This window comes from Halichoerus grypus, chromosome 12 (assembly GCF_964656455.1).
Source record: "Halichoerus grypus chromosome 12, mHalGry1.hap1.1, whole genome shotgun sequence".
In the NCBI taxonomy this organism is placed as follows: Eukaryota; Metazoa; Chordata; class Mammalia; order Carnivora; family Phocidae; genus Halichoerus; species Halichoerus grypus.
In genome coordinates, this window is record NC_135723.1 from 67,221,635 (window position 1) to 67,365,813 (window position 144,179).

Below are 144,179 nucleotides of genomic sequence, written 5' to 3' on the forward strand. Positions count from 1 at the left end.
TCCCTGGCCCTGAACCAAAGAATGAAGTTTTGCTTCATTAGTTTCAAGTTATCAGGGCCAGGTGACTTTCCTTTTGAATTATGCATTTCCTGCCCTGACAAATGAAGCCCCCTGCCAATGCCTTTGAACCAGGAAAGGCTCCTGCCCCTGGTCTACAGCAGCAAGCATTTCACAATTTGGAATGATGGTTCCAGAATTGCAATGGAAGTGGCAATATTTCATCGTGATTTTCCTCCCTTCCTTCTCACTCTTACCCCAGGTTCAGTGTTGTCTAAGCAAAGGCTGGTGGTGTCTTTTGTATCTGCCTGATGCCTAAGTAAGCAAAAGGCCAGATAAAGCAAATGTCTTCCGAATCTCCATTTATCATGAACACAGATTGTAGTTTCAGCTCTTTTGCTTGATGCAAATCAGCTGACAGATGTATACCAGCAGCAGCAAATCTTACGACTGACAGAGCGCTGTCTGCTGCTGAATTTATATCTGTATTTTTTCTGGGAAGGGATAAAATGGTGAAATAAAATTATTTGGTGTGAATGCTCCCTGACCTCTCTGCTCCACTCCTCCTATTCGGCCCCCAACATACACCACTTCAGAACTCTAGTCCCTGGAGCTGATGGCTTGGCTGCCCCCAGGGTTCAGGGTAACCCTTTGAGGTTTACCTTTTAGTTCCAGACTATTCTTTCTCTCCTTCATGCAATTCCTCTTCAACTCTCCCAACTACTAACTGCCACCAATTACCTCCTTCTCTCACTTATTTCTTGGCCCTTGTAGGTAATTGTTTCATCATGATTTCTGATAATCTGATACACTAATTCACAACAAGTATCAATGCATAGTAATAACAAAAGGCATAACTTCTCAAATGTTCCCATTAAAGTCAAGGGGCTGGGAAGTAGGGTTATAGGGTTGGGGAAAGGAAGGCCAGGGGGAAACTGCTTAAAGAACCTATTTTAAATTGCTTACCATTCAGGTTGCTTAATGCTATAACCCATCTGAAATTCCCAGCAAAATTCACCCTCTATAGGGCTTGTTCATTATGTGCTTTTCCAAATCCCCAGCACACTGCTGTGCACTTCTGAAGGTGCACAGAGGTCAATCCCTATTTCTGAATAAATCCCAATTATCATGTGTCCCATCCTTTTAAAAAATTTCATTAGTATAAATATAAATATATATATTTATATATATAAAAGCAAATATATATATATAAAAGCAAAAGTAATATTTTCTTTTGTAAACTCTTCAAATAATACAGAAGAATGTGAAAAAAAAAATGTCCCTTCTTCCTAAGTCCATTCTTTCTAGAGAATACCACTAATAATAATTTACTGGTTATTCTTCAGATTTTTTTTGGTAAATGCATATAATTATGTGCTCTATAACTTATTATAAATTACTTAAGTATGTATGTTAGCTTTAATCAGTACCTTAGAGCTGATTAGTTAATCAAAGTAAACATTCAAGGGATGGTCAGTTACCATTGAAAGACTAATCAGAAGGCCACCCTCTGGAAGAACTACTATAAGCTCTCCAATCATTTATTTTTTTTAGCATATAATGGATACTAGAAATAATTTTTCCCTTGTAAAATTAGTAATTCAAGATGTGTGAAGTGGCTAAAAATGTTACATAGGCATACATGCACATGATGAATAGGGAGTAAGAATTTATTAAGTCCAGTCCTATAACCTAGTCTGGCACACTAGGTTGAGGATTCCATTCTGGCCTGTATCGCTTTGAGCTAAAAGAAGTGAGCATGCTTGTGTTTGTACCTGCCTGCCGATCAATCTTCGTCTCCTGTGCAAAAGTCCTTCTGAGACCTGTGTTCATTGTATCAGATAGCCCCTGATGGGGCAGCTGTGGGGGAAGAGACCATTACTACCACCTACTTCTAACCTTTGAAGCCTGCAGCTATCTATCGAAAAGAACCTAATGTTTGGGATGCCTGGGTGGCTCAGTCAGTTAAGCATCTGCCTTCAGCTCCGGTCATGATCCCGGGGTCCTGGGATGGAGCCCCACATTGGGCTCCCTGCTCCATGAGAGGCTTGCTTCTCCCTCTCCCCTGCTGCTCCCTCTGCTTGTGCTCTGTCTCTCTCTCAAATAAATAAAAAAATCTTAAAAAAAAAAAAAAAACCTAATGTTTATGAACCAATTGGGTTGGGTCAGTTCTGAACACACGTAAAATAATACAAATAAGTAAAAATAAATTGATGTTAGAATATATACTTATTTAAAAAGACAAAAAGAAATAGGATCATACAATAGATATTGTTTGCTCAAAATATGTTGTGGAGTAAATTTCTAATTATAGGAGTTTGGGGTACCTGCAGGATACTGGCGGAACAGATTTGGGTTTTTTTCTTATTTTTGTTTAAGATTTTATTTATATATTTGAGAGAGGGAGAGGGAGAAAGAGAATCTCAAGCAGACTCCTTGCTGGGCATGGAACCCGACACAGGGCTCAATCTCAGGGCCCTGAGATCATGACCTGAGCTGAAACCGAAGAGTTGGACGCTTAACTGACTGAGCCACCCAGGTGCCCCAAGACAGACTTCTAAAAATCTTAAATTTGTATCACATGAGTGAATGTCCTACTGGTGAGATGAGTTATCTCTTTATTTATTTATTTATTTTTAAAGATTTTATTTATTTATTTGATAGAGAGCACAAGTAGGCAGAGAGGCAGGCAGAGGGAGAGGTAGAAGCAGACTCTTCACTGAGCAGGGAGCCCAACGCGGGGCTCGATCCCAGGACCCTGGGATCATGACCTGAGCTGAAGGCAGCCGCTTAACCGACTGAGCCACCCAGGCACCCCAAGATGAGTTATCTCTTTAGAGCAGGCCAGGCATTTACAAACATTTATTTATTTATTTTTGATTTTCATAGTAAGATACATTAATCATGGATTGAGAAAAATCAAGAAGGAAATAAAATCATCCCTAATGCTCCCTTTCTGTTGTGAGTTTGTGTGTGTGTATGTGTAGATATCTGTACATACACTCTCATAAATAAATAATACTAAAAGTATAGTTTTGTATTATGCTTCTTTCACTTAGCATTATACAGTGAGCATTTCCCTGATCATTAAAATGACTTGAAAGCATAATTCTATGGTTATCTAATAATTCCACCATATGGATATAACATAATTAAACCACTTCCCCGTCACTGGACATTTGCATATCTGGATTTTTTTGTTTTAGTATTATATTTTGACATATTTTAGTACTTAAAGCTTTGCTCTCATCTCTGATGCTAGAGTCCTGCACATTGTTTGGAAAGCATAGTTTATATATAACCTATTTCAACCTTCTCATTCATCTGTCATCTTCCAAAAACAAACAGAAGACTCTCTGACCTCATGCTCTGTCATTTAGAAACATTTGAAAGGTTTTTAGAAAGAAAGAAAAAAAAGATTGCTGTAAGAGAATTGTTAGTGCTACAAGCTATGCTTTTGTTTTGAAAAAAAGAAAAAGCCTCCTCATTCTCTTTCTGATGGCTGGTTCTGGGAAGCATGGGTTTAGGATTCCAGTTTGACTTAACCATCAGAATCCTCCTTCTCCAGGTTCTATTCCAGCTCCATTCTCTCCCACCGGATCTCGCTTGTCCTGCCATTAGACTCCCATCCACTGAGGCACCCTTCAGTCACTGAGTTCAGATCATCCCTTCCTCCTTTGTTCCTGTTTTCTTGAGGGGAAATAAACATTTAAGTCTTTTGTGTTGCACCCAGCAGATGCCAGTGACATCCATGGAACATCCCAGCGCCAAGCTCTAGAAAGTAGGAGTGAGGTGGCGCTAGCCATCCTGTTCCACAGCGAAGCAGAGAGAATTCACAGTTGTTCTGTTCCAGTGCTCCCATCTCGTGAGTCTGTGAAGTGACAGTGTCCATGAGCTCCAAGTAGATGTTAGGAAGCTTTTTAGAGTCCTCTGACCCTGGAAGCTGCTAATTAAAGTGCCACCAAGATGCTTTCATTGGCTGTGAGCTAGTTACACGTACATTTTAAAGAGCTGACCTCTCTCCTTTCTGTCTCTTGTACCCCATTGTGAGTGCTGTGGGTGGCCAGCAAATAATAACAGATAATAGCCCTCTCCTATTCTTTCAGACCTCTACAGAAATGCAAATCACTGCCTTCAGAAGGAAGCACACAGGCATATGAATTTTATATCAGCAGGGATTACCAATGAGTCATGCTTGATGCTGTTGTAAAAACTATTCAGGTGGGAAGGTATCACTGCAGTAAGAGAATACGATGGGGTGTGTCTCTCTCTCCTGAATGTGCGATTATCAAAGAGCACACAACACGTACATAGCCACACACTTGTCCCAACGTACAGAAACAGACCATTAGTTAAATATATGCCCAAATCTCCACAGGACAGAAAGCTAACCTCTCCAAAATCAAATGGTTGGTCTAGTGCAGAAGAGAATAAATCTGGAAGATGATGAGCAGAGTTAATACCTGAGTGAGTGCCAGAACTCATACAGATGTGTGTTATTTATGCCCTTAATTGTTATTTCTAGTAGGTGTCTGGCTGCCAGGACACATGAGTTAAGTACTGTAAAATAACAGATGTCACATATCACAAGAACAACAGGGAGTCAATAGGCAGCCGTGTAAATCCGATTACTTTAGATACTAGGGAAAAGAAGAGAAAGTACACAAAAACAGATGAGCCTGTGGCTGTAATTTATAAAACAAATTATCCCATTCAAATATGTTCCATGCTAATTATGTATCTGCACTGAGTACACTAAGGGAGAAAAGCCATCTTGGAATAATGGAGCCTATTTAGGTAACAAAGTTTCCCTTCATTCTTAAAAGGACAAAGAAGAGAAAATGAATGACAGAGAACAAAGGGAGAGAACCAGCCAGCCAGTGACATTTTCTAGAGAAAGGCATGTGGATGCAAGAAAAGGACTGAAAAAAGTCTTGGATGTAAATTTTAAAAGCATCATTAGTGATCTGGCAGAGAGAAGACATGCAGTGATGCTTACAATAGAGCACCGAATGATGGTGCTAACACCACAGACCAAGAACGTTTACAAAGACTTAAGGGAGCTTGGAGATTTGAGCAAAAGCATAACGAGATTCAACTGAGAAAAGTGAACACAAACACATCTGGGGAAATAATCTTAAATAAAGATCCCCAGTTGGAGAAGAAAAGGTGTAAAGCCTGGACCTGGAGTGACAGCAGATCGCCAATTCTATCTGAATTGCAAGGTATTACAACAGCTCGGAAAGAGGAGAATTCCCTTTGGGATTTTAAATGCAGAAGTGTCTCATTATGAGGCATTGACAAAGGAACTCGTGTCCCTCATTACATATCGGAATACATGAACTTTGTTCACAATACAAAATACAGTTTGGGCCATGTAAATATGCACATATGGCTGAAACTGTTCTCTCGTTTCTAGTCAAACAATAGAAATTTGATTATACCAACCTGTAATTTTCAGAGGTTAAGGAAATATTTAATAATAATAGCACTTACTATGTGCCAGGCACTGTTGTAAGCATTTTACATATTTAATGAATCCTTACAACAAACCCCAAAATAGGTGCAGTTGTTCTCTTCCTCAACAGATGAGGAACCAGGATGTAGAGAGCTTAATGAAACTTCCCAAGGCCATACATTTAATAAATGGTGATTCTGACACCACCAAGAAATAAACAATCCCATTAAAAAGATGGGCAGAGGACCTGAACAGAACTTTTTCCAAAGATGGCCAACAGACACTTGAAAAGATGCTCAACATCCCTCATCATCAGGGAAATGTAAATCCCCAAAACCACAGTGAGGTATTACCTTACACCTGTCAAAATGGTTAGAATAAAAAAGACAAGAAATAATAAGTGTTGGTGAGGATGTAGAGATAAAGAACCCTCGTGCACTGTTGGGGGGAATGCAAATTGGTGCAGCCACTGTGGAAAACAGTATGGAGGTTCCTCAAAAACTTAAAAATAATGACCAGATAATTCCACAACTGGATATTTATTTACCAAAAGAAAACAAAACACTAATTTGAAGATGTATGCACCCCTGTGTTTATTGCAGTATTATTTATAATAGCCAAGATATAGGATTTATATATACATATGTGGAATAATATGCAGTCATAAAAAGGATGAGATCTTGCCATTTGCAACAACATGGATGGACCTGGAGGTTATTATGCTAAGTGACATAAGTCAGACTGAGAAAGATAAATACCATATGATCTCACTCATATGTGGAATCAAGAAAAAAAAAAAAAGAATAAACAAATGACAGAATTAGACCTATAAATACAGAGAACAAACTGATGGTTGACAGAGGGAAGCGGGGAGGGATGGGAAAAATGGGTGCAAGGGAGTGGGAGATAGAAGCTTCCAGTTATGGAATGACTAAGTCATAGGAACAAAAGGCAGAGCATAGAGAATATAGTCAGTGGTGTTGTAATAGTGTTGATGGTGACAGGAGCTACACCTGTGGTGAGCACAGCATAACAGAGAGATGGTGAATCACTATGTTGTACACTTGACACTAAGGTAACATAGTGTGTCAAGTATACTCTAGTAAAAATAAATAAATAAGTGGTGATTCTGGAATTCAAACTCATTCAGACTATCTCCCAAGTTCATGACCCTTTAGCACTACACAAGACTCTCTTGCCTATCTATGGCAGAAAAGGAGGCTTACTTGATAATTCCCTTCATTTTGTAGATAGACTTTATCTCTGAATGGGACTGGAAGGGCTGGCAACATATCTTCAGCCATTCATCCTGATGTATGCCTTCTTGTCTCCTCACTCCCAAATATTTAGTTCTCCAAAGGGGATTTAAGTGGCCTATAGGACATGGGGTCAGAGGTTAAATTTTGTGATTCCAGCACCTGAACATTCCTCATCTCTAACCCTTTGAGCTGTAATGGTCTTTAAGAGACATAGACATGCTGGAGACTATGAAGAGCCTATTTAGATCTAAGGATCCCTCATGGCTTTTGTTATTGAGTTGAGAAATTAGAACCGTAATGGGGTGACTGGGTGGCTCAGTTGGTTGAGCGTCTGACTCTTGATTTTGGCTTAGGTCATGATCTCAGGGTTGTGAGATCAGGCCCTGCATCTGGTTCTGTGCTGGACATGGAGCCTGCCTGAGATTCCCACTCTCCCTCTGCCCCTCCCCCACCTCCCTCTTTCTAAAAAAAAAAAAAAAATTAATTATAGGCGGTTATTTAAAATAACTGCAGTAGATAATTTTGGAAAATTACCCCATGAAAACACATATAAGTGTATATTATTTATGAAATGTTGGCTTCTTTGGGAGCACTCTTTCTGCCCCTAGAATCTTGAAATACAGATAGTTGCCCTGTGACCATATTTTGAAGGAATTCCTAAGATTGTTGACCCCTGAAGAATGCATTTCCCACTGGGCTGTCACGGTGCTGTTCTTTTTTCCATCCTGGCTTGAGTCTCTTACCATTAGAGTCATGACTTTTTAATTAGGCACCAAAACCACACTGCCTGTGGAGGAGCATCATTTAAATCCATGTGCAAAGCATGATGACTGTCTTGTAACTGATCAAGGTCCTCTCTCTATGTTGGCAGCTATGAGCCTCAGAGGCAGAGCTGGGACCCAGCCTTGATATATGTCTCATTCTTTATTCTCATCATCTTTCCTATTATCATTTGCCCAGTTTCTTGACTTCCTTATTATTTTACGGTTATGGGCTGAAATGTCCAGGGCCCTAAAATTCATCTGTTGAAGGTCTAACTCCCAGTATTTCAGAATATAACTGTATTTGGAGACTGGGTCTTTAAAGAAGTAATTAAGTAAAACGAGGTCATTAGGGTAAGCCCTCATCCAGTATAAGAAGAGGAAATTTGAGCACAAACCTGTACAGAAGGAAGACCATGTGAAGTCACAGAGAGGAGATGGCCATTTGCAAGCCAAGTAGAGAGGCCTTAGAAGAAACATATCTGAACTGTGAGAAAATAAATTACTGTTGTTTAAGCCTCCCAGTTTGTGGTATTTTGTTATGGTAGCTGGTTATGGGCTGAATTGTATATCTGCCTCCCTCCCCCAGAGCCAGGAAGACAGGTCTTACCAGAAACCCCTGCCGACAGCACCTTGATCTTGGACTTCTAGCCTCAAGAACTGTGAAAAAATATTTTTCTTCTTATAATTATTAAATGCCCATTTCTCTGAGTGGTGCCTAGGGGTAAAGAAACCAATGACAATGAAACTCTGCCTTTGAGAAGGAGTGGGTAACATGGAGCAGACGGATCAGAAAACGGAGTCTGAGGTCCAACCTGATACTACTATGTCATAGGGACATTTTTGTCATTCAGTGTAATGGACTGAATGTTTGTGTCCCCCCAAATTCAGATGTTGAAATCCTAACCCTTCATGTGATGGTATTAGGAGGTGGGGCCTTTGGGAAGTAATTAGGTCATTAGCCCTCATAAACGGGATTAGTGTCCTTATGAAATAGATGCCAAAGAGCTTTCTTGCTCTTTTTCTACCATGTGAGGATACAATGAGAAGTCGGCTGTCTGCATCCTGGAAGAGGGTTCTCACCAGAACCCAACCATGCTGGCACCCTGACCTGGGTCTTCCAACCTCCAGAGCCGTGAGAAGTAAATTTCTGTTGTTTATAAGCCTCTCAGTCTATGTATGTAATTTGTTACAGCGCCCAAACGGAGAAAGACACACAGGAACCGACTGGACTTGGCCTCTTCAACTCTCTTAGGGGAGCCTTAGTGGAGACCCAGCCCAGTGACAGTTTAAAAAGATTCATTTTAATGTGAATCTGCTGCCAGCCACATCCACCCTGAGGCAAAATGCCCTAATCACAAGAATAATCTTCCTTGGGACTGAGAGAATCAAAGAGTATATGGACTAGAGGTTTGGTACCATTTATTGATTCCTTTACTTCATCTAAGAAATAACTTCCTTCCCCCTTTCAAGAGACTGAGATTGAATTCTCCATTCAATAGGTCCATGCAATGAGGTCAAAAGGATTATGCTCACCATTCTAGCCTTGCTTCTGTTCTGACTCGCTCGGAGATCATCCAGAATACGAGGCCGGAAATAAGTTGATAAAATGAAAATGTAGCACATGACATATCCACAGAAAAATAAGTTCTAAGACAGAATTGTGTGCCACTTACCTGATTTTGCCTACTATGGGCATCTTCAATCAGTCAGGTAAGATACCCGGCATAGGTGTTGAAGAATAATGAGATTTATTATAGTTATATATGTATGTGTATATGTGTTACGAAATATATTAGTCAGGGCTCCTTAGTTATAAGTAACCTAAACTAGTTCTTGCTAACTCTAGCAAAAAACGAATTTATTGGAGGGATTCATCACAGGACGCATAGGCTCAGAAATGTGATGGCCTCCACACAGTCACAAAATAAGAACACAAACCAAGAGTCTGGCCAGTCTCTCGGCAGTGGAAAGTATCTGACCATCTTTTACAGGCTCCGCCCCTGAATGAATGTACCCCAAACTTTATTTATTCAACAAAACTTACTTCTCTCCAAATCCAAGATTTGTAACAGCCCTCTCAATATATTCAGCATACATAGAGAGAGTCCCAGTCCATGACTTGGCGCCCAGTCTCTGGTTAGGGTAAGGTACAGTTCCACTAAGACTTCACAGAGAGGGGGGGGGCGCCTGGGTGGCTCAGTTATTAAGCGTCTGCCTTCGGCTCAGGTCATGATCCCAGGGTCCTGGGATCGAGCCCGGAAGCCTGCTTCTCCCTCTCCCACTCCCCCTGCTTGTGTTCCTTCTCTCGCTGTGTCTCTCTCTGTCAAATAAATAAATAAAATCTTTAAAAAAAAAAAAAAAAAGGACTTCACAGAGAGGGGAGAAGCAATTCCCCTAAAGGGAACTTAGGGTAACATTAGAAGGAAGGAAGAATCTAATACTAATGATGTAATGTATGGTGATTAAAATAACAATAAAAAAATTAAAAAAAAAAAAGGAAGGAAGAAATCTTGTTTGGTTCTCCAGTAATAATAACAATGACAACAATAATGACAGTTGTCCACTTGACTCTAAGTCCTTGCTTCAGATCTAGGGATCCAACCAGGGTGACTCCTCTCCCGAGTGATTCAGGCTGCTCTTGGCACCCTGTCTGCAAGAGCATGTCTCCCTCTTGCTTTAGGATTTATATTGCTGATCATAGAGAGTTGTTAGCCTTCAGCTATGCTCTGGCCCAGAGCATAGTTTTGAAGGACTAAATTACCATCTACTGATTTTCAGGGCATAGGGTCTTTTCGGTGTCTCCTGGGAAATGCTCGATGCTGTCTTTGCTAGTTTATGGAGGAAGCAGGACTGTGTGGAGCTGCCCCACTGCATCTCGCCCTGGGTCTGTGCGCTTTTAGCTGATGGCTTTCTCTCTGGATAACCAGGTTACTCTGCCCCAAGGCTATGTGATGAAAGCTTTCAAACCTTGGTAGGAATGGCATTTACTGTTTGGAAGCTAAGCTGAGGCTGGTTTTGGTTTAATCACAGCCTGCCACATCCCATAAGCTAGCATATGTTACTTGGGAAGGAAGAACATTCTGACGGTTCATAGTATAAGGAATGACTTCTCTCTAATTAGCTGTCACTTTGAAGGGAAGGCATCATGGTGGGTGGATAGGTGATAGCAGAAAATGTACAGGAAGACCAGCTGCATGGGTCCCTGGGCAGCCCAAGAACGCAGGAGTCTAGAATAGTAGGGCTTCCTTGATTCACTGTGAGAGCATTTATGTACATTCTCACCCCTCAGCACTTTCCTTCCCGTATTAAGTACCCAGAATCCTCATGCTGTTTCTCAGTTCTTGTTAGAACAGATGGTAGGTAGTCTAATCAACATCAACACACACCAAGGTGCCAGGAACTGGGTGGGCTGCCCCTCCAAAGGGATATTGCATTTTAAAATGGTTAGGGAAATGTATAACACAATGGAACCAATTTCATTTTGGTGGATCTGTAGTTAACATAGACCACTGGGGTCTCCTTCATATGCTTAAAAATACACGTTACTGACCACTTTCCAATTCTGCCCATGGGCAGCCTTAGCTGGGGGGGCCATACAGTTATTGCGGAGAAAAAAAATAACACATTGAGAAAAGGGGCCCAGTCTCATTTTGCTACACAGCAAGTTCTGTGTCTTCAAGAAAAGGCTAGTGGAAAAGCTGATTTAAAGGGCATTTAGCAAATAAAACACCCTCTCTTAGTTCTCTTTAACCACAGAAGAGATCACACACACTTTCTTACACTTCTTACAATCATACAAAGACCTCATCAGTCAATAGACACTTAGGGAACCTATGCAGATAAACCATAAACTAATTGAGGACAATGATTATACTTTCAACTCCTTTGTATCCTATACTTCACCCTTATTTATTTGATTAGTTTAGGAAAAATTTATTGAGCACCTACTATGTGCTAGACACTATGCTAGATGTTAGTAATTCTACATGATTAAGATGTGATTCCTCTCCTCAAAGAGTTCAGAGCCTGGGTGAGGAAGACAGGTGGGCACACAATAGTTATAAAATAATGTGTGAAGTGCATAAAGCACTATCTTATCAGTGAAGAGGAAGAATTAATTCTGTCTGGCTTTAGAGATACACTGACATTTGAGCTGGTCCTTGAAGGACAAGATGGTTTCTCAGTATCTCATTAGCTCAGCATCCTGAATATAGCACATTTTTTAAATAAATGTCATTGCTTAACAATCTTAGAGATGAAGGAGACTAGAATTCTTTGAAGGTTGAGTCCATTGTTGTTTCTCCTAGTTTTGCTTGGATTGAGGTTGAATATCCTAACCAGTTCACCTTCATTAATCAGACTCCTGTGTGGTTCATCATTTGGGCCATATCATCAATGCTTCTGAGACTGTCCATACAGACACCATATAGGAGTTGACAACTTGAATGCAACATGAATGCAAACATAGTTGATGAAATTGTCATCTCTTCCTCTTTTTTCTTTGACTTTTGAGGGTTTTATATTTTAAGTTGTCAGTCTTGACACCACACTCATAACCCCAGTAATTCAACCCAAAATATATTCTGATGAATGACTGAAATTGATTGCTGAGATGGCACTTAATCCGGCACCATTGAGAAGTCAACTCTACAGCTGTAAGTTTCAGATTTTATAGTGAAATTTTGACTAAACTGGGCTTTTTTAAATTCTAGTGATAGTTATCCATTAACTCGTGCAGTATTTACAAAATAAATGTTGAGAAGCTTACCACAAATTCTCTGTAAAGTCATCAGCAACTTTGTATTTAACAGTAATGATTTCATTATTCTGATGTGTTGAATTTCTATACTCAGGCACACTAAAGAATTAACAATTTAATGTTGTTTGAAAAAAATATTGACTGGCCACTCCCATCAGTTGTTTTTGTCTGCATCTAGATAATTCCACACATCGGGATGAAAAGGAACAAATTCTGCCAACCATCAGGTATTTTTAAAAAGATCCGAATTCGGATGTTATAGGGAAATCAATGAAATGATTGGCTGAATATGTCATTTGTATTTAAACTTGATGCTGGGCATAAATAAGTCTTTGCTGTTCTCGGTCAACCTGTAGATTTCAGAAATAGTAAAAATCCTAATTTTCACCACAAGGGGGAAGTAGAACACTAAAAGTGTTATCAAAGAGAGCCTAATGAAAAGGTGTAGTAGTAGTATTCATGTTAAAAACTGTAGTCTAACAAGAAATCAGAACTTTAAAAAATGTTGACTAGAATTTAGCAATCTTTGTAGCATCATGTTCACATCAATCTCAGCCTCTTTATACTTTGTAAATTTCCTACAAATATCACCTTTGAACTAAACATATGGTTTACAAAATGGACAAAGAAAAGAAATAACAATTGTCAGTGAGAGAAATACTTCACATTTCATCTTGAATGATAACATGTGAAATCTCAAGTATCTGGGAGTGATTATCAGCTTTCTTAAGATAGCTGACTGGCTGCCTGGGGAGCCAGTTTTGAGGCTGAGACATCCATGGAAAACAGATCAGCCAAAGTAGTTGCATGATATGATTTAGTATTTAAACAGAGCCTAAACTTATTTGAAAAGGTAAATATTTAATCTGGGGTTTTTTTTGTTTTGTTTTGTTTGGCCTGCTTACAGAGCCTCCGATCAAGAGAGAAAACAGGCAAGCCTTCTATTTCTTGTCAAGTCTAACTCAAGATTCTCTTCCTTCAAGAAACATTCCTGATCTTATTCCACCTTAAGCAGCTGCCTCTTCTTTAGTGGGCATCAGAATCTCTCGGGAAAGTTGTGAAAACAAATTGTTGGGCCCCCCCCAGACTTTCTGATTGGGTGAGTCTGGGGAGGGGCCCGAGGACATGTACTTCTAACAAGTTCCAGGTGCTGCTGATGCTTTGGATTTGGAACCACACGTTTAGCCTGTATTCACTCAGTTTATGCTATCAAATACCATCATACCAAAGTCTAAGGAATGTTCCTTGTTCGTTTGGTATGCTGGAATTTGGTTTGGCTAAATATCGTTTGAAACCAGGCAGCTGTTGACTGTGGCTCAGAAAGTTTTCTCTTAGCAGCTCTGCAGATGGATTCTATTCGTTAGGATTTGACCTGAATATTGTCACACACTTTTGGGTACACTGGTTTTTCAGGACTTTTTATATATTGTGGCTTTCTGAGCACACTGTCACTTGAAGTGGGCCTGGGCCTTTTGTCTCTGTGCTTGCCCTTACAGCCCTATAGAGCTAGTCCAGTGCTTGGTCTATAACGTGTGCACTCGACTCTTAATAACCAAAACAAATTAAAATACCAGTACTGGGGTGCCTCGGTGGCTCAGTCAGTAGACATGCAATTCCTGATCTCAGAGTTGTGAGTTTGAGCCCCAGCTGGGTGTAGAGATTACTTAAAAAATAAAATCTTAAAAGAAATACCAGTACATACGCTATTTAGTAAGTAATTCTTGACAGAAATACTAGTACTGATGTAAAATGAGGATCAGGAAAGGATTTGGTCTGAATCACTCAACCTATGTATCTATAATGATTAGTTATACATGAGAATTGGCTAATTGTCCATATTTTTTACCTTTTGCCTAAGTGAAAGAAAAAATGGGCCAAACACTCTGCTGGGTGTCAGCATATGACTTCAGATCCACTGAAAAAGACAACCAGCAGTGGCAACAACAAAATCTTTTGCAAATGCAAAGTGTTAGATGTATATTTAGTGAAGATAATCAATTTCATACTGTGGGTTTCACTGGTCAGATCTATTTCTCTACAAACCACATTTCTAGAAACGGAAGGATTATAAACAGTTGCAAGGATCCACTGGGGACCCTATAACACAATGGCAACCATTTAAAGATGCTGAAGATTAAAGCTGGCTATTTACCAGCACGGCATGATGGATACAGCATGTGTTCTAATTGCTTAACAAATCAACGCAGGCAAAGCAGTTAATCTGGTAGGTCCCACAGACTCTGCCACCGATGCCCTAATTCACAATAAGCAACATACTCATCCTTCAGAGGTTCTGGAAACATGTGTAATTTCTACAGAAAAAAAAAAAAAAGCTGTGAGATTCCAATTTCTAAATCACCATTGTTTTCTCTCTACCCTAGGTAGAAGTGCAGAATGCCCGTCAGGGCCATAGGAATACACTGGGTTCTTCCCTAATCCTCCAACCCCAGCTTCAGGGCACTGAATAATGATTCTTTTACTAGGGCCACCGTGACAGTGTTTATGAAATGTTTTGAGCTTCTCAGATGAAGACACGCTATTCCACGTTAGTACCCTCCTCTCAAGCAAGGTTTACAAATGGGTTTTAAAGTAATCGCTTTCCTAAAATATGAGGAGACATGAAAGAATTCTATTTGACCTGCAGAATTTGCTCTTGAATTACCCATACTTGCCAATATGGCTGTTTCTAGTTATCTGTGCCTGATGGTGGCTCATAATCTCGGGTGATTAGAGGGAGACCGGCCATAGCTGTTGGATGCGGCTGAGAATAGGCTTCCAAAGCAGCATCACATACCTACCTGCTCATCCTGGCTATAGGGCTCAGCTGCTTGAACATTTGCCCACTGTCGCCTTTTACCCCACCCCCCATGTTTGGCTGATTAATTCAGGTTCATGTTCATTTCAGCGATTTCTTCACTTCTGGCCAGTGCTCCCAAGAGGTTCTAGCAGAAGTAAGAACTCTGATGTCAGATTGCCTGGAGTTAACTTTGATTCCACCACTGGCTTTCTGAGTCTCAGTTTCCTTCTTTCTAAAACAGGGATATCTCAAAGGTGGTTGTCAAGACCTGCTGAGAGAAGTACAATTCCTGACACATATTTATGCTCAGTATGTGCCAGTTGTTGTTATTATTATTAGGTGTTTTTGCTTTTAGCTTGATCCTCTGTCACTGTAGCTCTGTAACCTGTGCTGCTTTTTTCTGCTTAATTCTGTGGCCCTAAGGTCCTGTCCCAGCTTTTCTTGAGCTGGGTACACCCTCTGCTTCTCCTAGGGTCCTCTTGCTTCTTCCCTTGGAGACAGGGCTCCTGAGCTTAGGAGAGCTCCTACTTTTCTATTAGCACCCATATCATCATGTTTTATTTACTTACTTATTTGTTTACTTATTTATTTAATTTATTTTTAAAGACTTTATTTATTTGACAGAGAGATACAGCGAGAGCGGGAACACAAGCTGGGGGAGTGGGAGAGGGAGAAGCGGGCTTCCCGCGGAGCAGGGAGCCAGATGCGGGGCTCGATCCCAGGACCCTGGGATCATGACCTGAGCCAAAGGCAGACGCTTAACGACTGAACCACCAAGGTGCCCCCCATATCATCACGTTTTGATCTCAAACAAGAGCAAACACTCTTCAGATCCACCGCTAAGGGGCCAGATGGGCAGTGGGACTGACTTGTTGGTTTTCTCATCTGAGTAAGCACTACAGATCACCTCCTGAATGATCTGGATTTAGAAACCAAATTCATTATCAGTGGGGCTAAAGTGACTGAATCAGTTGGCTATTATTCCACTCATTAGTCCCTGATTGATTGATGGTATGATCTCAGAAAATCCCCATTTCATGAATTATGCCAATGCCAGCAAAGAGAACATTAAACTTCTTTCATCTCCAGGCAAGTTTTAGGCTCAACCATTATGTGTTTTAATTTTTGATGTCCTCTTTTAGAGAAATCTCATTCAGTTACTAGGTTGAAATATTTTCCGCTCCCCCAAAGCCAAGTATTTGTGCTGTTCTGTAGGTTAGAGAGGCCAAGCTCCTGGGGCCTACAGGAGGAAGGCAATAAAGCTCAAATAATTTATTCCCTGCCCAGACAAAAGTGGTGGATGGAGGATTTCCATCTTTGTGAGACTTTGTAGGGCACATTTCAACATTCTATAGAATTGGTTGGGGAAAAGTGGGGTTAAATAATGAAGAAAATTGCACGCTGTGAACAAAAAAGCTTAAAAAAAGATTTTTGCCTATAGCATAAGGTATAGAAAAATGGCTCTATTTTCAGATGAATCGATCTTAGCCTTTCCTTTAACAATAAGTAAATGAGGAACTTAAATCTCCATTAACTTTGAATACCTCTGCAACATCACTGTAACCAATGGTTTGCTCTTTTGTCCCATGAATGAGGTGAAGACAGGGCCTTACTTTAATATGAAATACACTGATTTTGTTGGATTCTATTACATTCTCATGCTGCTAAAAATTCTTTTCATGTTCAAATTACACTGTTTTCAATGTCAGGTTTTTTCTTTCAAAAGGAAAAGGGTCCCCTGTGGAAGTTTATGAAAGCTGACACATTTTCTTGTAAAATATCCTTCTGAGACCATATAGTTTATCAGTAAACACATATTTTTGGACCTTTTAAAATGAGTATTATGAAATTAACGTGAGATATTTTTAGAAAAGTGAATGCTATTGACTCTGTAGGGCAGAATGCCTGTCTCCTTTGTGGTTGTTACTCTTTATAATTCCCTGTAAAAGGCATTTTTAAATAATTAAAAAAGGTATTTGGAGCAAAAATACTTATCAAAAGAGGTTATATAACAAATGCATGGCAGCCAGTTGTCAAAGTTAAAAATACCCATTCTTTCCCCCCAAAGCCATTAGATCTATTACCACCTAATTGCTTGGAAAATTCATTTTCTTTTTCTCAAATCACAGCCTTAATTGAGGTCTGAAAGCTCACCAAGTGTCTCTTAAATCAGTAAACCTAACTTTTTTTAATTCTTCTATAATTTATCTTTGTGGCCAAGAGCATATTTTTTTCTTTGAGACAGTTATGGCAGCTGGTACTAGTAGAAAATCTTCTTACTTGGAGAAATAAGAGAACTGGGAACATGTTTCACTGTTTCTGATAATGCATATTGAGGGCAAGAGTTCACAGCAAAGTGAATAGATATTGATGCAAGCATATTATTTAATCACACTGAAACCAAAAGATTTTTAACCACTTTATGTGGGTATTTTATCCTAAACGTCAAGATGAGAAACACCAATCTATTCCTCATTCTGGCTGTGGAAATCTGCCCTTCAGGTAGCCATCAGCAAGAGTAACATGTATAATATACACAACCTTATTCATTGTTATGCAAACCCCAAGAATGTACATAACAAGAAAAAATTTTCAACTTTAATTTATGACATATCAAGCATCAGTGGTGATTAGAGTATCTAAATCAGTGTCTGAAATGAGAATTAATTTTAATTATATAAAAGGGACGAGAATAAATGTGTTTTTTTAAAAAAAATGAACGTAGAAGCAATCATTCAGGTTAGGGTTGCTGTTTGAAGGAATTACCTTGGGAGTCTATAAACAAATTTGAAAAATTCTGTCTATTCTATTTTTAAAGTGTTTTTGAAACCATCTATCAGAATTGTCTCAGAGTTAGTTTATGATCTACTTCTCCTTACTACTTTATTTGTTACTTTATTACTTTATTTATTTGTTTAAGAGTTTATTTGAGCAAAAATCAATTGGAACCAGCAGCACCAAACCCAAAGTGATTAGGAGGGCTCCCCTGTCAGGAGCTCAGGGAGAGACTTTTATAGAGAAAAGGCAGAAATGAGGAAATTATTGATTGGCTATAGCGCAGAGCCTCATTGGCTGTTTGTGATTACTCGTCCTTACGCTTTGATTTTGCAACCTTGAGGCATTTACAGGCTTGGATTTTGGTTTGCTTACATAGACTGCTATGACATTAGAGCCCACATCAGTCTAGTGGTCTCCATGTTTAGTTAATCTGATAATTCCCACCTTTTGGTCCATCCTCTCATACATGAGAGATTGACTAAAAATTTGGTATTGATGCCACTCTCAGTCACCGTCAGAGTTAAGTTGATCTTGTCTCATTGTGAAACTCATAGGTTGTGATGTCAGGGCTGGGGAAGAACTGCTTTTGCAGTTCATCTCATTGTTCATCTTGTTTCTGTTTCTTCAAGTATAATGAGACCATCCAATGTACTGCTGATGCTTATGAACAGGCATTTAAGACCTGTAAGAACATAGTGCATCATGGAGACTACAAAGATAACTATTAGGAAGATCATACCAAGAGACTGACGCCTACTCCTTAGCCAGGGCCCCCATCAACAAAACCATTTGGTATGAAATAAATCAAAATATGTACCTAAAGGAGCATTAACTTGTTTTAGCCAAGTGGCTTGTTTGTTAATTTCCTCTATTTACTACAATCCCAGAGGTGTTGATCCAGCTACAGCAGAAGGCATTTGCCACAGCACTGACTTCTCCTTGTTCAGCCAATTAATAGTAATCTAAAGCAATTCTATTATCTAAACCCACCTTAGGAAGAAAATCTAAGGGACTGTTGTGTGGCTACGGTCTTACCAGTAGATTCAGTGATAGCTGCCAAAGTTAAGGAGCATTGTCTTCCCATGTGTGAAATAGAAAAAGCAAGTAGCAAAAAGGCGAAGGAATGAAGTTTTTATATTGGAAATAAAGATCTTGATCTGTGATCTTGGGAGAACTGTCTATTTCAAGATGCTATCTGCTTCTGGGGTGAAACCTCCCTAATCAGTTTAAATTTTCGATCTCCAGCTAGTGCATAACTGAAGGAACCCTTTCTGATTGGGGGATGTGGACCTGAGGTTCAAGTACCTGCAGTTTGGCTGCTGTTTGGGTAGTGAGGAGGACCGGGTATGGTCCCTTCTAAAGTGTTCAAGGGCAGTCTTTGTTCTTACTGATTCCAAATCAAAGAGTGGGAGGAAATTGAAAGTGTTAGTCTGGAGAGTTGTAGGATATTAGAGGAAAACAGAAGAATTACTGATTCAGTTTGGTCTATAGAGATCTAACAAAACCTCAAAGACAATGAACAGGACTAGGATCTGGTACCTGCGAAGTTGTACTATAATTTTTTACTGAAACATAATTCTTTCCTCTAAAATCACTGTTAATTTCTATCAAAGATAATCACAGCAAGGCTAATTTGTTTATAAAATAAGTCTACTGGCCTGATTATTTACATAAGTGCAATAAGAATCGTGATCATTCAGATAGGCTCTTTTTAAATCTGCTTTGCTGGAACTTTTCATAAGGAATCTTAGATAGGACTTTGAAAAGCCTCCCTAAGCTTAGAAGTCAAGCCAAGAATTCACCATCAGACTTTGCCTGGAATACCTATAGATTTGGGTGAATTCCTGTCTTTAGGAGGTTGTCTAGATAACCTGAGGTTCCTGGGCCTGCCGGGGAGTGACTTTTCATAGTCAGCTGGTAAGACTGCTGGGAACCCTGTAAGCAAGGTACAAGACCAGTTTTTCCAAGGGGCTTTTATTGGCTCCATAATGGCAACCTTAGTTCCTTAAAACTGTCTGGTTATATCTGATTTCATGCATATTCTCAAATATGACATCCTAGTCAAAGCCTTAGTAATATAATCAATATTTCCAGTTATGTCCTATTACAAGGACAACAGATTCTTACTGAACTTATGCCAATAACTATGTTGCCATGAAAATAACAATACTCAATAAGTTTCTGAATTCTAGAGAAATCAGGAAGGGAGAAAAAGTAAATTTTATTTTTTAGTAATCCCCACACCCAACGTGGGGCTCAAACTCACAACCCTGAGATCAGGAGTTGCATGCTTTTCTGACTGAGCCAGCCAGGCACCCGTAAATGTTTCAATTCTGTCTACATAGATATACTATATACAATTACGGTAAGTCACAGATAGCTTATGAGAAAAGAAAAAAAGTTTTCCTTAAATCTGCAAAAGAAAACATTAAGGAACCAGTAATATTTCAAAGAAAAATTCATACAAAATATAATCATCCTCATTAGTTCATTCAATACCATATTGTTAATTCTTGTTCTGTTTGAATCCAGGTTTTTCATTGGTTCTAGAAATTCTTATCTAGTTTAGTTTATGGTCTTAAAGTTATCAGAAACCTATACTCTAGAGTACTTGTCAGAGTCCTTTTCATGAATTTCTCTGAAGATAAAGCACCTTTGCAAAAGCATTAGAGTAAAACAATAACTGTAAATGAGAAAAAGGCTTTAAAAATGGCCATGGTTAAAGATCTGATGAAAATTCATTTGGCAAGGAAATGTAGTTATTTCCGTGACAGACAATAATTTAGGATAATAATTGGACAATGAGAGTATTGACAAGTTTCTGGAAACTTTAGATAATTTCTGGGATACCTATGTTAGTAACATATATCCATACACAGATAACCTAAGAAGGTTTATCATTCCTTCTTATTTGACAATGCTTCCCACATAATTTAACATGCCAAATAAACCACCAAATAAACCTAATTAGTTTAACATCTCGATTTTACAAGGTGAGACAAATCCTTTGAGATTTTTCAGAGACCCTCTGGGAAACCCCAAGTTACTTTGAGGTCAAAAAGACTCCATTTAGAAAATTATTTTAAGAAGTTGTCAAAATGTCAGAAGGTTTGAACATTTGACTACATAGAATCTTGGCTCATTATGAAATAATACTTATCTATTTAAAGTGACAACAGAAGATTTTGAAGGCAAATACACAAGGTTACATAGTTGTGAATAAAATTTAGCTCTTAATATTGAGAAGACTGGCTTTTCTTAAGTAATCAAAGACCTGATAAAGACAACATGAAACACAGTAAATTATTTTGGTAAGACAAATTTTGCTTTCCAGGTAGATTACACAAATCTCTTATCAAGAGCAGACCAAGCAAGAAACAGTCATCTTTTTAACAGAGAAAACCAAATTCTAATTTTGCACCGATGTACTTTTGATATTAAAACTCATTCTTTAAAAACTTAAATGGGGCACCTGGGTGGCTCAGTTGGTTAAGTGTGTGTCTTTGGCTCAGGTCATGATCCCAGGGTTCCTGGGATTGAGCCCTGCATTACGCTGTCTGCTCATCAGGGAGCCTGCTTCTCCCTCTCCCTCTGCCTGCCGCTCTGCCTACTTGTTCTCTCTCTCTCTCTCTCTCTGCCAAATAAATAAATAAAACCTATAAAAAAATTAAAAAAAAACTTAAATCCATTCCAATTTTAGTTACCTTGACCACACATAAAATTCCTTTTCAAAGATTCCTTGTCCGTCTACCTTCTATAATTTTTTTTTTTTATATCCAGTCAGGTTTTGTCTTATGGTTTTTTCTCTTTCTCATTCTGGAACAACCAGTTGTTCGTTCTATTTTCCTTACCTACTTTTCATACACAGTTGTTTCCTTTCACCCTTATTATTTCTAAGTACTTTTTTTTTTTTAAAGATTTTATTTATATATTTGACAGAGAGAGACACACAGCGAGAGAGGGAACACAAGCAGGGGAAGTGGGAGAGGGAGAAGCAGGCTTCCCGCGGAACAGGGAGCCCGATGCGGGGCTCGATCCCAGGACCCTGGGACCATGACCTGAGTCGAAGGCAGACGCATAACAACTGAGCCACCCAGGCGCCCCTATTTCTAAGTACTTTTAATCCCATATATTGATTAGAATTCTTAACCCTTAGAATCCTTTATTCCTAGTGAAAACTAAGAAGGAAGCAATTGTGAGCTGTCTTTACACTAGCATTCTAATAGACTAATTTACTAATAGACCCAAATATTTCTAGTTCCTTTGTAAGAAAGGAAGCCAACAGTGAATAAACCTATGTTCAGTAATTAATGTTTCAGTAACATTTTATACGTTTTATAGGTTTTTATCTTATTTGGACATATTCTGGATACTCGGTGAATATCTATCATTCAACTTATCTCAGTATAACTTTAAGGTTTCAAGTTACCAAGAAGATTTTGGAGATTATTGTTAAGTAGACATACTATAAAGCATAATTATTATTGAAAAGTTTATTTATAAACTTTATTTTACTTACACCTATTTAATTTACTTGTTCTTAATTATATTTAGGGAACTCATGAAAATTTCATGAGGATTAAACAGCTAACCATCACCTTAGGTTATTTTCTTGCTAAAACAAATTCTGTAACAGAGATAACATGAGGTTATGTGACTTTTAGTAAAGCTAAGTAGAATAAAAGTGTTACACTCAGTGCTGATAACTCTAATGACATGCCTGTTTTAATTAAATGAACAAACTTAAAGTAGCATTTATTTACTGAAGATTAGCCTAGATCATGTAAACTTAAAAAACATTGGGGTTAGAGTCTATATTTCTGAGAGTATACTTGATTTATTTAAATGCTTGTTTGTCTTTAAGTCAATTAAATAGAGCTCTTGGGGGCGCCTGGGTGGCTCAGTCGTTAAGCGTCTGCCTTCGGCTCAGGTCATGGTCCCAGGGTCCTGGGATCGAGTCCCACATCGGGCTCCCTGCTCGGCAGGAAGCCTGCTTCTCCCTCTCCTACTCCCCCTGCTTGTGTTCCTGCTCTCGCTATCTCTCTCTCTGTCAAATAAATAAATAAAATCTTAAAAAAAAAAAAAAAATTAAATAGAGCTCTTTACAAATTAACTTTGGCAATACCATCCAGACGTGGAAAGATATCACACATCTATAACATACACAGAGATCTCATAGTTTTCGTTTAAAACTTTTAGCCATAATGGGCGTGTGGGTGGCTCAGTCAGTTGGGCATCTGCCTTCAGCTCGGGTCATGATCCCAAAGTCCTGTGGTCGAGGCCTGTATCGGGCTCCCCGCTCAGTGGGGAGTCTGCTTCTCCCTCTGCCCCTGCCCCCTGCTTCCCTGCTCAGGCGTGTGCTCTCTCTCTCTTGCTCTTGCTCAAATAAATAAATAAAATCTTTTAAAAAAGACATTTTAGCCATGAGACAGGTATGATGATGATGCAAAACTCCCTAGTTTATAAAAGAATGGTTGGATACAAGTTGTATTTCTGGCAGATAGAATAAGTTAAAGTTACCTGCTCAGATGGCTGAAAAATTTTTTTAGAGTTACTCATTTTTTTTTTAATGTAAGTATAGTTGACATGATGTAGTTTCAGGTGTACAACATAGTGATTCTACAAGTCTATACTTATGTTGTGCTCACCACAAGTAGAGTTGCCATCCATCACCATGCAGCACTATTACAATACCATTGACTCTATTTCCTATGCTGTACCTTTCCTCCCTGTGCCTTATTTATTCCATAACTGGAATCCCGTACCTCTTACACCTCTTCACCAAGTTTGCCCATCTCCCTACTCCTTCCCCTCTGGCAACACCAGTTTGTTCTCTGTATTTATGGGTCTATTTCTGCTTCTTGTTTTGTTTTTTAGATTCCATATATAAGTGAAATCATATGGTATTTGTCTTTCTCTGACTTATTTCACTTAGCACAATACTAAGTCCATTCATGTTGTCACAAATGGCAAGAACTCTTTTTTTATGGCTGAGTAATATTCTATTATATATTTATAAAAGATATATATATTCTATTATATATCCTATTATAATATATATTCTTTTTTTTTAAGATTTTATTTATTTATTTGACAGAGAGAGCACAAGTAGGCAGAGCAGTAGGCAGAGGGAGAGGGAGAAGCAGGCTCTCTGCCAAGCAGGGAGCCCGATGCGGGGCTCAATCCCAGGACCCCAGGATCATGACCTGAGCCGAAGGCAGACACTTAACGACTGAGCCACCCAGGCACCCTATAATATATATTCTATTATAATATTCTAATAATATTCTAATATTTAATAATATTATAATATTCTGTTTTATATACATATATAATCTCTTATTATATACCACATCTTCTTTATCCATTCATCTATCTATGGGCACTTGGGTTACTTCGTATCTTGGCTATTGAAAATAATGCTGCAATAAACAGAGGTGCATAAATTTTCACGGATTAATGTTTTTGTGGGGTGTTTTGGGGCGGGAATACCTAGTAATGTAATGTAATTATTGGATTGTATGTTGTTTCTATTTTTAATTTTTTTAGGAAATTCCATACTACTTTCCATAGTGGCTGTACAATTTGCATTCCCACCAACAGTGCACAAGGGTTCTTTTTTTCCACAGCCTTGCCAACACTTATTTCTTTTTTGTTTCTTTTTTTTTTTTAAAGATTTTATTTATTTATTTGACAGCGAGAGACACAGCAAGAGAGGGAACACAAGTAGAGGGAGAGGGAGAAGCAGGCCTCCTGCCGAGCAGGGAACCCAACACGGGGCTAATCCCAGGATCCTGGGACCATGACCCCAGCCAAAGGCAGACGCCTAAGGACTAAGCCACCCAGGCGTCTCTTTCTTTTCTTTTCTTTTCTTTTCTTTTCTTTTCTTTTCTTTTCTTTCTTTTTCTTTCTTTCTTCTTTGATTCTAACCATTCTGACAGGTGTAGGTGGTATCTCATTGTGGTATTGCTTTGCATTCCCTGACGACCAGTGATGTTGAGCATATTTTCATGTACCTGTTGGCCATCTGTATTTCTTCTTTGGAAAAATGTCTGTTCGGATCCTCTGCCCATTTGTAATCAATTACTCCAGGGTTTTTTGGTGTTGAGTTTTGTAAATTCTTTATTTTGGATGTTAACCCCTTGTCAGGTATGTCATTTGCAAATATCTTTGCCCAGTAGGTTGCCTTTTCATTTTGTTGATGGTTTCCTTCACTATGCAAAAGATTTTTATTTTGGTGTAGTCCCAATAGTTTATTTTAGCTTTTGTTTCCCTTGCCTGAGGAGACATATCTAGAAAAATGTTGCTAAGACAGATGGCTAAAAATTTTACTAGTATTTGTGGGAAAGACTTTAAGATTTTTCACTTGCTTAATTTCCAAATAGCATTTTTATTTTTCTTATAAGAATGACCTTTCATAAATTTGCTTTTCAAGAGATGGCCTTAAGTTCCTAGATAAGATCTGGTAGAATATTTACATCTCAAAGGCACAGAGAAAAAAAATGTAACTTTTCTCCCAGAAGGACTTTTGTTTCCTCAATTTGATCTTTTACAACATCTGAAAGTCTTTTAAGATAAATAGAGGAGTTTGGAGGATTGGTAAAAAAAGGATAGGTGAGGTTCGGATTCTTTCTAGAGCTGCGTTTCTGTTCTCATAGAGACTCGACTCAATTATAAGAGAAGTACAATTACTTTAAATTCTTCAAAGAATTGGGTTGCAACCTGAATGATATCAAGACACTGACCTAGACATCCTACTACATTATCCTCAATTTGCCTCTTTATATCAGGGAGAAGATCTTCAACTAAGATAGAAATCAAAAGATTCCTGTGTTCTAGATTTAAAGCTGTGTTTCTTTGGAAAATTTTAGTAAATTCTTCCACAATGGCTTCAGAATGTTTTTCTTTCCTTCTGGGTACATAGTTTCATTTTAGCTTAGGGGAGAAGGCCTAAAAAAGTTCCTATCAGGCTCTGAATATTAGTTTCCAATGTGGCCAATTTCTGACCATAGAGGTACTTAAAAAAAAAAAAAATCCCTATCAGGTTTCATCTGGGACAAATGTAAATATTCCTGGCAGTATGAACAACCCCATGGACACAATACAGGTCCCCAAAGAAGGTCCAAAAGATATACCCTCGCAAGATCCAGAGCCACTCCCAAAGATAACTGAAAGAAAGGAAGACTTAGACACTTTCCCTAAGAGCTGGGAACAGTTGGTAGGACCCTAGCTGCAAATGGGGTGCAACACCCTATTTTGGGAGCTCCCCAACATGACAGTTGGCAAATCTCAGAGCACAAAATCAGACAAAGAAGTCAGCAGCTGTCCCTGGGAGAGAAAGAATCGATAACCAATGTTTTTTTCCTGCCAGTGTGAATTTGGAAAAGAACATGAACTGTTACCTTCATCTCTCAACCAGGTACTACAGAGAGAAATCTTGGGAGAGCTGATTTTGGTAAGAATTCTTACCTTTTGCTGTCTTTGCCAGTTTTCCAGGATGCTGTCAGTGGGTCTCATCCTGGTCATCAGAAAGTATAGAGAAAAAAAAAAAAAACCACAAAATTTTCCCTCTACCTTTTTTAGGGAGCACTCGGTAGAAACCCCTTTTTGGCTAGGATGCCTCATAAATGGATAAGTGTACCTAAGATGGTTAAAAGTCCTCCACTGTGACCACTCTAATTCAACATTATCTTTGGTTAAGTTTAACCTACTTGTTCAGCATTAAAACAAAATTTTATTCACCTGAGGCCTCACAATGGCCTCAATCCAATTTAAATCAGACTTAGTCTGTCCTCGGACCCAGTCCGGTTTTTAAGTGGGATCCAGCCCAGTTTCTAAGTTAGACCCGGTCTATCCCTGGACCCAGTCCTTCCTGGACCCCGTCTGGCTTCCAGGGTAGGACCCAGTCTGACTTGGGATCCAGTCCAGTTTTTAAGTCGGACCTTGGCCATTCCCAGGCCCAGTCTTTCCGGAACCCAATCCGGTTTCTAAATTGGACCCAGCCTGGCCTCAGATCCAGTCCAGTTCTTAAGTCAGACCCTGTCGGTCCCTGGACCCAGTCCGTCCAGGTCCCAGTCTGGTTCCTAAGTTTGGACCCAGGCTAACCCTGGACCCAGTGTGGTTTTGAAGTCGCACCCGGCCTGATTTCGGTTCCGTACGGTTTCTAAGTCGGACCCACTCCAACCCTAGACCCAATCCGACTCTGGCTAGTTCCTGGAACCAGTCGGGGGCAGGGGCTGGGGAGGCCCAAATAAAGTCCGAACACTCATGATGCAAAAGCTTTGGAGCTAGGATCCAAAACACAGGAGCGGCTTTTCCACCATCTCCAGAGGCAGCAAGAAAGCAGCAGAGTTGAAGGTACCTACATCTTGTTGCTTTTTGCTCCTGGGCGCTGCTGGGGGTCTTCTTCGGTTCCCTTTTCTGGCAGCAGAACTGTTAAAACATAAGTTGAGGCATATTAAACGTTTTAAGAATTAAGATTCCGTTTGGGCAGTGCCAAATTGGAAGTGATTAGGAGCAGCCCTTATTACTTGGGAGTTACATTTTTACTACGGAGGGTGTTGCCCTGCTTGGGTCCCCTACTTTAGTCCCAAACTGGAGTCAGAATGAATCGTTTGGTTAGAAATTTACAAGGCTGAGGTATAAGCAATTCCAAAATATTTTGTGTAGCTGCATCCTCTCTGGAATGGCTTTGTGTCTCTTCTTCCACCCCAGGATAACTTAGATTTAAAAATGAGAAGAAGGCAGCTCAGTGATTAATATACTTTGCTCCCTTTTAATCTTCACAGAAGTCCTTTGATACAAGTATTATCCCTGTCAGCCAGCTTAGGAAACAGAATCAAGATTTTTAGGTGATTTAAGATCCCTTGGAACGAGTGTAGAGTTGGGATTTATCTGGCACTAAGGTTCTGCTCTTTTTTATACTCCCTATTGTTTCCTTCCAGGGTGACAACATCATTTTGCAATGCTAAGTTCTGTTGTGTTTGTGAAAATTCACATTGCTTTTTGATTATGTTACATGTAAACCTATCTATGTAAGCCTGGGCCAGTGCGTAAGAGCTATTTTTAATATCGTTTGTGATTGTGTTGCTTTGAGGGATGAGGAAGGGTGAAGAAATGCCGCTTGTTTATGCATAGCAAGCACCAAGATGCCAAACCAAATAACATTGGGTACTCTTGACAGTAATAATATTTTACTTCCTAGTGTTACAAAAAGTTGCTTCATTAAACAAGATCAAACAAATGAGCCAACACGAAGTAAGCCTATTTCTAACAAGGAGGCCTGAAGAGTAAATAAAACCGATGAGAAATGAGTTGGTGATTTTAAGTAAAAACCTTGGGGAGGATGGAACGGAAACGATTCAGGCGTCTACTTTGGATAAGTTTGAAGACAGAAGGATCCATAAGCACCCTGAGTAGACCTGGTCTCAGGATGAGCAGTGTAGGTGGTGTGCACCTTGCTCAAATGACTTGACTTTTGGAAAAGTAACAGGAATTAGATGTGACAATCTAGTTATGGTCCAAAAGAACCATCTTTCCATGTATCATCAACTACATCAACTAAAGAAAGCTAACGTGCATCTACTGCTTACTATGTGCCAAGAAAGGTAACCAATTCATGTTGGTTTGCTTGAGTCTCAGGTTTGGCACTGAAAGTGCTGCATCCTGGGAGCCCCCTCAGTCCTGGGCAAACCAAGACCATTGGTCATGGATGTCCGGTTCTGTTGTAAACATTTTATATTTAGTAACACATTTATTATTTATTATCCTTATTTTACAGAGGAGGAAATGCTTGCATGGAGAGGCTAAGAAACTTGCCCAGGGTCCCATAGCCAGGAAGTGACAGGCAGGATTTGAAATCAGGCAGTATGGTTCAGTGTCAGGCTGCCTCTAAGTAGATTGCCTCTAAGAGTATTCTACTTTGTAATAGAAACAGAGAAATTGTTGGGGATAGAATGATGGCTAAAAACCTAGTGCTGCTCTCTTGGTGTGTTACGTTGGGTATCTCGGCAAGAAAACAGGCAAGCCTGGAGTCGGAAAAAGAAAAGTTCTTGTCGGAAAGTAAATAGAGCGAGCTCTTTCAGCATGTGGGATGTTTAATTAACTCAACCTGCGTGGCCAGGGAAGGCATGAGATACCATCTAGGGGACCCAATCTCCTGCTTGACATTGTGGCTGGTCAGTAAACCTCCAATAGTGGGAGCTGGAGGAGAAGGGACCCCGATGACAGTGGCTGCAGAAAAGTAGAAAGTGTTGCAGAGGAGGAGTATGAACCACTCAGGACCTCCAGGGGAGCAGAGGACAGGATGGGAGATTTGGGGTAGAATCAGTCACCTTGGGATTGTCTGCAAGGCTGTGGTAGGGTTGGTCTGCAGCTCTGTTCAGTCCATAGAAGCCTGGGTTAAATGACTACATAACACCGAGGATTTCCTGGCTAGGAGATTCTTAGACATATCTGTGATGGGCTGCTGATATGTTAACAACAACACCCCCCCCCCCCCAAAAAAACCCAACAGACAGACAAACCAATTTGGAATCATTCTTTTCTGGAGGGTGTGAACTGTCCTATGTTACACAGGAATCAGCAGCTTTCAGAGCTTTCCCTGATTTGAAAAACCGTAAGCCCTGTCCTTTACTGCTATTTGTGTGTCATGCCTTCAGTTGGACAATCATGTACAACCCTGGGGGCACATGACATTCTTCTGGGAAGCTCTAAGAAATATCCACATCCAGGCCTTTCCCAGACTCTGGTTGTTTTGCAGGCGTTCCCCAGGTGATTTAAATGTGAAGCCCAGGGTTTGACCCTGCACCAGATCATTAACTTAATGAGGACTATGACCTGGAATTGCTGGATATCCTCTTTCTGTCTGTTGTAAGCAGGAGCCCAGGACACAGAGGGCCATGGGACATTGTGATGAGGAATAGTTGATGTGGCTTAGTGGAGAGCAGCAGACTTTGTTAGTGGTATTAGCTAACCCAGAACAAGCACTCAGTGGGGTCTAATATCATCTTTCTGAAAGAGTTAATGCTATAGGTGCCAATTAAATGCTTGTAGAACTTAGCATGTTACAAACGTGCACACCATCAAGAGGATAGTCTCCTTAGGAAAGGCAGAGAACATGTCTTGATAGGCATATTGAAGGAAGTTCTCCACCTTCCCCGAAGAGTTGTTCTGATCTACAAGCCCTGTGGACACAGCTCACTTTGGGAGGTGACATCTTGTGTCTCATCTTTCCTTTGGCTTCACTTGTAATGGACCTCAGCTCTCTTATTATTGGATCAGCTATTGGTTATCTGTGATATCCCACCTTCTTCCAGCTGACATGCACACACTTGTACAGGCTGTAGGATTTTATTTCTGCTTCTGTCCTCGTGCTAACGAATGCCCTGTAATGTTTGGATCTTCTGATCCTGAATCCCAGTGGCTACATGGAGTCAGTGCTTGCTGAGCTTGGGGAGGACTGGCCAGGCCCTTCTCTTTGTTGCTTTGCCCACTTGGAATGTTCTATGTTTCAGCTCAACTTGCCAGTTGATGCCCACCAGGCTGAGTGTAGGCTGAATGAAGTCAAGATCCCCTGCTTTCTGCAGCTTTTGTTGGCCTCCTCGTCCTTTGATACCTATAAGCTGATTGAGAACTGCCTTATTCCAGGAGGAACCTTTGCCTGACTTCTTACCTCTCTCACCTTCTCTGAGGGTTTAAATTGATCATAGGCAGAAGTTACTTGGAGATAAAAGTTTACAGTTAAGCAGGCAGGTTGTAGCACAATATCCATATAATCTAAAGTAACTGGGGTTCTCTCAGGGTCATTGAAATGTACAAAGGTATTCTTCCAATGCATTTTTTAAAATCTAGATAAATTGTGTGCCATATAAAATGCATTGTTAAAGTTTCCAATTGAGTCATTGGATTAAATGAACCTTTCAACGCCTTTCAGAGTAAAAGAGATGGTATTTGGTGTGATGAAATAGTCAATGCTTGGCTTCATACTTACGTGGTGCAGCAATCTTCAGGGAAGACTTTACTTAAAATGAAAATTAAAAAGAAATAAACCAATGAACTCCTTACTCTGTATCACATATAATTTTTTTTTTTAATGATAACTTCTGGGATATTCCCAGGAAGGAAAATGATATCTAAAGCTCCTGGCTTCCTTTGATCCACTATTAAAATGATTTCTAATCCTCCTCCCCTGACTCAACATCCACTACTACCTACTAAATGATTAATTACTCAAATGCTAAAAGCTGTCTGGATTTCTCTTTCCTTCAAAAGCAAGCGTTACTCTGCTAATGTCACAGTTAGCAGGAAGCTGGAAGCCAATCTCTGACCTGTGAACTAATACAGAAGAGTAAGAGAAGATGTGATTAGTGTATTAGAAAGGGATTAATTTTCTTTTCTCTTTAATTTTTTTTATTCTGAACCTATGTTTTAGAGAACTATTTGAAAGATTCTATCGGTTTGGATTTCATTCAGATAGTCTCATATTTGGAGAAGAGCTTAAGGTCACTCTTAGAGTTGCTTAATGTCCTTTGAATAATGTTGTACTGTTACCTTTATGGAGAATAACCAATGACAGAAACTCCCTGATCCTCCTTTGTCTACATTCCAAAGTTCACTTGTCTCACGCCTTTGCTTCCCTCATCTCACTCTCAGACTGTTTCTGTGTCTTGACCTTCCTGCTGATTTAAAGGTTATATTTTGTTCAAGTATTCTTGTCTGCTTGTTCCTCATTTTAATCTATACCATGATTATTTTTCTTAAACTTTAACTGTGGGTAGGAGCCTTGCTCCTGCGAAAATGGTGCTCTTGCTTATTCCTCATTCATATATCTATATTATGATTATTTTTCTTAAAATTTAAAGTATCTGAGGGTCGGCATCTTGTTACTGTAAAATGATCCTGTAAAATGGATGGTGATGATAAGTAAAAACAAGTAAGGAATCAAATTTGTATATGTTAAAATGGTTATAAGAAACATTGACATCTTTGGATAAAATTTATATTTTCATTTAGCAAGAGCTTCTTGAAAATGATACCACAGGAACTGGTAACACTAAAATGTGTACAAATTTTCTTCTTAGAATTTAAATTTTTATTGAGCACCTACTGACTTTAGCTCTCCCAAGCTGTCTTTTTGTTCCAGTCCTATTTGGGGGGAGTCCCAGATTATCTTGCAGGCCCCAGAGGGGAGGGAGGAAGAGTAAATGAGGTGAGATTCTGGGATGCCAAGGGTTGCTGTGGCAGAGGGGAGGTGTCCTTACAGCTGGGAGTCACGGATAAACTAGCTGAGCCAGAACCGACTGCTTCAGTGAGAGAAGATGGGCTTAAATCAGACCGTGAGGGAGGGCTTAAGGAAACAGAAAGAGGGCAGACCATGAATCCTACCACGTGCTGCATTTAACAGCTGCCAAATTTAACAGCAGAACACCCAGGGACAGGCTCAGTGGTGTGTCTGTGATTGCCAGTCCAGAGAAAAAATGAGGATGGAGAATATCAATCCCAGACCTCCCCCTACTGTCAGGAGGACACAGGAAACACACCTTATATGCCCAGATGTCCTCTTGCAAAAGACAAGGAAGAGAGAGGTCCTGTGAAAGACTGGACATTTATTCAGAAAAGACTGGGTTCTCTAGAAAAAAGTAGATTCATTTACAAGATTGGAATAAACTCAGCTTTTATCACTACTCAGCAGGTGGGTGCTAATGGGGAAGATTAGATTGGTTACAGACAAAATAAAGAAGCTGAAATTTCTCTGCACATTTGTGTGAAGTGAGTGAGATTTTGGTACCCTTTGCTCTGTGTGTGTGTGTGTGTGTGTGTGTGTGTGTGTGTGGGTGAGGTAGGGCAGTCACTGGGTGAAGGAAGAGGAAGCAGTGATATAGAAGGAAAAATTTGGAACTGGTACTTGGGTGGTTCTGGCAAGCGGTCACCTGCGTCCCCCACCCCCAGCTTTCTTCCACTGCACATGAGCACTGCCATCTGTTAGACAAAATAGAGTGAAATATGGGCTGACCAGAAATAAAAGCAACACCTACAGGGAATGTTTTTAACATGATTTCGGCGGATCAAGAAAGACTTGATTGAAGAAGTAGTCTTCGAGATGTATCCCGAAAGATGAGTAGAATTTCAAAAGGAGACCATTCAAGACCTCAGAAGCAAGCGAATTTAAAACATGCTTAGGAGAAAAGGAAATGCCCAGTTTGTCCAGGGTTTGAGAACACAGAGGGAGGGAGTTGAACGGTGTGGATGAAGAGGTGGTATGCGGCCCAGCTGGGAGGGCAGGATGAGGAGTTTGCACTTTATTCTACAGATTGCTGGGATCTGCACGTGGAGTTTGCTCACCTTATTCTCCTCCTGAGACTCCTCCTTATTGACTCTTCTTAGACAGCAACCTCATATCCTAGAATGGATTCAATGACCTATCCTGTGAGGAGCATGAAAAAAGAGGTTCTGAGTCAGATAAGTTTGGAAAATGTCCCACTTCAAATTCTCCTCTTGGAGGTGCGCAATATACGTTTGCATGTTAAAAGTGCTAAGAAATCCTGCGGTAAAGAAATCTATTTGTCATTGTTTATTTATTTATTTATTTTTACCCTCCCCAATGTCTATCACCCAGCCACCCCATCCCTCCCACCCCCTACCCCTCCAGCAACCCTCAGTTTGTTTCCTGAGATTAAGAATTCCTCATATCAGTGAGATCATATGATACATGTCTTTCTCTGATTGACTTACTTCGCTCAGCATAATACCCTCTAGTTCTATCCATGTCGTTGCAAATGGCAAGATTTCATTCCTTTTTATGGCTGCATAATATTCCATTGTATATATACACCACATCTTCTTTATTCATTCATCTGTCGATGCACATCTTGGCTCTTTCCATAGTTTGGCTATTGTGGACATTGCTGCTCTAAACATCGGAGTGCATGTACCCCTTCGGATCCCTACATTTGTATCTTTGGGGTAAATACGCAGTAGTGCAATTGCTGGGTCGTATGGTAGCTCTATTTTCAACTTTCTGAGGAACCTCCATACTGTTTTAAAGAGTGGCTGCACCAGCTTGCATTCCCACCAACAGTGTAGGAGGGTTCCCCTTTCTCCGCATCCTCGCCAACATCTGTCGTTTCCTGACTTGTTAATTTTAGCCATTCTGACTGGTGTGAGGTGGTATCTCATTGAGGTTTTGATATGGATTTTCCTGATGCTGAGGGTTGTTGAGCACTTTTTCATGTGTCTGTTGGCCATTTGGATGTCTTCTTTGCAGAAATGTCTGTTCATGTCTTCTGCCCATTTCTTGATTGGATCATTTGTTCTTTGGGTGTTGAGTTTGATAAGTTCTTTATAGATTTTGGATACTAGCCCTTTATCTGATATGTCATTTGTAAATATCTTCTCCCATTCTGTCGGTTGTCTTTTGGTTTTGTGGACTGTTTCCTTTGCTGTGCAAAAGCTTTTTATCTTGATAAAGTCCCAATAGTTCATTTTTGCCCTTGCTTCCCTTGCCTTTGGCGATGTGTCTAGGAAGAAGTTGCTGTGGCTGAGGTTGAAGAGGTTGCTGCCTGTGTTCTCCTTTAGGATTTTGATGGACTCTTGTCTCACATTTAGGTCTTTCAACCATTTTGAGTCTATTTTTGTGTGTGGTATAAGGAAATGGTCCAGTTTTATTCTTCTACATGTGGCTATCCAATTTTCCCAACACCATTTGTTGAAGAGACTGTCCTTTTTCCATTGGACATTCTTTCCTGCTTTGTCGAAGATTAGTTGACCACAGAGTTGAGGGTCCATTTCTGGGCTCTCTATTCTGTTCCATTGATCTATGTGTCTGTTTTTGTGCCAGTACCATACTGTCTTGATGATGACAGCTTTGTAATAGAGCTTGAAGTCCGGAATTGTGATGCCACCAGCTTTGCTTTTCTTTTTCAACATTCCTCTGGCTGTTCTGGTTCCATACAAATTTTAGGATTATTTATTCCATTTCTTTGAAAAAAGTGGATGGTATTTTGATGGGGATTGCATTGAATGTGTAGATTGCTCTAGGTAGCATTGACATCTTCACAATATTTATTCTTCCAATCCATGAGCATGGAATGTTTTTCTATTTCTTTGTGTCTTCCTCAATTTCTTTCATGAGTATTTTATAGTTTTCTGAGTACAGATTCTTTGCAATATACATTTGCATGTTAAAAGTGCGAAGAAATCCTGCAGTAAAGAAATCTATTTGTCATTGTTTATGTTTTTAAACCCAGCATGTGCTGGACCTATTAGATTATGGAATACTTTTTTTTTTTTAAACAGTAATTCTTATTAGCATCCCCTAAAATTAGTGCTTTGCCTCTTTGACTTATATTGCTCCAATTCCTCACATGAAAATTGCAAACTCATCATGATTTGGTCTTTGTTCATTGAATTTCTTTTCCTTGAGCATTTTCTGAGCTGCAGTATTTCTCAAGACTCACCTGTTACTTCCTCTTTAGAAACTTTTTTGTTTGCTGACCAGGGAAGAATTTTTTTTTTTTTTTGGAGTGGGGTGGGGCTCCACTGCACCTTTTATGGTATATTTTTTAGAATCATTGGTTTTCTTCACTGTTCTTTGAGTCCCTAGAGGATAGAACACGTACCTTATTAATTTCTGTATTTCCATCATTTAGGACAATGTCTGGCACATAGTTTAGATTCCAGATAATAAAGTTGACATCAAATGTGCTTTTTATTTTTATTTTTTTTAAAAGATTTTATTTATTTATTTGACAGAGAGAGACACAGCAGAAGAGGGAACACAAGCAGGAGGGGTGGGAGAGGGAGAAGCAGGCTTCCTGTGGAGCAGGGAGCCTGATGCGGGGCTCGATCCCAGGACCCTGGGATCATGACCTGAGCCGAAGGCAGATGCTTAACCGACTGAGCCACCCAGGCGCCCCTCAAATGTGCTTTTTAAAAAGATTTTATTTTATTTTTTAAAAGATTTTACATATTTATTTGAGAGAGGGAGAGCATGCATGAGCAGGGGGAGGGGCAGACAGAGAGCGAGAAGCACACTCCATGCTGAGCAGGGAGCCCGATGCGGGGCTCAATCCCAGGACCCTGAGATCATGACCTGAGCCGAAGGCAGATGCTTAACCGACTGAGCCCCCCAGGTGCCCCTAAAGATTTTATTTTTAAGTAATCTCTGCACCTAACATGGGGCTTGAACCCACAACCCCAAGATCCAGAGTCACATGCTCCACCGACTGAGCCAGCCAGGTGCCCGTACATCAAATGTTTTAATAAGAAAGTTTGATGCAGCCAATATGCTTTGCAGAATTTTTAACCCTAACAACTCATTACCTGGGGATGCTGGCTTTCTCCGGGGGCCTGGTCTCGTAGCAGCCATGTCCTGCTTTTTACTCTGTGTGCCTTAGGCTCTCAGAGTAGTCAGAGTGAACTGTATACGTTTTGGTATGAGGAATAACTTCTAACTCAGGCCCAACCTTTTAGGATTTATTTTGAGCAGAGCATGGAAATGATGAAATCTTACTCTGTGCCAGGTGTCCTTCTCCATGCTTTACATGGAGGATTTCATGTAACTGTCATAACACCAAAGGTATGTATTCATTTCCTCCATTTTACAGATAAAAAGGCTGAAGCTCAGTGAGGACAGATGTCACCCATCCAGGGCCAGTGTCAGGATTTTCCTCCAGGTCTTTTGGCCTCCAAAGTGTATGTCTTAACTCATTCTGGATGTATGCATCACTTTTTCTTTTTGCAAGTAGACTACTTTTTAGAGTAGTTTTAGGTCCACAGCAAAATTGAATGGACAGTAGCCTATATCCCCTGCTCCCACAAGCACATCTTTTCCTGCTGTCAACAGTCTGCGCTAGAGGGGTGTGATTGTTGCCATCAATGAACCTATACTGACACATCATTATCACCCAAGGACCGTAGTTTACATTAGGGTTCACTCTTGGTGTGGTACATTCTATGGGTTTTGACAAATGTATAATGACATGCTCCATGCGTTCCTTTTGAACCATTTCGCACATTTGCTCAAGCAGGGTTCTTTTGTGGACTGATAGGAAAGCCCGGTGGGTCCCAAATCCAGTTTCAAGAAACTCGATGCTCTCAGTTCACTTAGGGATGATGAGCTCCTGGGGACTGACTGCAGGCTAACTCATGGATTTATTTATAAACAAGCGCTAACTTAATATTCAGTGGGGATTTGCCTTTCTTGTCACTAGAAAACCCTCACTGAAGGCAGCCCTTCCTATTATCAAACTTCCCAGGAATCCAAGTTGCTCATCAAGGCGTTGTGAGGCGAACATGGATGTATAAGATGAGAGAACAATAAACTGAGTAGCCTTGGAGGGTGTTTCTTGGGGTTGTGGCAAAAACTAGAGAATCACTCCTGCTTTCTTTACCTCTGAGTATGTATTTCTAAACACCTGTCTTCCAGGCCTCTCTAAATAAACCCCAACAAATTATTCTTCTTCGACTTTACATTTTCTAAACTTCATGCACAGTGCCACATTATTGTGTCTGTATTTATTATAAGCATGTAGTCATCCAGGTTATCCAAAGTTAAAGCCCAGGCTATAGTGATTTGTACTTGGACTGGGGACCTAAGGAGATTTAGAGACACCCTGATCTTTTGTACAACTCATTTCAAAATGCCTCTCAGTGGTCATTCCTGCAGAAGGCTAATCCCATTCATTCCACATTAATTAATATAAATTTCAGTTGCAGAGGATGACTTTTCTAATTTTGTTCCCATTTTTTATGGGTGACTTTTACTTAGGCCTCGCAGTTTATTATGCGCTGATTATTCAAAAAGTCAGGGGGACCAAAAATATCATCTTGCCTTTCCTTTAGCAGAGTTCATCTGAGACTGGGAGGATGGTGATAACGTGGCATATAGGTGTGACAATTAGTATGTGCTTCAGGTTTATTTATATTTATTTAGAATCTGGAATGAATGTCTCATATATTAAAGTAATAAAAATCACTTGGCAAAATATAAGTGTTAGAAAAATTAAAATAGCGAGAAATAGAAACATCAATCCTGTCATTTTCCTCAAAATCCCCCTTGTACCAGCCTCACCCTGGCTTCTGACTTAGGCTGCATATGACATTTTGACGAAGTGAATTCCACCCTGACGCAACCTCAGTTGTGTACCTTGTGTTACCAGTACAGTATTATTCTCTCGGGTTCCTAAAACCGGGATCTGCCGAATTAAGTGTCACTGTCTATTGAGTATAGGATCTGAGCCACTACCTTCAAAGGGACTTTGTGAGAAGAACTCATTTCCCCAGGCTTCCAGGTGATAAGGCTTTTGTTTGTCAGCTTTCAATTAGCACATGCAAGGTCTGAACATAAATAAAAGAATGTAAGTCTGTCACCAGTGACTGTGGATTTGTTCCAAACGTTAGTGGTTTTCTCTCAGGCTATTCTTTAATTATGACATATAGCAACTGAGACTTTTTTCAAACAGACATCAAAACTCTCACCTTTACCTCCCAGTTAAACTTCTTTAGTTTAATACTGTCAAACCTGTGCTTGATTCATGTCCCAAGATTATAAATCTTCTCGAGGGCTCTTACTTTTAAAAAATGCATTGCTATTTAATGGGGGGGGGGAATCCAAGTTGGTTATCTATTCTCTAGTGAAAATTCTTTCTGATTTTGAGCAGTGAACTAGTCACACCAGTTGGAAAATCGGTCTATCCTACTTTCCAACCACAAAGGTACAGGTTTCCTTAAATATGTCCCTTTGGAAATTAGTGGTAAAATTGATGTCTCCCTTTCTTAATCACTAAGCCAGAGTGGTATAGAAAAAAAAGGGCTCCTTCTTTGTATGCTTCTTCTCTTTTTCTTAAGATGCAGGATCACATTAAAACTATAAAAATGACAGTCAAGAAAATAATTACATGGGGTGCCCAGGTGGCTCAGTCAGTTAAGCATCTGACTCTTCATTTTGGCTCAGGTCATGACCTCAGGGTCGTGAGCTAGAGCGCTGTGTCGGGCTCTGGGCTCTGCACTTGGCGTGAAGCAGGCTTAAGATATGCTCCTCCCTCTCCCACCTCTCTAAAATAAACACATAGATGCATGCATACGTATACCCTGCTCATTGTTCTTGCCAGAGGAGGGATTGTAAGTAAACAAAGGAGAGCGCAGTTCTTCGAACTATGATAGAGTTTCCCTTGTGTGTGTTTCCCCTCTTTGTGCAGACATTAGTTGAGGTAAATCCCATTTCACTTAATAACTGCTTGGATTAAGGAAGTTTTCTGAAAAGACTAATTTACATAGAGTAAGCTGATTTGAATAATTGGTGCTGTTTGGATATTGAAAACAAAACACACACCTGCAATTTTAGAAAAGATTTTGGGGTGCCTGGGTGGCTCAGTTGGTTAAGTAACTGCCTTCGGCTCAGGTCATCATCCTGGAGTCCCAGGATCGAGTCCCACAACGGGGTCCCTGCTCGGCAGGGAGTCTGCTTCTCCCTCTGACCCTCCTCCCTCTCATGCTCTCTGTCTCTCATTCTCTCTCTCGCAAATAAATAAAATCTTAAAAAAAAAAAAAATAGAAAAGATTTTGGCTTGATTGGCATGGCCCAGGTATTTCTTCCTATATGAACATGGTTAAACTTTACGTATGATATTTATGCATCAGGAGAGAGGACTGCAGAGAAATTTCCATACAAATAAATTCTTTGGCAGCTAGTTAGGAGGCACTTTGCCTAAAAGTCTGTGCTTCCTTAAATTACAGAAATATGAAACCAAAGATAGAAGGAAAAACTAATTCTTCCGAAACTAAAGATTTAATGCCTAACAATATTTAGTTTCATAAAAAATGGGTCAATATTAAGAATTTCTTTATATTTGGAAGTTAAATACTTTTTGTGATATTCAAATAAAATTTTATGAAAATTGTTTCGTTCAATTTTGTCAAAGAGCCGAGATGCAATAATGACGTATAGTTTATGTCTAGAGTTTCATAGCATTTAGGCAGAAGTTCCCAAACTGTCTCTGTAAACAGCAAGTACTGTTAATTTCTGGTAATTTTTTCCCTGTGTCCCTAGGCCAAAAGAAATACCTAGTATACCTGTTTTTATTAAGTATTTAGGCCCAAGTAACTTAATAGGTATTTATGCCCTAACGTCATAGAAGCCATTTGGAAAAATAATACACATAGAGTGAAAAGAAAAATTATATATACATATATATATTTTAAAGATTTTATTTATTTATTTGACAGAGAGAGACACAGCAGGAGAGGGAACACAAGCGGAGGGAGTGGGAGAGGGAGAAGCAGGCTTCCCGCGGAGCAGGGAGCCCGATGCGGGGCTCGATCCCAGGACCCCGGGATCATGACCTGAGCCAAAGGCAGACGCTTAACGACTGAGCCACCCAGGCGCCCCAGAAAAATAATATTTTATTCTTAAATTCCTACAATTATTTACTAAGAGTATATGTGTGACTGTTGGGCCCTGCATGCCTTCTCGAACTATAAAATCAAATGGAACCACCACCCTCCTCTCTTGTTTTTCTTTGATTCTTGTTTAGTTCTTTCTCTTTATCACAGAAACATCTGAAAACGTTTCACAAAGATATGATGCTATCATAATACATCCGTGTATGAGATCTTCATGATGTACACCTAAAACTAATACAATTTTATACGTCAATTATGTCTTAATAAAACTGGGAAAAAAGACGTAATGTCATCAAAAGGATGTAAGTAGATCTGACGTTGAAGCGGGTTATCTTGGAGCTGCAGTGTGTGGTATCTCGCAGTTGTCCCTATGTTTCCTCTGACAACTCAAATGTGCTGTGGCACCCTTAGGGGTTTGCTTTGGCTCCCCTCGCTGGCTCTGTGCAGTTTGAGAAGGGCAGCGTTTAGGACAATGTATTTTTAAAAGTTTTATGATACATCTTCATATAGTTTAACTATCCAAAGCTACATTTCTTATGGTGTTCTCAGTTCTTGCACTGATATTAGTCATTAACTGCTAAAGAAGGTATTGGCTATATTCATACACTCACTGAGTATCCTTCTGCCATAATTACTTCAATATATTGCAGGAATAATGGCAATGTTTCACAAGATAAATATTTTCTTTTTTTTATTATGTTCAGTTAGTCAGCATATAGTACATCATTAATTTTTTTATTAATTTTATTTTATTATGTTAGTCACCATACATTACATCGTTAGTTTTAGATGTAGTATTCCATGATTCATTGTTTGCGTATAACACCCAGTGCTCCATTCAGTACGTGCCTTCTTTAATACCCATCACCAGGCTAACCCATCCCCCCACCCCACTCCTCTCTAGAACCCTCAGTTTGTTTCTCAGAGTCCATAGTCTCTCATGGTTCATCTCCCCCTCCGATTTCCCCCCCCTTCATTTTTCCCTTCCTACTATCTTTTTTTTTTTTTAACATATAATGTATTATTTGTTTCAGAGGTACAGATCTGTGATTCATCAGTCTTACAAAATTCACAGCGCTCCATAGCACATACCCTCCTCAATGTCCATCACCCAGCCACCCCATCCATCCCACCTCCCACCCCTCCAGCAACCCTCCGTTTGTTTCCTGAGATTAAGAATTCCTCATATCAGTGAGAGCATATGATACTTGTCTTTCTCTGATTGACTTATTTTGCTCAGCATAATACCCTCTAGTTCCATCCACGTTGTTGCAAATGGCAAGATTTCAGTTTTTTTGATGGCTGCATAATATTCCATATATATATATATATATACACACCACAACTTCTTTATCCATTCATCTGTCAATGGACATCTTGGCTCTTTTCATAGTTTGGCTATTGTGGACATTGCTGCTATAAACATTGGGGTGCCCGTACCCCTTCGGATCACTACATTTATATCTTCGGGGTGAATTACCAGTAGTGCAATTGCTGGGTCATACAGTAGCTCTATTTTCAACTTTTTGAGGAACCTCCATACTGTTTTAAAGAGTGGCTGCACCAGCTTGCATTCCTACCAACAGTGTAGGAGGGTACCCCCTTTCTCCGCATCCCCGCCAACATCTGTCGTTTCCTGACTTGTTAATTTTAGCCATTCTGACTGGTGTGAGGTGGTATCTCATTGAGGTTTTGATATGGATTTTCCTGATGCCGAGTGATGTTGAGCACTTTTTCATGTGTCTGTTGGCCATTTGGATGTCTTCTTTGCAGAAATGTCTGTTCATGTCTTCTGCCCATTTCTTATTGGATCATTTGTTCTTTGGGTGTTGAGTTTGATAAGTTCTTTATAGATTTTGGATACTAGCCCTTTATCTGATATGTCATTTGTAAATATCTTCTCCCATTCTGTCGGTTGTCTTTTGGTTTTTTGGATTGTTTCCTTTGCTGTGCAAAAGCTTTTTATCTTGATAAAGTCCCAATAGTTCATTTTTGCCCTTGCTTCCCTTGCCTTTGGCGATGTGTCTAGGAAGAAGTTGCTGTGGCTGAGGTTGAAGAGGTTGCTGCCTGTGTTCTCCTTTAGGATTTTGATGGACTCTTGTCTCACATTTAGGTCTTTCAACCATTTTGAGTCTATTTTTGTGTGTGGTATAAGGAAATGGTCCAGTTTTATTCTTCTACATGTGGCTGTCCAATTTTCCCAACACCATTTGTTGAAGAGACTGTCCTTTTTCCATTGGACATTCTTTCCTGCTTTGTCGAAGATTAGTTGACCATAGAGTTGAGGGTCCATTTCTGGGCTCTCTATTCTGTTCCATTGATCTATGTGTCTGTTTTTGTGCCAGTACCATACTGTCTTGATGATGACAGTTTTGTAATAGAGCTTAAGTCCAGAATTGTGATGCCACCAGCTTTGCTTTTCTTATTCAACATTCCTCTGGCTATTGGGGGTCTTTTCTGGTTCCATACAAATTTTAGGATTATTTGTTCCATTTCTTTTTTTTTTTTTTTTAAGATTTTATTTATTTGACAGAGAGAGACACAGTGAGAGAGGGAACACAAGCAGAGGGAGAGGGAGAAGCAGGCTTCCTGCCGAGCAGGGAGCCCGATGTGGGGCTCGATCCCAGGACCCTGAGATCATGACCTGAGCCAAAGGCAGACGCTTAATGACTGAGCCACCCAGGTGCCCCTATTTGTTCCATTTCTTTGAAAAAAGTTGATGGTATTTTGGTAGGGATTGCATTAAATGTGTAAGATTGCTCTAGGTAGCATTGACATTTTCACAATATTTGTTCTTCCAATCCATGAGCATGGAACGTTTTTCCATTTCTTTGTGTCTTCCTCAATTTCTTTCATGAGTATTCTGTAGTTTTCTGAGTACAGATTCTTTGCCTCTTTGGTTAGATTTATTCCTAGGTATCTTATGGTTTTGGGCACAGTTGTAAATGGGATCGACTCCTTAATTTCTCTTTCTTCTGTCTTGTTGTTGGTGTATAGAAATGCAACTGATTTTTGTGCATTGATTTTATATCCTGCAACTTTACTGAATTGCTGTATGAGTTCTAGCAGTTTTGGGGTGGAGACTTTTGGGTTTTCCACATAAAGTATCATATCATCTGCAGAGAGTGAGAGTTTGACTTCTTCTTTGCCAATTCGGATGCCTTTGATTTCTTTTTGTTGTCTGATTGCTGTGGCTAGGACTTCTAGGACTATGTTGAATAGCAGTGGTGATAGTGGCCATCCCTGCTATGTTCCTGACCTTAGGGGGAAAGCTCTCAGTTTTTCCCCATTGAGAATGATATTCACTGTGGGTTTTTCATAGATGGCCTTTATGATATTGAGGTAAGTACATCATTAGTTTTTGATGTAGTGTTCAACGATTCATTAGTTGCGTATAACAACTGGTGCTTATCACAACACATGCCCTCCTTAATACCCATCACCCAGCTACCCCATCCCCCACCCTCCTCCCCTCTGTAAATATTTTTATAAGGCTGACTTTAACTTTCCAGAAAATCAGATAAGCAGCCTTCAAATGGATTAGAGACCAGGATGGACCCAGCTGGAGACTGGAATAAATGACCAGATGGAAGGGTGATACCAGAAAGCCCCACTTCCTAAAACATTTATTTACCTGACTTATTGCCATTACATTCCTGTTTTCTGCTTTGTTTGGAATTCTCGTGCTTGGAATTACACCTTTGTGAACATAAGAAACAGAGTGCATGGGGTTCTAAAGTAAGCATCTCATCTTGGAGAAGAGTAGAGCGTATACAGTAGATCTGGCCTTCTGCCTATATTGCTTCATGCACTTGAATATCAGATTAACTGTCTATTATCTTGAGAAGACCAGAGTTGTGAGGATTGGATGAAGAACAGATAGGTAAAATTTAGAATACAGGATAGTCTTGGGGAGGGCAGGATTGGATTCAACATGGAACAGGCTTGAGGCAACTTGAAGGCAAGAATAAGATCAGGGGAAGATGCAAGAGAAAAAGAAGGACTGGATCTGCAGATGAACATGCCTATTTGAATGGTAGAGATGGGCTACTAGGGATCAGCTACTTCCGGTTGCTTACCAAATAATCCCATTGGGTAGTCCTTAAATTCCTCACTCATCACTTAATAGTGTGCTAGACATCCTCATACACAAATCTTTTTGTACGTCTTTGGTAATTTCTTTAGGACAAATTTCTAGATGGAGAACTAAAAGTTAAGACTTTTGATACACTTTGTCAAAGTTTTCCTTAGAAAGGTCATAAGAATTGAAAGTCCACCGTTAGTGTATGAATCCTGGAGTCCTTGGGCAAGTCCCCACAGGACAGTTATACCTGTACATAGCAAGGATAAGAGGGATTCTGGCACCTCTTTTTTTTTTTTTTTTAAAGATTTTATTTATTTGAGAGAGAAAGAATGAGACACAGAGAGCATGAGAGGCGGAAGAGTCAGAGGGAGAAGCAGACTCCCCGCCGAGCAGGGAGTCTGATGCGGGACTCGATCCTAGGACTCCAGGATCATGACCTGAGCTGAAGGCAGTCGCTTAACCAACTGAGCCACCCAGGTGCCCCTCTGCCACCTCTTAAAAAGCCAGAAACTGATTGATTGAGAAATACTAGATTTATACTAAAAAGCAAACAATAAGTAAGGTTTAATAATAATCATTTATGGACACTTCTGAGCATCTGTGAATAGAGTGAGAATCTGGCTGCGAGTTGTAGTTCCTCCCAAAGAATGGGAATACCACGCCTGAGTGGCTCAAGGAGTGACCTCTCTTTGGTGTGGTCAGGATGCTTCTACCTCCCCTAACAGAAGTGTCAAAACTGACCTCATTATCTTGCTCAAAAGTCTGCTCTTCTTTCTCTTTTCCCATCTTTGCGAATAGAACTCCTAGCCTCACATTTGGCCAACTCCCACTGGGGAGTTCTGCACAAATACTACTACTTTAGGCCCCCACACAGACACAGCAGCCAATTTTCACCAATTCCTATCAGTTGTGTTCCCTGAATATCGTTCAAACATGCCCCAGTTCTAGTGCCCTCATTTACACCTTTGTCATTTCTTGTTTCCTAATGTCCTTGCCGCCTTCAGCTAACATGACTTCTCCAATCTATTACACAGACACTAGAGGGAGAGCTCTAAAATGCATATCAGATTGTGCCATGTTCCTGCTTTGCCATGCCACGTAGCTGGTATCACAGAACACCCATGCACTGGTCATAGTTTTCATCCTGAAGTGCTTGCCTGCTCCCCTTTGAGGTGTCATATCCTGACATGGGCCTTATCCCTCACTCTTTTAATGTATGATTTATCTTCCTAGGCACAGCCTGTCTTTCACCTTTCCACCTGATGCTCAGCAGTGCACCTCTAGCTTTGACTTCTTACATACCCCGCTGTGCCTATTATTGAGAATCTGCCTTTGTCCTTGTTGCTCTCAGCTACTGTGGAGAAAGATAACAAGAGTTCTACCAGAATCAGTGCATCAGTTCTGAGTGAAACTCTGTTCTGAGGGGAGGGGATGGCCAAAACTTTCCAGAAGGGATTCAGGGGTTCAGTTGCCTGAGCATGAGATTGAGGGCATCTAGCACCAGAACCAAGGCCAACCATGACTCTTAGGGGCAAAGTTCCATCTCAGAGTTTTGTCTTATTTGCAGGGTTTTTTTTCCCCCCAAGAAAGCTATCAGAGGAGTACTGTAGAGGCAATTAAACTTATAGGAACAAAATTCCTTCTGTGGATTTAGAAAGAATGATTTCTATTTGCTAAATTATTTGCAATGGAGAAATAGTTTAGGATTTGAAAAAGCAGGAAAGCACAAGTTCCTGACTGATATCTTAGCCTATTGATAATCAGGCAACAGCTGAAATAAACTGGCTGTCCTAATTTTAATGTTTTTCATGCTGAAATGCAATTGATTAATGAAAGGAAACAAGAACATTGCTTATGATAAATAAAATAGACACATTTATCTTATTGAAATACTTTTTAATCATTATGGTTAAAAAAATACTCAGAATAAATGCATTTTAAGCAAATAAAGAATTGACATTAGTGTTATTTACCTTCATAATATGACTAAAATGTTTATAATTCACCTGTTCAGTCTGAAGTGTTTCGCTGCCAATTCCTTTGCAAGAACTTATTTTTGATTAGCTTTTCCCTGAAAATTAAGACCATTAAATTTTCTTATGTTCATAGAAAATAAATACAAATATTAAAATAAAGCAGTGCTGTAAAATGTGTAAATAGACTTTCAAAAATAAAACTTGTATTTATATCTTTGTTATATTTTTTAAAATGATCATATATACAGTGCTTTTATGTTAGAAAGGCTTTCTTGGCTTTCAGTCATACCGTGTATGAATGAAGGGGGATGACTTAATTGGGAAAGTATCTGGAGTTCCAAACAGGTCATAGGGTCTATTTTTGTCAGAGAGGCATGGGAGGCCACAGAAGGGGATCACAGAATGGAGAGAGAAGGTAATATCCATGAAGATCGAAATCCCAGAGAAGCCACACTAAAGAGATGCTCTCAAATATATGTAAATATATTATCTATATTTTCACTGAGTATCAAATAAATATTCACCAGATTAATAGTTAATAAAATGTCAAAGAGTAAGAGATTGGAAGGTACAAGATTACATTTTTTTTAATGGGAAGAGAGAGAAAATATTTATGTTTAGGCCAATGTTGATTATCAAGCATATTGTGAACTTTTTCCATATCAAAATAATTGCCTCTCACTAAGAAAAGCTTTCATTGACACCCCATCTTGAGTAATAAACATATTGTAAAACCCGTTCAACTGATTGATAGTTTTTGGCTTTTAGGAGAGTTTTCAATAAGATAAAGAGACTGAAGTGGAATGAAAGGAGACCATCTGTTTCAGTGTTGAATGTAATTTTCTCTTATTAATATAACAATTAGTAATTGATAATTATTCCAGATAAAAGCTGTGTTCATAAATATTTAAAACAAGGCAAGTGAGTGGGTTGGTTGGATAAGTTGGAGGGGATTTGGATCGATGAAACCAGAATTTAGTGGTTATATAGTTTGTGTTTCTTGTTAAATCCTGAGTGCTATTTAGATATAGAACAGCATTAAATTAATTTCTTTTTTTACTCTCATTTTCATGCAATTTCCCACATCATACCTTTTGCTATAAAACATGCCATGTTCAATTAAGGTATGCTAGCATGTTGAAGTATTTTTCAACACCTCTGTAGAAATCTCATGAATGAGGTCAGCTCACAGGGTCAAACTAATACATGCTAAATGCTTATATGTAATTTTTTAGCTTGAGACAGGCTCAGAGGCATTTATTTGACGAACTCCCAAGAATAATTGGTTCTCCAACAACCTTGACAAAACAGGCTTTTCAAGAATAAAATGGTCCTCTTTCATTCCTTTCTTTCCTGTAGCTCATTTTAAGTAGCATCTTACAACAATCCCAATTTTAAAGTTACTTCTCTTCACCCAATGAAGGTAACTTGTTTCTTTTGATCCTTTTGGTCCTTGGGTCTTTAAATTGCTTAGAGCTGTTCTCTCAAACTGTCACTGTTAATCATGCACATTTGTTTTGCCTTATGCTTTTACTAGGTTGGAATTTACTAACTTCTTTGCATGATCCTGTTATACTGATACACTTAACATCTGCCATAAATGATTTATTAAGATTTAGTGAAAATTATATTTCAACATATTTAAGGAGTAAACTTCACTGAAAACATAAATGCTTTACTCACATTTCAGTACTCTCCAAGCCTTTCTAATTATAATTAAGATATCATTTGATTTCATTATTATTTTGGAGCCCCAAGTTGTCACAACTTATCTTTCCTTTTATGTAGCATTTTCCCCTTAAACACATTCAGAAAACTTTCGTTTTCTCCAGATAAGTATAGGCTTTTTTTTTTTTTAAGATTTTAATTTATTTATTTGACAGAGAGAATGAGAGAGAGGGAACACAAGCAGAGGGAGTGGGAGAGGGAGAAGCAGGCTTCCTGCTGAGCAGGGAGCCTGATGCGGGGCTCGATCCCAGGACCCTGGGATCATGACCTGAGCCGAAGGCAGACGCTTAACGACTGAACCACCCAGGCACCCCAAGTATAGGCCTTGGTTGCAGTTTCTTTTTAGATCAGATGCATGTTTCAGGATATGGGAGATTTTGCGATATTTCAGAGTAATACAAAGACCTAGGCTAGGAATTTAACCCAACAGATGGAACACACACACACACACACACACACCCACACACAGTGGAATTTGATACTCATTTGTTTTTTTATATTGTTCACACCAAAGATTATTTTATTCAAATGGGTAAAATCACTTTGGTCACTGAAGCTAATGTAGTAAGTCTAGCCTTTTATGTTAAAGCATTAGCTTAATGGATTAATATGTCTCTTCTGAATAAACAGCCCTCTTGAGATTGTTTCAGCTTGTGAGTTCAATAAATTTACCATTCCCAAAAAACATTAGGCTTAAATAGAGTTCTACTCCCTTGGGACATTAGCTTCACCAACTCAAAATCAAACTTTTCAAGGACTACCCATTGCATTTCCTTGCCCATGCTTCCTTTCCTTCCTTGCTTGTGTTCTCACTTGTTTTGGGAGACTTTGCAGCAAAGGAGACTCAGTTGTATGGGTTAGATCTGTAGCAGTTTTAACTCTATAATTAGTGACTAGAGTATGCTCCTGTATCCAAAGGCAAAAACACCATTTAACTTGGGGCAACTAAGTCTTTTGGAACCTGAATGACCTTATCCTTACTATAAGGGAAAGACTCATATGTTTTTGTGGGTAAATTGGTTAAAGGGAATATCTCCAGAGCTGCCATGGGGAGGCGGGTAATGGAAAAATGTCTTTTTTAGCTAAGGCAGTCAGTTGACCTGAGTCCAGTAAATATTAGCTAGTGTTGTTACTATTATTGTTAACAAAATAAATTTGCAACGACTTTCCACTGCGTGGGTCTGGAGACCACAGGTTGCTGCTGCAAGGCAGAACGCAGACAACACAGGATATAGGCTCATATTAGAAAGAAACCCCATCTTAGTATTAGTAAGTAAGATGTCACAGGTTGGGTCTTTTTTTGAAGAGTGCATTGAGCAAACATCCATAAAAATCTTTCAGTAAGTGTTTGTTGTTCAAAGCATACTTTGACCAATCATTAATCAGAGACTGAGAATAATCTACAATAGTAAAAAACAAAAAACTAAACAAAACAACAAAAACAGTTACAATCTGGAGGTCCATGAGTGAAACTTTCCCCTTAATGTGTTTTGCCTGACTGTCAGGATGATTTTAAAAATGAATTTGAAATTAAAGTGAAAACACAACTTTTCCAGATCTGTAGGCAGCTGCAAAGCAGTGCTTAGAGGGAAATTTATAGCATTGAATGCATATGTTAGAATAGAAAAAAATCTAAAATTAATAATCTAAGTTTCCACTTTAGAAAATTAGAAAAAGAAGAGCAAATTAAATCCAAAGTAAGCAGAAGAAGAGAAATAATAAGAATTATAGCAGAAATCAGTGAAACCAAAAACAGGAAATCAGTAGAGAAAATCAATGAAACCAAAAGCTGGTTCTTAGGAAAGATCAATAAAATCGATAAGCCTCTAGCCAGTCTAACCTTGAAAAAAAGAGGACACAAATTACTAATATCAGAAATGAAGGAGGGGACATCACTACAGATCCCAGGGATGTTAGAAAGATAATAAAGGAATACTATGAACATCTCTATGTCTACAAATTTGATAATCTAGATGAAATGGACCATTTCTTTGGAAGACACCATATCAAATTCACACAAGAAGAAATAAGATGATCTGAATAGGCCTATATCTAATAAAGAAATTGAATCAATAGTTAATAACCTTCCAAATCAGAAAGCACCAGGCCCAGATGTGTTCCCTGGTAAATTCTACCAAACATTTAAGGAAGAAATTATACCAATTCTCTACAATCTCTTTCAGAGGACAGAAGCAGAGGGAATACTTCCTAACTTACTCTATGAGGTGAGAATTACCCTAACCCCAACCAGACAAAAACATAACAAAAAAAGAAAACTACACAGCAGTATCTCTCATGAATATAGATGCAGAAATCCTCAACAAAATAATAGCAAATTGAATCCAACAATTGATAAAAAGTTTTATACCTCATGAACAAGTTGGATTTATCCCATTTATGCAAGGCTGGTTTAACATTCAAAAACCAACTAATGTAATCCATTACCTCAACAGACTAAAGAAGAAAAATCACATCATATCAATAGATGGGAAACAAAAAAGCATTTGACAAAATCCAAAACCCATTCGTGATAGACACTCTCAGTAAACTAGGAATAGAGGGAAACTTTCTCTGCTTGATAAAAACTCTACAAAAACTCTAGAGGTAACATCATAATTAATAGTGACAAACACAAAGCTTTCCCACTAAGATGAGGTGCAAGGCAAGGATGTCCCCTCTCTCCACTGCTTTTCAACATTGTCCTGTAAACCCTTGCTAATACAGTAAAGCAAGGGAATAAAAGGTGTACAGCCTGGGAAGGAAGACATAAAACTGTCTGTTTACAGATGGAATGATTGTCCGTGTTGAAAAAAAAAAACTGATTTAGAAAACTCCTAAAACTAACAAGCAATTATAACAAGGTTGCAGGATATAAGGTTAATATATAAAAGTCAATTGCCTTCCTATACACCGACAATGAATAAATGGAATTTGAAATTTAAAGACTAATACCAATTACATTAGCACTCCAAAAATGAAATACTGAGGTATAAATCTAACAAAATGCACATGATATTTCTATGAGGGAAACTATTAAATGCTGATAAACAAAATTAATTAAATAAATGGAAAGATATTTTATATTCATGAATAAAAAATTGCATATTGTCAAGTTGTCTGTTCTTCTCAACTTGATCTATATACTCGATGCAATAAATGTCCCAGCAAGGTATTTTATGGATATGGACAGACTGATTCTAAAGTTTATAGGGAGAGACAAAAGATCCAGAATAGCCAATACAATATTGAAGTAGAAGAAAAAAGTTGGACTGATGCTGTCCAACTTCAAGACTTATATAAACGCAGTAACCAAGATAGCATGGCATTGGTGAAAGAATAGAAAAATAAATCAATGCAAGAAAATAGAGATCCCAGAAACAGACCACATAAATATAGTGAACTGATCTTTGACAAAGGAGCAAAGGTAATACTATGGAACAAAGATTGTCTCTTCAATATATGGTGCTAGAAGATCACATGCAAATAATATCCATGTGCAAAAAAGTGAGTCTAGACACAGATCTTACGCTGTTCACAAAAATTAAAATGGATCGCAGACCTAAATGTAAAGTGTAAAACCTTAAAACTCCACTGACCTTGGGTACAGTGTGGCTTTTTAAATACAGCACCAGAAGCATGGTCCATGAAAGAAACAATTGGTAAGCTGGGCTTCATTAAAATTAAAAAATTCTGCTCTGTGAGAGACAATGTCAAGAGAAGTAAAAGACAAGCCATAGACTGGCAGGAAATAGTTGCAAAAAAACACATCTGATAAAGGACTGTTATATAAAATATAGAAAGAACTCTTAAAACTCAACAATAAAAAAAAAAAACCTGATTAATTAAAAAATGGGCCAAAGACCTTAGACACCTCACCAAAGAAGATATATAGATGACAAGCATATGAAAAGATGCTCTACATAATACATCATCAGGGAAATGTAAGTTAAAACAACAGTGTTGTTTTCTTACACACTATTAGAATGGCTAAATCTGGAACCCTGACACCACCAAATGCTGGTGAGGGTATGGAGCAACAGGAACTCTTATACATTGCTCATGGGAATTTAAAATAGTGCCACCAATTTGGAAGGTAGTTTGGTGGTTTCTTATAAAACCAAACATCCTCTTACTATAGAATCCAGCAGTTGTGCTCCTGGTGTCTATGCAAAGGGGTTGAAAACTTACATCTACACAAAAATCGGCACAGGGATATTTATAAGAGCCTTATTCATATTGGCCAAAAGTTGGAAGCAACCAAGATGTCCTACTAAGTGAAAGAAGTCAGTCTGAAAAGGCTATACACTGGTCTGATTCCAGCTATATGACCTACTGGAAAAGGCGAAACTATGGACACAATAAAACAATCAGTGATTGTTAGAGAAGGGGCAGGGGAGATGAATAGGGAGAGCACAGAGGATTTCTAGGACAGTGAAAATACTCTATATAATATTAAAATGATGGATATATGTCATTATACACTTTTCCAAACCCATAGAATGTTTCTCACCAAGAGTGAATCCTAAGGTAAACTATTAACTTTAGAGATTATAATGTGTCAATGTCGGTTCATCCTTGGTTAAAAAAAAAAGAAAAAGTACTGTTCTGGTGAGTGATGTTAATAATGAGAGAGGCCATACATGTGTTTGGACAGGGGTATATGGGAGATCTCTGTACCTTCCTTTCAATTTTGTTGTATACCTAAAACTGCTCTAAAAAATAGTTTAAAAAGAAGTAAAGTGCCTCCATAATATAATTTCTTTCATGATTTTAAAAAACACACTTGAATTAAAAGTACTTTATTCCAGTTTGCTATAGACTCCACTCCTTCCAATGTTTTCATATGGGCAAAGTTTGTATCTTTATATCACTGTATGGGCTTTACAGCTGATGGAGTTTATGCTCTCTGATAATCAGGCATTTGTAGTAAGGGTCCTTTTATCCTATCACAAGGATATATAAGAAAAGACTGATGCTTATTTTCTTAAAGATTTTTTGTTTTTAAGTGATCTCTACACCCAACATGAGGCTTACTTCATCAACTGAGCTAGTCAGGTGCCCCAATAGGAGGCGCTTTTAAACCAGTAAGAAGTTTCCAGAACAAACCAAAGAGAGAAAACTCCTTTAGCTCTGGCTCGGTATTCTCATTTTTTTTTTCTCAGTATTCTCATTTTTGAAGAGGAGCTGGAGCTTGCTGCTATAATTTTTCTGTGGAGTTATCTATAGATGCTTAGAAATATTTATAAATTAACATTATTAGTAAACCTAACTTAATTCTTAATTTTTGATGTAAACCTAATATTTCTCAGTGATCCAATTTCTGGCCTTTAAGAGATGGCAGAATTCCCCTGGCTCTTGCTATGTGCCAATAGAACTGTCCTGGGTGAACCTCATTCGAGGATTCCAATGCCATATCTGGTGTTCATACCCAATACCCTCATGGTGGACTTTCAATTATTACTACCTTTCTGAGGAGTACTGTGACAAAGTATATCAAAAGTTTTAATACACTTATATCTGTGATCCAGCAATTGTCCTTCTAGGAATTTGTTCTGTGGAAATTATATATCTTGTACATAAGGATATATTTTTAAGGATGTCTACTTCCCTATTAGTTGTAAGAGTGAAAAATCACAATCTAAGTGAACCAAAATGGGTATTTATTTAGTAAATTGGAATTTACTGCAGGAATTTAAAATCTTTATTAGTATATTTAGTAATATGGAGAAATATTTACAACAACGTATTCTGTGGAACAAGTACATTATGTGTATGCTCACAAACTCATTTGAATTGAAGGGGGGGAAATCGGAGGGGGAGATGAACCATGAGAGACGATGGACTCTGAGAAACAAACTGAGGGTTCTAGAGGGGAGGGGGGTGGGGTGGAGGGGTTAGCCTAGTGATGGGTATTAAAGAGGGCACGTATTGAATGGAGCACTGGGTGTTATACGCAAACAATGAATCATGGAACACTACATCAAGAACTAATGATGTAATGTATGGTGATTAACATAACATAATAATAAAAAAAAATACTAACAACAACAACAACAAAAGTCAATATGGAGTCATAGAATAAGTTTAGAACTGTCCCAAAATGTTAACAGTGGCTCTCTAGGTGTTAGGTGTATGGTTGCTTTTTATTTCTTCCCTGTGCTTTTCTATGTGTTCTAAATTTTATTGTTTTGTAATGAGAAAAATACCAAAAATAACTTTTAAAGAGGCATTCTGGTGCTCTGATGGCTGGTACTAGGCAAGCAACACCCCCTAAAGACCCCTCAACAAGGCTAGTTTCTGGCTACGCTCCTTGCCCAAGCCAGAGGACTTGGGCATCAGATCTCTGAAGAGTCTTTTCAGCTACATGGCCTGATTCTCTGATTTTAAGATAATTGTGATTTGAAGATCTCTTGTCGTCCTGAGCAACTTTTCAATTGTGGAGGAATTAGAAGCTTTTCACTGTCAGAGCTAATGGTCCAAACCAGTACTGCCTCCCTGTAGAATAATTATGCTTTTCAGGGGAACATTCTCTGTTACCCTGTGATGGTTAAGTGCAGAATTGTTCTCTTCATTTCAAGAGGAGTGGCTCTCATTTAATGCTTCTGAATGATATTGAAGGGAGGAGATATTTGTTCTCAGAGGGATCTTTTTAATAGGATCACTGCCTTGAAGCAATGTTCCCTTGGAAACTGCTTGATGTCTGTCTGTGCAGGCTGGGGTATTAGACTTTTAGAAGGTGGCTACATGTGTATGTATGTGAATTTATATTGAAATGAGTGAAGAAAAGTATGAAAAAAAGAAATGCATTCGTATCCTAAAATCTTAAATTAAAATTACATAATCATTATTTTTCAGATTAGGGAGATAATGAAAAGAAGAAAACATTCAATTATTATAATGCTTTCAAATATTTATGTCATGGGAAAAATTTATATCTAAAGTATGCAACTACCAAACTCACACTAGTTTTCAAATTCTTAGCCTCCATGCTATGGGTTATATGAAGAAATTAATATATGTCGCTGCAAAGTTGTTGGTTTGACATAAGAGCACTTGCATATACGGTATTTTGAGGTGTGGGAGGGTAAATTAATATGAAGAGTATTAACATCTAGTGCTTTGATGGATATTCTAAAAGGAAAAAAAGCAATCTTATATTCATTAGACAGCATAGACGGATTGCTTTAGAGATACAAAACATTATTTCAGTTAATATGTTCAGATCACAATCTGTAGGACGTAAGTATACCTACCAAGTATTTAAAGGGATGTTGGAAAATATCTGCCTCCGTGGTCCTGAATTGTGCATGTGTGTCAGGGATGCGCAACAGGGCCTGAGAAAATAAGAAATCAATTGCTGAGCATTTCAGACTGCCAAAATCCCTCTCTACCCTAAGGGGTTCTATCAGAGTTGGATGGAGGAGTAGGAGGCCTATTGATTCTGAATTTTGAAAGATTCCCAGAAGTTTCTGCTTAAAAACCATGCACTTTAGCTTTCTAAATTTATGAATGAAAATATCAGGATCCAGAGAACTGAAGTGTCATTGCATAAAATTACCAAATCAGTTTTTGAGAAAACTGAGATTGATTCCTCATCTAGCAGATAAACTATTTTAATTTTCAATATACAAATTGAAAGGAAGAGGGTAGGATTAAATACTCAGTAGACTGAAAATTTAGTGCTTTGCAAATTGCTTTACATTTTCTTCCCCAATTCAGCTCAACACTTTACTTGTCACTTATTGATCGACTTAGTTGTCATGACTCCCACTACCCCGGCTCTGTGTCATATCTGCCCCTTTGGTAAAGGAATGAGTGACATTTGAGAAAATGGTCTCTATGATGTCAAGGTGTAAACTTGATTGGAGGGTTACACCATGTTGGGAAATGAGTAGAAGGAGACAAATATGTATAGACTGTTGCTTCAAGAAGTTAAGAAGAAAGAGTGATAGTGGTAGCTGGGTCCTAGAGAAAGGATAAAACTCTTTGTGAGATGTGGTGGGGAAAAAAATTTAATGGAGAAAGTGTTGTAGCAACTTTTCTAGATGGTATTGATGCTATGTATGAAAATAGCTTCAGGTTTTTGTTGCAGTAATGCTGCATAACAAACACCCCCCCCCCAAAGGGGTGCCTGGGTGGCTCAGTCTACTAAGTATCTGCCTTCAGCTCAGGTCATGATGTGGGCCTAGATCCCAGGACCATGAGATCATGACCTGAGTTGAAATCAAGAGTCAGACACTTAACTGACTGAGCCACCCAGGTGCCTCAATATAACTTACTTATAAAGGCTCATTCTGGTTGTCACAATGAACATATCCTATAGGAAGATGAGGGTGGAAATTTGGAGACTGGTTAGGGGACTATTATTATACTCCTTGTAAGAGATGATGGTGACTTGACCCAAGGTGATTGCAATAGAGTTGATGAGGTCAGATTTTGGACATATTTGGAGGTAAAGGCAATATGATTGGATGTGGTGTGTGAAAGAAAGTCAGTGATGACTTCAAGGCTTTTGAAGCAACTGAAATGATGATGCTATTCTTTGTAGATATGGGGAAGATTGTGAGAGAAGCGGGTTTAGGAGGTAGAATCAATTTTGTCCATCACAAGTTTGGAGATTTTTATTTGAGATGTTTATTGAAAGATGTTGAATAGGGAGTTGGTGCAGTAGATTATATTATTTGTTCAAATTTCCTCCTTACCTCTCAATCTTTATCATGGCTTCCCTGTGGTGGAGTATACTTCTCTGACTCATTGATTCTGGACTTGGCTATGTGACTGTCTTTCACCAGTTAAATGTGGGTAGAAATAACAGTGTGACAATTGAGCTGAGGCTATAGGTGGTATGGCAAAAAGGTGACAATCCCTTTGAAGAATTCTCTCTGCCATGCAAAGAGCATGCCCTTGAGGAGCGCTATTCTGATAATGAGATATATGTGGAATAGACCAGAACTGATCCTGTAACCTGAAGCAGAGATGCCTTGGCAGAACTGCAGACATATGGGCAAGAAATGCATCATCATAAATCACTGAAAATTTTGAGGTATTTGCTGCATAGCATTATTAGAGCAGGGCATGACAAATGCAGTTAGATAATGCAGTTAAGTATGGAGTTTATGGAAGGGGTCAGGCTGAAAATATAAATCTGGGAGTCATCAGCCTATAGATTGATAGATCATCAAGAAAATAAGTATAGATAGAGAAGAGATCCAGAAATGGAGTTTTAGGGCCCTGCAGTGCTGTTGTCAAAAAGGGGACGAGGAGCCAGCAAAGGAAACTGAAGAGTGTCCCATTGGTAGGAGAGAAACCAGGAGAATGTGGTGTCCTGGAACCCAAGTGAATAAAGTCTTTCAAGGAGGAGGATGTGATCAACTAAGTCAGATTTTGTGGACATGTCATTTGGTTTGAGGATTGAGACCTAATTTAGCAAAATGGAGGTGAACTTGACAATAGAAGTATTGGTGAATGGGTGATTTTATGCTTAACAGAATGATCTAGTAGAGATGAAAAAAATCATGGAAGAGAGAATTTCTGGATCAATAGCATTTACTTGAGAAATTATGGGGTCCAGGGCTCAAGTGAAGGAGTTGGCTCTGGATGAAAGCATGGAAAATTCACCTATCATTACAGAAAAAGAAGTGGAGTGCATGCAGTTGGGGTGGATAAAGGTGGCAGCAGTAGTTTCTAGAACTGTTCTTTCCTTAGAGATATAGGAAGCAAAACTGAGAGTGAAGATGAGCAGGTGCTGGAGTTTTTAGGTGAAAGAAGAGGTATGAAAAACTCCTTTAGGAGAGTGAGAAAATGAGTGGAGTAGAGAAATACAGTTTATTCACCAGGCAGCACTAAAAGTATCTGAGATTAGTGATCATGATTTAAAGGTCCAGCGAGGTTGTTTTCTTCAACCACATTTAGATTCATGGGTGTCAGGACAGAGCAGGTGGAGTGTCAGATTTAACAGTGATTAGAGTTTTGCCAAGTTAGAACCATGGGGCAAAAGGAGGCAAAAAAAAGTTGAGGTTTTATGCGAAAGAGAGGTGATGGTCTGTGCATTCTAAACTACATAAAGAGGATATTAAATATATGAAGAGAATGTAGGAAAAAGTGATAGGTCCTGGTTGGGATTGGAATATTAGAGAACCACAGGTGGTGGTGGGAGAGTGGGATGGTTGATATTGAGCTTATGAGCGAGTTGCTGTTTTGGTAACGAGAAGGTGGCTGGGTAGGGTGGAAGACAAGATCACTGGAGGACTGGAGGTGAGTTCAAATGGATTGGAAGGATCATCAGGTGGATGTTGAAATCACCCAGAATAATGACAAGAAGAGTGCTGGAAGAGAACAGTGAATTAGGAGATTAATTCTTAAAGGAGTAGAGAAGGCCCCAGGTCTGTAGATAATTGGGACAAGGAGGGGTAGTGGGTTGCTAGTCTTATGCGATGAATGGAAGCCATATTCTGGGTCGGGGGTGGGGGGAGTCAGGTCAAGTTGGTGATATTAAGATATAAGGGATTTTGCTGATGCTTGATGCTGGGTTTTAGAGGACATGTTGGAAGTGTTTTAGGACTTGAGGATGGGTGGGAGATGAATTCATAAAAAGGTAAAGGCACAGCCATCTGGTAAGCAGAGCCCAGGGATAAGGGCATATGTAGAGGGGGGAGTATGGGCTTCTAGAGGTGATCAATGAATCAGAAATAAAGGGGTAAGTCTATCTGAGTCTCAAGGCAGATAGGTGGTGAGAGTTATTATAGGAGGGGTTTATCTGTAGCATGGAAGGTTTGGAGACCTTCCTGTCCATGTCAAGGATAATGTGGAAATGGGGAATGAGTGGTTTTATTTGGTGTTTGTGGAGCTCCAGGGCATGGAATAAAGGTGGAGTTGTGTGAGTGGTTGAGGTAATATGTAATGTAGAATCACCTAGTATAATCAATTAGCCAGGGCTCTTTATTTTCAGGGCCTTTTAGGTTTAGCACACAGGACTCTTCTTCCTCATCATAACTTTTTTCCTGAATATGTCATAAAAGCCATGGTTCAGTTGCCAGGTGTTTGACAGTTGAGTTAAAAAAACCCAAAGCAGGGGCGCCTGGGTGGCTCAGTCGTTAAGCGTCTGCCTTCGGCTCAGGTCATGATCCCAGGGTCCTGGGATCGAGTCCCACATCGGGCTCCCTGCTCGGCGGGAAGCCTGCTTCTCCCTCTCCCACTCCCCCTGCTTGTGTTCCTGCTCTCGCTGTCTCTCTCTGTCTGTCAAATAAATAAATAAAATCTTAAAAAAAAAAAAAAAAACCCAAAGCAGCATGTATTGAGAACATGCATACAGGATAGCATTATAGGACTAGTTTATCTAATCTAACTATCAGTCTTTCCATTTCTTTATTTGTTGTGTGGAGATACAGTTGGGGGTGACACTGTCTACAAATAAATTACCGAGAGAAAACAATAAATCAGTCCCATGAATCCCCTTCCTTCTGTTTCTGACCATCTTGTAGCCCTGAGTCGACTTTAATAGTTTACAGGGGAGGAATATGTAATCTGGTAAGTTGTCCATCTTTATTTTTAAGGTACTGTACATGGGTTTTTTCATAAGATCCTGCAGAATAATACCCTTGGAGAAGATTAATTTCACATACCTCATACTGCAAAGATCCTCTTTCCCCCAGTGGAAAGCTAGAAAAGATTGATGAGGTCATTTTGGCTGTTTCAGAATAAAAATTTCCTTTATTTTGCTTAGCAATTAGAACATAAATATACTTTATTTTTAAAAGGTACATTTTCACAACTACTTCACTTACAATGGTTAATTTTATGATAGAATTTAAACTTTTTGCCAACTTTAATTTATGGTGTTAAAGTGTTGCATTTGAGTACTTTACTTAATTGGCTTCCAGAGAGTGACGGACGGGCATGGCTTAAGTTAATCAGCTCTGAATCTCTAGAGCAAATTTTCTTTTACCTTCTTTATTAATTTTATGCTTAGGGTTGTCAGGAAATAGTATAAATTCCTTTGGGAATCCCACATTCTAGAGAAGCTAATGCATGAAAAGATAATAAACTGTGTGTGCTTTTTTGTGCTAGTGCTCCTCCAGGATGGGATTCTTGAATAATTATGCCTTCATAGGTTGAGAAGCACCACTCTATTGTATTTAAAAATGAACTACATTTCAGTTCATCAACAGCATCCTTTATTTTGGAGTCTTGAGGTAGAGGTTGGAAATACCTCATTCATTTCTTCCTTTGTCTTTCCTGAGGAAAACCACGTCAGATTTTTATTTCTTCTAGACATCAAATGGAGACAAAATGACCACGAAAAAGAGAATAGAACACAACTGTCTTAGTCCATTTAAGTTTCTGTAACAAAACACCACAGACTGAGTAGCTTATAGACAACAGAGATTGACTGCTCAAGGTTCTGGGAGCTGGAAGTCCCACAATAGGGTGGCAGCATTTGAAACCCTCCGTCAGTTTGCAGAATTCTGTGTGTGTCCTCACATGGTGGAAGGGGCAAGGGAACTCTCTGGGATCTTTTTTTATAAGATCATTAATTTCATTCATGAGGGTTCCACACCCATAGCCTAATTACCTCTCAAAGGCCCTACTTCCTAAAGCCATCAGCTTGGGCATTAGAATTCCAATACATGAATTTTGAGGGGACCCCAAATTCAGACCATAGCGATAACAAATTGTATGTTGAAAGGGGTATAGGTTGTTTTGTGGAATTTTATTTTTCAGGTGCAAATGTTAGCTGATTATAGTGCATATCATAGTTTCTATTAGATAGTAAAATTATGCCATGGCTTTCTTTGATATAAATCTGGTTCACATCTCAGTTGTTTTCAAATTATTAGTAAGTTCACACATTTTAAAAATTTTGTAGCAAATTAAAATGTACCTTCTCTGGGGCGCCTGGGTGGCTCAGTCGTTAAGCGTCTGCCTTCGGCTCAGGTCATGATCTCAGGGTCCTGGGATCGAGTCCCACATCGGGCTCCCTGCTCAGCAGGGAGCCTGCTTCTCCCTCTCCCACTCCCCCTGCTTGTGTTCCCTCTCTCGCTGTGTCTCTCTCTGTCAAATAAAATCTTTAAAAAAAAAAAATAAATAAAAAAATAAAATGTACCTTCTCTGGTAATTCACATAGTTTATCTATATGCTTAAGTGAATGAAGTTTAACATCAGAAAATCTATAGGATTTTCTTTTCTTTCTTTGTTTTTTTTTTTAAGATTTTATTTATTTATTTGAGAGAGAGAAAGAGCAGAGGGAGAGTGAGAGGCAGAAGCCAACTCCCCACTGAGCAGAGAGCCTAATGTGGGACTCGATCCCAGGACTCTGAGATCATGACTCAAGCTGAAGGCAGTTGCTTAACCAACTGAGCCACCCAGGTGCCCCCCCCCTTTTTTTTAAGATTTTATTTATTTATTTGATGGGAGACAGCGAGAAAGGGAACACAAGCAGGGGGAGTAGGAGAGGGAGAAACAGGCTTCCCACAGAGCAGGGAGCCCAATGTGGGGCTCAATCCCAGGACCTTGGGACCATGACCTAAGCCGAAGGCAGCCGCTTAATGACTGAGCCACCCAGGTGCCCTCTTTTTTTTTTTTTTTTTTTTAAGATTTATTTATTTATTTTGAGAGAGAGAGAGTGTGCACGCACAGGTGCGGGGAGAGGCAGAGGGAGAGAATCTCCAGGCAGACTCCCCACTAAGTGTGGAGCCCAAAGCAGGGCTCGATCTGATGATACATGAGATCATGACCTGAGCTGAAACCAAAAGTCAGACGCTTAACTGACTGAGCCACCCAGGTGCCTCACAAAATCTATAGGATTTTCTTTCTTTCCTTTCTTCCTTTCCTTCCTTTCTTTTCTTTCTTTTCTTTCTTTTTTCTTTCTTTCTTTCTCTTTCTTTCTTTCTTTCTTTCTTTCTTTCTTTCTTTCTTTCTCTTTCTTTTTCTTTCTTTTCTTTCTTTTCTTTCTTTCTTTCTTTTCTTTCCACAAAGCATTTTATTAAAGAACAGTACACTGTAAGATGGAGAGGAAGGGGATTGATGACTACTCCGAGGCTGGAGGGAGTTTTTTCCTTCTATGTAAGTGGGGTCTAGAGCCATGGAGGAGGCAGTCTTTAATCTGTAGGATTTTCTAATTAACTATGCGTATTGTGATTCCAGCCAAGAGATACCTAGTTGAATGAGATAGAAGAGTTATCAATGATAGGAAGGTTATCATTGAGATTATCTAGTTTTTCCTAAAGCCATGTGTATTAGGGTTTCCAGGGAAACAGAATATATATGTTTGCATTTATTTATTTATTATGAGAAATTGGCTCATGCATTTATGCAAGAGGAGATGGGAATCCTTTCATAATATGTGTGTATATCAAATTATCACATTATACACTTAAGTATAATACAATTTTATGTGTGAATTATACCTCAGTAAAGCTGAAAAAGAAAAAAATGTATTGATAATGGTGATGACTACACCATTATCATTCAGCTTAGTGGATATACTAACAACCCAGCTGTACACTGGGTTTTATGGTCTGAGTTATATTTCAATTAAAACATTCATAGACAATACTAAAAAAAAGATTGATATCTACTATGTAACAGGCCCTGTTGCTAGTACTGGGTATTCATTAAGCGAATGCATGAAACACAGTAGAGATTAATTTGAACGGGAAGTGGACGTCATAGTCCAACGAAATGTCAGTGGAGAGGAGGAAGTAGACGTAAGCCAAATTGTAGGTAGAGGAAAAGCAGCCAACAGAGGAGATTGAAGCTAAGAAAAGTGTGAAAGGGTTACCCTTGGAAAGGGATGATACTTCCCAGGAATGGGAGAAGATAAAGAAAAGGTAGGTCTAGATACTGAAAAAATTTAAGGTAGAAGTACAAGAACTCAGCGATGTTTCTGTCTGGAGGCATTATCTCTGTACAGAATGATGAAATTTAATCTCTATATTGACTGACTTTTTATGCATATAAGGGAAAAATAACAGTTTCATAGTCATAGGACTTCAGTATGCTTCACCCCGGACTTAGCATCTTTTAGAATCTAGGTTTGGCACTACTGGTCACAGGTGGGGATTTCCACCTGGACAGCAGCGGTCCTTGTCCAAGGTCTTTTTTTTTTTTTTTTTTTTTTTACCATCAGAGCAAGTGACACACAGTTTTCAGCGGGCTGTTCGGTCCTCTCTTTTAGGTTGTAAATTTTTGCTGAAACAAGCTCTATTTTCAAGGGCCCTGTGTCCATGCTTTTCATAATAGCTCAATAAATATTTGATACATGATCACAGTTTTTTTTTTTTTTAACAGCTACTTCATTTTCAGAAGAAGAATGAATGTGAGTTGCTAGGGTGTGTATTCTCTGTAGTACTTCAGTTACTAGGAGGCTACAATAGATATCTCATCTTTTATTTATGCTTATAGTCACGCAATACAAGCTAGCGTTTAAGTCAGAGGAGTAAGTTAGAAAGGACTCTCCTGGGTGGAAATATCCCAGAAATCCACAAGAGGGAGATATATTGCCACTGAAGGAGAGAATGGAGCTAATGAGGTACCAACTTCAAACTTTTTAGAGCACGATCCTGTAGTGTATTTCCCCAATTGAAAATAAGAAAAGGATAGTCTTTCTAAAGTTTGGCTTTACTGTTTTCTTTTGGGGATAAGAGATTAGATTTCCGGATGCTCAGTTATTTGCAGACTCTTGGGATATGCATGATATGTCAAGGTTTATGACACATCAGCAGCTTCAATGAGCATATCTAAAGGCTTTAAGGATTTTTGTTTGTTTTTGATCTGATTGTGGCTCTTTCAAGGACGGATTGCAAAGCTGCCTTCTCTCTGCCTCCTCTTTTCATTTCTTTGGCCGTGGCAGTGGGGAGTTAGTGCTGGCCAAATTGGGTTTAATACCCTTGCTGGGAAGCCCGCACTGATCTCAGTCTCCTTTGGGCACGATGTCCCAGCAGGATGGATCGTTTTGGGTTTCAGTGGCCCTTACCTACCAAAGGCAAGGCTGAAGTCCAGGTGACTATGCAGAAGTGGAACAGAAGGAAACTTTATTTTAAATAACATATATTTGTACTTTGAAATTCATGCCCATTGCCCAACCACCTCGTGTTTATGTGGTCACTGGGAACAGAAACCCTTTATAATTTCCACATAAATGTTTGTAATATTATTAACTAGATGGCGTCTAAGTTTTATTTGGTTTCTTTTTAGAGAATTTTCTTTTCTCCTGTGTGTTTACAAATGATAGGGTAATGATATTTTCAGTGTTTGACATTCCTGACCCCTCCCTAATTCTTTTGTTTTTTAAGATTTATTTATTTATTTGAGAGGGAGAGAGAGAGAGAGCGTGCTCGAGCGCGAGCAAGCATGGACGGAGGGGCAGAGGGAGACAGAGAAACTCAAGCAGATGCCACACTGAGCTCGGAGCCCCACCCTGGGCTTGATTTCACGACCCTGAGATCTTGGCTGCTCAACTGACTGCACCACCCAGGTGCCCCTGACCCCTCCCTATTCTGAAAACTCCTTCTTCCCTTGGCCTTCCCACTCCCTTTTTTAGCTTCCCATTCTCAATATTCTTCAAATGATCCTTTCCTTTCTCTCCCATCATTGCTGTCCATGGTGCCTCTGTCCCCGTCCTGTCTTAGGGAGATGGCACCATTTAGAGATTTAAGAGTCCAGGCTGGAGACCATCTGTCTGGGTTCTTATCCCAGCTGGTACTGACTAGCTATGTGTGACCTGGGGCAAGTTGCTTATATTAACTGTGCCATAGTCTCAAAAGCCACGAAAGGCCGGTAGTTACCTACCTCATTGGGTTTCTGTGAACCTATCAGTTAATATGTGTAAAGGATTTACACCAGGGCCTGGCACATAGGAAGCACTCTTTAAGTGTTGGGTATTATCATTGTCAATCTCTTCCATCAGAGAGACTCTCCTTGTAGGGGCTTATCTACAACCAAAGTCTCAAGTTTTCCCTATATATCTGTTCTGAGCTCTAAGCAGATTTCCTTGGGGTCTCTGCACATTTCCACAGGGACTGCCCACAGCTACCTCAGACTTGGCATGTTGAAAACTGAATTCACTGTCTTTCACTCTTCTCTCCTTGCAAACCTGCTTCATCTATTCTCTCTTTCAGCCAGTGGTACCATTTCCTGTCTGGTGTCCAAAGCCAGGGAACAATGAGTTATCCTTGCCTTCAGTCCTTGACCTCCAACTCACTTGGTTACCAAATTCTGACAATGCACCTATTCAAACTTCATCCACACTCAAGCCCTTTGTCACCATATGGACCCTGAACCCATCTCCTTGCTCCTACACATACCTTGTTCTTTCCACCTTGGCCAGGATGATCTTTTACAAATGAAAACCTGATCCCATACCTCCTGAAATGAAAAATTTCTATAGTTTTTATAGCTTTCGAGATTATGTATAGTCTGACACACAAGATCTTTTGCAGTTTGGCCTCTGCTTGCCTCCCTGTGCTGATGTCTGGTTGCTCTCTGCCACATAGAAAATGTTATCCTCATGTCAACTTGGGGGCACAAAGGGGAAACCTCATTATCCATGCAGCAGAGAGGGATTAATATCTAAATACTTGTGTTTAACAAAGACCTGTGTTTAGGGCGCCTGGGTGGCTCGGTCAGTTAAGCCTCTGCCTTTGGCTCTGTCATGATCCCAGGGTCCTGGGATCAAGCTCCGCGTCGCATTGGGCTCCCTGCTCAGTGGGGAGCCTGCTTCTCCCTCTCCCACTCCTCCTGCTTGTGCTCTCTCCCTCTCTCTCTCTCTCAAATAAATAAATAAAATCTTAAAAAAAAAAAAGACCTGTGTTTAGTAAAGCACATGGTAGATACTAAATGCATGTTAATATTTTTACGTATAAAGCCTGGACTCTGTATGAATGAGAATTCTTTCTTGCTCATGGACTTTAAAACTGTCCTCAATGTGTTGATTGGAATCAGCATGTTCCACAGCATAATTAAAATGTGAGAAATGTTTCTAGCACATCAGTGATAGAGACACTTTCAAATGATGTCTAAGGAAATGCAAGCTCAAATTTACAAATAGCGTTTTACATAAGCAACACTCAGAGGTGCATTTCCCCCTTAATGCATGTATATAACTTCCATTAACACTCTTTGCCTCCGTGTTTAGCTTTTATTTTTATGTCTGTTGTATAAGTCTGAGTCTTGACACTTTAATGGAAAGATTTTGGTTTGTGATGACATCATATCAAATGTAGAGATGGTTGGATTATTTGGAAAACTTTCACCTGAGAGTGTCTGTAATTCTGAAGAAAAATTATTTTAAACCTGTGACATTGTGCTTCTCAAGGGACCTTCTCCAGATCACAGGTCCTACATGCTACCTGCTACCTTCACCCCTCCAAATTCTGTTGCCTCTATGATTTCTTGCAGATAGCTGTAGGGAAAAATGGCTTCTTGATGTGGCCAATCCCACTTAAAAGGCAAAGAGCTGAGGCTGGAGGGAAATGTTAGAAGTTTGTTATGGCTTCTGTAGGGAGGGGCTGACACACTGCAGGGTGGGTGACTTGGAATGGGTCATGGGAAGAGAACACCTGAGGCTTGCTCTTCCTTCCTTCCTCCCTCCCTCCCTTCCTTCTTTGCTTCCTTCCGTCCGTCCATCCGTCCGTCTATCTATAATTCTTTCTTGGTGTTAGGGTAGTGGTTGGCACATAATTCTAGAAACCACTCTGGTGAGACTTTGTCCTACATCCTATAATCTAAACCTTTTCACACAAACTTTGGGGCAAGTTAAAGGTTTGATTGTACCAGAGTTTCCTGTTTTCTTATGTTGCTCTGGAATCCTGAAAAATTGGAGGTGGGCATAAATCTTTGCTTCTCCTCACAGTTGTCTTTTAGGCCTTCCTGATTGAGGGTGTGGCCATTGGATCCTGCTCATCATAAATGGAAGGCTGAAGCCCAGCAGTTTCCCTAGGTTACCTTCACTCACTTCCCACCCCACCTACCCTTGCATAGCAACTGCCCTGATGAATGATGTGTGGCTTTGACCTTCATGCTGAATTGTGACCCTAACTTTTTATTCTAGTACTTTGTTCACTGGATCAGACAGAGGATGAGGGTTTTTATCCCAGGGTAATACCTCTTCTCCAAATGTGAACCTGAATGGATATTTCAAGGATCATAGAATATAAAGTTGGAATCTAGGTCGTTGTCCTCTTATTAGGGAGGAAGAAACTGAGACTCACAGAGCTGAAGTTACTTGCTCAAGACAGATGTAGTGACAGAGCTAAAGGATAGAGCTCAGTTACCTGACTTCCCCACAGGCCCCCCCTCCCTCCCTCCATTCCATGTTTCTCTCACTCTTTATTCCTTTTTCCCTTCCATTTTATTTCTGTTATATGAGAACACTTTCACAATATGGAAGATACAATAATTGTTATATCATAAAAGTCCTGACAACAATCTCTTAAATGACCACAAGGTATTATTCAAAGCCATGAAAAGATGGATTTTCTATTTGGAGGGTTTTATTCACTGTTAACTTTTCCTAAATCGGGGAGTTGAGTTCCCAACATTTTTGCTTTCAGACTACTCAGCCAGTGAGGTTGGTTTGTTCCCTTTCATGGCTCATTTTTTTGTAGCTTGTAAGGGCAACTCATTGTCTTGCTCTTAGCTCAGCCAGTTCTTTTGTGTCATTTACTATCACCATGACACTTCTCTCTGCTGACAGACACTAGCTGCAGTCATTATTTTTTGTTTTAATTTAAAAGATATCTCAAGCATACAAATAGGAACAAAAGAAATCTAACAGAAGCCCACAGTTTTCACTATCCAAACTTAACACATATTAATATTTTGACATAACTTCTTTAGATGCTTTTAATGAAATACAACATGGCAGATAGGAAAGTCCCTTAACTTCCAAATGTCCTCAGGGATAAGCATTGCCATAAAGTTAATGTGTGCCCGTTTCTTTATATTACTCTATATTATATTACATTGCTCACAAGCAATGTGCTTTTAATAATTGACGTAAACAGGGGCACCTGGCTGGCTCAGTCGATTAAGCGTCCGACTCTTGATTTTGGCTCAAGTTATGGTCTCAGGGTCGTGAGCTCAAGCCCCACATCCGGCATTCTGCGGGGAGTCTGCTTGAGATTCTCTCTTTCCCTCTTCCTCTGTCCCTCCCCTTCTCTCAAATAAATAAATAAATAAATCTTTAAAAAATTAATTGAAATAAATAGAATAATTGTGTATGTACTCTTTTGCAACTTTCCCTTTTCACTCAAATTTACTTTCTTTAGATATATCCATACTGGTAAAATAATTTGTTTTCATTGACCTGTATGTTATTCATTTGGGCTGCTAGGTATGTTGTCATTTTATTTAAAAAATAATAATTTTATCTATGCTACTATTAATAGACATTGAAGGTGCGTTCAGTTTTTTCTGTTGTAAACTATGCTGCAGTGAACATTGTTGTATGTATTTTTTAGTGGACTTATGTGGGAGATTCTACAGGGCACCCACCTGAGAGTGGAAATTTTGGTTTGTAGAACATATTTAACATTGCAAAATATGCTAAATGGTTCCCCAAAGTGGTTTTGCAACTGACATTCTCCTTATTAGTGGATGAGAGTTCACATTTCCCTCCATTCTCTCTGTTATAGCAATGAAACGTGGTTCACCAGTGACTTCTAGCTCTCTGCCTTTTAGGCATGTGGTGGTTGCACTTTCCCACCCCTTTTGAAATTAGGCATAGTCATGAGATTTGTTTTGGGCAATAAAATGTGAGCAGAATCTTAAGGGCCAGTGAGAAATTTGTCACATTCACTGGACTCTGCCTCAGCAAATTTTAATGATCCATGTGGTGACTTCTTCATTATGTTGGGTCTCAGTGAAGATGACATGGAGTAATGCCTCTAGTTGGCTTGCAATAAAGTATGAGTTGTAAATAAATCAGTGATGTAAATAAATTACATCAGAGGTTGGAGAACCATGTCCTGTTGGCCAAATCTGGCCCACTGCCTGTTTTTGTAAAGTTTTATTAGAACATAGCCATGCCCGTTTGTTGTATATTCTCTAGGCAGAGTTGAGTAGTTGAAGCAGAAACCATGTGGCCTACAAAGTTGGAAATATTTACTATTTGGTCCTTTGCAGAAAAAATTTGCTGACCTCTGTTTTAGACCAGAGATTCTGAGCTGGTTTATTACTGCCCTATAAGATAGCACATCCTGACTGATCTATTCACCAGCATGTGGTATTAAATGACTATAAGCTTTTTGCCCAGTTTAATGGGTATCTTAAAATATTTCTTATCAGGGAATTAAAGAATTCTTTTTTTTTTAAAGATTTTATTTATTTATTTGACAGAGAGAGACAGTGAGAGAGGGAACACAAGCAGGGGGAGTGAGAGAGGGAGAAGCAGGCTTCCTGCTGAGCAGGGAGCCCGATGCGGGGCTCGATCCCAGGACCCTGGGATCATTGCCTGAGCTGAAGGCAGATGCTTAACGACTGAGCCACCCAGGTGCCCCAAAGAATTCTTTTTTGAAAGCCATAGATATTATCTTACTGACCAACAGGTACCTAATGGCTTTTTCTTTTTAAAGTTTTTTTTTTCAAACAACTTTATTGAGGTATAATTATATACAATAAAATTCACCCATAAAATGCCATAATTTTTAGTAAATTTATAAAGTTGTTGCAATCATTACTATCCAGTTGTAGAGCAATTTCGTTGCCCTCCAGAGTTTTCTTGTGCCCATTTGCAGTCAATGCCTACGCCTACCCCTAGCCCCAGGGATCTGCTTTCCACCTGTCTGTATCCATTTTCTGTTTCTGGACATTTCCTCTAAAGGGAATCATGGGAATCGTACTTTCTGAAGAATGTAAATCTGAATTGAATCATGCAATCTTGCATTTTCCTCTTTTCACTTAACATGTTTTTTAGATTCATCCAAGTTTCAGCACCACTCACTCAGTAGTTTGGTCCTTTTTATTGCTGACTAGTATTCCATTATGTGGAAATTCCACATGTTATTTATCCATTCACAAGCTGATGGAATTTCGATTTGTGTCTCCTTTTTGGCTGTATGCATAATGCTGCTGTCAGCATTTGGGTACACGCCTTTACATAGACATATGTTTTCATTTCTCTTGGGGAAATGTCTGGGGATGGAATTGCCGCATAAGAGGGTAAGTTTACGTTCCTCTTTTTAAAGAAACTTCCCAACTGTTCTGCAGAACAGCCGTGCCATTTTACATTCCCGCCAGCAGCGTGGGAGAGCTGTGGTTTCTGCCCACCCTCAGCAACACTTAGCACTGTCTGTCTTCTTGATGACAGCCGTTCGGGTGGGTGTCCAGTGGCATCTCATTTTCACTTCACTCACTACTAATGCTGTTGAGCAAGTTTCACATATCTTATTTATCTTATTTATGAAATATCTATTCAAATATTTTGCCCTTTTTAAAATTGCATTTTGTTTCCTTATTATTAGTTGAAAGAATTCTTTATGTCTATTCTGGGTCCAAGTCCCTTATTAGATAATATGATTTGCAACTACTCTCTCCTAGTCTGTGGTTTTTCCTTTCATTTTCTTAATGGTGTCCTTTGAAAGCAAAAGACTTTAATTTTGATTAACTCCAGTTTATCATTTTTCTCTTTTATCATGTTTTTGCTCTTGTTTCTAAGAACTCTTGCTCCACCTGAGGTCATGACAAATGTCTTCTAGGTTTTCTTCTAGGAAGTGTATAGTGGTACCTCTTACATTTAGGCCTGTGATCTGTTTTGAGTTGATACTTGTTTGGGTGACTGGTGGAGGGGAAGGGAGTATCAGTGGTGAAAAAACGATGCTTTACACAGTTAAAGAGGAGAGTTGGTCAGAAGCCAGAGAACCCATTTTCCAAGTTTCCAAATGTGAACATACAAAACTTTTTAAGTATGAAAATGTGTTTCTTCTGTGGAGTATACATTTGAAAACATTATCAAATGTTTATAGTGCAAACGAGTAATAATGAGAGCTTACTCTTTATGTGTATAAAATTGTGGGTATTTGAAAAGAAACTTTAATTGAAGCTTATGCAACCTTCTCTTTCCTTCAGGTTTTACAGACTTCAAGAGAGTTAGACAAGTCCAGAGAGACTTAAGTTTTCTTCAAAGATTCCAGGACATAACTCAGCAAGGAACACTTTCATAATTCTTTCATAAAACGGGGGGAACGCAGATGTCTTTGAGTCGGACTAACACTGCTCTCTGTAGAGATTTAATTGTACACATGGAGATAAGCCTTTTTGTTTTTCTTTCTAGCTGCAGCAACTTGAGAGCAGAGTGGGAAGTTACACTGTGTGTATTTAGCTGCAGAACCATGCAGCGAGGGAGCAGTACTCCCCGTGCCCAACCAACCCGAAGGGACAGGCGTCGTGGTTGCACTAACAGTGGCAAAATCAACAAGGATCCTCATAATCCCTGCCCACCAGGAGAATGGCCTGTCTCCTGCTCTCCCCACGGCCCTCCCCATCGGGATGGAGTCCTGGGTGCTGTTCACATTGTCCATGCTGTGGCTCTGTCCAGGGCTGGCCGATGTCCACACCGAGTGCTGTCTTCTGGGCTCTCCCGCTCTCTGCCCACAGGACCCACAGGCCTGGGACTCAAACAGGCTTGGTTTGAATCCTATCTTTGCTTATGGCCCTGTGACCACAGACAATCATTTGCCCTCGTTGGGCCTCAGTTTCCTGATCTGTAAGCATGGGATAATAACACACAGCTTTCAGGATTGCTGTGTGGCTTAGACACAATTGAAAGCCCCTAGCACAGGGCCTAGACGCTCGTCATACTTCTCAGCATAGAAAATAATGTACTGAGCACATACTATAAATTGCAGCCCAAACAAAACAGAACCAAACCAAACCAAACCCAAACCAAACCCAAACCAAAAGCAAACTAGTTGTGGCAAGAGTAGGGCCGGGTCTTCTCTTTCTTCCTCTCTTTCCTCTCTTCTTCTTTCTTCTTCCTTCTCCCCTTTACCATGTGACAGATGACGTCAGTGCTGCAGATGTTTTGATGAGCACCTGTGTGCTCTGAGGCTGAGCCACTGTCATTGTCACAAATGTCCTGTCCTCTCTGGACAAGCAGTCCTGGGCTCTGCCCTTTCCTCTCCGCTGATAACTTGTTCACCAAGCTCATTAGTAACCTCCCTGTTGCTCAATTCAATGGTCAGCTGCAGACAGAGCTCGAAGCAGGCTGAGGCAGCTGTGGCATCTAAGGTTCAGACTTCTAGGAGGCGCACACTTTCAGGGCCGGCCAGTGCCAGGCGGGCCCCACATCTGCCCCACCGCACTCTGAACCCTGTCACTTCTCTGTCCTCATCTGACTTGGCAGCAGTGGACACACTTGAACTCTCCTTCTTTAAACATTTTCTTCTCTTGGCTTCCATGGTTTTTCTTCTCAGGCTCCTTTGCTGGCTCCTTCTTTGCCCTCTGATCTACACATGGTGGTGTGTGCCCCAGGGCCCCATCCTAGATGACCTTTCATCTCATTTCTCTCATCTAGTCTCATGTCTGTATGCGCTGGTGAGTCCAAGATTTTATCCATAATTCCAAGCTACCAAGCTCAAGAGTCATAAATCCAGCTTTTGTTTGTCGACTCCTGCAATGAATGTGTCTCCCTCAAATTCAAATGTTGAAATTCTAACCTGCAGTGTGATGGTATTAGGAAGTGAGGCCTTTGGGAGGACGGTGGAGCCCTCATGAATGGGATTAATGTCCTTATGAAAGGGAACTCAGAGAGCTCTCTCAACTGCTTTTCGCCATGTGAGGAGACAAGAAATCGGCAGTCTCACCCAGAAAATGGTTCTCACCAGAACCTGACCATGCTAACACCCTGGTCTTGGGCTTCTGGTCTTCATAACTGTGAGAAATCAGTATCTGCTGCTTGTAAGCCAGCTAGTCTGTGGCACTTCATTACAGTAGGCTGGGCTGAGCGAGGATGCCTCTCCTTCTGTATCTAGAGGCGTCTCAGAGTAGTATATCCCAAGAAGAATCCTGAACTTCCTCCCAGACTAGTTCTTCTACTTCTCATGTCAGTAAATGGCACTTCAGTGTGCAGCTGACATCCAGTGCATCCTCAGCCAGTCTCCCGGGGCCCCATTCAGAATACACACTGCCTCACTTTAGCCCCTTTGCTACAGCTGCAGGGCCTAATTCACACCAACATCATGTCACTCATGGCCATGAGTCTCTTTACTGCTGTTTATGCAACCCCCCCTTTTTTTTTTTTTGGAAGATTTTATTTATTTATTTGACAGAGACACAGCAAGAGAAGGAACACAAGCCGGGGAGTGGGAGAGGGAGAAGCAGGCTTCCCACCGGGCAGGGAGCCCGATGCGGGGCTCGATCCCAGGATGCTGGGATCATGACCTGAGCTGAAGGCAGACACTTAATGACTGAGCCACCCAGGTGCCCCATCTGCAACCACTTTTCAGCCCTATAATGTATACTGTATTTTGTAGCCAGCGAGATCTTAAAACATAAATCATACCATGCATTATCCTACCTAAAACCCTCTAATTGCTCTCCACTGCTGTTAGCATAAAATCCGAACACTTTATCATGCTTTTACACAGTTCTATGTATCCTGGCCCCACTAATCTCTGCCATCAGCCTCTGCTTTCATTTGCTGTACTCTAGCCCCACGGGACATCTTCCTGTTCTTTCACCTTGCCACATGTGTGTACAGCTCAGGATTTTTACATGCGACGTTTCCTTTGCCTAGAATTCTCTTACCCTATATCCTCTCATGACTGTCTTTGTTTCTTTATTTAGATTAAGCTCAAGTGTCATGTCTTAAGAGAAGCCTTTCCTGACTGCCCACTCTAAAGAGGTGCCTCCACTCCCTTACTCTGTTTTATTGCACTATCAGTGTTTTAGTTATACATTTATGTATTATTTTTTATTTGTTTGATGTCTCCCCCCCTCCCCCCCAGCTAGTAAGTTAGCTCCAGGAGAATAGAGACATTGTCTTGTTCATCCCTTTATCCTCAGTGTATAGAACACTGCCTAGCACGTGACTCCATAAATATTTGTTCATGAAGTGAATGAACAGATAGACATCCAGAGACTGCTTCTCCCCCTTCAGGCCACTTCCAATGGCTTAGAAGTTTTGCCCCATGATTTATCTCTCTTGTCTCTGAGGAACGTCCCGTCGCCTTCCTCCAGAGAGGAGCTGTTGATGAGGAGTAGGTCTGGCCACTTACTCCTTCAGGTTCTGAGGTAGGATTCCAGCCTGGGTGCCTCCTGTCCATAGTCTGAGTTCTTGCACATAGTGATAGTCTGGTTTTTGAAGAGTGTTGGTGTCAAAGACAGAAGACTGAGCTGTGAAAATCAGTTGGGTCAGTCCGGAAAACCTAGCTGAAGCGTGAAGCAAAATTGCGCATTGGGATTTCGGCCTGTGGGCACCTGTGCTGGAGAAAGCAGTGTTGTGAGGAGTCCCAGTGGGAGGGGGGCCTGGATGAATTCCAGAGTTGGAGTATGGATTCCTGAGAGGCCATTTCTTAGGGAAGCAGAACATGTATTTAATGTTGCTAATTAGGTTTGTTTAGGGAATTGTAATGCAAAAAGCTTTCTGGGGAGTTTCAGCCTCCCTCTGGGACCTGCCTCAGATAGGTTTTTCATGCTGCCTCTGCATCTTCCTCGCCGAGACAGACTGTTCTACTGCTTTCCACAGTAATACCTGTATATTTTCTCTAAAGTATTCTCCACATTTTCTGTCCTTGGAACAACAGAGAAATGTGTTGCTTCATAATCACATTTTCAAAAGTGAGCCTTGGACTCAGTTTCCAGGTACACTTAATCTTTCTGACCGAACATCACTGGCTTGTGAGAGGAGATCTTGGCCTGCCATCTATAGGACATATTTGTTCGAGGCAATACACAGAGATGTCCCTTAAGAAAACCCGGTACAGGGGCACCTGGTGGCTCTGTCGTTAAGCATCTGCCTTTGGCTCAGGTCATGATCCCAGGGTCCTGGGATCGAGCCTGGGATCGAGCCCCGCATCGGGCTCCCTGCCCGACGGGAAGCCTGCTTCTCCCTCTCCCACTCCCCCTGCTTGTGTTTCCTCTCTCGCGGTGTCTCTCTCTGTCAAATAAATAAATAAAATCTTTAAAAAACAAACAAACAAAAAAACCTCTTCCTTCTTTAAAAAAAAGAAAAAAAGAGGGGCGCCTGGGTGGCTCAGTCGTTAAGCATCTGCCTTCGGCTCAGGTCATGATCCCAGGGTCCTAGGATCGAGCCCCACATCAGGCTCCCTGCTCGGCGGGAAGCCTGCTTCTCCCTCTCCCACTCTCCCTGCTTGTGTTCCCTCTCTCGCTGTGTCTCTCTCTGTCAAATAAAGAAATAAAATCTTTAAAAAAAAAAAAAAGAAAACCCGGTACACATAAATTTGAGCTCACTGAACCCTAACACATATACTAGAGGTGATTATGTTACAAAACAATAAATAGTGGATACTACTGATGATTCAAAATAATTAACTTAAAGGAATAAGATAACCATATCACACTTATGCCCTAAAATAAAGAAACTATACAAAAATCCATCACTAAAGTGGAGTGTTTATGGGCTTCTCTCAACTCTGCCAGAGACAGTATGAATTCTGGTTGGATTTATTAGTTGGCAAAACTATTACTTCCTTAAGGCAGCAATAGAGACGTCAGGTTCCCTCAGTTCTTACTTAGAGAGGCATCACCCAGCAGGAGTAACTCTAAAACGCTTCCTTCTTTGTGCCAGGCTTTATCGTTTGTGCTTACAATGACCATGGTAGGTGCTGCCATGCCTGTTTTACAGATGGGGAAATGGACAGAGCACCCGACCTCTTACAAATGTGGCGAAAGCTTCATAAAGTAAGTCTTGCTTTTTGAATAATGGCTCTACCTCTTATTTCGGATAGAAAAGCCCAGCAGGTTTTTGACTTCACCAATTTTCCCAGTGAGAAGGGAGCTCAAACAATGATGTATCTGTAGAAGTATGAACAACAACTGTTACCCTATGGTTTTGTAGGAATGGGAAGATGCAAGAACACTGACTTTTTGTTGTTTTCTTGATGTGTTGGGAAAGTCTATGGAAAACTTTGGGTATGAAAGAAGTTGACTAAGAAGTGTGAGTTTACTGTGTTGTTCTCAGAAATATGTTTGTACTTCATTTTAGCCTCTCCCTCTCTCACATGCTCTCTCCTATTTTTTTAATGACTTTATTTTCTGACTGTGAGCTCTTTGGCTGAAATTCTCCAGGCATGACTATATTAAAATGATTAGATTAGAAACAACAACAACAACATTCAGAAAAAGAAAAAAACGACTAAAATATTTTGAATGTCATTAGATATTGTTAATGTTCTAATAGCAATTTGTATTCATTCAGATGAAAATTCTTTTTTTTTTTTTTAAAGATTTTATTTATTTGACACAGAGAGAGAGACAGCGAGAGAGGGAACACAAGCAGGGGGAGCGGCAGAGGGAGAAGCAGGCTTCCCGCCGAGCAGGGAGCCTGATGTGGGGCTCGATCCTAGGACCCTGGGATCATGACCTGAGCCGAAGGCAGACGCTTAATGACTGAGCCACCCAGGCGCCCCATTCAGATGAAAATTCTTACAGGGTTTGAAAATGACCATTGAGGAGAAAGATTGTTTCTATAACCCAGAAGATATCTGTAACCTCCCAAACTTCCTAAATATTTCATAGAAATTTAACCATCTATTTTTCCTGAAGTGATAGCTTGAGAAAGTGTCTCAATAGATACATCTAATCCTACCTCACACAACTGAATTCTTTTAAAAATGTTGAAGAATTCTGGAGAGTTTCTGGGACCATTAGCATTTAGTATAGTTACAAGTTTAGAGAAAAAATAGATATTGATCTCTTCCTTGGAATTCACCCACCTCAACTGTTTAAAAGCAATGAATCCATATATTCTGAGGAGAGAGACATAGTAGGCATTGGAAAAAGAGGGGGGTAAGTTTTAAGATTCTGTGTTTTTGATTTGAGGATCAGTTAGAGAAAATGTTGGAAGGATGCTATTATTAATTTATGGAATGTTTGGTAAACCAAAGTATTTGGAGCATGGGAAGAAAACAAGAACTTCAGTCTTGTTAAAATGTTCAGTCTGTTAAAATGAGTTCCTCAGTGGGAAAAATGCAAAGTGAGATGGATGATCAGGGGCCGTGGAAACTCTTGGGTGAGCATTAGAGATAACTGGTAAAAAGAACGCCGGGCAAGAGAGCTGATCAGTTGGATCATGATGTAAGGGTAAATTCAGCCTCTAAGCATGATTTTAATACAGCCAATGGACTAAGAATCCAGAACATGGATTCATGAGCATAGCTCCTCTGAATCAATTTCTTGGTAACTGAAGTTTGGGTGAATCACACCGACCTTCTAGAAATGCTTTGGGATGTATCTGTGCTTAAATATAGAATGACAATGAGTCAAGTATCACCTGAAAGCTAACCAATCCTAATAAAACATAAGTGTATTTCTTGTCTTAATCTCTGTTTTCTTTTTCTTTTTTTTCCCCAATAAACCAAGACTTCAGTTCCACTCAAAGGAAGAACTAAAATGACTAGCTTCCTTTTAAATCCAATGATTAGAGGTGTTATTTCCTTTCTTTTCATAATTCAGCAGCAACACTCACAGGTGCTTTCTGGGCAGGTTATCATATTTTCTTATTCACATTTTTCAAAATCAAGGTATTGATTTCATCTTGTAACACTAATATCTTGTTGAAATGAAAAAGGGATTAATCTCATGAAATAGCCTAAGTACTGTGATTCAGAAGCTAATCTGATCTAGAGTTTGGGGATAACACTATAGTGAGAAGAGTTCCTTTATAAATAAAAGTTGCAAGAAGGAAAGAGGGAAGTCCTACTACCAGCTAACTTATTCTCTAAGAATAAGCAAATACAAATAAAGAAGTTCTCAGTGAGCTGAATTATATAATACACAGTTAAATTATAAATATATATGTATTATATGTATATATATTACATGTGTAAACATATCCATATGTATCATTCAAATAAATAGCCTGTTTTATGTTCAGAATTTTGATAGAGGCCTTGGGGGGTATAAATAAATAAGCACACCATATTTCAGGATTCTTGTCCTCATCAGAGCTGTACAAACTGATTTCTCATTACCTCTGAACCTGTCTCCTCTGCTTCAGTTCTCTGACTTTTATTCCCAGTTCTCTTCTGTAGGTAACCAAATTAAGGTTTCTCTAGATCTCTGAGGATTAAAAAAAAATACAATCAATATGTAATTATAAGAGATAATATGCTTCCCAGATTCAAATCTAAAAGAATAAACCAAGCTTAAAGGTAATATAATCAATGGTATTAACATTGCTAACGGAAGAATTTACCAACAGAAGCAGTCAAGAGCATGAAAGCAAAGAAAAATGAGGAGTAAGAGCATCATCTTGGAGAAAAAATTGCTTTGAAATGGCCTGGGGATCTGGTCCATGAATCACATATGCCTATATAGATGAGATGGAAGCATCCAGCTCTCCATACTTGCTGTGTTAGCCACGGGAATTGTACAGTTAGTTATCCTTGTTCTGATTCTTTACACTAAACCCTTGACTACAGTCTGGCTTCCCATAGAGCTTTGCCCCAGTGTCAGTATGGTATCTGAGCCACTAGGCTGATATGTCTCTTATTGAAAAGGCATTCTTTGGCATTCTGGCCCATACTTCAGTATTTTGTGAGTCCAGTTATTGAGACAGCTTTCTGAGAATATAGCAGCTGATAATTGATATTCTCTAACATTTAGAATGGAAGGTCATGCTCTGAGCTGTAGGGCTCTCACTAAGGAAATGCCGTCACAGGAAGCTCTGACCGGGATGTCAGGTGTCTGGGGATTTTGCCAGTGGTACTTTTTGCTTAGCTTACTTCTCCTTTCAAATTACAGTGCCTGACTTTGGGCTTCCCATTGCCCTCTTTATGGTGCACCTTCTTCTGTCCATCCTGATCTGGATGTAGATAGTTCAAGGTTTACACCTAATGGAGCAGTGGTTCTCAGCTGTGGCTGCTCATTAGAATTACCTGGCGAGTTAAAAAATTTTTTAATGCCAAGCCTACACTTCAGACCAATTAAATCAGAACCTAAATAGAAGGAAATCAAAGTACTTCCAATGTGCAGCCAAGGTTCAGAACTACTGCTTTAGAGAGACTCTGTTAATTTATAAAGCCCACCTGAATTTTCCCTTCTCCCCAATTCCTTTTGCCCTTAATCTATTTTCACATGTCTTTGTATTTTTTTGGTCTTTCTAATTTGAAAGTATATTCCTTGTGGTCATGGAATTTTTTTCTTTGTTTTCTTTTTTTCTTTATTTTTTAAGATTTTATTTATTTGACAGAGAGAGAGAAAGCACATAAGCAGAGGGAAGGAGCAGAGGGGAGAGGGAGAAGCAGGCTCCCAACTGAGCAGGGAGCCCGATGCGGGGCTCAATCCCAGGACCCTGGGATCATGACCTGATCCAAAGGCAGACACTAAACCGACTGAGCCACCTAGGTGCCCGTGGAATTGTTTCTTAACTGAATTTTATGTATAATTTGTTGAGTTACCTCTCATATACATAAGTACTTTGGATAAAACTGGACTTGTAGTCTATCTTACTTATAATAAACCATTCTTCTCCTAGGTTGCTTAAGCATATTTCAAAGTTGGTAGGATACAATCCACATTCCTTCTGATTTGGTAATCCCAATCTGTCATTTTTGGCACAAGTTGTATGGGAGAATATGTGAATATATGTATGTGTGTGTATAAATTGAATTCTGTTGGAATTCCAAAGCCGCACATTAAATAGTAGGGGAAAATTTGATTTTATTATCTTGTATTACTGACAGCCATTTTTCATGATCCTATTTTTTTCCCACTCAGTATAATCAGAAACTTATGTTTTTATTAAAATGTATTAATGTGCATCATCAGCATGTCACTTAAGTCCTAGGATGTTATCCTAGACAAGCTAGGCTGGAGATTTAACTATATGATAATATGCTCTTATATCCCACATATGAAAACCAAGATAATGACATTCTGAGTTCATGAGTAGACCAAATAAGACTGTAGCCTTTTAATAAAAATATCTATCTCCAGATTTCAGCAGAGCTCAAATGAGTTCACATGGTGACTTGGCCTACATCTTTCTTGGTTAGTGTAAAAGGAAAAGTTTAACAAACTCTTTTGGAACTGTTTCCCACTTTCATGTTTTGCTCTGAATACAGCATCAAGCTTTTAGGGGTATGACTAAAGGGTGACTTAAAAAAGCTTAACAAATAACCAAGGTGTTGAGTGAGTAAATGCAGCTCAACCTGGTGGGGTTTTATTTTTCCCCTTTGATTTCTTTCTTTTTTTTTTTTTCTCTTCACCATGATTCATGGTGAATCATAGTTGTTTGAAAAACTATGGGATTAACTATTTGTGATTAGCATGATATAAGCTGGAGGTATTTATCATTTTTCTAAGATGGGAAACCTAACAAAATACCCAATTAGGGCTTTTAAAAAAATAATTCGACTGGAAGATTCTATATTTTTTTCCTTGTAGAGTTTTGTCAGGGAAGCTGGTTACTGATTCTTGTTCTCCTGTGTACTATGAGCTACTTAGTGGCTATAAAATAATGTCAGAGTCTGCTTTTAAGGAAAACATTCTTTCAAAATGGAGGGGTTAAAGAACTTTGAATTGCTCACATGTGACTGTGACAAATTGCTGTAACCTTTAGCTACTCTGTATTACTTCTGACTCACTAAAGAATCGCAAGCCAAGACTGAAGAAAGGACTTCATTTTATTCCTGAAAGGAGCAACTATATGTGAAATGCTTTTAAACTTAACAATTATGAATATTAGCATCAGATGTCAGGCAGTGCCTAGTACATCTGGATTTTCTTTACGATCAAGTGTGACATTTCATGCTAGAACTCAGAATGTACATTTCCTTAAAATCAAGTCTACCCAGGTGTCACTTTCTGGGCTTATTCCAAGAAGAGGCACCTTAAGGAACATTTTGTTCTTTCCCATTTGTATACCTCATGCGACAGCACTCTTGTTGATTAAAGGTAATTTGACAAATGGAATTTAAAAGAGGATTATTAAAACAGCTAGCAAAAAATGCAGGCTCCAGGAATTCTGGAAACCTACAGAAATGACTTCTTAAATGTATTCTTTAATTATTTATGTTTGACATTTTAGATTCTGAGTGGCTCCTGAGTGAGAAGAAAATTGGAACAGAGACAGTATGTTGCCTAAGATCTGACTTAGCTAGATGCATCTAGATGGCCTTTTTATAATTTTGTTATAATTAGAGTAAATTCTGGGGGTTTCATGGCAATGAGGAACTCTGAGCAGTAGAGACACTTATACTAATAGGGATTGCATGGTAATCCTGTTCAAGTGTTGAGGTCAGTTTGATTTAAAGCTACAAGTTGTTATTTATTATTGGCCAGGATTATATTGGTAGCAAGAAGCAGAGATACTTCTCAAGTGTGCTGAACACAAGTAGACTCTCTCCGAAGACCACGACTCATAAGAGATCTGGGTTTCACTAGGGTGGTGGTTTTAGATTCAAGGCTGTCCATGAACCTTAGTGGCAGGAGCTCATGCATTTTTCCTTTGTGCTTAACCATTCCTGGGATTGAGCTGCACTCGAAATGCCTGTGTCTTTCTGTCTCCTGCTCCAACCAGCTGTGGGTCGGGAGAATCAATGGCCTACTGTCCATTAAGCAGGGGCAATGGGTAGGAAATGATTCCATGATTATATGGCTGAGGTATTATTCCAAAACACATTATTACCAACAATGTCACTGGGAACAAAGGGGGAATGAATCTGGAGATGAGGTATTGTAGGGGAGAAGACGTCACATTGAGGTTTGTCTGTATTGAACAAGAGGTAACTATAGATATCCAAAGGGGTCTATGTGAAAAGGCATTTGGGTGGTTGAGTCTGAAGCTCAGGGCAGAGGGCAGGGCTGTAGAACTGGCTTTTGTTGTCCTTAGCACATAAGTAAGAGTTCAAATCATTAGCTCAAAGGAGGCTACCTGAGAAGAGCATATGGTGAGAAAGGCAGGGTGCAGAAAAAGTGAGAAGAGAGTAAAACCCTGTGGAACACCAACTTCTAAGGAACAGGCAGAGGAGAAGCAAAAATACACATGTAGGAGATAGTCATAGAATAGTCAGAGAGGAGGGGGGAAACCTAGGAGAGAATAATACCATGGGAACCGTGGATATACAATTTTAGAAAGGATTGGGTCTCTATCATTCTCAAATGGGACAGAAGGGACTAGTAGTATAAGAATAGACAATTGACAGTTTTGACACTATGAGGATTGTTGGTTGCCATTTCCAGAGCAGTTTTTGCAGAGTGCAGGCAAGTGTGGGGTGGGTAGGAGGTGAAAACCAGCTTTTCGTGGTTGGGAGAAAATGGGAATGGAAAGCGAGGATGTGGAGATAGTTAGAATAGAATATTTTTCAGACACAGTTGAACGGAAAGCAAGCACAGAGTTAGAGATAGGGACCAAGCAAGGATAGAAGAAATCTGGGTATGTTTATTAGCCAGGGGCAGGAGCCTGGAGGATGGAAGGGGACTAAAGGGTTGGAAAAAAAATTATGGTACTAATGAAGCTAAGAGAAAAGTAATGTGAAACAAGATTCATGTTATTGTGTTTTTCAGTGTAGGCAGTTTGTTTTGGCAGATGTTAAGAGGGCAAAACAGAAATACATCCAGAGAGATGGGAAAGGAGATGGGGCAGGGCTCCCCTTCTCCAAGTGAGGATCCTGCAGCTAGACCAGCAGAGTGGGAGCACTAGACCGCAGCTGCTTTGAGCCCCTTCGGAGAACAAGCTCCCAAACAAGAGGGCAACATGGGGGAAGGGAGCGACTCCCCAGAAGGGGCACTGGCTGTGCCCCATCCTGGGCCGCTTCGCTCCTGCCCAGCACACACCTTGACAGCTCAGGTGAGAGGGTGTTAGGCGACTGTGAGTTGGATACCAGTAAGTAACTATGAAGTATGCATATGTAAAGTGTATTGTCTAATTAACTTTTAAATTGGTTTATTAGGTCATTGATCTCTGCCCCAAGTCTGTGTCTCTGATCTCCTATTATTGTGATGGCATTTCCTTTCCTTTTCCTTTTTTCTTACCTATAGTGTTTTTCAAACAACAATGCTGTGGCTATAACGAGGGCAGGAACAAATTGAAATCCCCAAATAGTTCATTATAAACTATTTTTAAATAACTTCCAACCATTTGGATCTGCCTAATATTTTAGTGAGATTAAAAATATAGTGTCATTGATTGACTTATGTTTTATCTCTCTTTCCTGTCCAGCTTACCCCCAGGAAAAAATACTAATGAGAAAAAAAATTTTTTCCAATATTTCCTCCAGCGAAAAGATTTAACAAAACACTCTCCACCTCCCCCAACTCCAACCAAGTGATTGAAGTGGCCTACACAGTAGGAAAATTAGAGTTTTTATGATCAGGAGCTTTCTGCAACAGAAAAAGTTGTAACCACTTCCTTCTGGTGTTGAAGGTTCCAGACTCACCATGTCAGCAGAGTGTGAGAGCAGAGGCGGGACTCGGGAAGACACAGCATGGGACATTTATATAGAATGATTTAGGAAATGTAACCATGTGCCATCTGGCCACAAAATAATTTACAGTCTCAACACAAATTCCTGATATTGCACCTTGGATTCCTTGAGACGGGAAGTCAGATATAACAGTTAATTATTTTGTGAAGTGTTTGTCATTAACAGCCTCACTCAGCTATGCATATTGCGATCAAAGCTCTAAGGATATCTGTAGACCTCTCTTTTGCTGTTCAAGCAGAGAACTCTGTAGCTCAACCTGACATCCTGACATCTACTTCATTTGGTGCTTCTGAATTGAAAAATTGATGACAAATAATATATGCATTGTTTCCACTGGGAAACAGTTACGGAGTTCCTCTTTTTTATACATGGACGATTCAGAGTTAAAATTTTAAACTGGGGGAAGATAAAAACCTCAAGTAGTATTGGAGCAGAGCAAAACTGCTGAGTGCAGGAGAGGCAAATAATAAAGCCTTGAAAGTATTCTGCAATGTTATGAAGAGGAGGGATTAAAAATAGGTTCTCGTATCAGACAAAGAGATTGGAATCAGGCAGTGAGGTTTGACTCTAGGTTCAGGCGCTTGCTAGCTCTGTGACAATGGACAAATGGTACAGGTCTAGAAGCCCCCGTCTACCCATCTGCAAATGGGTGGCTATGAGTTTTCCATGAAATGGGAAGTGATAAGCATGGTGCTTGGCCCATGGGAGATGCTTAATCAGTCTCGTTGTAATTAAAGAGATCTTTAAGGGCTACATGAAACTGAAAATGGGTCTGCTGAATAGACTGAAAATTGTGTTATGTTAGAACAGGCTGGATGGACTGAAGGGAATGTGGGTGTGCTGAGTGGGGGGAGCTAATCACTGGCAGCCCTAGCTAGGAGCAAGCCGGCTCGCCTCTCTTTAACAAGTGATGCACCTGTTCAGTTTAGCTCAGGGAGTAAGAACAATGGCTACACGGAAAGTTTAAAAAAATACACATATTCTGCGACTGCCTAACTTACCCCCCACACCCCAACTTAAATATCATTGAATGAGGGCTCGGGTAGGGTCCTGACATCTGTACATTCAATGTGATCCTCAGTGGGTATGATTCCTTAGTTTACAAACCACTGGGTTAGGGAATGAGGCCTAGAAGGACAAAGCGAGTTTAGAGAATCTGTATGTGGCGATGATTTAAAAATATCTAGGGGGTTCTTGAAGCTCTCTGAAAATCTGAAATAAAGGCTACGGACCCTTTTTAAAAATGTAGTCTGTACCCACTCATGAAAATTTGAATATATTTCAAAGTGTTCACTTACCTCTGAAGCTCAGCCATACCAGGCTAAAGAAAACCCACTGTAAGTAATTATTTATGGAAACAGAACTCTTTGTGGCACAGATAACAACTAGTCAAATAAAAGGATTCTTTCCACTGGTTCCCAGTGGGTTGTGACAGCGAGAGCTAGCTCTTCATCAGAAACATGTGTCCTTGCTATTCTAGTGTAAAACCGTTGCTGGGAAACAACTTCATTTGTCCCAGCTTCCCTTACATCTAGGTGTGGCCATGCCAGTGGTCTTGCCAATGAAATAGGAGCAGATCTGGCATGTGTCACTTGCAGGAAGAGAGGGTCAAGCAGGAGACACACCTTCTCTATGCCCTCTTCTTCTCACCTGCCGGTTGGATGAACACCCCTGGGGTAACCTTGGAAATCGCGTTGGAAATAGGAGAGCAGTAAATTGGGTGGAGGTTGGGTCTTCAAACACTGTTCACAGGAATGCCGGCAGCTGATCAGGACCATCCATTTTGTTTTTATATGCAGGAGAGATGAATTTCTGTGTTAAGCTGCTGAGATTTCAGGGTTTCTGGTTTGTGGCGTAGCTAGTGTTATCTTAACTAACCACTGTAAGGCTTTGGAACTACTGTAGAGGGTGTGGCCATAGACCACTACTTGAGAAGTAAGTAGCAAGGGTCTAGCCTTCTGGCTTAGGTCCATAGGTTCAGTTTCCCCTCTTGTGGGCAGTGGATTTCATAGATGGTATACTGTGAAGTAAGCAGTGAATGAAGCCAATGGTGGAGCTAGGTCAGTTACTTATTCCTCTGACTCTCCTCTAGTGTAAGCTGTGCGTTCACCTCACTGTGTTTCCTTCTGGCAGGTTTGGAACACTGAATACTAGCCTCAGGCCTAATTGCGAGGGAGGGGGAGACCCCTTTTTGCTTCTATTATCAGCACACTGTCTATGCTTCAGCTTTCCCATTTAGAAAACGGGGGCCATTCTCTTCTTGTTTCCTGGGTATGTGTTTTAGGGGTTGCAAGAAAGGCTTAGTGCCCTGTGGCAGAGACTTCTAGATGTTCCCCAAATCCCTGTTCTCCTTTTCTTCGTGAGCAAACAGTGGGGCTCATTTCCCAGCCTCTCCTGCAGTTCAGGATAGCTATGTGACTGGGTTCTTTAGCTCATAGAATGTGAGTAGAAGTGATATACGCCACATTTTCCTGGGCTTGAAAAATCTTCCAAGTGTGATCTTCCATGCCGTTGTTCCCTTTTTGGCTGGTTGGGAGGGAGATGGCCATGAGAGCCTTGGAGGCTACATATTGAAGGTGGCAAAGCCTCTTGTGAATTTAGGTCCCTGATTGACTGTGAGGAAGACAACCCCACTGATCTGGTCACTGCCCAGCAAGAATAAAGTCTATTGAGTTTGAAACAATATGCATTGTGGCAGCTAGTATTACTCTAACCAATATAACCAGTAACTAAACTTTGGACCATATGCTTCTCCTAAAGATCCTTTAAAAGTTTATACATAAATAAAGATAAATATATGTATATGTGTATATATGTAATGGATATATATTTTATATATATGATATTGACGCAGATACAATCATGCACAAACACATGTGAAAGGAAAACATTGATGATATTTTAGTTGGAATGACTGGAATATAATAGTAAGACCAGTCAGTACATACTCTAGAGACCTGATTTGGAGGGCAAGATATTTGACATTGGGGAAATCCCTTAACTTATCTTAGATAGGATCCCATTTTTAATGGGGAGTAGGGATGGCTTTGAAGCAGAAGTGGCTTTCATATTTTTCTTTTTTTTAGCAGTTTGTTCAAATTAAAATTTGCGGGGATTAACTTTAGAATTGCTTCTTTTGAAGGAGGGTGGAGGTCTGACTCCCATCAGATTAGATTAAGGACGGCTCTGTAGAAGCTTCCCAGAGGACCACTCACAGCATGTTCTGGAATATCTTCAGTTGCATGAGCTCTAAAGTTTCTTTTGGATATAACATATTCTCATCCTCCTGGAAAAACACAAGTTTCTCCATTTTTTGTTTCCAGCTGTGTTTAGTTGACAAATAACACTTCATTCTGCTTCCACTTTCCTTTTTGATTAATAGTAACCTAACTAGACTGAACTGATGGGAACCCACTGATATTTTATCTTCTTTTCCAAGGGACCTGCATTTGAAAACAAGTTCCCAGGGGTTTGATCAAATTGCGGTTAGGATCTGTGTCAACACATTTGTAATTGCTTTTGTAGAAGAATCTTTGGTATCTGCTGTTAATAATAGAAATATTGTTACTATCATTGAGCTTTGAGTTGAATTTTATTCCTAATTCTGAGTATATGCAGTGTACTGTGTGAGTGTGTGTGAGTATATCAATGTAAAGCAATCATTGAGCTTTGAGTTGAATTTTATTCCTAACTCTGAGTATATGCATTTGTACTGTGTGTATGTGTTAAATGACTAATATTTATAGCAATGATCAATGACAAGGGTCCTCTTTCAGCTCTACGGTGAGATATATCCATTTGTTAGCTTATGGTTTTAAGCCTTATTCTAAAATATTATTAAATGAAAATGTTGACTGATTTTATCAGTCAGTGTCCCATCAGGAAAGAGATAGGGTACTTAAATGGAGTAATAAATAAGGGTGGGGTTTTTGGAGCAAGGCAGAGCACAGTAAATACCTGAGAGTTAGTAACAGTGGGGTGCCATCACTAACCATAGGGCGGAAGAGGCAGAAGGAAGGCTAGTTACCGGAACGTGAAGACAGAAAGGCAGACGGGTGCCTGAAAGGAGCTGTGCCTGGTGGTGCAGGAAGGGAACAGGGATAAGTCAGTCAATTTCACTGTGCTCCTTCCCTTCCATCTGCAGGAAATTCCCAGTTATCCACCTCCAGTGGAAACCAGAGGGCAAAGGTGTCCATTTACATAATCCATAGGTATCAGCCTATGGGGCCAAAAGTGTTGAAGGAAAGAGGCTTGATTGGGAAGGGCAAACAAAATAACCAGCCCAGTGGCCATGGGTCTTTGTTATGAAATTTCAGAGTATTTATAAAAATTAGAGTAATTAGTTCTCATGGTTAAAGATCTCATCATTTGTTTAAAGATGCTGTATCCTATGTAGGACCATTCTTAATGATACAAATATAATAGCTCTAGTTATTCTTTGTCCAGTATGATAGCAAACGGTCACACGTAGCTACTTAAATTAAGCTTAGTTGAAATTAAATAGAATTGTAAATTCAGTTCCACTAGCCACATTTCAAGTACTGGTTGGCTCCTCCTAGCTAGGGACTATTGGATTGGACACCACAATGCAGGACATTACCACCATCGCAGAAAGTTTTGTTGGCTAGCTTTCCTCTAGTTATTTCATTGTTAAATTGCCCAATTTCACTTTGACTCAAAGTGAAAGTAAAATCACTTTGGTGATTATTCATTTTTCCTGAAATTCTAGATCCCTAAAGTATTGTATCAGTATCAGAAATTGTAGCATCTTATTGTGAATGAGTTGGAATTATTTGGGTGCATGCAAAAAAAAAAAAAATCAGCTCTGGCCAACTCAATCAAAAATGGAATATATTGGAAGGATTTGGTGGAACCCTAGAAGTGGAGTGGGAAGTGAGGGGAGGCTGAAGAACCAGGAAAGCAGAAAAACCAGGAGTTAAGGGCATGAGGGCTCAGAGACGGTCTCCTTACATGCTGAATGAAGCCCTAGCCCCTTTTTTATTGCTCACAGAGAGGGTCTAGTTGACCACCAGATGCCTGCACCTTGACTGGCAGAAAGTGGGCACCTTGATCTGTGGGTCCATTAAGGTTGCACACAATGAAGAAAGGGCCATTCTCCAAAGGAAATCTGGTTTGCTAGTACCAAGAAAAGGGGAGAACCCCCAGAGCTGTTCAGTATAGTTCGTTTGGCTACTTAGCATCCACGTGTATCCTTCCTGTATATATAGCATGCATTCTAAATGGGGGTGCTATTACTCTCAAGGGGGCAAAATTGGTCTTGGGGAGAAGGGATATTAGATATTTGTGGTAGGCTTTTGCCCCCCCAAGATGTGCATGTTCTGATCCCCAGAATATGTGACTGTGTTACCTCACCTGGTAGAAAGGGACTTTGCAGATGTGACTAAGTTAAGGATTTTGAGATGGGAAGATGATCCTGCATTATCTGAGTGGGTCCAGTGTAATCACGGGGTCCTTCGAAGAGGGAGGCAGGAGGCTCAGAGTCTGTAATGTGATGACGCAGGCAAGAGATTGGAGGAAATTACGCTGCTGGATTTGAAGCTGGAGGAAGGAGCCAGGAGCCAGGGAATGCAGGTAGCCTCTAGAATCTGGAAAAAGACAAGGAAATGGATTCTTCCCTAGAGCTTTCAGAAGGAACAGAGACCTGCCCACATGCTGATTTTTAACCCTGTAGAACTGATTTTGGACTTGTGAGCTCCAGAACTGTAAGAGAAAAAAAATTGTACTTTGCGCCGCTACAGTGTAATAGTTTGTGCAGGAACAGGAACCAAATACAGTACTCCCATGGTTTGGGGTTCTCCAAAGCTCAACCCTACATCACAAAATCTTACTTCTTACTATTTAATTTCTCTCATTAGGGAGAATTTAAATTAAATTAAATTTTTCTCCTTGGGGGTGATACTAATAAAAGGTTGAGGAACACTAATAATAGAGTTTCAAAAATGCTTCTACCTCTTACGTTATTTATGACCTAAACGATATTCACTCGTTTCCCTGAGGGAGACAGCCTGAAGTTGTGGCCAGTTCCTGCATTTCAACTGGTGTGTGAGATATGTGGGTGGTGTTTTGTTCCTTGCGGTTTCCCTGTGATCCGTCCATCCTGATATTACCCACATTACCGACTAAGTGACAAGGTTAATCACCATCACTAAACACTATTTTACAGTATTGGTGGAGGCCACCGGCAAAGAGAAGGGCAATTACTCAAAGAAAAATGACTCAGCAATGAAGAGAATATGAGTGAGGTTTAGAGTTTTTAGTTCTTGCACTTAGGATTTCTTCTGCACTACCCATTTACGGATCCTTGCCTGTGGTAGGGGTTGTTTGCCTGGTGATATGTTCCAGATCTACCTTCTAAATGTCTGAAACCCTGGCCATTGATTCTTCATGGCCATTGGTTCTTTCTGTTACCAGCTTTATCAAGGTATAAACAAAAACAGGTATAACCAAAAAAATGGCACCTGCTTAATGTGTGTGAGTTCGGACATATGCATACACCTTGAAACCATCATTACTATCAAGGTAATAAACATCCATCATGACTTCAAAAGTTACCTTGTGTCCTCCCTCCCCTTGCTTTTTTTTTTGTTGTGGTCGGGAGGCTTAACGTAAGATCTACCCTCTTAATAAACTTGTAAGTGCACCATACCTGGTGTTGACTATAGGCACGGTGTTGTACAGTAGATCACTAGAACTTATTCATCTTGCATAACGGAAACTCTATGGCTGTTGAACAACAACTTCCCATTTCCCCCTCTCCCTTCTCCTGGCAACCACCATTCAGTTCTCTGTTTTCATGAATTTGCCTATTTTAGATACCTCTTAGAAGTGGAATCATACAGTATTTGTCCTTCTGAAATTGGCTTATTTCATGTAGTATAATGTCCTTCAAGTTCATCTGTATTGTTGCAAATGATAGGATTTCCTTCTTTTCTTTTCTTTTCTTTTTTTAAATTTAAAGATTTTATTTATTTATTTGACAGAGAGAGCGAGCATAAGCAGGGGGAGCGGCAGGCAGAGGGAGAGAGAGCGGACTCGACTCCCTGCTGAGCAAGGAGCTGAATGCAGGACTCGATCCCAGGACCCTGGGGTCATGACCCAAGCTGAAGGCAGACGCTTAACCTACTGAGCCACCCAGGTGCCCCCATTTCCTTCTTTTCGAAGGTTGAATAATATTCCATTTAGGTATATACAGGTATCCCCCACTTTTTGGAAGTTTACAACACTTTTATGAAAGACCTACATTAGTGTCTGCTTTCACGAATGGAAAGAAATCCAAAAAGGATTTTCACTTTTAAGAAAAAAGGTGAAAATGGTGTTCAGTGTTTATTTTGCAGTGAGCCATTATAAAGGCAGCACACATCCTGAGCCGCAAGAGTGGCTCCACCGAGTTCCTTCCCCAAGAACTCAGCAGCTCAGCATCAAGCGCCCAAGCTCTGAACTGTGTCTGTGAGCATCTGTGATTTATCTCGATTTATTTTGTGTATCCATTAGCAAAATATGTCCTCAAGTATCAGAAAAGCCTGGGAGAGGTTATTTTGGTGGTCGGGCAATGCTAAAAATTTCCCCATATGAATTAATGGTAATTGCTTCCTTGATTTATGAAAGGTTTCATAGGAATGTTCTACTTATAATGAGGGAAACCTGTGGCACATTTTTTTTATTCATTCGTCAATGGACATTTGATTTGTTTCCGTATTCTCGTTATTGTGCATAGTGTTGCAATGAACATGGGGGTGAAGATATCTCTTCAAGATCTTGATTTCAGTTTACCCGGAAGTGGGATTATGGGATCATATGGTTCCGTTTGAGAAACATCCATCCTGTTTTCCATAGCAACTTTACCACATTACATTCCCACCAATAGTGTACAAGAGTTTCAATTTCTCCACATCCTTGACAATACTTGTCTTTTTGTTGTTGTTGATAATAGCCATCCTAACGGATGTGAGGTGATATTGTGGTTTTTACTTGCATTTCCCCAATTCTTAGTGATGGTGAGCACCTTTTCTATACCTGGTAGCTATTCATATGCCTTCCTGGGAGAAATGTTTATCCAAGTCCATTGCCCACTTAAAAAATCAAGTTATTCATTTTTGTCACTAAGCAGGATTGTAAAAGAATGTGCTCCAGGGAATTACCTGGACCATTCTCCCTGAACCCATTTCATAGTAGTAACTATTTTAGGATCTTGGTCAACAAGGTCTTTTGCCTATTTTCCCAATGGTGTGAGGATCCCAGCATGATCAAGAGGTTCTATTTCAGTAGATTGTTCTTGGTGCTCTGTGGTAGAAATTCTTCCCTTGTATAGGAATTTGCTCCTTTGTGTGGTAAAAACCTCTAAACAACTCCGATATTTGGGGCTAGGAGACAAAATACTTTGTGGGTGGATCATTATATGTGATTGGGAGGAAACTGAACAGAGTTTGATTTTTAAAAGGCAATGACATTTTTTAAGCACAGGAGTGATATGATCAGCTTTGTATTTAGAAAATAGGGCTGCATTTAATTTACTGTCTGAATTATTCTTTAATTAGTTGATGATCAATACACCTCAAAGTAAGTTTTGCTGGATTTTTGCCAGGTCCCTGGGGCTGCTACCAACCTGAATCACCATAAATTAAAATTTGCTCTTGAGGATTTTTTTAGATCACATAGGTAGTGTGAACTCAGATTGCAAATGTGGATAGGGATGGCTTATGGGTAGGAATTACTAGGGTAAATATGTGTATTTTTTCCCTCTAAGAGAGTTCAGTTGGCATAGGTGAGTTTCTTTTCTGTTCCATTGTATGCAGTGGGGTTTATGTCTCACTCACCCTTTCATGGTGGGGTGGCAGGAACCATCTATTAGATTAGTCAGCCTTGAGAGGCCCTGGGCTTTATCTCACATCCCCTGCTTTGTAAGTAGGTGTCATAGTGGAAGCTCAAGGTCTTGCAACTTCAATAAAAATCTTAGGGTCAAAATTAGGCCTTGGCATTCTTTTATCTCCTAGAGTTTCTGGGTTACTTTGTTTTTGAGGCTTGACACCTTTATTACTTTTGTGTTAGCTCAGTGATGCATTTTAAAAAATACTTAAAAAATTTACCTGAAATTTTATTTTATTCAAAAGGTTGTTTGGGGTATCTACTCTGTCATACTGTCAAATGGAGAAGTCTTTATGCCTTTATTTCTAAGGCAAAGAAACATAGACTCGGGGTGCCTGGGTGCCTCAGTCGCTGGGCGTCTGCCTTCGGCTCAGGTCATGATCCCAGGGTCCTGGGATGGAGCCCCTCACTGGGCTCCCTGCTCAGCGGGAAGCCTGCTTCTCCCTCTCCCACAACCCCTGCTTGTGTTCCCTCTCTCGCTGTCTCTCTGTCAAAAAATAAATAAAATCTTTAAAAAAAAAGAAACAAGAAACATAGACTCAAAGTTATCATGCTTTCCTAAGATCACACAGCCCTTTTGACAACCAGATATCTTCTGTTGGAAACTAATTGTAAGACAAGGCCAAAGTCAGCCTTTCTGACAATGCCTGGCACCTTGCCTTTACCTCTGTACTTAAAAGAGATCAATGTTTGAATCAAATGTAATTTGACTATATGAAATAGAACCTATTAAAAATATGCCGTGACAGAAGGAGGATTTGGTAGATCTTACAGAACTGAAGGTAGGATGTGCAGCCTGACCTTGGGAAGGGTTGGCATTGGATGTGAAAAATCATACAAGTCCAAGGCAGTCACTCTCCCTGGCTCTCTTGTCCTCAGGGTCTCCCAACTCTCCGGTTCTCTTGTGTCTGCTTCATTCTCTCACTTTTTTTTTTTTTTTTTTGTTAACTCTCTTTACATCATTTTAAATTAGGTGAAAAAATGACCATTCCAGTATTTTAAAATTTATCTCATAGCTTAAATATTCAACAGGGACTGACTGGGGTCTCTTAGTTCGAATGCCAATAACATGATTGACATGAGACATGTAATTGGCTTGGCTTAGGCTTTTTCTTGCAGTCAGCTTTGGCCAGAGTGGCACATTGGGATATGACAGCAGACTTTATGAAAATGTGGTATGGATATCTATCTATCTATCTATATCTATCTATATCTATCTATATATGGTATATATGTGTTTTATATATATATATGTGGTATACATATATATACATATAATACTTATATAAATATAATTATATAATGTATATTATCTATCTATCTATATATTCCTATATATATATATCTTTACTAGGCCATGAATTACTGTGGAATATTGGGGCACACCAACAACTTGGGTGCTTAAAATAATGCGATGGTTTCTTATATCTTTAGTTAATCAAAAGTAAGACAAAAAAATCTTAGCCTTCATATTAACTTTTGCTCATGTAATATGCTTAGAAGAGCGACATTTATTTCTTTTCAAGATCATTATGAAAGAGTTACTAAATGTGATTTAATGCTTTGTTCCAACCAGTGAATGCCAAATATTAAGTTGCAAAAAAAAAAATGACCTTTTTGAGCCTGACTCCTTGTAGAAGATAGTCACCAAAAAAGAAGCCAGCTTATAGGTGTATTTAATGAATGCGATGATCCATCATGAATAGGACAAGACCTACTTGAAATTGCTACTGATTATAAGCCTATTTCAGATGTTTTATTCAACTAAGACTCTATAGATCTCTTCTTTTCTTGGTTTATTTTATTTCTTGCAATCATCATATCTGAAATTCAGGTCCTTTTGAATACTGGGTAGAGGAAAAGAAGATAAATGCAGTGTGTGTGTGTGTGTGTGTCTGTGTGTGTGTGTGTGTGTGTGTGTGTGTAGGAGGGGTAGTTATTTTGAACAATTAAGAGAAATATCTTCTAAGGATTAGAAAACTAGATTTGCAGGAGATGATTTGAGCATATATTTTTTGTATTTTTTAAACACTGTTTTTTTATTTTTTTAATTATTTAAGAGAGAGAAAGAGAAAAAAACACGAGTGGGGGAGGGGCAGAGGGAGAGTGAGAGAGAGAATCCCAAGCAGACTCTGTGCTTGGCACAGAGCCTGATGCAGGGCTCAATCTCACAACCCTGAGATCATCACCTGAGCCGAAATTGAGACTCGAATGTTTAGCCGACTGAACCATCCAGGTGTCCCTTAAACATTGATTTTTTTTTTTTTTTAAGATTTTACTTATTTATTTGGCAGAAAGAGAGCACAAGCAGGGGGAGTGGAGGCAGAGGGAGAGGGAGAAGCAGGCTCCCCGAGGAGCAAGGAGCCCAATGCAGGGCTTGATCCCAGGACCCCGGGATCATGACCTGACCTGAAGGCAGAAGCCCAACCGACTAAGCCACCCAGGGGCCCCAAACATTGATTTTTTAAAGAACACAAAAATAACTGCATATTTGGAAGCTCTTTAGAGATCCAGAACAATTCCTAGAGAAGCACTATGGGGGTTACTGAAAATCTAAGGACAATAATAAAGCTAAACATGGTTTCAGAAGGGAGAACAAAAATTAGGATGGATCATTCTCTATCTTCAAAGGGAATGGTAAGAGCAGTATAGGGGATCGGAAAAGAAAGAAATGGAACAGTCTAAATATGTTGAAATTTTTGTTGAGAAGATATTGTTTCTACCCCTTTAATAATGCCCAAGGTATCAGTACTTACAATTTTGTATTTGTTGAACAAATCAGTTGTGGATTCTCTAGTCCTTGAACCACATGGTGATAACCATCAAAATATACAATAACTCATTTGAATTCAGCTACAGATGAGTTTCTTCCATATAACGTTTTTTTGGTTGTTTTGTGATATTATGTAATATGACTCCATTAAAATAAGCTTACAACAATTTTCATCCTGAGAAACAGTTCTTTCACTTTTCCCCCAAATATAGTTCTAGGAGATAATTAATGAGTGTCTTTTTGAGAATTTACAGACTCTTATAAAGAAATGTGAGGGGCGCTTGGGTGGCTCAGTCAGTTAAGTGTCTGCCTTCAGCTCTGGTCGTGATCTCAGTGTCCTGGGATTGAGCCCTGCGTCGGGCTTCCTGCTCAGCGGGGAGTCTGCTTTTTCTCTCCCTCTCTCCCTGCCCCTGCTCCTGCTCTCTCTCTCTCACTCTCGTGCACATGCTCTCTTTCTCTCTAATAAATAAATAAAATCTTAAAAAAAAAAAAGAAATGTGATATTGTGATGAGCACCAGGTGATAAATAGAATTGTTAAATCACTATTTTTACACCTGAAACTAACATAACACTGTATGGTTTTTTTTTTATTAGTTTCAGGGGTAGAATTTAGTGGTTCATCAGGTGCATATAACACCCAGTGCTCATTACATCAAGTGCCCTCCTTAATGCCCATCACCCAATTACCCCATCCCCTCCCCCACCCAGTCCAGCAACCCTCAGTTTGTTTCCTAGTTCGGCATCTCTTATGGTTTGTCTCCCTCTCAATTTTCATCTTATTTTATTTTCCTTCCCTTCCCCTGTGCTCATCTGTTTTGTTTTGTTTCTTAAATTCCACATATGAGTAAAATCATACAGTATTTATTTTTCTCTGACTGACTTATTTGGCTCAGCATAATATCCTCTAGTTTCATCCATATCTTGCAAATGAATGGCAAGATGTCATTTTTTTGATGGCTGTGTAATATTCCATTGTATATATATATCATGTCTTCTTTTTAAAATTTTTTTATTAACATATAATGTATTACATCATCTTTATCCATTCATCTGTTGATGGACATCTGGGCTCTTTCCATCGTTTGGCTATTGTGGACATTGCTGCTATAAACACTGGGGTGCAGGTACCCCTTTGAATCACTATGTTTGTATTCTTTGGATAAATACCTAGTAGTGCAATTGCTGGGTTGTAGGGAAGCTCTATTTTTAACTTTCTGAGGAGCCTCCATACTGTTTTCCAGAGTGGCTGCACCAGTTTGCATTTCCACCACAGTGTAGGAGGGTTCCCCTTTCTCCGCATCCTCGCCAACATCTGTTATTCCTGAGTTGTTAATTTTAACCATTCTGACTGGTGTGAGGTAGTATCTCATTGAGGTTTTGATTTGTATTTCCGTGATACTGAGTGATGTTGAATATTTTTTCATGTTATAACACTGTATGTTAACTAATTGGAATTAAATAAAAACTTAAGAAAAAGAAATCTGATAGAAATGCACTTTCTAAGAAGTCAGGGACTGTAATAGTCATTAACATAGACACCATTCTTAACTAATACAGGGTCTGTTACAGTGTATATACTCAATTATTATTTGTTGGATGAGTGGACAAGGTACATGTTCTATTGGTTCCAAAGAGAATAAATGACATGATATACTGTCTTGGGCTTTTAATTTTATTTTGCAGGTTATAATCAGGTGAATAAAATAAAAATAAATGTGATATCTAATTGATTTGTAATTCAGGCTTGGAAATCTAGGAGTTTCTGGATCATAAAATGATGGTTAAGGTTGAATCTACATTATCTACATTAACTGCTAGTTTGTCCCTGAAAACTTGTCCAGGGCTCACTGACATTAAAGAGGGCAAGAATTATGAACTGCAGCCTTCCTGGACACATAATTTATCTCTTTTTGTATAGCGTTTACCTTGAATAGTGATGAGTATATTAAAAATGTCATAAATAATAAGTCTTTATATAAGCCTGTCTTATTTTGGAGTCTTAAAATTAAAAATTTTAGGGGAGAACGGATGTAATAATGGAGTGAATTGGACTATGAAGTAACATTTTTTAGTAAAATTAAAATAAAATTTTAATAAAGATGGAGACCTCTTCATATTTTCTCATATAATTAGAACTGGAGAAAATGTTAACTGACAATTTGTGCTGTTTTACTCTTGATAATCTGCTAAGTTGAATCTCTAAAGTGTGGGGATAATATCCTTTTTGAATTCCCAAGGTCTAACATAAAGTCTGGAAAGGGAAGTGTAACTAATAATAGTAAATTCTCTGTTAATTAGATAACCCCACCGTATTTGGCTGAGAAGTCACCCACTAAGGCCTTTGTGAACAGTTTGTGGGTGAAAGTACTTTATAGTACTCTTTCAGAAATCCACCTCAGACATCTTCCTTTTTACTAATAAGATGTTACAGTACAATGTTGCTTTAAAAAAATGTTTGGGCCATTTGAATGGCAAGAATGTCACCAAAAATATTATATAAAAATTCCATTTTCCACAGGGGCAAAAGGACATAGTGCTAAAGACAGAGGCTTAAATTTCAGTTTTGAACTGAATGTGTCTTGAAACATGAGGCAATATATCCTTGGTTGACTAACGCAATGTGTAAGATGAAATACCTTTTATAGAATCCATCTGAAAAGTATAAGCCAATGACAGGCAATCAGTTGTTTTTGAAGATGAGATAAGGACATAGTTAAAAGCCTTAATGTTGATGAGAAATGGGCTTGCTGGTGCTTTAGGGGACTGGATGCGTTGTTTGTAGGAAACAAGCTTTAAGTTTTCAGGAAAACTGTAAGTGCAATAAGATGTCACTGAAACATTTTAGGGAATGTTAAATCTTTGGTTAGAGCAATAAGCTCAATGATCACTTTCTTGGGCTCATCTGCCCGCCCCTCCAGATTAAGTGATACTGTTTTGTACGTCCTCAGGACTCTCTGACTTTTATGCTTTAACTCCTATATGTGCCACTGAGCTCTCTGTATCCAGCTTTGAACTTTCGCTCAACCTTGACAATCATATATACACATTCCTGGTAGATATCTTCACTTGGATATCACACATAGCCTGAAATTGATATTATGATCTCCTCCCCCCCGCCCGCCCCCCCCAGTGTTAGCCAGGAATATCTCTTCTAGTAGTTCAGTCACTGGTACTATCACCATTCATCCAGTTGCTCAAGACAGAAAACTGGGTGTTAACCTAGACAGGGCTGCCACTTGCCCATGTAGTAGTGCTTTCGTGAAAACTAGAAGAAGTTGACTTTTCTCCATGCACACACAAACCCTACTTGATAAGCAAAGATCAGGTTGGACTTCAGTCCCCGCCTTCCCCCTCAGTTCAGGGCACGACACGCATAACTGTGTGGGACAGTCCTCTTTCTAGGTACTTCTACTTTCTTACCCATATATCTGATCAATTTTGAACACTCCAATATCTTGTAATCTGCAACTCCTTTTTCTTAATTCTTTTAAATCTTTAATACAGGAAAAAAGTATGTATGTTATCGTATATGTGCTTCCTCTAATAATAGAACACCCGTGAACCCAATGCCTTCCCAAGAGCCAGAACATTAATGGGATGTTGCCCTGTCCTTTTTGATCCTGACTGGCTCTGCCCTGTTCATGCTCCCAGTATATATCACTTAAACTCTTGCGCACATCAAGCCATAAACCACATCACCACACCTTTAATCATTTCACTCCCCTGCTTGAAACTCTTCTCTAGATTTCCATTCCTTAGAGAAGAGCCTTGAAGTTGCTCCCCGTGGCACAGAAGGCTGTCTGAGTTCTGTCTCCCATGAGGCAAGAGCTCCATCTTTGGCCAGTTCACAGTTGAGGCAGAACTAATGGTGGTTATTCGGACAGCTCACTCCACCGTTCGCTCTGTATGAGGCACTCTTCTGCCACGCTTGTTCAGTCCTTTCACGTTGTACTGAAATTACCTCTTTATGTCTGTCTCCCTTATTAGACTACTAGCTCTTTGAAGACCGCAAATCTGTCTTATGTATTTTTGTTTCTAATCCACTTTCCAATTTCTGGATCATAGCAGAGTTTCAGATGCCTGAATCACAATGGTGAGGAAAGTGGTTTATCTTAATATCATCGTGGGTGATGCCAAATCTTCATTCAAAATTTTTGTTTTAGAACAGTGGGTCATATAGACGTTTGTTCTGGATGCCTTTCAATGTATATTCAATAATTTTTTTTTTTTTTTTTGGCCATCATGTAAACACAGCCTCTGAGTTACCTTGGGGAAATTTCTTAATGTGAATCAGGGAATTTGACAGTTAGAACAGTGAGATGATAATGTTGATTTTTCCCCCCACTCCAATGTAATTAAATGACTGAACCCAAAGGACTTACTTGGCATCATATAAACTCAGCTTACATGAATGTTGTCCCAGGGCCCTGTTGGGTGAGGTTTTAGAAGTTTCATTAGCACCCATGAATCTTCTCTTTTGCTCCCCCTTTTTCATCTCTGGCATCTCCTCCCTCCCCAATTCCTAATATCCCACAGTTGCTGTTCAGGGTCAGCTGAGGCTCCCATTAGAAATGTGTTCCCAGAGCAGTTTCCTTTGTTACAGTTTCCTGTCCACACTCTCTGATTTTTAAACCTTCTCTTTTTCCAGGGCCAACAGTTTTTACTGGCCATCAGGAGGGATGCAAACTCATTAAAATAATTCAATTAGGATATGAATAACTGTTATTTAGCTTGATCTGTGGACCATCTCAAGTGTATCTAAATTCTAAAAGAGGATACGTTTTACCCCACAGAAATGAAGCTTGAATGATGTGTTGTGTTTAGTGGGTGGTATATTTTGATATTTTTCAAATCATACCAAATAATGCACATGTCTGTTCTTTTTCCCACAAATTAGCCCTGCTTGGATGTGAAGATATTCAAATTGACCCTTTCATGAAAGAAGTGATAAGCTTTATAAGTATTGTTTAGTGGCAAAGTCAAACATGTACAAAACCATTTCAGAATCAACTTGGGTAATTATTATCTGTGGATGTCAGCCCTAAGAGAAAATTCTCAGCCTCTTTATGTGTCTTTGAACTTACAAGAAGCAGGTTTAGTTTTTGACTTCTCTTTCTACTTCCACAAAAATCCCATACTGTGAGAAAGCCTGGTTAGTAATGTAGTCTCTTCTCTTTCCTCTAGTCCTCATGCATACCATGATGGTAAGGGATGTTTGAAACTTTAGTGTATTTTTCAAAGTGACAAACACTTTTTTGGAAATTCACTGTTTGCGGGGCAATGTGCAGTGAATAAGACATAAGTCCTGTCCTCTCGTAGCTTATTAGAGGTCCTCCTGCCCAAATAGAAGGCCAGATGTGACAAATATTATATAGGGAGTACAAATAGCCTCCCTAAGTTCCCAGGAGAAGATTAATTCTGTATGGCAAAGACTGAAAAGATTTTGCAAAGGGCTGGCATCTGAAGAATAGCTATAATCTTAAAATGTAGAGATATGGGATAGGGTGCTTCAGATAAAGTGAGCCAAAATGCAAAGTCAGGAAGGCAGGGGAAGCCTGGGGTGGAGCTGGAGAGTCTGAGTGGGAGAGAAGTTAGAGACCTCGTCTCCTACTTTAGGTTTCGACTGAGACAGACTCTCAGCACACAGCTCTTTGTTATTCTTGGAGAAGCGACTCAGGCTTGCTCCTTTTTGCTGCCTAACATATTTACTGTTCAATTGTTTTCATTTTCAATTGGTTTGATTTTGGGGAATAATAAAAACTGCTTTTGCTATCAACTAACAGAAGAACTTAGGGAATCATTCCACATGTTGATATTTAAGTGTTACATCTTAAAGCCTCATATTGTCCAAGGAGTTTTAAATTTTCTACAGTTGTAGATTGTATCAGATACTGCTATTGAGTTGTAACAGGTGTCATTATTGAGTTCCAACTACAAACCGGAGGCCATTTTTGGTGCTGTGACTGAGACGAAGTCTCCGCCCTCATGGAGCTTGCCTTCTAGCCAGGGAGATAGACATTAAACAAGTAAACAAACAGATAACTCACGGAGTGATAAATGCTCTGCGTTTTTGCTAAGGCAACAGAGAATGATGAATTCACAGTGCCTTAAAGAAAGAACATTTATTTCATGCTCTTAGATCTGGGGTTACTATCGTGACTTTGTTCCACGCTATGAGTGGGTTCTGGTTTGTTCCATGTATCTGTCATTCCGGGACCCAAGTTGAAGGGGCAGTGGCTGCCTCTGACAAGCTCTCCTCATGGGGGTTGGGGGCAGTGGGGATTAGGAGCACAAGAGGGCTGCTGAGACTTATGCTCCCTAAAGCTCATTGTCACTTCCAACTGCATGTCAGTGGCCAAAGGAAGTCATATGACTAAGTGTCAGGTCAATGGACTGGCAAAGTACATATCTTTCACAGGGGATACCATGGCCAAGAGTGACTCTTTGCTGAAAATAATTGAATCTAAAAAATAGAGTGTCCTAAGAAGCAAAGCCCAGATTAAAAAAAAAATAATAAAGTGAGTGAGTAAGATTTTTGAGAATAATGTTTATCATAAAGAAAGTAAAATCAGGGGCATCTGGATATCTCAATCAGTTAAGCTCCGACTTCGGTTCAGGTTGTGATCTCTGAGTCCTGGGATTGAGCCCCGTGTAGGGCTCTGCGCTCTCCTCCTGCCCCTCCCCCCGCTTGTGCTCTCTCTGTCTTTCTGTCTCTCTCTCAAACAGATAAATAAAATCCTAAAAAAAAAAAAAAAAAAAAAGACAATCAGGTAATAGGATATATTATCTGGAGATAGAGCAAGAAGCTCCTTTAGATAAAGTGGTCAGACAAGAGGTGACTTTAGATGGAAACTGAACAATGATCAGAGAAAGTCATGGGTAGAGTTGGAAAAAAGGCAGCCCTGACATAGGTAACAATAGGTGCAAAGCCCCTGTGGCGGAATGAGCCTGGCTGCTCAAAAGGTGGAAGTTGGCCGAGGTAGCTGAGGCATGGTGATTATAGAGGAACTCAGCATGGCGGACAGGAGCCAGATCATACAGGAGCTTATAGGCCGGGTAAGGAGTTTGGGTTTCATTCTTGGTGCAATGGGAAAGCATTAGACTTTCAAGGCAAAGTAGTGACATCATATAATCTATGTCTAAAATAGTTTCTCTTGCTGTTCTGTGGATTAAGGACTATGGGAGTGAGAGCAGGAAGGCTGGAAGCAGGAAGATGAATTAGGAGACTATGGGGGAAGTCCAGAGGAGAGATGATGGCAGCTGGGAATAGGGAAATGGGAAGGAAAAGGGGAGAAATCTAATAAGGGACATATTTGGAAGTATAATTGGAGTAGGATTTATTAACTTTTCTCTTAGAAGAGATAGTGTGCTTTTCAACAGTCTGAATAAACACACGCTGTGGTGGAGGGGAAAAGCATGGGACTTGGAGTCAGAAGATTTTTTTTTTTTTTTAATCTGGGCTTTGCTTCTTAGGACATGTTTGACCCAGTGCAGCTTAACTATTCTGAACCTTAGTGTCCATAACTCCAATAAACAAACAGATGAATGAATGATTGAATAAATAATGGATAAGGGAATGACCAAAGTCATGCAATTTTCAGAATATTAAATGTGAAAGAAATGAATGTAAAATGCCAATGGTCCTCATGGGTCAGGCTTATATTTCTTTGCCTTCATGTGGTCATTTGTTGGCATTCGAAAAAAAAGTTCTAGGTTTAGGCAGTTCCTAAGTCGTGCATCCTGGCAGATGATATAGTGGTGGCAGTTCTGGCTTATAAATTCACTTAAACCCTTACACAAAATATCAGTGTTGTTTCTCCCAACCTCCAAGTGAGTGCAGTCCCTGGGAAATGCAGGAACTGCTGAAGCTTGAAGTTTTTCTAAGCATGGATTTATGATATATGTTCTTGCGAGTCACCCTCTCACGGGCTGACCTATACGCTGCTGCCAGGGATAAGGGATGGTGCACCATAAGCCTTATCAGTTAATATAGCAGTTTTGCCTGTAATGGAGTGATTAAGCCATTGTTTTGGTGAAAACACCTTAACATTGAATTGAGCTGTCAGGGATTTGCAGGTAATGTAGCAATTTTTCAGACAGGGTTCTAGCATTTTCTGATAACGTCGTTGTTTTAGATGTAATTAATACTACTTCTATTTGGTGTTTCTGAGGCATGAACTTCAGCTACTTCATAAGTCCAGGATTGAGGAGAGAGGTGACACTTTCCCAAGTATCTGAATCTGATTTTCTCTGATTCTCCCCCCCTTTTTGAGCTGGTCTTTGTAGACCTATGACTGCTAGTCCTTATGATAAATAGCACAAACTATACCCCAAGCAAACTTAAAACTATTTCCAATGCTGTTTCTACTAAAGATTCAGCTAATTACAGTTATGTATACACCATTGCAGCTTTGACGGTATATATTTAATTGAGGCACCTTAACATTAATATTCAGTTTCTCTATGCATGTGCCAGTCAAGTTCCAGAAGAAAAAAAATATAAATTTGTTGGTTCAAGGGCCACTCCTGGAGGGTGAACAGCATTAAGGAAACAAGGATGTCAAGGCACCTAGAAACTAGCAACAAAGGAAGCCATTCGAGCCCCTGGGCTTAAAGGGAAATTGCATTACTTGAACCTAGTGAAAGTTGGAGCTTCGGAGAAGAGATCAACTAATATTAATTGTAGTCCTAGAAGAATATAATTGGCAGAAATGTGGTCCAAAACAGAGAGTGTGAAGGGAAGAAATATACTGATTTCTCTTTCCTCCCGACCTCTAGTTTCCTTCTGGTGATGCCCATCGGCCAAGCCCTCTGTAGGCCAGGCCACAAAGGAGCTAAGATGATGTGGGCATTGGCACAGGCTTCCGGTGACAGAGCAGGGAGGAGAAGAACTAAGAATGAATTTAAGGGACTAAATGAAGAATAACTGCACAATTTATAAATCTCAGCTACACTGTTGTACTCTGGAATATGCTCCCAATTATCTGAAGGGTTTTTAAATTTCTCTCATCAATGATTGAAGTTGTCTTGTGGGGTAGTGTCAAAGAGACCATCACCAGTCTTGCAGCTCTCCAAGTTTGGAAATCACTGGGTCATGAGAAACAGTTCCTGCCATTTTGGTTTTACTAGACTATGCTTAACAGGGGGTTGGGAATTTTGAACTCTGGTTCCACCACGAAATAAGGATGTGACTGAGCTAAGTCACATAGTGACCCCGTGAACTTCTGTTTCCTCTCCTGTTTCCTCATCTGTAATATGAGGAAGAGTCTTTATTTTATTTTATTTTTTTAACTTGTGAGGATCATTGTAACCACTGCTGAGTCACAGATCACTGCTGGAGTATGTATTTGGGAAAGGCAAATACAAAGCCAAAAATTTATGTGATAATTAAAGCCAGGTATATGTGATTTTAATTTTAATGATATTTGGGATTATCCCTACTATCACACTTAAAACAGCAACGTTAGTTGAAAGTTCACATAAACACAGATGTCTTTTCGGCGGTCTGCTATAGCTTTGATGATATGAATTAACGTACATATTTGTAACCAATGAAGAAATGAAGCATGAGAGATTGTTGGGATTCTGACACTGCAGAGATGGCTGTTTCTGTGCTTCCTGTACAACATATGTTTGCAAATAAACATCTGTGGTGAAGCCATTAACTGCTTTCTATGAGGTCTCTGCCCTAAACTCAGTACAACCAGAGTTGAGTCTTTGTCTCTTGCTCTTCATGGGGCAAGGATTTATCTTCCTCCTGGCTGTTTTCCCCCCTTTGTATGTTCCTCTCTATATTCAACTTCCTTCTTCCTCTTTCAAATTCTGTATTTTTGTCTGATTCTCATGTTTTTGTCCTAAGAGCAGGCATAATTTGGCATGTTGGAGAGGCTGAGGGGTTACGGTGAAAGAAAACAAGGGGGATCAAAGCGTTTGCTGATCAAGAAAGCTCAAAGTTACAGGAGTTGCCTATTAAGAGAGAAATTGACTTTAAGGTAAAAAAAAAAAAAGGCATGTCTGGTAAATGTCCTTGTTTTCACAGTTGTGGGGAATAAAGTGTATATTAATTACATGATATCATGAGTCAGGGTTAGATGACCTTCCTTCCACTCCCCACAAACCACTTCTCCTGTAACATCTCAGTAGATGGCACCAAAATGTACAATATACAATCATAGGGGTCACTTTCCCTAAGCCATCACACCCAGTCACCCAGTGCCTTTGGCAGAATTCTGTTGATTGCATTTCCTAAATATCTCCTGGTGTATACTTCATTCATTGGCTTGTTTATTCATTCCACAAGTATTTATCAGGCACTGTGCTAGATTCTGGAGATACAGAGGTCAAAAAATCTATACGGTCTTTTTTTTTTTTAAGATTTTATTTATTTGACAGAGACACAACGAGAGAGGGAACACAAGCAGGGGGAATGGAAGAGGGAGAAGCAGGCTTCCCGCGGAGTAGGGAGCCCGATGTAGGGCTCAATCCCAGGACCCCAGGACCATGACCTGAGCCAAAGGCAGACATTTAACGACTGAGCCACCCAGGCACCCCCAAAAATCTTTATGGTCTTAACCTCATAGTGCTGTTAATGTAGTGAGACTACATTATAAAAGGGACCCTGGAGAGGTCTTTTGCCACTTCTTCCCTATGAGAACACTGCAAAAAAATGGCTATCTATGAACCAGGAGGTGGGTTTTCACCAGACACTGAATCTGTTAGCACTTTAATCTTAGACTTCCCATTCTCCAGAACTGTGAGAAGTAAATTTCTGTTATGTATAGCCCCCTTCCCCAATCCATGGTATTCTATTATGGCAGCATGAATGAGCTAAGGCAAGAAGGGTCAGGAAGTAGTAGACATAGGCAGGGTTAGGAGTTGGTATTTTATTTTCATTGCAGTGAGAAGTCATTGAAAACTAAAGAGTAACATGGTCAGCCTCACATTTTGAGAAGATACCTTTGGTTTGGTAGAGAGTGGTTTGGAGGGTGTCAGGAATGGGGGCAGAGAAAACCATTTCAGAGCTAACACATTGTCAAGGTAAGAGATGATAATGCCTTGTAATAATGTTGGTAGCAAGAAAGAAGGAACTAAATAAATATTGCCATGGAGGACTCTGTGCTGTGCTACCCAGAGGCCCCTTTTAAGACTGAGGCACTTTCTCCCAGTTGCTAGGAATGTTGACTGCTAACAATTTAGAGCTTTGTCTATCCTCAGGACTTGTCCTTTGCCCAGCAGAAGGGCCTCATTTAAGGTCATGCCTTTGGGTTGGCTGACATGCAGTAACTGGTCAATAAGGAAGAAGAATGAGGCTCTTGCCTTGAGTCAGGACAACTTGGGAAGACCATTCTGGTTCCACAGGTCCCTGTAGGATCAGCTGAGGCCTCCGTTGCAGCTACATGGCAGTTCAGCCTTTGCCTCTGCCTATCCTGCTTCCCTCTTCCCTTAGAAATATTGTCCTGCGTCATCCCCAGGAGACTTCTAGTGTGCAAATCTCTCAGAGTCTGTTTCCAATATGAACCAAGACAATCAAAGATTAATTTTGAAGATAGAATTAATGGGATTTGTGAACAGAGTAGAGTGGATATGGAGGGGGGAATAAGGAAAACAGAAGGATCTGTTATGTCTCCAAGGTGTCTGACTTCCATTTCCAGGAGAATGATTATGCCTTTTACTGGACTTGAAAAGACTGAAGATCATTACTAGGGCTTTGAATATGCTTTGCTTCAGAAGACTCCAAGATCTGCCTGCGCAAGTAGGAAATGTGAAGCATGTAGAATGTCTTCTTCTTCAGATTTTCACTGCCACCTCTCCTATCTTGGCTATCCTCTGTCACCTGGAGTTCTTCAACAGCTCTTGACTTATCTTTCTGGTTATAAAGTCATGTTTCTCTTAAATCCTTTTTACATTATTTAGTTAAAGCAACATCATGAAACTTCACAATTTAAGGTTCATACGCAAATGCTTTCATGGTTTCCCATTGTCCTGAAGACACAGTTAATATCCCTTAATCCAGTTTATAAGATCTGCCACTTGGACAGGTTCTAGGTTGTTGGCCTCATCTCTTTTCTCTCCCCTCTTTCATGGGTATCACTCTGAGCTTTTTTCATGCCTTGAATGCAACTTGTTTTGTCTTATCTTGGGATTTTTGCACATGATGTTTCCTCTGACTAAGACATTCTTATCACTTCCCACTCTCCTTTCAAAGGGCCAGCTCCTAATCATGTCAGGACCAAGTTTAACTGTTAGCTTCTCAGGAAGGACTCTATCCTGGAAGACCCCTTGTGACATATTTTCAGAGATCACTATGCTTTGCTTATCATAATCCTCATTCGATTTGTGTTTTGACAGGTCTCTGGCAACTTATTTCAACATTAAGGGAAATAAAAGTGTGGTTTTAAACTCACATAAAATTCTGTTTGATTATTCCATAGAGCCCCATCCCTTCTCTTAGTCTCCTTTTATCATCAAATCAAAAAGCACTTAAAACTACTGCCAACCCCTATCTGAGACCTTGGAGTATGTTTCTATTAAATTGGCTTCTAGGTCAGATAAAACTTAATGAACTTGTCTCTTTACAACTCATCCGGCCATACACATATTAGAACCAGGAACCCTAATCGAAGATTTCTCTTCTTGCCCAACTAAGGAATCCTAGGAAGAAGGGGAGTTTCTAGCACCTACCTGCTTTGCTTTCCTTTGCTGAGCTTGGCTCTGCATGAAAATATTCTGGCTACAAGTTCCCGGAATCTCTCCCTAATTGCATTTTTTAAGGCACACCACCTCTTCTGTTTAAGACTTTCTGGTTATAATGCATTATATCAATTTATTTTTTTACCACTGATTAGAAATTTCTTCATCGGAGGCTATCCTATTCAGACATTTAATCTCTGAAATGCTGAGAGTGTAGGAATGAGGGCAGAGCACCGGGGATTCCTGGCTATTGGGGTTTGCACTTGAGCGGGGATTTCAATCTCAAATCCTTCATGGATTTCTTAAAAATCTCCAGGGCCCTCTCTGGAGGAAACTTATGGGTGACTAAGGGCTTAACATTCAGTCTTGACTTCAAGCATTGAAAATGCCATGGCTGCCTGTTGCGGTATTAAAACATGCCCTTGATGTTTACTTCCTGGGTGGCAGTATTCAGTAGTCATAGTTGTCAGAGATCATATCTAGATCTGCTTTGGAGATCCAGAGGACAATATTATCTTGGACTTCTTTGGCTGAGAGGTAGATTAGCCACCAACTCTTGGGTTGCACAAATTGGCCACAAGCAAAGTTAGCAACCTGGTTGGCCGTATTCACACACAGACTTTGTTCATGACCCCAGATCTCATCCACAGGGATGAATCCTTATAGACTGTGGTCCAATGAGTGCTTTTTCTTCAAAGGTGACATCAGGAAGCTTGTAGCAGAAGTTTGTAAAACTATCAGAAGTTCTTGCCATTAGAAGCTAAAATGCAGAATAAGATGGACAGAGATAGATTTTATGGACAGTCTGTAGAATTCATTGGGTTCTCAGGGAACACTAGGGCCGATGGCAGCCCAGTTAGATGGTCTTCCCCCACAGAGGTGAGATCCTGTGGGCAGCGCCAATGTCTGAGTTATCACTGCTGTACACCCATTACTTAGCAGGGTGTCTGCCTAAGGAAGTCACTCAGTAGACATTCGTGCTGCCAGTGGTGGATGTCTGACCTACAGATTTCAATAGGATGCGTCTCCATTCATGTTTCATTTGGTTGGGCCTGCTTTTGCAATTGGGTGGTTTGTCTCAGCTGTTCCTCCTTCTTACTCTCTTGAAGTTCTGCCCTTTCTAGTCAGCTCTGTGGATCTTCAGGGAGAGGTTATCAGTTTAGATCACTGTGGCCGTGGTGCTTGCTCTCTTAGAGGTCTGGACTGAAGTCTGTGAGGAATGCTGTTTATTCTCTTTCCCTACACGTTATTGTAGCTATTGTCTTAATCGGCTCAGGCTGCCATACATACCATAGATTAGGTGGCTTAAACAACAGAAATTTACTTCCTTACAGTTCTGCAGGCTGGAAAGTCCAACATTAAGTTTCTAGCAGGGTTCAGTTTCTAGTGAATGTTCTCTTTCTGGCTTGTGGACAGCCACCTTCTTGCTGTGTCCTCACATGAAACACACACACACACACACACACACACACACACACAGAGGGCTTTTTATTTTTTTAATAAGGCCACAGTCCCACCCTTATCTCCTCATTTAACCCTAATTGCTTTTTGAGGATCATGACTCCAGTTATGGTAATATTGGGAATTAGGGCTTCAGCATATAAAAGTTGGGGGAACACAATTCATTCCCCATAGCAGCTATTTTAAATGTCTACCTTCTGCAAAGATTGTCATCTCACGAAGGCAAGGGTACTACCATTGGCTATATCTTGCAGAGTCCTGACATACGGGAAGAGCAAAGAAAACCTTGAATTCCTGAAGGGACTGGACATTTCTAGCAAATGAACTGAATAACCTTGGGGAAAATCCTTTACCATTCTAGGCCTAAATTTTCCCTTCAGAAAAATGAAAGGTTGAATTCAGATCTTTAAAATTTGATCTGAACCTTGTAATGTATAATTTTCCTTGCCTGAGGGAAATCATTTTAGCTTGCTTGGTAGAGCTCTTTATGCTCTTCTAAGGCCTTTATCATTAATCAACAAGGATCTACTAAATGATGTGTAAGGTGTTGTGTGGGATACCAAAGAAGAATTTAGAAAAAGACATTTAACATCTCACTTCCTACGTCTTCCTCATTTTTGCCTAAGGGGTTCATGTGGAATAGTGGTAATCTTTGTTTTGGGCGCTGCTATGCTAAAGTAGCATAATAATATTAATTTCATCAACCCTGAATAATGGGAAATTTCTGATATCTGTGGTATAACCATATTTGAAAAAAATCACTTTTGTTCTTCACAGTGTCAGGTATGTCTCTTCAACAGTTTTTTCTTATGAATATTTATTTTCAGATGAGGTCGGGCACGTTCAGAGTGGTATGACTGTAGACTGAATATTTATTTCCAATATAAAGTTCCACTTTGTATCTTTTTATTATGAGTTTGTTGCTTTAAGGCATTCCTAACTGTTGTAGTTACTTTATATTATTTGCTTGGTGGTCTTATGTGTTTATATAACTTATTCCTCTGAATGGGCTCTGAGTGGGTGAGTCCAAGACACACAGATTCAATATGACCTTCCCTCCACCTCTGGATTTAGCATGGTCTTAAACCTAACAATTAATCTCAAAGTGCAATGCACTTCCAAATTTGATTAGCTGACTGTTATTTTTGGATAAATAGAACTCATTCTTTTTATCTCTGCCCACTCCAGTGCATAAGATGATTTTGCTAATAAGGACATACCCTCCCAAAGATTGTGCAGAGGACTGGAAACATGTGGTAAACCCCAGTATTATTAATGGCATCTCATTCCCTTCATGGAGGTACTGGGATGAATAGAATGACTTTTGAAATGACCTGTGAAACATATGCTATTCTATAAGCTCAAGATAAGGCAAAAAAAAAGTATGTATACAGATTTATTAAAATTTGTCTCTTCAAGATACTACACTATATTTATGCATTTATTATGAATCCCTTCATGTGTCTCTGTTTTTTTCAGTGGCTGCTCAATATTTGATTTTGAAATTACTCTCCTTTCCTTTCCCTACTTGAAAAATTTCCATTTTGTACATGGGTGCTTTTTTTCTTAAGGCTGTTTTTGTTCTATCTTTGTTTAACTTAGTGATTATATCTGTATATAAATTGTCTCAAGATGAATATTCTGGATCACACCCTAACAGGAACAAACTCTTCTTGTGAGTAGGTATGATGAAAGTCTGTGTTCTTTTGGATTTATAATGCAAACTTTTTGATACGCTCTTACAGTTCAACAGCAGTTATGTTGGTATGGGATATGAGGACTATGGTAGGAAGAAGCTGAGTGCATTTAAGAGCAGGTAGGAAGGATGTGAATAAAACAGAATTAGCAATGGGATGAGTTTTGCTATGCACACCATTAGTGAACCTCAGTGGAACCCGAGAACTCAGGTGTTGAACCTAGGTGTGTGGGGCTTCTTTGGGCTGGAAAATACATTCTGCTGTATGGGCTTCATTAGCATCACAGTCTTGAGCTCCTGTCATAACACCCAAACATGCTCTGAGTACTGCCGTGGGCCTCTCAGCTCCTGCCATGCGTGGATCACTGATCAGAGCCAAGCTTTCATTGCCTTTGAATTCCTGCTCGTCAGTTCAGCTTGGGAAGGGAGGTGATGTGCAGAGGCAAGGACTGTAAACAGTGTTTGGAGGAAGTGGGGGATCAAAAGTCCTGTTATCCTTTGTCTTCACAGAGCATGAATGACAAGGGCAGGCTCCGCGTGGGGTTACCTGAATTTCCCCATCCATGAATAAGCTGGCAGGCACTCCCAGGGATGCATGGTGCTTCTTCTGCAGAGCCTTCCCTGTCACTCTGTGCTGTCAGTAATGATACCAATTAGTGTCAGTTTTAATAATGGCTCTTGAGACCCAAAGGGGACCACTGTTTTGGCTACTGAACTAGGAATTTGCTTTTTTATTCAAATGATAAGGAAATTGATCATTCTTCTTGGGTCTGCAAATGTGGATGGAGAGTGAGTGAGTGAGTCATTTGACTACCATAAATAACATTTTCATCTAGGCACGGTTAATACTTATTCTTTGGGGTAGTGTTCTGGGTGTGTAGATATCTGTTGTCTGATTCTGTATATGGGATAAGAATGCCCTCAAGTGCATTGTCTTTTTTTTTTTTTTTTCTTTTTTGCACAAATGATGGCACAAACCCTGTCTACATTTTCCAGGAGTGGTGCTGGATTGTGCTGAGCCATTAACTCTCCTTTTACAAAAATTACTTGCATTTTTAAATTGTCTTGGCAGAGTCTACATGCTGTCTGTAGCCATTGAAAGAGAAGTTTAGGGTTTGCGTTGGTGAACTGAGGCTGCTTAGAATGTGATTCTAAATCACTCAGCTGATGTGTTCTTACTATGGTCTAATCTCTTTAGTGAGTAGGAGCTTGCCCTGGACGTGTTTCTTTCATGTTTACCTTCCTTTAATTGTCCTTCTCTTTAAGGAAGAAACTGAACTGTCCAAGTGGCAAAAATGAGGAGCATTATCTCTATCCAACACAAATTTCATGTCAGTGCTGATAATCCGATAGCTCAGAGATGGTTACAATTATAGCCTAACACAGAAAAACCCTTTCGTAAGCAGAGGTTTAATACTGGGTATGAGAACTAGTTCAAGCAATGAAACTAGTTCACCCTTGCGAGTCAAGCTAGTATAGAAATCTGACTGAACATGAAAAGAACCAGGAATTTTTCTTCTAAGATAAAAAAGAATTTAGGTGGTTATTTTCTGGAGAAATGGGAGCTACCATTTTCTTACCTGCCAAATTCAGGGTGATCCTTCACTACACATTTCTCTCTGTTTGTAGTAATATTATATACTATCAACAACACAGTCTGCTCTTTCATTGTAGAAAAAGAATGGATGGTTTTTGAAGTCTATTTAAAGCCTGAGCCCATCCAGACTTAAAAAGGAGTCAGGTGACATTTCCATTTTGTCATATGATGTATTATTCTCCCTTTTAGGATTGTGGCAGATTTTAAAAGACCTCGTTGGACTGTCTTGGCATGACACACTTCCCCTATTATACTGCTTTCTGTGGTGAGCTTGACAGGGTTCTCAGGGTTCTGCTGAGCAGTGGAATTTGAGTCTCAGGATGGAAATTTAAGTCATGAACTAAAACATTTTAAGAAATCCACCCTACCAAAGTTCTCCTTAAATATAAAAATAAAGTAAGCATTTACCAGCAATTTGAAGCAAATTCCAAATCTACCTTAAGGAACCATATACCATTATAGGGGACATGGAAAGAACATAATGAATTCTGATTTTCAGGTTAACCTAAAAATAATCTGAGAAACTTTATATGTTATTCACAGCTGTATCTTAAACATTCTCTATATCAATGTGACAGTAGTACTATTTATTTCCCATAGCAGTTAAGAGTTAACTCTCATAGGACTCCCATTTAAGGCACATAGGAAGCAGCAGTGTGTATTGCTGATAACTATGAGGGCTCTTGCCTGTGTGTCAGGGAGCGATGAGGGGGGATTTGGGAGAGGCAGGGCAGGAAGGAGTGAGAATGATGATGAAGAGGAGAGATTGGTATCAATTTCCCACCTAGTTCCAGGGGCTAAAATTTTGAGCTCCCAGAGAGGGGTTGAAGAAGCTCTGAGAACAGGCTAGATTTTCTGAGTTTCTGGGTACAGGCAGAATTGTTTTGGGGACAGATATTAAAGAGTGGCGTGGTAGTGAGTGAAGAAGATCCTCAATATTCTGATACTTTGAGGAGCTAAAGCTCTGGGATGTCTGCAGGCAGCACCCTCAGCATCTGGGAAGGTTTGTGGGTGGCACGCAGGCTGGGTATTGGCATATGTGTGCTGCTGCCGTTGGACACTGCTGAGGCTTCTTGGAGTAGCTTCTGGCTGTGCATGTGGACCACGTAGGGCGGCCCACGTCAGGAAGACCGTCCAGGTGCAAGAAGATGGCTGTGGAGGCAGACCGCTCTTGAAAGCAGTAAGACCTCCTCTTTGGGTCCCCCCCCCAAAATGAGCAGAGTAATTAAGCCATTGTGTGGGGTGAAAATCATGCCATCGTACTTTGCACACACACAGGAAACACGACCTTGTTTTGTGGTCAGAAGCTGATGAAAAGGTAGACTTTACTTTGTGGTCAGAGGCTGCATTGGGACTATGTGAAATAATGTATGTAATATGCTTGTTCTGGCTTCTCATTCAAGATGGCTAATTGAGCACCTGTATTAACTTCCTTTCCCTCTCAAGATCCCAATAAACTATTAAAGACTAAGAAATGGAATATTCTTGGTGGTGAAGAGAGTGGAGTAACAGCTGACAGGGTATTTCAGTTCTTATCTGGAAGATGAAGCAGATAGGAGCATGCTGGTACATGCAGCCTGGTTGGGACCAGAGGCCAGAATAAGTCTGGCAGAACCCCTCAGAAGGCACCAGACTTGTCGTGGGCCAGTATAGGAGGGTGAGAATGGGAAAGTGTGTTAACAGGCATGAGGGAATTAAAAGTGTGCCTGCTGAAACAAAAATACTTTGGTTTCCACACCTCCCTTCCTTTTGCCTTTTCCTGTTCTCTGGCAGGCAGAATGTGGACAACTCAATATTTAAACTTTGACAAGAAAATCCAGAAGATTCTTCTACACAGAAATTAAATAAACTGCCTGGGAACAGTTAGAGCTGCTATTCTGACATTTGGGATTCTCTTTCTGCCTATAAGCTGTTTCCTTACCCTTTACTTTAAAGTAAAGTCTGGGGGCACCTGGGTGGCCTAGTCAGTTGAGCGCCTGCCTTCGGCTCAGGTCATGATCTCAGGATCCTGGGATCAAGCCCCACATCGGGCTCCCTGCTCAGCGGGGAGACTGCTTCTCCCTCTCCCCCTGCTTGTGCTCTCTCTTGCTCACTCTCACTCTCTCTCAAAAAATAAGTAAATAAAAATCTTAAGAAAAAAGATAAAGTGAAGTCTATCAGGTCATAAGTCTTGTCCACATACGCAGCTCCCGGTCAAACTTCTTATTTAGAAGAGACCTAGTAGGAAAAAAGACGCATGTATATAATAGCAGAAAAAAATCTCAAAGAAAAAAGAGCTAATTCAGAGGACAAAATATAGCTTAAAAGAAATACAAACAATAAATTCCAAGCTTCTAATTTGTTCATGCAAAATGAACAAGAACATGGTAAACTGGTCAGAAATTCATCAGGCAGTAAAGTAGAAAATCTCCCAGAGTAGAAAGAGAAGGAGAAAGAATGTATGAGAGAGGGAGGAAAGTATCTGTATTAAGATCAGCATAACATCCATCTAATAAGAATTTCAAATAGAGGGCGCCTGGGTGGCTCAGTTGGTTAAGCGACTGCCTTCGGCTCAGGTCATGATCCTGGAGTCTCCGGATCGAGTCCCGCATCGGGCTCCCTGCTCAGCAGGGAGTCTGCTTCTCCCTCTGACCCTCCCCCCTCTCATGTGCTCTCTCTCGCTCTCTCATTCTCTCTCTCAAATAAATAAATAAAATCTTTAAAAAAAAAAAAAAAAAAAGAATTTCAAATAGAGAAAAGAAGACAAAAATGAGGAAATTATATGGGGTGCCTGGGTGGCTCAGTTGGTTAAGCACCCGACTCTTGATTTCGGCTCAAGTCATGATCTCAGGGTTGTGAGATCGAGCCTGCATAGAGCCCTGTGTTGGCGGGGAGCCTGCTGGAGATTCTCTCTCTCCCTCTTCCTTTGCCCCCTCCCCTGCTCACACTTGCTCTTACTCTCTCTTTAAAATGAATAAATAAATCTTTAAAGAAATGAGGACCTTATCAAACCAATAGTAAGAAAAATGTTTTTAGATTGAAAAGAGCCACCAAGTATAAAGTATAGTGAATGAAAATATACACATACATGCATGTATGCACATGCACACACACCTTTATGGTGATTATTGTATCATTTCATTTTAGAACATCAAAGATAAAAGTACACATCCTACAAACAGAAAAGGGGAAAAAAAAAACAAACCAACAACAATTCTCATTCCTTTTTCTCATTCCAAAAGGAACGAGAATCAGGTTGGCATCAAACTTTCGTTGACAATCCTCAATACTAGAAAAGCATGGAGTAATATCCTTAAACCTCTGATGGAAATTATTTTGAATCTAGACTTCCATACCCACTCAGATATGATGGTAATTACCCTTCTGATATGCAAAGGTGCAGAAAATTAACCTCCATTATATTTTTTTAAGGAAGTTACTTGAGGATTTTTTTCAAGTGCTACAAATTTGAAAACCAATAAAAGGGAAGATGAGAGACTCAAAAAATGTAGAATTAACTCCAAAACCCATTGGAAACAAATTCAGGATATCAGCTATACAGCAGGCCTAGAATCAAGTATCAGGAAGAATCTGCTGAAGAAGAATGGAGTAGAATCCAAGCAGTAGATTAAGAATTTCAAGAGTAAAATAAGTGACTGGAAGACATTAGTGATATAGTAGAGAAGACGGATTACTTTTCTCAACATGAGAAAATAAAGGCAAATTTGAATTCAAGAAAAAAATGTCAGCAAGCACACACATGCACATGGAAAGCTCTGTAGCAAAGCCATAATCCAAATATGAAACAAGTAAACAAATTGGCAGCTTTTGAGAAATTAGTGGGGTATAAGAGAAGTGATATGACCTGGATACTAGGATAGCAAATACAGAATCCTAAGACTCTTCTTGGCTTTCAGTAAATGATATGTAGAAAGCCATAATAATAGAAGTGCTATTAGTACATTTTCAATTTCAATAATCAGTTTATAGACAAAGCATAGTAAACTTTAATAAACAGAATAGAATGTAAATATTATCAACCTTAACAATATAAAGGTGAAGATATAGCTGACAGATAAGGTGCCAATAGCCTTACCCTACAGAGTGGAGAGTACAGAAATATTGCCACAAATTCGTGGAAAAAGAATACTATATTTCTTTTTTTTTTTTTTTAAAGATTTTATTTATTTGACAGAGAGAGAGAGAGAGAGATCACAAGTAGGCAGACAGGCAGAGGGAGAGGGAGAAGCAGGCTCCCTGCTGAGCACGGAGTCCGATGCGGGGCTTGATCCCAGGTCCCTGGGATCATGACCTGAGCCGAAGGCAGACGCTTAACCGACTGAGCCACCCAGGTGCCCCGAGAATATTGTATTTCTATATATTATTTAAAATTACATAGGTGTCCGATAGACACATGAAAAAGTGCTCAACATTGCTCGGCATCAGGGAAATCCAAATCGAAACCTCAGTGAGATATCACCTCACACCAGTCAGAATAGCTAAAATTAACAAGTCAGGAAATGACAGATGTTGGCAGGGATGCGGATAAAGGGGAACCCTCCTACACTGTTGGTGGGAATGCAAGCTGGTGCGGCCACTCTGGAAAACAGTATGGAAGTTCCTCAAAAAGTTGAAAATAGAGCTACCCTATGACCCAGCAATTGCACTACTGGGTATTTACCCCAAAGATACAAATGTAGGGATCCGAAGGGGTACGTGCACCTCGATGTTTATAGCAGCAATGTCCACAATAGCCAAACTGTGGAAAGAGCCAAGATGTTCATCGACAGATGAATGGATAAAGAAGATGTGGTGTATATATACAATGGAATATTATGCAGCCATCAAAAGGAATCAGATCTTGCCATTTGCAGTGGCGTGGATAGAACTGGAGGGTGTTATGCTGAGCGAAATAGGACAATCAGAGAAAGACATGTATCACATAACCTCACTGATATGAGGAATTCTTAATCTCAGGAAACAAACTGAGGGTTGCTGGAGTGGGGGTTGGGGTGGGAGGGATGGGGTGGCTGGGTGATAGACATTGGGGAGGGTATGTGCTATGGTGAGCGCTGTGAATTGTGCAAGACTGTTGAATCACAGATCTGTACCTCTGAAACAAATAATACAATATATGTTAAAAAAAAAAAAGAAGATAGGAGGAGGGGAAGAATGAAGGGGGGGGAATCGGAGGGGGAGAAGAACCATGAGAGACGATGGACTCTGAAAAACAAACTGAGGGTTCTAGAGGGGAGGGGGTGGGAGGATGGGTTAGCCTGGTGATGGGTATTAAAGAGGTCACGTTCTGCATGGAGCACTGGGTGTTATACACAAACAATGAATCATGGAACACTACATCAAAAACTAATGATGTAATGTATGGTGATTAACATAACAATAAAAAATTTAAAAAAATTACATAGGTGTCTGGTAGAAATGAATAGTCAATTTATACTAAAAACTTATAATGCCCATCAAAAATTAGGGGAGGCTAGAGAGAGGAAGTAGAAATAATGTTAAGCTAAATCTTTATATTTCATACCAGAGTCAGATTTGACACAGGAGATTTTAGCATATTTTTTTTTAAGCTTTTATTATTTATTTGACAGAGAGAGACACAGTGAGAGAGGGAACACAAGCAGGGGAAGCGGGAGTGGGAGAGGGAGAAGCAGGCTTCCTGACGAGCAGGGAGCCCAATGCAGGGCTCGATCCCAGGACCCTGGGATCATGACCTGAGCCGAAGGCAGAGGCATAATGACTGAGCCACCCAGGCGCCCCTTAGCGTATGTTTTTAAGCATTAAAGAACTAACTACTAGAAGAACTACAACAAAAAAGTTAAAAGTAGTCACCTTTTGAAAGCCAGACTTCAGTTTGGAAAAGTGGCTTGGGGACCATTATTTTTCATTTAACACCCTTATTATGGAATTTAATTTGTTAAAACAAGTGCATGTATTACCTTACAGTATTTTTAGGAAAGAAAACATCTGAAATCTGGAATAAATATTCCTTTTCCACATATTTGTCATAGAAGTCTCTGAACAAGTAGTTCCTCTAAGTCCCTCAGGGAGACTCCCTTGACTATGAGTTTTAGTTCTGTGTCTCCAATTTTAATGTGCATTTAAACTCCTAGGGGATCTTATTAAAATGCAGATTCTGATTCAGGAGAGCTGAGGTGGGGCCTCAGTTTTTCTGCATTTCTAACAAGCTCCCAGGTGACACTGATTCTGCTCATCTGGGAACCACATTTGAACAGAAAGAATATCCCTGGATATCTTCATTTTTCTGCTGCTTTGCATGTATGGTGACTTTTTTTCCCCCTGGCGGGCACCCTCCCAGGCATTGACAACTTTTGATTTTGATTTGATTGCCGGACTTAATGAATGTTACCTGTTGGATGCTGTATATTTTTGTATTCTTATAAGTATTCTTGAGCTTTGTTCTAGGATGCAGCTAAGTTAACTTGGAAACAATTTGATCCTTTTGAGGCATTGGTGGGTCCAGAATAATCTTTGGTCTAGGGATAATTTTATCCCACTACAGAGGCAATATTCTTCTACTCTCTGTCGCTTATGAGTTTTACATTCTGGTTCTTGGGAACACAAACTATCCCTTGTCCTGTGCTACACTGCCTGATATTTGAAAGTCTTAAAAGCATTGTTTTCATTTATTATTTTCAGTGTTGTAGTTATTTTAAGCATGAGGATAAATTTGGCTCATTACCCTATCTAGGCCAGTTGCAGAAATCCTTGAATATTATTTTCTATCCCAATTGTTTTTGCTTATTTAGCTTAGTGTCAAGAACTGTGAAGGGCCTGAGATTTTACCCTGCTTGCAAACTAACCAGTTAGTTTTGTTGCAGTTTTAGAATGCTGGCAGAAGACATGAGATTCCTGGATCAGAGACAAAGGATTTATTACTCCTGGCACAGCAAAGAAGCTTGAGCTCCATATTCTCAATGGTCCCCCTTGTCCCCCAAGTCCTGTGGAGTGATGTAGACTGCCTGAGTTAAATGGTGTGCATAGAGTGGGTCTGTGTCACAGCTGAGGAATCCTGAGCCTCATTCTTATCAAGAAGATGCTAGCCAGTTTGCCGAAATTTATTCCTAAGGGAGATTTTCTTTTTCATTCTTGTCACTAAAAAAATCTGCCATCTTCCCCAGAGGGGAAACCCTATCTTTATCTTTCAAGACTGTTTGCCGTAGATAGTATAGACAATAGCTGTCACAGACATGTTGAAACTCCTCAACATTGAGCTTTGCTAATTGATCTAGCTGTAGACTTTTGGTACTATGATTATCCCAACTGTTTTTAATCAGGTATTGAGAGATGAAGAATACCTATGCAGGATGACTTAAATAAGGTCCAGTCTCAGTTTGACAATGAAGAGCATTTGGAACACACTCACATTGATTATTGAGCATTTACTTAATTTCAATAAATAGGATTCTTTACTAGCATGAGAAAGCGCTCAAGCAACTCACTTTACCAAGAAAGGTAGGTTTCTCCATTTTTAGAGTTGGTATACAATCTCAGCTTTAACTTTGCCAAAATATTACCTATTTTAAAACATGTATTCACAATGTAGATTCAATGCCAACTTATTGAACTTCTTCAATAAGGTATAATAATGTTGACTATGTGAAATGATGGTTTCTAATGTAAATTTTGTAAATATCTCACCAGCAAACTGATAATTTGCTAAACTGGAAAGGTAAAGGAGTGAAGGATAAGACTGTTAAGGTACAGTCAGGATCTTGTCTTTGGAGAATGTCTTGGGCTTTCATAATACTTCACATATGACATTGTCTGAAAGAAGCAATTCTAATTATGTGAAACAGAGAGTAGATATGCCACAGTCAGACTTGATTAAAGAAACAGAGCGATAATATTGACTTTATTATTTGGCAAAATCCCATAGGAAGCTGGAACTATTAGGTAAAACTATCTTGACAATGTCATAAGCAAGTCAATAAAATCCACTCAAAGGATTAGTTGGCTCACATAACAATTTAAACATATCACATTCTCTAAGGAGGTAGGTTTTATCAGGTATTTTTAAGATAGGCTCATGACAGATATGGAGACATTTTGCCTTTGGTGTGGCTTCATGTTAGAGCAGAACTGGGAAGGGCTAGTGTTTGTAAATGACTTCAAGGGTAAGTTTGTATTTATCTGAACTGTAAATGGATCTAAAGGTTTTCGTGGATGACATGGGAGAAAGGGGCTCTTCCCTTATGTACTTAGAATAAGGAGATGCTTCAGGAAGCCTGCGAATTTGTATAAAATTTGATGTGTATGGATGCATTGCATTTTGGGGGAAGAGATTCAGTAACTTTCATCAGGTTCTTGAAGGATCAATCAGGATTAAGAACAGTGTTTCAAAGCCCAAATTAACCAAGGTATAACTTGGAGACATTTAGATAGGTGTTGCACACTTTAAAAATTATTTTGAATAAAAATTGTACATTCAAATGTTAGAGTTGATAGACTGAGTGAAGGGACAAAGGAAAAATCAGGATTAAAAGAGAGAGAGAGGTGAGGGTAATTAAAAAAAGAAAAACAACAACTGTAATTGACCTGCGAACAAAAAATCTTGTTTGTACATTTTGGGGGTAAACTAATTATTTGGCAACTAGCAGAGAGGCCAGGCTGGAGATTTTTTATTTGAGCTGGCCAACTAGGGTATCAAAGAAAACAATTTTGGTTGTCGATTCCTCATAAAACCTTGAGAGTTCCACTGTGGTGTACACATGACAGACTTTCTCTCTTCACAGAGCATCCATCAGCACCTCCCCACAATTAGACTAGTTCAGCCTCATTTCCCTCAGAATTTCTCACAGGTCAAGTTGAACAACTCTACGGAATCCTTCCTCAGTGATGAGCCCTGATCTTTGCCAAACTATTAAATTAAATTGGTACTTTTTTTTTTTTTTTTTTTTTTGCTTATCTCAGGATGGGGATTACTTTATTACTTCAAAAGTATGAATAAAGCTTTTGAGACACATTTCAAATTACTTTAGCTTAGAAACAGTTGAGTTATCATTTCCTCAAACTGTATTTTATATAAGAAACATAATTCAAGACATGTGGTTCAATTATTGGTTACTACACAAAGCAATTTCATATTATTAGGGAAAATTGCCAAGGATGATTAAAGGCTATTTAGTGATTAATTGACCTATCAGAATCCTTTTCCTCAACATTCAGGAACCATATATTGGCCTAATAATGCAGAGGAAGTTGATCCTGGACAATCATTATTTCTCCAGTCTTTTATTTTTATTTTTTAAATTTTTTTGATTATTTCTACAATCTTTTAAAACATTATTGTCAAAACCCAGTTAGAGGAAGCATATAAAACTATATGGAATTCTCTTTTTAATTAGCAGTAGCCTGGTTTATACTTTAGGATTCCTTTCTAATATCCTGCCTCCGGACCTTGGAAGATGCTCTTCTGTCTGTCTGGAATATTCTTTCCTAAGATATTTACATTCATGTTGTTGCTCCACAGTCTTCCTCCTAAAGATGTTTTCTCTGGTCACCTTGGAAAATATCAATCTAAATCAACTAATATTTAATAATATGTAAAATATTACCTACATTTTTCTCTTCAAACTCCTTTATTTTTCTTCAGAGCATTTACCCCTTATATTTCATATCTACTATTTTTGTCTGTATTCTTCATTAGAATGGAAGGAAACTCTATGAAGACAGCTTCATTATTGAATCTCTTGCTTCTAGAATGGTGTCTAGAACACTGAAACTTCCTATTGAGTATCTATTGAAAAAATGAATATACAGACCTTCATCTGAATATTTTGGAATGGTTTCTTTAGATGGATTATATAGTTGTCCTGTATAAAAACTGATGGCAGCTTCTTTGACTATATTGAATAGAATATACTGCCTTGTTCTAGGAGTAGTTTCTAAGAAGTTAGACTACACACATAGCAATTATCAGAAGGAATAGCTAAACATCAATAGCATAATCTGAGTTGTCGTATTTACCACATATTTATAAAATATAATTGGTCATTTCTTAACTTTCTTGTTTAAACTTTCAGTATTTAAATCATCTTTTTCCTGTTATCTTGCATAGAGATATGACATCCTGAGCTATCACTAGTACGGGTTATTAAAGATCAAAGATCTAAATTATCCATTTGTTATTTTACTCCACATAATTTTAAGATCAAGATAAGATCCATACAAAGAGTAATTGAAATAGTAAAAGAGAAATTAGAATCCATACAAAATATGAGGAAAAGTACGACGTGAGTGGCTGAAAATGAAAGTTACTGCAATTGTCCATTATTTGTATTCTTTGATTCTAGAAACTCAACAGTTAAATTTAGGATTTAAGGAGCTTAATCAACTCAATTCAGGTGCTTAAAAGGAATATTCCACCTGCATCCTTCAGGTGATCTGTTTCGCTTTTTTTCTTAAATATCACATTTTGCAATCAGTGATAATCTTTCCATTACTTCAGGATTTATTTGAAATGCATAGGACCCAGATTCAATTAAACAAAAAGCTATGAGCTTCATTTTCACAAGAGTTGTATATGTAATTCTTTATTGCATACTTTAATATTCATGGTGACAAATTATAGACTAACTCATGATCATCTCAATGTAGAAAATGAACCATTATCCTTATAAGATAGAGTGAAAATCATTTTAGAGCTATTTTTTAATCTTCAAATCTCAGTTTTGAACAGAGATTTTTTTATCATCAACCTTTGTCCTTCTTTTTGATAAAATGGAGTAAAAGTTGAAAAAAAATGAGGAAACAGTTAAAAATGACTTAGTTGTGCTGATCCAATGGTCGTAGCCTGCTATCAAGGTTTGCTGCTGAACTTTTCCCATTACCTGTCATCAAGAAGAGGAGAAGTATGGTCCCTATAAATTATGTTGCAGGGCAATTGCAGTAGAAAAATGGCAGCGATTATTTTATCAAATTACTTTTTATCTACACGACTGCTCTCTTTGCTGCCATGGTATTGTAAATTAGGTGGTAATGTTTGAAAAGGGGAGTTGTTACTTAGTTTCTAATCTCTGTTTCTATTACTGACAAAATAATTTTGTCTTTTAAGTAAATCCCATAAGACCCCATTGAGTACTTTGTACTCTGGTCTACAGCATTTGTTTGGTGCTAACACATTCTCCTGATAAAAATAAATTTAAAGGAATATTTAATTTCATTAGTATTATGGGACTATGAATTGGTCAAGAGGTATTATTAACTTGGAGAATGGCTAATTTAACATAGAGTACCTAAATCTCTTGTTATTCCAACTTCCAACCAAACCTTCTTCATTGACCTAAAATAGACTTCCAGCATAGAAATCTGTATGTTTCAGTGTTTTTCATAAATGTTATTTGGTTATGGATGGGAGTTTGAGTTTGGCGGGAAAAAAACCTAAGACTTGTTCAGGGTCTAGGATATATTGGATGTTTTATCCTGTTATGTGCTCACAGTTCATTACCTTATAGATACTCAGTAGCTATAGGTGTTATTACACTCATTTTAAACAAACTTTCATCAGATCATACAGCATTAAAGAGGCAGACTCAAGACTTGTTAGACTCTAAAGCTGTGTTTTTTTATACTACCCGTATTATTCACACACATTCTGTGTACAAGGAACTATGGGAAAGGCACGGATAATTATGCTTATTTAGTATGAAGAGAGGAGAAGAGGTTTGAATGTGTCTTTAAGAAGTATAATGCTTAGGGGGCAAGATGAAATGTGGACATAGTCCTGAAACTGAAGTTTAGGAACTCAAGTCCTGATTTTAGACACTAACTATTTGGGTGAACAAATAATTTTAACTAAAAAGAGATCTAATTTCCATCTCCATAAAACAAGAAGTTGGTTTATGTATTTCAAGTGCTCTTCCATGCCTGAATTCCTTTGATTCTGTAATGTTGAAGGATTATTATTGCCTTAACTATCTTGATTTAGATGAAGAGATAACATGTCTCAGAATGAATTTATGAAAGGTACAAAGAAATTCTTGTTTACTTAAAGTCAGGGTTATAAATGGAGGCCATGGAAACACCTTCTTTAGGATTTTTAAAAATTTGAAGGGCACACTTTATTGGAGTGCCTTGAGAGTGGAAAAATCATATATCATGAACTTGTCATTCATTCATCAAATACACTTCTGAGTCCTTTCTCTGTGCAAAGCACTATGGAAATAAGTGTAAGATACAACTACCACGTTCAAAGAGACTTCAATCTAGTGGGGGAGATAGATATGCAAACACAAATAGAATATATATAATAATGGATCTAGTCCTATTGAAGTGGTCAAAGGAATAATTTAGAAACCCAACAGTAATTTTGAATAGCTCTCTCTTTCCCTGTTTGCTCAAACCACATGAAAGTCATTATAGAATCTAAAGCAATACTTTAAATGCTTCCTTTATCTCTCATCCATTTTCTTCACACAAACCCAACACTGCCTTTCTCTTTTCGTGAAGTTGCCCCAAGTCACAACAACGAAGTTGCCCTACTTCAGCCCCTCCCCTCCAGGACTTACCACCAGACTCCCTCGTTCCACTGGCCAAAATGATTAGTTCAGGGACATGCACATGGCCAAAGCTGGGTCAGTCAGAGCCTCCCCACCCCCCAGAAGATTGGGTGTATGGACTCTTTCTTCCTTTGTGTATCACACGCTATGAGGATCGCAGTGTAGAATTGCCAGCATCTATTCCCTCCATTTCCCTAGTTAGATGCAATGAATTTGGCTAAAGAGGAGAGCAGAACTGGAAAATGGGGAGAAAAACCAGCAGCATGCACCTCTTGGTCCACCTGTGTTTGAGGCTGATAAACCATGGAGTTTTTCAGTTATGTGAACTAAGAAATCCCATCTTTTTTCCCCTTCAGCTCATTTAAGTTGATTTCCTGCCTTTTGAAATGGAAGGAGTCCTGTATAATGCACATCTTTAGCAGCGTTTGTGGGGATATTCACATATTAGTAGTTATTGTCCAATACACTTCCCTCGGGTGAGTCTTTATAGAGGGTGGCAAAATATTAGTTCAGAGCACTTAAATCTCTTCATATCTCTAGACTCTGGAATAGTATTTCTCGTAATTTTCAAAAGTTTCTGGTAGATACCTTTATGGGAAATAGAAAATATAAGAAAGGGTAGTTTGTTTGGGAGTGGACAGGGTTAGTTCTATTGTGGCACATGTGGAGTATTAATTAACAGATAGGTGTGCCTGTGGGACTGCCACGCAAGGGACTGGAAATGGTCTGGAATTCAGAAGTGGGGCTCTGAATTGCAGTGAGGAGAGTGAGAGAGACATGCTTAGGAGAGGAGAACATCAGGGCTTTCCCACAGGGTCGTGCCCACCACTGATCCTCAGACCAGGTACAAAGGACTTCCCAAGTGTTACGCTGTTGGGTCATTTTAAGGAAAACTATTTTCTAGATAATTGCCTTCATACATGATATTTTCTAAAACTGACTTACTTGAGTAGTTATCTGCGGTAGACATTCTCTTTGCTTCCTCTCCATCCTCAAAACGTCTTTACCTGTGTTACAAAAGAAAAGCCTACTTTTCCCATCAGGAGTCTCACTCTGGGTCATGACCTTGGGACTTCAAAGCCTTCGGGATAGCAGCAGAGGGACAGTTCAATTGTTCTTCTAATTAAGGCACTATAAATTTCCCCTTCTCATGAAGACATAGCCTCAATAAAGTTTTACTCTTTGTATTTATAATTTTTACCTTATATATTAACACTTTTATGTTTGTGTTTATCTTTTAAGTTTATATATGCTAATAGATGTAGATTTTTTTATCAAGTTTATACCAATAATTTTAATGAATTCCTAATTCACAGAAAATGTATAGCCTTGTGTTTAAAAGAAATTAAAAATAAATTTCTACATTTGTGGCAGACATAAAGTGATAAGGTGATAATGAATGACTTTCAAGTGTAAACATGTATATAAAGATAGCATGCTGTAGGAACAAGGGAGAGAAATACAGATTCAAGGAGAGAAATAGAATTTTCCTCAGGTCCTACAAATAAAAATATTTCAACTATTTGAACACTGTGCAAGTGATGGATACGTCTTTGACATTAATGTGAGCACTGCCCCTTTCACAAATGTCTGACCAAAACGAGTGTTTGGATCTGGAGACTCCAGTTGGCTTCTTAGAATCTAATTTAGAGCCCCAAGTTAGACATTTATCCCATTGTGGCTTACCTTGGGGATCTTACCTTGGGGAAAACTCAAGGACCTCAGTGGTCATCTTGTTCAACCAGTATTAGAAACTGAATAATCTTTTAAAATCCCAGAAAAGATAGTTTATTCTTCCTTCTATCTCTTCATCTGTCCTTCCCTCCAGCTCTCTCCCTTCTTTGCACAAACACGAATACACTTATGAAATGAATTTTTGTACTAAAGATTGGTGATGAGTATTGAGGATATGACTGGCGGAGAAAATGACCACATTCCTGACCTCTCTGAGCCTATAGTTCAGCAGGATATGCAGCCAATGAAACAAGCATTCTTGTGAAGTACAAGGGCCATTAACAGAGGAAGCATAGGATATTGCGTTGAGAACGTGTAAGAAACATGTACCTTATCTGGGTTAGGTAGGGATGAGGGCTGTCAGTGAATGTTTCTAAAAATGTGTCACCTGAACTCACTTATTAATCTTTCCCTTTGTTCTTTCTTGCCCGGCACTGTTCTAGCAAGACTCCACAGATAACCTCACAGGACTTACATTCTATCTAGAAGGTAGAGATACAGTGAATAGGCACCTGAGGAAATGAATGGTGTAAGTTTCAGGTAGTGATGAATGCCATGTAGAAAAACAGGATGATTTATTTCTTCATTATGTTAAAATTTAACGAGTGCTGAGTATTTTCTTGGCACTGGTCTAAGAGCTAGGCATACAGAGAGTAAGACACAGTAAATTTTCTCATGGAGCTTTCATTTATTTCTATTAAGGAAGAGAAACAAGACAAATAAAATGCCTGGTAGGAAGTCACATAGTGATATAAGTTCTGAGATGAAGTAATGAAAGAGAAAGGGAAAGAGTGGGGAGGTCTATTTTCGATAGGGTGATGGTGAGGAAGACATCCCGAGGCAGACGGCTGAGCAGAATTCCGAATGAAGCGAGAGACCAACTCATGCAAATACTAGGAAATGTTTGCCCCAGGTAGAGGAGCCTGCAAGTGAAAAGATCATGAGGTCAGAAGGCTGCATCATGTGTCTGAAGAACAGCAAGAAGACCAGCATGGCTAGAGCAGAGGGCAGGGCTGACAGGTAGCAAGTGAGGATGGAGATGAACAGAGGTCAGATGGGGAAGCTTGGCAGACCATGGTGAGGAGGATTTTGTTTTAAATGTGAGTAGAAGCCATTGAAGATTTGAGCATGGGAGTGAGGTGGTCTGGTTTATATTTTAAAATGATCAGTGCGATTTTGTTTTTTGTGTAGTTTATGTGAGCTTGGGGATGACTTTAGCTTGGTTGGACAGAGAAGGAGATCTGAACTGGGTACCAAAGTTTCAATCTGTGGACAAAAGGAACTTGCCCAGGCTTCAAGAAATCATCCTATTGTATGTGGAGACATAAGTGAGGGTAGAAGTCTGGGGGTGAGAGAGGCGTGTCCTGTTCAAAGATCTAGAAAATATTTGTTTGGGCTGAAGCCCAGAACAAGATTAAGACTGCAAACAAGAAAGCTGGAAATGTAGAATTGTGGAGGAGGAGTTTGGATTTTATCCTGAAGACAATGGATGTTTGGGAGGATTTTAGGTGGGGGAATCAGAGCAGTTGTATATTTTGAATGGTTTGCTCAGACTGTTGGAGAAGGAGCTGCTGGAGGTAGGAGACCAAGGAGGGCATGGCAGTAACCCGGGCAGAGGGATGGTGACCTGGATTATGACTGGAATTTGTCTGCAGACCTCTTGGGGCCATCCTCTACTAATTTGGGATAGCTCTGATTATTGATTAAGTCTTTCTTATACAGAGTCAATCCACCGTCTTGGAATTTCCACCAATTTTTCTTAGTTTCTCCTCTTGTTACCCAGGACAAACTTAATTCCGTTTCTGTATGGCAATCCTTTATATAGTTACAGGCAACCATTAATGTCTCCTTTTTTCATATTTCTATTTTTGTGGGTAAATGTCCCAGATTTCGTTAACTCCTGTGAGTTGGGTGTTCCCACATGACATAGCTTTGTTCCCTCTCAATGTTCTGTTTATTTTTATCTTGACCAATTCTCTTTGGTCTGTGACCTGTCAGAGCATGCCAAACCAATTCTACCTGCATAGTAAAGGAGGCAATTATTTTTCCCCTCTTCTGAATTATTACATTTTACAAATAATAACTGATGTTCCCAAGAACTTTTCTAGTACTTGTACAACACGACTGCACTTGCAGTCAACTAAAATCCTCATTTTCTTTTCCGTTATGATACCATTACACCACATCCCCTTCTTTTTTGCACCTTTGGTTTAATTTCAAATTATTATGTTTGGTCTATTGTTCCACTCATTTGTGATTCTGATTCTGGCACCCACCATATGAACTCTAGCTCCCAGGTTCCTGGTGTCTACAGTAATGCCTGTGACAGAATTATTTTTACAGCTATTTAGTAGCTCCCTACTCTCCTTTAATGTGCCTTTTGCTCGCTGCCAATGAAGGATCTATTCAATAAGCTTCCAGCTTTTTCTGCAACCCTCCATCACCTTCCTGTATACCCCCCCAAAAAAAGCCTGTGTGCTATAGGCTACATATTCTATGTTCTATGTGTATATATGGCAATTAACTTAATTAGGTAAACGTATCTCTGATATGGTTGTAGCTAGTTAAAATGCATTTTCCCTTAATAAGGTTTATAAGGTTTAATTGTTAATGCTATAAGAATCTCTGATATGAGAAAGCTGACTTTTAAAAAGAAGGGACTTTGGTAAATATTTAAGTTACAGTCACACATTGGTCTGGTCCTGGGTCTCTATGTCTTCTTTCTCAGACTTGGGAGCTGAATTTATACATTCGATAAATATATAAGTGTCTGCTCCATATTAGGAAATGTTCTCAACACTGGTTATTTGTAAATAACAAAGATTCCATCCTCATGGAGTTTACATTCTGGTGGATGAGACAGACTATTAACAGATAAATGTTACATGTCAGGGAATAATACATGCAATGGACAAAAACAAGGGAAGGTGAGGAGGAAAGGGAGTTCTGGAATCAGGGCTTACTATTTTATATAGAGTGTCAGGGAAAGCTGTTATATAAAATGACATTTGTACAGAGACCTAAAGGATGTGAAGGAACAAGCTTCACAGATATCATGGAAAGAGTTTTATGTGTAGAAGTAGCAAAATGTGCAAAGCACCTGAGCTTGGGGCATGCTTGGCAAGTTCAAGGCTATTGTAGTTGGAGCTGAACATGGTATGCAAAGGGAAAAATAGGAGATGGGTCAAAGAGGTAGTGAGAGGGGGTGGGATGTATGGTCCTATTAAGTTTGTGGTTCTCAAACATTAGCCTTTGTCCCCATCATCTGAAGAACTTGTTAAAACAGATTTCTGGGCCCCACTCCCAGAGCTTTTATGTTTCAATAGGTCTGGGGTGGGACCTGAGAATTTACATTTCTAACAAACTTCCAGATGATGTTGTTGCTATGTTGTAGAGCATTGTAGGTCATGGTAAACACTTGGGCTTTTATTGAATGATATGAGAACCGACAGATGGGAAAGAGTAGAGGAGCGACATTTTAAAAGCATGGTCTGGTTCTATATAACAAATAGATGGAGAGGACCAGGGTGAAAGCAGGGTGTCCAAAAAGGAGGCTATTGCAGTCATTGTATAAGAGAAGATGGTAGCTCTGTACAGGGTGCTAGTAATCTATTGTAGAAGTGGAGAAAAAGTAGTTGAATTCTAGGTACAATGTGAAGGAAAACCCACTCTGCATTTTACATACCCTGGAAAATATAGGTAAGTAATGGCATGAAGAGTCTGTCCTTGCTGTATTGTCTCAAGTGGCTCGCCCGTATTTAGTACCCACTACATGACTCAAGTTGAAACCTTTCATTGGGTACATATTTTTTTTTTAAAGATTTTATTTATTTGACAGAGATAGACACAGTGAGAGAGGGAACACAAGCAGGGGGAGTGGGAGAGGGAGAAGCAGGCCTCCCCTGGAGCAGGGAGCCCGATGCAGGGCTCGATCCCAGGACCCTGGGATCATGACCCGAGCCGAAGGCAGACACTTAACGACTGAGCCACCCAGGCGCCCCACATTTTACGTGCACTGATATACGTCAGGATAATTGACTCCTGTGATAGGTTGCAAGTATGTATCTTTAAAGTACCAAGCATATGCTCTAGATTTTATTTTGTTTCACCTTTGTTTTATTGAGCTAAAGTATGTCATTTTATGAGACCATTACTGTCAACTTCAAATTTCATTAAATCATTCATCTTATAATAGAAGACATTGACAAAGGGGCTGGTTATGCTTTGTGTCTTTTATAGGATTCCTTGGAAATGTCATTATGATTATGTCTTTTTCTTAAATGGGATTTATAAGAACTGCTTAACCTTTATAGAGGAGACAACAGCCCCCTCCCAGCCAAAACTTACCTCCCAGCTCCAGGCCTATGAACCCTCGTGCTTTTGCCTTACAGAAACTCATTTCTATAATGCACTGTGGTCTCAGACTTCAGTTTTGTATCTGCAAGTCCTGGTGCAACAATGTCAACTGTCTTGAGCCAGTGCATCTCCATATTGAATGATAGCTTTTGCTATCTGAATGGTAACACAGGGTGAGGGTCACTCTACCTGATGGTGCTGCCAACTGAAATGCTTAGTGTGTTTTTAAATCATGAGTTATTAGAGCCAAAGGAACTTTATAAATCATCTTGTCTGTTCTCTCATCTTACAGATGTGGAAAATGAGATGAGAATACCTAAGTAGAAAGCTTTTTCTTTCCTTCCCTCCCTCCCTCCCTGCCGCCCTCCCTTCCTTCCTTCCCTCCCTCCCCTTTTTCCCTCCCTCCCTTCCTCCTTCCTTCCTTACTCCCTCCCTCCTTCCTTCCCTCCCTCCCTCCTTCCTTCTTTCCTTCCTTAATTTCTTTTTTTCTTAACCATTATTAGAGACAAGAAAGTACACATTTAAAAAAAAGCCATTATCTGTGGTGGAATAGTGAATACTTTAACAAGAAATTTTGTCAAAATACAGCAGTCACTCTGTCAAAGCCATAATGTTTAAAATGTAGCTTGTGAAATTCTCTTTGGAGTGATGACATGAGGAGTGGCTGAGAGGTGTCCTTAGAGGTGGATGTGGCTCCATCTTAACCTGAACAACAGGCATACTGAAGGCAGGAGAAAGCCGCTGTTTCTTGTTGGAGAGCAAATCCTTCTTTTAGCTACTTAGAATTGTTTTTTAAAGACTGTCTTATTAATAACAGTCAATAAAACTCTGAGGGATAAAAGCAAGATTAGCAATCAGTTAATGCAAGGGGGAAAATAGTGTGTAACAATGTGTTCCTCCATTGGGATACTGACCCTTAAACTCACATCATGCCTTAAAGCAGTTCCTACATGCCTTCTTTTTAGTCACTAGTCAAGCACCAATTTCGTTTTCTCAGATATTTCCAAGCTGTGAGAGGTAGCTGTCCAAAAGGAAATCTGTGGGCTGTTCCTAGAACAAGGTGAAAATTGATTGTGAGAGGGAAAACAACGGCTGTTCCCTACAATGGAGTAGGGGGAGGGCAAAGAGATTCTCTGAGGGCTCCTCTAAGATTGCACCAAAGCTTGTCTACAGACCAGGCTTGCTTTCCAAACCAGGATATGATAGCGAGAGAGGTGGGGAAGTACAGCAGTCTTTTCAGTATCTGGGACCTCGATTCCTGTTTTTTTTTGTTTTTTTGTTTTTTTTCTTAAAATCTGTATTTCTTAGTTTAAGTCTCTTTCTAGAATACTCCTTTCCACATTTCCACCTGCTTGCTGTCCTTGCAGTGTGGACCTACTGTTGTGTGCTTCATAGGGCTTGCACAGACTTGCTTTACTTTTAGGTGAAGAGAGAGACTTAGAGGCAGACAAAAGGGGAAGTCTGAGACAGTTTTCACCGTTTGTCCTTGTACCTTGTGGATAGTTCTCTGTGTTTCCATGTGAACATGTGTTTATGGGGAATATTGACTATAAGATAGTGTCTCACTCTATGTGGGAAAACATTTTAGAAGAAAATAAAATTATTTGCCTTTCAGGGTAATCAGGCTCCAGGGAAAGTACAGGTGTGTGAATAGATCACTCTGGAAAATGAACATCTAACCACGTTGGAGAGATGAGGTGCCTCAGTGCTACTCCTGACTGGGTATCCTTATCCCATTGGAGTATTTACTATTCCCAGAACATGCTGTGCAATTTCACCCTCTCTGCATATTCTCACTCCCGCCGCACAAAGCCTGTCAACTACCCCACAGTCTCTGGTAGTTGACAATGACTTTCCTTGAGGGCTCCGTGAAAACTCCTCCTTGAAGTCTGTCCTTTCCCATTTGAAGTGCTATTTCCTTTGTGCTCTGGCAGCAATTTGCTTCTACCTCAACTCGCAGCCCTTATTTCATTTTCCCTTGTGTAATGTTTAGCTGTTTACGTGCATGTCTGCACCACTAGATTATAAGCTTCTTTTTTTTTTTTTTTTTTTTTTTTTTTTTAAAGATTTTACTTATTTATTCGACAGAGAGAGAGACAGCGAGAGAGGGAACACAAGCAGGGGGAGTGGGAGAGGGAGAAGCAGGCTTCCCGCGGAGCAGGGAGCCCGACGCGGGGCTCGATCCCAGGACCCTGGGATCATGACCTGAGCCGAAGGCAGACGCTTAACGACTGAGCCACCCAGGCGCCCCTATAAGCTTCTTGATTACAGCTCCATTATCTTATATTTCTTCACTGTGCGACACCTAATACAGTGACTCCTTGTACTGGCCCACTCGGTACATGTTTGCTGAATGAATGAATGTAATGGATCAGTTCTTCCTTCAGATTTATCAGTGGAAAAGCCTGAATGAAACACAGAGGCTGTAGCTTGTCCAAGTTTATATATCTCGAATGAAAGATGGGAACCAGATGAAACGGTGAAACTAGTATTTTTTTTTAACTAGTCTTATTTTGATTCAAATAACATTTTCATATTTTCAGTGCATGTATCCTTTCTGCTTTGGCACATTTAAAAATACATGGTTTGGCTTTGTTTCTATGTGGGTTTTTTGTGTGTGTATGCATGTGTGTGGTAAGAACACCTAACCTGAGGTGTGCCCTCTCAACATATTTTAAATGTATCCTACAGTAGTGTTAGCTGTAGGCACTGATGTTGTAGCAGGTCTCTAGAACTTACTCAGCTTGCATAACTGAAACTTCATCCCCACTGGAGAACAGTTCTCCAGGTCCCTTTCCCTTCATCCCTGGTAACCACCATTGTACTCCCTGTTTTTATAAGTTTGACAATTTTAGATACCTAATAGATAGGGGATCATGCAGTATTTATTCTTTTATAGTTGGCTTATTCTACTTAGGTTACCATCCTCCGGGTTGAGATTCACCTTGTGGCATATGGCAGGGTTTCTTTCCTTCTTAAGGCTGAATAATATTTCATCCTATGTACATTTCCTTTTTCCATTCATCCATCAGTGGACATTTAGGTGGCTTCCATATCTTGGCTATTGTGAATAAGGTTGCAGTGGACATGGGACTGCAGATATCCCTTCGAGATCCTGATTTCAATTCTATATACCCAGGAGTGGGATTGCTGGATCATAAGAAATTTTTAATATTTTAAGGAACCTCAGTGCTGTTTTCCACAACAGCGGCACCAATTTACATTCCCACCAGTGGTGCATGAGGGTTTGCCTTTCTTCACATCTTCACCAACACTTTATTATTATTATTATTATTTTGAATAGCTAGCCTATCAGATGTGAGGTGATTTTAAAGAACCCCCAAATCTGTTTACTTTTGTGACTCGGGGACCCTCCTACTCAAACACAAACACAGGCACACACTCCCATCACCATCATCAAATAAATAGGGTACAGTGAACGAAGACAGTTTCTGCTTTCTGGTTTTGGCCTCTGATTGACTGAGGTATCTGGATCAGAGTCCAAATTTAATAGCTCCTGTGCTCTTTGTAGCACTGTGTTATATTTTTTAAATTCATATGTATATAAATGAGTGAGAGATTTTCTATAATCACTTGTTTTGAAATCCTTTGTTCTTTCTTAAAGGATCCAATTCCTCCTCCTTCTCCCTCCTGTTCCTCAGAACCCTCCTCCCCTTCCTCCTTGTTCTTCTTCTGCCATTGTTTTTGTCATCTTCCTAATCTCTGTCTTCATCTTTGTCTCTTCTTTCTCTTCCCCCTCCTCCTCATTATTGAGCATTCTGACAACTTGGTGTAGGTTCTTTAGTCCTTTTCCCTGAGGTTGCAAGGTCTGAGCAACTAAAAACTGAAGTTCTCTAGGGAAAAAGGCAGGTTAACCTACAGAGAATTAAGACAGAAGAGATATGGTACCTCAGTACTTCAAAATAAGTAATCCTGAGAACCAAATGCTAAATACTGAAAAGTTGCCAGATGTATGTCCTAGCGATAGTGTGGTGGTTATTTTTATGTATCAATGTGACTAGGCTATAAAACCCAGTTATTTAATCCACTACTCACATAGGTGTTTTTGCAAAGGTGTTTTATAGATGTGGTTAACATCTGCAAACTTTAGGTAAAGGTAATTACCCTCAAGGATGTGTGTGGGCTTCATTCAATCAATTGAAGGCCTTAAGAGCAGAAACTGTGTGTGTGTGTTGGGGGTGGGGCACCTGGGTAGCTCAACTGGTTAGCTGTCTGACTCTTGGTTTTGGCTCAGGTCATGATCTCATGGGTTGTGGTATCAAACCCCACATTGGGCTCTGCTCTCAGCAGGGAGTCTGCTTGGGGGTTCTCTCCCTCTGCCACTCCCCTACTCTCTCTTTCTCTCTCTCTAAAATGAATAAATCTTAAAAAAACAAAAACAAAACAAACTCAGTCTGATCACTGAGTCAGCACACACACACACAAACACACACAGGAGCAAAAACTGAGGTTTCCCAAAAAGGAAGAAATTATGCCTCAAGACCACAACATTAGCTCCTGTCTGAGTTTCTGGCTTGCTGTCCTGCCCTATGAATTTGGACTTGTCAGGACCTATAATTACATGAGCCAAGTCCTTAAAATAAATCTCTTTCTATATATATCCTATTCATTTGGTTTCTCTGGAGAATCCTGACTGATACTAATAAGAACACTTATTAACGTAGTAACTGATAAAAACAATGATTCTGGAATCTCCATAAACAAGTCACTTTAATTATGCTTTATTTGGTATTTCATAGACATCAATTGACTGTATCTATAAATGACTAGAAGGGAAGTAGACAGTACCTATGTTGTTCAAACAGGTGGTGACTACCATCACAGTTCCCTCCTGGCATGCCATAATAGTCTGATAAAGTCTAAATAAGGAGGAACTGTTTTGGAGTAGATTATACTCCTCTTAAGAGTAATATATTATAAATACAATTTTGATATGCTAAGAGAATTCAGTAAGTACAGCCAAATAAAGTATATTTAGAAGAAAATTCTTGATTTGTGGAATATGATGGTCAGAGATTTAATGTTTAGTTGTGACTTAAAGCATACTCTTTTACCATCACAGAAATAATGTTAGCTTCTGGGCACAAACATAAAAATTTATTATATAACATGCCCAAAATATTACTGTGTGAATGCTGTTTTAGAAATTTAGCTTTCTATGTAATTACATTTGTAATGGGGAAACTCAGTGTTCTACTTTGGAATGCCTGGAGCATCTCTTTTCTGACTACAGCTGTGGTAGCAGTGTCTGGGAAATTAATGTCTTCACTGACCTAGCAGGCAAAGAAAGAAAGAATTTTCCCAGTTCAAGTCACTAATATTGGAGTCTGGGTCAGAGACCTCAGCCTTTTGCTTCTATATTTAAAATTTATTTACATAATCAGTACACAAATACTGATTAATTATAGGGCCCATATTTTATGTCAAACACTTTGCAAGACACTAAAGTTATAAAGGTGAAGATGTCTTGAGATTTTCCAGGGAGGGAGAGGGAGGGAGAGGGAGAGATATGATTTGCTTGGTAAAATACACAGTTGATAGTTGTGTGGCAGGGTGAAAGGTGCATCTAGGATGATTCTCTCAGGTCTTTGGTTACCTGGCAGTTGACTGCATCATTATTCTGATAAACTGGAACCTAGAATAAAGGAATAGGTATGAGAGGATGGATGAGGAAATTGGGGCTTTGATTATTAAAGTGTTTATAAAGCAACACAATAGAAATGTACAGCAGAGCTGACCATATAGACCTGTACTTTAGGGGAGCAGTCTGAATTAGAAAGATAGATTTAGTGGTTATCAGGGAATAAGGGGAAGTTGAATCTATTGGCAGGACTGAGATTTCCCAATGAGAAAGCAAATCAGGAGAGAAAGTCTGGGGTGGAGCCAAGACCTGGAGACCACTGCTGTTTAAGATAATATGAGCAGAAAGTTGGCTATTGAATTCCTTTTTTTTTTTACAGAGATAGAAGACTTCTGACTAGATGATAAGGTTCATTATATAGTCTTAAAAGAGAAACATTGAAGAGGAGTGAAGGTAATACCAGTTGAACAGGTCAAGAGATTATGAGGTCTCCATTGGTTTTAGTGTCCCTCTGGATAAAAACTGGAAGTAATCTAAGTGATCTAGATGGTAACATCTGCAATGAAGGTGCAATAATTTTGAAGTGACACCATTGGAAAGGGGAGAAGTTAGAATGTCTGATGGTATGGGAATCAAAGGAGAAATGTTTTCTTTTCACACTTGGGTGGGTTGAATTAATTGATTTGGAAGTGCCCCTGGGAAGGCCAAGAAGATGCAAATGCCATCTCCTTTCCTTGGTGTATGTGAGTCATGAGCACAAGGGCATCCTCCATTCAGAGGAGCCTTATCCTAAGCGAAGACTTCTGTTTTTATGTAAGCACAAGGATGAGAAGAACACCCTGTAAAGCAACCAAGGAGGTAGAGGAGTATTTGTCATGGGATTGGAAACTCCAGAATTGGAAAGAATTAAGAGGAAGGTCAGCTATTAGATAATGAGAGAGAGATGGAGAAAGGAAGGAGTGGTCTGGGATGTAGAAACAGGTGCAGAACCACATGGAGATGAGCGAACAGGAGAGGAAAGATGACCAGGGAGGTGTAAGATAAAATCACTAACTCACGAGTTAAGGAGAGAATACACATGTACATAAAGACATTCACCATGTCATTCAAAACCCTATATAGAATTGTGCCAAAATATTTTCTATGTGAAATAAATAGAGTTCAGAGGAGACCTAGAATATGCTGAGAAGTGGCAGTGGAAAGATCTTGGGATGGAATGGGACATATATCAGTTAGGTTAATTTATATGAAGTGCTGAAAAGTGCAAAGTGTAATGTAATACTATGAGGTAGTGTAGCCAGGGTTGTGATCTAGAAGTTTCCAAAGTCCTTTAACGAACTTGCTACAGCAGTATTTCTTTTTTTTGAAATTTTGAATGCCTGGGCCCCTACTCTCAGTTTACTAAATCACGCTCTCTGATAGTAAGCCCTGAGGACCTCTGATTTTTTATAGCTCTCTTTCTGTAATATATCTTATAACGTATATAGAATATGTAATATATATTTCAATATTACATACTTAATTGATTATTGATATCATAGTTCAACTTAGATGGCAATAAACATGTATGTGAATGGCAAAAAAAGAAAAATTACAATGAATAAATCTCATGATTAAGGTTAAGGAATAGTAGATGGTTAGAAAATCATGGAAAGTGCTTAATTCTAGTATTTTATTTTGGAGGCAGTGAAATACCACTGAATTATTTTAAGCAAGTAATGATTCTGTGAATGATGTATTTAAGGGAATTATGGTTTCTGTAAATAATATTTACCAGTAAGCTTCCAGTGACTCAGAGTTATTCTACTCATGTATTTGGAATTAATATATTTAGAATAACATGATTTTAAATGAAGTTTATTCAAAATTTTGGTAGAAATGAAAACTCTGATCTGTAATCCTTCAAGCATTATGTTTGTCTGATGTTGAAAATCTAACATACATTGTTATTATTATTTTAATGCACACAGCTGTATTTACATAAGAAATTTATTTAAGTGGAAAATAAATAAAAAATCAGTTTTTACTGTCCTATTGATTTTCAGTTTCTCTAACGAATTAAAAGTTACTGATTTTTAAACTCAGAAATAAAACTTACATACCAGTGCTTTTTATTTACTAAAAGAAAAGATGATCATCTTTAGCTTTGTTCTTTGGACTAATGAATTCTCTGGTGAAAGAGTTAAAAATCCTAATTTGGTGAGTTAAAAACGTCTATTTTTCATTACTCTTGGGCATACGGAGTGACTTATTTTATGATTTGCTGAAGTTGTGCGTGTGTCTTTTCTGATCTTTTCTAAAGCAAAAATTGTGTGCCACCTTTGCAAACTTTTCCTTACATTTGGATCTGTCTCTGAAGTGACTTTTAAGAACTATATAATTCTGATCAAGAATTCTGTTTCTCTCTGAAAAACTCCCTTCTGTATCTGATTTTGGATGACATGATGGTGATTACCTTTGTTCCTACTTAGATATGTTGAGATTGCCTCCAGGCTTTGAAGTTCTGAGATTTAAAGAAAAGATGAGATACAAATATGTATGTGCTGTTTTCATATGGAAATGATATTCTGAATGAGAAATAACCTTTTTGTTGGCATGCACTGGGTCTTATAGAATAAATTAAGAGGCACTTGGAAGACAGGCTCCAAGCTTTTTCTTATAATTACACTAAGATACGCTATCGAGTAAATAAAAACCAAACCTTCTAGGATTTTAAAGGATGATTGAAATTTTCATTAAATTTTAGCACTTAAGAATTTGAAGATTTTATTTATTTCTGTGTTTGAAGTGTGTCCATTTCATTCTTGACTTCTAATTTCTTTTGTAAGTATTTTTTTATTTTATCGTTTCTGATTATTAAAGCTGCACGTTTTCATGGTAAAAAAATCAAGTGATATAGAAAGGTATAGTGACACTTTCTTATAACCTCTCCACTCAGACTTAATCGCTATTAACCTTTTAGTATATATCCTTTCAGACTTTCTCCTGTCTGTATGGACCTGTGTGGGTATAACACAATCTGTGTGCCTCATTCAATGGGTGTTTTTGGTGGCCCTGTTTGGGTTGTCCTGTTTTTCTCTTTGTTGAGCTTTCTCTTTTAACATGCTTTTCTCCACTCTATAAGGGCTTCCCTATCTATCTTTTATTTTGGCTTCTCTGCCTTTGATCTTCTTTCTGTCACACTCTTGCTATTTTTCACATTCTCTGTATTCACATTCATATGTATGAGTATATGAATATATATATGTGTAAGCGTGTGTGTATATACATATAGTTATATCAAAATAGGACCATTAGACACATGCTGCCTTGTAATTAAAAAAAAAGTACCTTTCTATAGCAATCAACATAGATCCAAAGCTCCATTTTTAATGACTGAGTGATATTCTATAGTATAGTGTGGGAGATTTAATTTATTTTATGCAATCCTTTTAAACAATTTTTTTGGACATTTAGATTGTTTCCATTTTTTGGTTACTGTATTTAGTCCTTTTATTGCACATTTTTATGTATTTGTACAATCATTTCTTAGTAATTGAAATATAAGTTACTGTTAACTATTACTAATAACACTTACTATAAATATCCTTAATCAGATGTTCTAAATTATATAAACTTAGAAATTCACTATTAAGCTAAGCTCAAGGTAGTTTTTTTTTTTTTTAAGATTTCATTTATTTGACACACAGAGAGAGACAGCGAGAGAGGGAATACAAGCAGGGGGAGTGGGAGAAGGAGAAGCAGGCTCTCCGCCAAGCAGGGAGCCCGATGCGGGGCTCGATCCCAGGACCCTGAGATCATGACCTGAGCCGAAGGCAGATGCTTAACGACTGAGCCACACAGGCGCCCCAGCTCAAGGTAGTTTTTATGAGACTTCTTGGGGAAGATCAATTTTCCTTAAATAATAAAATATTACAAGATGTTGCTAGCAACTCTTGGTGGAATGTGGCCTTATATTGTTGTTGGACATTTCTAACAGTGTATTTGCTGATGGATATATTCTGAGCTCTCTTCTTTATGACCAACAGGCTCAGTGTTTGGGGAAATGCCATTAGGGTTATGGCTGTTGTTTGTGATCCAAAGAGCAGAATCAAGCAGTACAGTCACATAAGGAATGTGACTTACCACCTTGCCCTAAACACTTGGATCAATCATATTCTTTTCTTGCAACAGCAGGCCCTCCTTTTAAGTTATGGCTCCCCATTCTTTAGTTCTTGGTCTAAATAAGCTCTGAGCTGCTTGAGATAGGAGCCTTGTTTTCACTGTGTTGTTTTGTAAAATGCCATATGCACATATGACATTTTGTAGATAATAAAAACAGCAATGATTATAGGCTGTTGGTAGTCCTCTGTTGATATCCCTGCTGGTAACAATACACTAAGATATCACTTGACATTCTATTGAGTTAACAGAAACTGTTGTGTTGATTTTTACTGCTGTTAAGAGCAGGGAGAATATTGATTTTAATCAGAAGAAACAGGGAGAAATTGCTTTGACATGTGTTTTTTACTTGATCTTTGAGAATGTTATGAAAAAATAAAAAGAGTAAATAATAATCTATGCGGGGTTCTTTCAAAAGGGCTGAAAGATTGTTTGAAAGTGTGACCCAAGGGTAGAGATTTAGTTTGGGAAATGAAATATTTAATCAGCCATCTCAAAGTAATTTCTTGCATGACTATTAAAAGCCTTTCATTGGAATATGAAATAATTGTATTTTTAGTCAAACTGTGATTGAAATATTAAAAAAAAAACTTAGTTTAGTTTGTTCATTTTAATATTTATATATTTATTTATTTAGTCAACAAATAATAATCACCTACAATAGGCTGGTGTTGTCCTAATCTCTGGGGGTACACTAGAGAGCAAAGTAAACAAAATCCTTATCTTAATGGAGTTTCCATTCTGGAGGAGAATATTCGCAATTAAAAAGTGTTGTATAATGTGTCAAATGGCAATAAGTACTATAGAGAGAAAAATAGAGCAGGTTGGTAGAAGGTGATAGAAGGTGACAGAGGCAATAGAAGTGCACACCAGTGCATGTGGATTGATAGTACGCATCTTACATATTGTGGTTAGGAAAAGCCACTCTGGAAACCTAAAGAAGCTGCAAGTCAGCCATGTAGGTATTTGTTGAAAGAGTATTCCAGGCAGAAGGAAGAGCAAGGGCAAATGTCCTGAGGCAGGAGTATGTTCAAGAGACTGCAAGGAAGCCTGTGTGGTTGTAAGAATAGCAGATATCACCAAGGAGGGGGCAGATTTAGATCTTATAAAGCCTTAGAGGCCGTTGTATGACTTTGACTCTTAACTCTGAGTGAGATGGGTTGCCAGGAGAGACAAAAGTGACCTGATCTTATTTTCACTGAGGGATAAGTCTGGATGCTGCAGGAATAACTGCAAGGGTGGCCGACTGGAGAAGCACTAGGGTGGGCTAGTTCAAATCCAAGCAGTGGGAGATAATGGTTTGGGTCTGGGTGATAAAATAGAGGATGTGAAAAGTGATTAGATTTTTGCCATATTTTGGAGATAGAGGTCACAATTTCCTGATGGATTCGATGTTGAGTGTGAAGTAAAGCAAGCAAAGATGTCAAGTCTGGACGTTGGAGAGTTTGGTATTTAGTTTTTAGTTCCGAGAGAGGTTGTGGCTGCACAGGTAAATTTGGGAGTCATCAGCATAAAATTGACATTTAATTCCATTAAAGACAGGAAACCAGAAGAGACCATTTCGGGAGTAAGTTTCGATAGAGAAGTTCTGGGAGCTGAAGGTTAGGGGTTGGATCAGCAGTGAAGACTGAGGGGTGAGACAGTGACATACAAGCGGAAACAAGAGAGAGGGATGTTTCAAAGGCCGAGTGAAATAACCGCTTCTGGAAGGAGGGAGGAATGCCCGGATCAGAAGCTATGGATAGGTCTAGTAAAATAAGGACTGAGTTGGTAGCTGGGAGTTATTGACCATCTTGTGAGTTATTCAGAGGAATGAAAGAGACAGAGTGTTTCTGGAGTGAGAAAGAGAAGATAAAAAATAGAGAGCAGTATAAATAATTATTGAGTTTTGCTATAAAAAGAATGGGATTGTTGGGTGAATGGCCAGACAGCACACACACCATGCCTGCTGGAGCAGTGTTTGTTTGGGGAAGACTCATAGGGGCAGGACCAATACTGGGGTGGTGCTTGGGCCCTCACTGCCTGATGCATTTAGGGCAATACATAGAGAGCTAGCAGGGCTGAGTATCAGATTCCAGAAGAGCTACTTGGACATGAGGCTGTGGGGCTTTAAAGCTGCACCAGCTCCTCTCCTGATGTTATCTGGAACTGTAGTGATACATTGATTCCAGCCTGATTCCTTCAGTCCCTGCCTTAACGGCTCACAGGGCTGGGGTTCAAATTTCTGGTTGACCAGGACTGATTACAATAAGTACTAACTCCCCAGTTTCCATGGGAGCTCTGTAGGACAATGAATTCTTTTCTGGGAGCCCAGACTAGAGGAGATTAGTCTTGACAAGGTAAGCCTTATCTCTTACATAGCCAGAGAGGCAGTAGAGGGGTATGGGAGGGTTTTTCCTTAACTTCTTTCCCTCTCCTCTCCCCTCCCATACCCTCCCAACCTTCCCTCCCTTCTTTGCTTCCTTTCCTTTGATGTGCAATATTGCAGAGTTTTATATGCCCATAGGAATAATCTACTAGAAAGCAGAAACCATTGAGGATGTGGGAGAAATAGTCACTGGAGTGATTTCTGTTGAGTAGATAAGAGGATTAAGATTTAGTATGAGTGGAGAGCTTGGCCTTTTTGGGGAGAATGGATAGCTCATTCCGGTTAAAGGAGAGAAGGCAGGATTTATAAGCACACATGTGCTTATGCTATGGTCAGAACTGGTAGACATTCTCTTAGGATTGCATCTAACTCAGTGAAATGGAAACTCACATTGAGAGCAAGGAGACAGAAGCAGGTGTTGGAGTGGATTATAACAATGTGTGATTAACAACTTTATTTTCCCAATGAAAACACATTTTGTTAGTTACATGCCCTGAAAAAAGAAACCATTTTGCCTCTCTTGCTGAGGATTGCATTTTGTGGATTTCTGCTGGACAGTCTTGGTTAAATCTGTTTAGCTTTTGGTCAAATGCTTATTTATATGGGGCATGTTCCATATGAAAAAAATCTCATTTTTATGGTGTTTTGTGATTTGAGTCATGTTAGTTGATTCTGTAAACTTAACACAGAAAGAAGCAAAATGTACTTGTGCTTATATGGCATGTGTGTAGA